Below are 144,179 nucleotides of genomic sequence, written 5' to 3' on the forward strand. Positions count from 1 at the left end.
TTTTTTTATTTTATATTATAAAAATCAATATTTGGATGAGTATTTTATGAGATAACTTATAAGTATTTAAAGTTTAGGTAAGCTGTAAGCAGAGTATAGACTAAAATTTTTCCGGGATTCCACTCAGTTCACCTCAACTTTAAATACATAAAAAAGTATAACTCATAGACTGCTCATCCGAATTTTGATTTTTGTTTTAAATTAGTAAATTAATAATGTAAATTGTAATTTAAAAAAAGTAAAAAAACTTAAAAAGATCATAACGATAAAAAATATTAAATTTATAATATATTTTAAGAACAGTGGTTTATTTCGATAGAAAATAATGTAAAAAAAAATATTTTCTAAAATGTTAATAGATACCTAATGAAATAATAAGTATTATTCGACAAAAGAAACATTCATTAGTATAATTTATAAAAAAATAATAGCTGGTTAAAGGGATTATTATTGGTGGTGGCCGAAAACAGGCGTCAATAAATATAGTTTTTAACTTTGGGATGTATAAAACATTTTTGATGAGAATATAAACATGGTAAAAATTTAGTATATTAAAGTTTCATATTTCATCAAATTTATACAATTAGATATTATTTGAAACATTTAAATATCGCATGTATAATATATTAGTTCGAACTATATAATATATATTTTAGAAAATAAGTCGCCAGAACTTTTTATTTTAATATTCTAAAAAATGTCATCGAATCAACTCATCCGCATATAATATATGAATTCGTATTCATAGTTTTAATATATTTAGTACATAATATATTAAAATAATTGTCTTGGGTCGAATACCTGTAATATACGAGTATAAAATAAAATTGCTATTGAATATTACGTTATAATAAAAAAAATTCTATGTAAGTATATGTTTCTATGAAATAACGAAAAGTTTCAAACATTTTTAGTATACACTCAGACTTAGGTAAATATCGCCGGGGTCAAGCGATATGAATAATGTTATACAATACAAATTAATTTTTAACGAGATGAAAGAGTTCAGTACCTATTTATTTTGAATGTTTTATTGTTTGATTGCAGACGAAATAGTCACCGATACTCATACAGTCACATACAGAGTTATGTTGTCGGAAAATAATATAGGTATATTATAAAATAAATTGATTTTTAATAATTTACTTAATCGAATGCATTTTGTGTGCGAGCACGAGAAAATTGTTTTCAAATTGTACAAATAATATATATAATATTGCGACTAAAACATACAATGTTAGTTCGTTAGTTATTGCGTCTATATTTATAATTAAGATATAAAAACTTCACGGCGATATTATTAATTACCGTCGGCCGCGGGCCGGGGGTCACGTTTTTAGCAGCGCTCGCGGCAATATTGTTTCCTGAATACACCATTAAGGAGGTGGGTTCGTGTCCGAAAATAATGTTCACTGACGTGATTATGTAAAATAAATGACATACGAAAAATGAAATTAAGGCCAATAAAAATCATAATCGCCTGCTAATAATTCCGGTCTTTCCGGACAGTAATAATTGAGTGGACGCTTTAATGAGTCACGCTATATCCGCAAAGAAAAGCGTCTCCTATAGTCTTATCATATGCGAAACATCGGCGCGTATGATTCATGGACAAATTATGCTAATAGGTACGCTGGGGGGATAATATATATAATATATATATATATATATTTTTTTTTTTAACTTTCCACTTGTTTTTTTGGTTTTTTCTTGTTGTTTTTATTCCCAGCAACGTCGTCCACCCCCGATTGTATCGTATAATACATAAATACGAGGCACTATACAACGACGGCCACTGGCTAATGACAAACTCTCACACACATCACGTGCAGCCATTATTATTATTTTTATTATTATTATTATTATTATTCGTGTATAGGTAAAGGCGCAGGGCACGTTTAACGACAAACCTATATCATATCGACAAACATTTCTGGGGTTGAACCCTTTGCTGCCGGTTTTCGCGATTAATAAGACGATAAAGTCTTTTCACGTCACAGGCTATATAATTTATTATAATAAATAATATAATAATTCGTATATGCACGTCGTAAACGTCCACACTTTTAACTGTCGTATAGTCTCTAAAAAAGCTGTTGCATCAACTTCAAAACTCACCGTGTTGATCGCTGCTCATTGGAAAGTTATTATATTTTTACCTTTTTTTTGTTATTCATTTATACTCTAATAAATTATTCCGTAAGCTATATACATTTTTCAATCATCACGAAATAAACTTTGTATTAATACTTATACATAATCGGGTGACGAAAGTTTTTTTCAGCAAATATATTTAACCTATTTTGCTGTATTCACATATTATATTATATTACGAAAAATTAAACGTACAAGTTAATATAGGTTGTTTAAAAATCGTTTATATATTATTTTCAATATCGCAAGACCCAAATCACACCGCAGCTTAGTACAGCTAGTGTTCTAACTTGTTTACTTTTACTATTGTTTTTACGAACGAAACGACAAACGACATATTTTTCTGACCGTTTACAGTTCAATGGAAAAGAGCTCTTCGGACACCGCGTGTAAGCAATTGTCCGAAGTTAGAAGAAATAAAATTGCTAGTAAAACACATTTGCGCGGGCGAAGTCTAAAGACAATTAACCGAAACAAAAGTAGTATTTCTTAGCCACCAACCTCTTTTTCTTTCCCCTCCGAGTTTTGCTTTCAAAAGTCCATGTGCCAAACATAAATACAGTTTTTGGCGCGTGATCGGAAAGTTTGATGGCAGTGAAACAGAATGGTCTCGTCCCTCGAATTTCAACGGCTTCATTATAAAATGTTCTCAAAGAAACTAATTAACTTTTACGACTGTTGAACATTTCATGACAGCTGTGGCCATTTTGGGATTTCTTTGCGAAATTATTTTTTCTTTCGTATTGCCGTAATTGCTTTCCACTCTGTCCTCGATTCAATCAATAATTCAATTCAATGCCGTAAAATGTATTTGAAAGATGTATGACGCCTATTTAATATTTTTCAGTGCACCTACTTGTTTATATAAATAGGTTATACATATTATTATAAATATTTATTTAAAATCAAATTATTTATAATAATATTTTTAGCATAATAATATATTGAAATTATTAAATTATGTATTAACATTTTTTAATGAAATAAAAAATAAATCTTAGTTAGAACTACGAATAAGACATCACTGAGTAAATAACTGTAACCTTGAGATTCAATAACTTATATTAATTTATAAACATATTTAAATACGTAATTGAATTTCAATTTTATTATAAATAATTGAAACGTTTCATTCTTGTTAAAATTTAACAATAATGTTTAAATATCATATACATTTGTCCATTTCCTTTCATTTATTGAGTTTCTTCTGAAATTTACTACGCATTTCCAAAATTGCTTTGATATAAAATATTAATATTAATGGGTATTCTGAATTACAAATTTTGTGCGACGCAATTAAATACAATTCAGAACTATCGGTTGATAATCTTGTTACAGTTTAAATGTGTAACTAAATTATATTGCTAGTATCTAAAGTAGACGAACAAATTCTTTTACAAGAACACTTAGAATAATATAAAAGTATAATGTTACAAATACAATTAATTCTTGTGCATGATGGGAGATGTTTGTCGTTTGGTTTTCATTTACTAGTTATTGTATTGTAATTTGTATTAGACAGTAACTAAAAAGTGTTTGCGGTTACCGTATGTCTAAAAATGTATTTATGTAATTATTATTTATTATATCAATAAATTATGGAAATTCATAATCTATATTTCCCTTAGAAAATAATGTTTTATGATCGTATTTCTTCGTATTGATAACATAAAGACATAAAGTAAATATAAATATACTGTTTATAAATTAAGTGTTAGGTTAATAACAGTTTAAATTTGTCATTTTTATAAAATTACACACATAATTAAATATTTATTCTCCAACCTCTATTTAATTATAACTGTATTAGACACCGGATAGGCAATATAATAATTAATAATAAATTATACATAAGAATATATAATAGTAAATTGTTATATGTGGTAGGTACCTGTGCAATTTTCGTATTTTCTTTAAAACATCAATATGTACAAAAAATTTTACATGCTATACTGACCAAGAAAAAAATTGATCGTGTGGTTTGAAATTTATTATAATAATAAACGTTTGATTTACATAATCAAACGAAAACTATCGTAGTTGAAATCGGTTATGGTTTATTATTATTTTTTTTTGATAATGTCAATTCTTGACCGTTTGATTGGCCGTGTGTCTGTACGTACGTACCGTTTACGGATGAGGGGCACACGTTCTAAGTACATAATGCGCGTCGTTTATTGCAAAAAAAAAAAAGTTCATGTATGATATACTACGTGTATCCCCTCGAAAAGAACCACCGCCGTATTCGAGTGGACGTCGTAGCTGCAGAGAGGTCTCCATTGTGGTCGTTGTTGCGGGGCTAAGTTTACCAGCAATTATATAATAATATATTATATATATATATATATATAACATTATTATATACATACGGGGACGCTGAAGTCTCTCTGTTAAACGGATCGTTTTAACGCGATAATAATTATTGCTATGAATAGGACGTTATGAATGATCAATCGAGGTCGTAGGCTGTAGACAAAAACCGATTTTGGAGTGGGGTGTGCGCGTTCTAATGACACCCGTTTTAACTACATAATGTGTACGGAGTGCTTTTGTAGTGTTTTTTTATTTGTGATTTCTAAAGCACGCGACTCTTTTTTTTCATTCTCAGCTTTCTGAACACCATATAGATGAAATTATCGAAGCGGCATTATTATATACATTTAGGTACTCCGTACTCGATTTAGGTATAATATGTCCGTTAAAAAGATTATTACTTTTCGTAGGCTTAACGAAATTTTACTATTTCCAGAATAAAAAACGTATTTTAACAAAATTATAAACTATCATAATCTATAAATATTTTTAAGTTTTTAAAAACTATTTACTCAGAATATTTAATTACTTTATGATATGGTAATTTATTGCTTGAAAAATATAAATACAAATACAAAATGTCCGGAATTTTATATTACTTAGTATCCATTTATAGAAAATAAAAAAAGGCACGAGTTGTACTGCTTATTCAATGTTTGTTATACTTCATATTTTCATGTATTAATTAAATTATTCCCATTTTTACAAATAGTCAATTATCGATTTTAGGTCTTTAGCCCGGATAAAAACTAAACACATACTTAAAAAAATCGTCATTATTACTTTAATAACGTATTAAACGTTATAGTGAATAAAGTCCACCGAGTTAAAACATAAAAAACAGCTGCATGCTCATCAAAATGTCATAAAATGATTTAAAATGTTTTCCAATACTCATAAAACATGCTGTTTTACTTGAAATTTTAAACGAAAATATTAGTTTTATAAGTTTCTAAAAATATAATGTCATGTTATTAATAAATTGTTATTGAAAATCATATTTATGAATTCCATAGTCTCATATCATTAAATTAAAAATTTTTTTTTTATCATTCTATTAAATACTTTCTATATATCTATAAATATGCATATGTTTACTACAGGTCATAGAACTTTTTAGAGTTGATTTTTAAATTGTAATGTTTTTAATTAATATACGTTGGTAATTATTAGACAATATTAAATCATTTGGTTTTCGTTATTTTAAATACAAGGCGGAGTGATACTTGTATCTTTAGTTATGTCATTAACAGATAGAATGATGTGGACTTTAAATTGCTGACCTATATTATAAAATGGAACAAACTAGAAAAAAAGTATAACATTTTTAAGCAATTTGAAAATTTTAACTATGATCAATCATGACTTTTGAAACCAAATACACGGAAAGCTTTTGTTACACATTGTAGTATCTCGCAAGATAATAAGACATCGATTTTTGACGTAAGTTATTAATATTTTTTTCCCCAGTTAAGAAGTTTCAAAATTCAATACACATTTTTACATCAATTCAGTTTTAAAAAATACATAAAGTACCTATATAATATAGTCACAATCTTCACAAGTCCCATAGATTAATTTTACAAATTCCAAATGTAATAATAAACGCGTGTATTAATAAAAAAACGGACGTTCAATACATTTATAGACTCACGTGAATTTTAATATCACGTGTAGGTACCCGAGAATTCAATTACACGTGATATAGAAACCTTTTGATTATGTGTGTGTACATAAATAAATACATCGGTATCTATTTTTAGATAAATGATTATTTATAGGATTTTAGCTAAATACACTATAAACAACATCTATCCACTATCATACTACAACACAATTTTATGCAAGGTTGGTTTTGATTATGTGTGCTAATTTACGGCGTTTATTATCAAATTATAATTTTAACTGTATTGTTTTTAGCCTAATTTATTTATTTAAAGGAGTTTTTTTTAAATGTAATTGTTAAATTTTAGTAGAAAAAAATGTTTAGGTGCTCACATTCGAGACGAATGCAGTTTCTTACGTCAAAAGTTACCAAAACAGTGTAGTTAAAAAACAAATCTAGTGGTATTTCGTAGAATTTACTTTTTATTATTTTTCTATTCAATTATAAAAATGTACATAATAATATTATAATCAAAAATATAATTATCATTTCCAAGATTTGTGGGTATAAAAGATACAAATTATAGTTTTAACGTCCAATTGAAATATTTTGTATAAATTCAAATAAAGAAATAATTAATACATATTATTCGTTGCAATTTGCATTACACTTTAAAATTGTCTAAATCTGAGTGTTGTTAATATTATTGGTATACATCAAGTAAAAAAAAAAATTAATAATAATAGGCACATGGGTGACCGAGTAGAGCCTCCTACGAGCTTTTAAACCGTAGTAAAATATATGCGAGTAACATTAAAAGCTACGTAGAGTATAGGTCCCATGATAGGCAGATGTATATAATATTACCTATACCGGCCATATCTTTAGGTAAACCGAATAATTTTGGTAAAAATCGAAAAATCTACAAGATTTTAACTCGCTATATAATATCATAGCAAAATGTCGTCATAAATAATGTATATTATATACTTGGTGGCTCTGCCCTCTGTATGCTCATTTCGCTCATCAACCCCACGGGGAATTTGTCTTCATGACCCGAGGGTCGCCTTTCTTTGTGTCCCTTAACATTCAATATTTGTAATTTAAAATATAATTTAACACTGATTTGGTATACAACACACTAGTATAATCTAATATTAAGTGAATAAAACCTAAAACAATAATAATCGTTACAGTTATTAATTTTAAGTCTTATCATAATACATATTACAATGTTGTTATCAGTAAATAACGAAATTACTAGTAATCGTAAATAATTGGTTTACACATAAAATAACAACTATATATATTATAATATCGGATCTTTGTCTTTGAGGGTGTATAACCCGACATTCTCGTCATTAAATTAGGATCGACGTCAATTTATTTTTGAACTCGTGCATAATGCATATAGCTAGCGAAGTATATAACGTACACCGCCCGTAAGTCGATCTTCACCTGTTGTATTGTGTACCTATATAATATATATATATATATATATATATACATACAAAGTTTATGTGCATATTATAATATATAGGGTAGGCGCGTTATGGCCGGCGGCGGTCGTGGCGATATCGATTCCTGCAAGATTGTCTGCAGATGCCGTGCGGGCGCGGCAGTGTCGGTGGCGGACGCGCGCGCGGCCGTCCGCGGGGCGAAAAGAGCGTCTGGGAGACGATATAATAATAATATTACTGCTGCAGACGGTTGCGCGCTTGTGCTGACTACGTCGCGGCGCCCGGTGGCGGCGGAGGCCGAGAGAGCCACCAACAAATCAATGTTCCCGCAACCGCTGTAATACGACTGTTCATGTGTGTGTGTGTGATGTTTACGGAGTTGCACAAAGCTTAACATACACACGCGTGCCATTACGTCTTCAGGAAGCTTTCGTAGCGCCCCAGACGAGAGTTCCGGCGATGATAGTAATACGTGTACAGCATATATTATATATATTATATAGGTACGTCGAGCAGTGGCATGCCCGACTTTTATGAAAAATTGGAGAAGTGCATATGAATTGTAGACAATTCTCGAACAACGCTATGAAAAAAATAAGAAAATTGTAAAATGTTGTGTGTGAAAATTCTTCGGCAAAAGTGCTATAATTGATTATTTCGATAATATATCGTGTGCAGTAATGGAAATTTGAACATAAAATATACATATGTTATTATTATACCGTAATGTGAATGTTGACATCTCGACGTAAACAACCTTTTGACGGCGGTAAATATTCTGTCATTATTGCGTAGTATCACGTACTATAATATTATCGATCAACTCGTTAACTATTATATTATATGAAATACGTATAAAAAATCCCACAGAAAAAGATATTGAAAACATGAATTTTTATTTTCACAATAAATTATACAGTCGTTTTTTGTGTTGATGAGAAATCAATAGAAAAAAATTCAAATGGGGGATATGACACTCACCCCCTCCACGTCGTCAATATTTTCCTGATACGGAGGCGCCCGTGGGGTGACTCTGCACACCCGCTTGATTGAAATCCTCGCCACCCAGTTACACCTGCTGTGTATGCTCGGATGTTTGGTGAGTTGCATGGGAAATCGGAGTGAACAATTTTTTCCTTTTAAACAGTCCGCTTTTCAAATTATTATGAAACACGATTAAAAAAGTTATTTTCAAGTGTTGTAGCTACGATCGGCTGGTATACTTTTCTATCGAAAAATCGTACGCAGTAAGTTCCCGTCTCTGACAACTAAACTCTAAGAATACGTCGCTGAACATTTGTAAACTTAAAACATTATTAGAAGAGTTAATTTGGCAAACACGGGTTACGTCCTTAACATGTCGCTTAATCCCCTGTGATCTTTTTTAGTTTTAAAAACTAATCACCTACATATTATTACGATTCCGAAGGTGGTCAAATTGATAAAATACCTTTATAAAATTATTTTATATCATTATTTATTATGTACATATTATTTGCTATACACGATTTTAATAAATTGACTACAATTGGGGGGGGGGGGGGCGAAGAGACGGCTGAGAGGCGGTTCATGGATAGGAATAGGGGTTTCCGCGAGCGAATATATAATACGTCGTTATTTTGTTATATTACGCAGTTGTCTCTCATATTTTGCAGTCCGGCGCGAGGCGGGACGGCGCAAGCGCCCGGGGCCGAGGACGCGCCGGCAGAGGATTCGCAGACAGATAAACTCCGACGATACCGCGGCGACCGCCCACGCCCTAACTATCCCACCCCTTGAGCGTACTTTCGCGCACCGCACTGGTAAATATATTATTATGTAATATTTTATTACGGTCGTTCGTACATCGAGCGGTGCCGTGACGAATATATCCTCGTTGTGTATTATATTCGTTTTGTATTCCTATATGATTGAGCGGATAAAATAAAGTCGTATGATTGACTTTGGAGGTAAAAACGTTATCACGCGCATCAGGCAATATCTCGCAGGATTTGTATGATATTTTAGTCTTAAAGCGAGTTACACGAACATTTTTATGATTTAATATTCTGCACGCTCGTGACAACTACGCGCCGTATGTATATAGCTTAAAAGCTGCGTAAACTATCGTAAAAAATCGACGAGAGAGATAATTTTTTTAGCCAAAAGTCTCGCATTAGAGCTAACTACACAGTGTTGCATATTCTAAGGACGAACGCCGCAAGTGTGTCGTGTTCCGTGTCGACATACGCGTGCGCAGGGTGTGGCGTCCGCTGAAAAGTCGCCCGCAAGAAGTTCGTCGACGAACTACTACTAAATTCTACAACGGTCGTAAAACGGCGTAACCTTTGAACCTTTGTTTTTCGTCGCGTAAAATATCACCCCCCCCACACGCGCGCGCGACATTATACGTATATAAGAATCACGCGTTTCTCCGACGTCGGTACACCATCGCACCGGCTAATGTGTGCCATCCACCTATATATATTATTATGTGTGTAGGTGATGTCTACGCCGTCGTCCCACGACGCACTACATAATATTATATTATATTATATTATTCTCACGCGCGCGGTTTCTTCACGGTCTCTTCGCGGGGCACAAACGATTTTACACGCGGTCTGAGACCTGTCGACAGGCCCGCGCCCGGCGCGCATTGTTCGGTTTCCCCGAAAGGCCACGCAGGGTTACGGCACCGCGCGCGCCGTGTGCCCAGGAATAATAATAATGCGATTACAACAGACGACGACGACGACGACGACGACGTTTCGTCTCGTACAATAATATTCTCTGCCGCAGTCGCCGCTCGTTTTGTCTTCCACGATTTACGATTTTTCGTTTAATTATCGTGGCGGATGTATCGGACGTGCGGTGCGTGCGTGCGTGCGTGCGATGCGAGCGCAGTGCTACAGCAGCTCGTACAAGTTCATATTATATATTATAAATATGTACATATTATTATTGTATATATATATACATACACTCCTATAAACGTAGTATTATGGCACCTATTATATGTACATAAACAAGCCGACGTGATAGTACGTCGTTATACAGGGTGTAGTCGACACCGTAATTTGTTTATAATATTATAATTAATTTGCGATTTTTTTACTCGACAAAAATAATATATTACAATATTATGTTTTTCAGAGATGGCCGATTGTTATTCAGATGAGGTGATGGATTCCGTGCTCAAAATATGACGTATAGTATTTTGGCTAGTCGACGTTCAATTTTCGTCGACCCTATTTTTAACCAGCCTACACAAAACAAAAAATGTCTCTCCACATTATATTATAGTTACTTCATAATATTACTTTAAGCGTTTGGTCGGTACATTTTTACCGTCACCACCGTTCATCGCTTACTATAAATGGGTGTCTGTACTCATGTCAATCTTCTAGTGAGTGACCCGCATCGAGTCTGAGTCATAAGTAAGGCCTAAACTTAAATGTTTAAATTATCGAATAAGTTCTAAAAAATAATCAAAAATGCCATTTCAACGATCAAAAATGACCAAAACAATTTTTTTATTATCACGCAATTACGCAAGCGATACGAAAACTACCGTTTAACTTTTTAGGAATTCCTAACACTTGAAACCTTGACATAAATTAAAAACTATTAAATCAAATTTAATTGGAACATTATTTCTTGATGTGCTATTTTGAATTTTATAATTTACCTACACTTTTTAGTGTTGCACTTTAGTTCGTATACGATGTATTAATGTATGCGCTGAAAATTAATAGAATACTTGACAAATGCGAAATAAAATTTTCACCTTTGAACAAGTGTTACAAATTATATATACCTACTTGAAATGCACTGTAACCGAAAAATAATGCACTTTGATGCATTGAGATCAGGGCTCCATAGTCATATATTATACAATAGTATATTTAGATGGGTGAGTATGTGTACGAGAACTGCACAACGTGGCTACACAGACGCACCCTGTACATCATAAGGTATATGCGCACAACAACTACCACCAGCTATACTCACGTACGCCTTATACTTACATACATTCATATATAATATATATATATGTATATTAGTGTCGTGTATAACGTTATAGGTAGTATATAAATATACTGTACGGCGGCGTTGGTCGCGGTGGGTCCTGCATGATGTCGGGCGGATATGTGTGCGACAACGCGTTTCACGCGTATTTAAAACGCCACCACAATTATACGTTCGAGCCATCCGATAACCGTGAAGCGCATATTACGCATCAACGTGTGCAGGCCGCCGCCGCCGCGTCTGCCGCGTCACTCGTTTATTCACATTATACACGTAATACCTATATATATTATATACTATATATATATGATATATTGCACTCACGAGTATTATAGTCACACTATACTATAAGCGTATACGATTTTAATATTTATAGGATTTATGCGACTCACCGACACGAGATCTCACGCGGTGGTAAGAGTTTTTTTTTTCGTTTTGCTTTAAACGTTTTTGGCATGACAACGTTTGCGCAGGTACATAGTATATGACCTTAAGGACCGGTTGACAAACCATCATCGGCTGTTTCTTGTCGAACGAAGTGTATATGTAGAGGAATAGAACTATTTCTTTATGTCAGTAATGCCTGCATTGATTATACCTACATGAGTACATGACTACATAATATTTGATAATATGCAATTATATTATGTAGCGTTTCTATTATCATCATTGTCACTGACTCACTGTACTTTTTCAATATTATTAACAGGTCAGTCGTGGTATCGTGACAGATCGTGATAGATATCGTGGTAGAGTCATAGCGTCGCGAAGAATAAAAGCGGTAAAATTTGATAACTAGATTTAGGCCGTGCTCAACTTTTGGACACGACACGATAGATTACGTACCTGCAGTGCTATTGCTTTAAGTTATATAATGCCCCATTTTTCTGATACCTTGTGGCTTGTAATCAAATACTTTATATTAACATTTATCGGTCGCCAGTTTAAAAATACAAACGACAGTTGGATCGATAAAATGGACCTCTGCATATTTCATTGCGGTGAACAGATCCAGTCAATTATACGTTATTTCCACCTCTTCTTGACTATCAATGGTTCCTGTCTAATGTATGCCCGATGATCTGCGCAGTTCATTTGTGGTGGTTCTCCTAACATCAGAGACATCCGGCATTCCTTGGGCAATCTATCGATACGGTTTAATAAATTGTCCATAAGTAAAATATTCTCGGAGTCTGGCATGATTTTTATCAAGTCTGCTTTTCGCTCATCTTCGGTACTTATTTCAGGCACTTGAACTTGGTCCGTGGCAAATAATTTCCACATCTAGAATTATTTATTTTATTAATTAAAACGTTCCAGGATGTGTGATTTTTTTCAATATCATGTACAGTATTAATATAATATTGTAGAAAATAAATATTAATAATGACGACATTTTTATGATTACAACATATTTTATAATCGTGTTGAACATTTCATAAATTGGGTTGTACAAATTAGCAATAACTTAATAGTTTTTCATGCTTTATTCGTTATTTATGTATTATACCTAAATGCTAATATATTATTTATGCAGGCAGTATAGTTAAGTATTAATTATTTATAATCATTTTTTTTTTTAAATTTTTGCTTAGGGTTATTACCTATAATATTAAAAATTTAAAAAACAAAACTGTGTAGTACAACGTTACTCAAAAATAAATAGTATCAGTAAATGAAACTATTTATAAATTATTTACATACATATTAAATGCGCATGTATAGGTTAAAAGTTATAGGTACATTATATAAAAAAAATGATAATATATTAAATATTTGATAATAATAGTCGAATCACAATATGAATAATACATATATTAAATTATTATCAATATTGATTATTAGTGAAATTTGGACACCTTTTAATTATTTACCTGTTATCTTATTATGGAATACCAAGGTAATATTAATGTTACTTATAATACCTAATTGAAAAGTATCCGCTTTTAAGTTAGTGGTAAAATAAGTACATAAATAATTTTTTTTGATATTGATGTAAATATTTACAAAATTATATTGTTTTTTGCACGAGTCATTCTTGTTTTTTAATTAAAATATAAATGTAATTTAAATTAAGTTATATAATATTACCATAGAGTTACGTATTATTGAGGGGCAGGGTTTAAGGTTCTAGTACCTAATTATATTTTGACATGTGCGTATTAAGAATTTATATCATACTTTTCTCATAAACGCGGTAACGTTTTCATCCCCCAGAGTTCTACTAAGCGATATTATAAATTCGATGGTTTTTATACATTGGAGCCCGTTGCCTAATTTAGACTCGGAGATCATCGTCAGCATTAGTGCATTCACTTGCCACGCGATACTACCCAAAGCACAAGCGTCGTTGAACATTTTTTTCGTTAACGGTCTCGTGGCTTTGAAATCATTTAGATGCATGTAGCATTTAATCCGCTCGTACTGAAGGTACAGTCTGTAAGTGGTTAACTCGATGCCATTTAACTGTCTGGAAAGTTTCTTCAAATAACTCCTATGTATAATATTCGTTCACGTTAGTATATGCATTGCACGTGATATGTCGAAATTATAGGATACACATAATATTTGTGCGCAAAGCGTGCATTTTATTTTTACTTTGTGTTTTGATTTTTGGGACCGAAATATGACTCGTGATAGACGTGATTGTAAGCGTCCTTTTTGTCGAAGCTCGAACCCAATATGAATAATATCCTCTTGTCGTTCATCTCATTCGACCACTCGGGTATATCACGATTCAGCAAGTACAGAGCCAAACCGAATACTTCGTACAAAGTGTTCACTACCTTTAGCGGTCTATAGCGATGTTCGTCCATATATTCCATAGCTAGTTCGGCTTGTCGTCGAGCTGATTCGATTTTTCCAGACAAACAGTGTTCAACTATTGAATTAATGTACTTGGAAAATTGTAATATGACCATATCTTTGATTTTTCGCTGGTCATTAAGCTGGCGATTTGGTCTTTGACATGCGTACATATAAAATGGTTTTTTTTGGTATAAATGTTTCTGCAAAAAATTATTTTTTAAATAATGTTAACGATTAAAAATTATAAAGACATTATATTATATAGGTATTCAACAATAAAATTTAATACAATTAATACTGTTATTTTTTTTGTTTTAGTATATTTTTTAAAAATCTTACTTCCTTAAATATATATTTACTTTAGCTGTTTCAAATGTGTGAACAACTTTTTGGATTTGTTCATAAACTAATTTATCATGTTTATTATATTTAGGTAAAACATCCAACTGTTTTCTATAAAACCTCACGTTTTGTACCATGTTCCGTAAATAGTATGCTTCTTGGGTTTGTTCATTGTGAGTTTTGTGAATTGTATTAAACTTTTTAGGATCATTTAACTTTTCACATGTATCTAAGTCGAAGAATTGTTCATTTTCTATCATTTGTAACATTGTGTCTTTTAAACAACTCATTATACCATTAGCAGGTAAATAGTTATCCATAACTTCATTGATCTAAGAAAAAAGAACATTTTTTTTATAGTTCTTATTTTCTAAGTCATATTCCATACACCTATGAACCAATTATTATAATACATATGACATTTGTACAAAATTAAGCGTTAAATTTTAACTTTCAATATGTAAATAATTAGTTTTCCTATAACAGTATATTTATACATAGGCAATTGTGTGTTTGATTTAAATTTAAAGTTAATACAATTTATTTTTGTGAAAAATAGATTGAAAGTTAATTTATTATTATAATTTATAATAGATAAATTTTAAATGTATTAATAATAATTCAGTTAAATTATTTTAAAACAAAGACGAAAACACGTTTTTATTGCTTATCAAAATAATATTCAAATAATAAACGTCTACTATAAAGGTTATATTGTATGTTGTTAAGTGGTAATTTTAATAGTATAATAATACAGTACCTACTTAACAGACCCCTTCAAATAGCGGATTTTTTTGGGGGATTAACTATAAACTTATCAGTGAAAAGTTCCAAAATGTTGATAATAATATTTCAGCGATCAAAAATGTCTGATACTTAGAGGTTTTGCTATATTATATTTTATTTATTACGATTTTGAAATGTATATTGATTTGTTTACTTTTAGTAATCCTTGATTACAATCAAACGACGTTTTCCTTTGCATAAAATATCGACCGTAAGTCATTAAACTGCTTTCAAAGTTTCCCAATTTAAAGTTTACACAAGCTTCGTTCTCGATGGTTTGGAGTAAATCGGGATCGTTCTGCATTGCATGGGTCTGGTGTTGTGCCGCTTGTTCGGGTTGTAACAATTTCTGATAACATTTACTGAGTTTGACGCGCGTTCTAGTGTCTACGGGGTCGTAGTATAAGACGGTTTCATAACATTTTGCGGCTTTTTCGTAGTCACCTTTCTGCTCAAACTTTTTGCCTACTGCAATAGTCACTCTTAACTGATTCAACCATTCCGGTTGTGGTTTTGTATTCAAAAATGCATCTAATTTGATGTGCAAAGCCATGTTATACGAAAATCCGTGAGAAACAAATACGAATTTAATCTATAACTATATAATAAAAATCATAAAATATTGTATTATAATGTGTTTCTAAACATAAATTAAGTTTTTCGAATTTTGACGTCATGGCTACACAGCTTATAAATCTATACAACTGTTGGGTAGAGCTATATTGTAGACATATATTATATATTTTATTTACAAGAACATAGTATAATATTATATAAAAATAAAATAGTATATATTTATAAATATACACATATAATCGGGACAAAAATAAAAATAAGAATTTAATGTTCCATCTAAGTAGGTATAAAAGAGATCGAATTAATGTATATGTACATTTTTTTCATATAATATATTATATATTAATATTGTTTTGATTACGTTATTTATATTTATATTTATATTTAAAAAATGTGAATTGGATTTATCGCAATATCTTTTCTCGTATAATTATGAATTACACATTTTTCCTTCACATTATTTCAATTTTTTCGCACTTTTTAAGGTGTACATACCTTAAAAGTTATAAAAGTTAATAAAAGTTACTTGTTTTATCTGTAGCCAGCTAGTGGATATATTTCATATGAGCTATCATTTTTTGTTTATCTTCTCATAATATATTGTTTACGAAAAGCTTAAAAATGAACGATTTCATTTGGCCGGACGATCCGTTAAGGACACACCCAATGACCAACAACACGTCAACCACGGATTATTATTCATATGAGCTATCATACAGCAGTGAGATATTCAAGATCGACGCGTTTCGACGGAATACTATACACATTTCACACACGTACACACACTCGCGTACGTATATTACATATATATATAATAGGTTTAAGGTATATAATATTATTTTATGGCATCGCAAGAACACCGTTGGATTTTTTTTTATATTTTACGACCACTATGTTATTGTTTTTTAACGTTCCCGAAACAATACAGGAGTGTTTACGCGGGCGAGGTCGGTTTTTAATGCTTCGGAAAAATTGTCCCAAACAGCTTCTCGCACTGCAGCGGCACATTCACCACCTCCGCCACCTCCACCGACATCCGGATAACGTAATAGACCTATAAATGATGGTTTATCGCTTGCCCGTTAGCTCGGAAAGTTATCCCAGAACGGCTGATAATAATTCATCTCTGCAGTAATTCGAGGGACACAAACAGTTTCTAAATCGCTTTACGGTCCAATCTCCGGAATCTGTGCGGGATTCGTTTTTTCCATTTTATTTTTCTAAAAATTTTTCCTATTGATATATATATATATATATTCGATTTTGATCGTTAACTTAACGTATCCGAAATATAGCTAAGTACACATTACACACACATATTGATATACTATGTAGCTTTCCAACAGGAAGTATAAATAATACATTTTATTTTTATAGTATTCTTTTTTTAGTATAGTTTAGATTACTTACAATATTAATTATAACCAAAAGTACTAATCCGTCGAGCTTTACTTGTAATTCATTATGATACCTCTAAATTTCATCATTTATTTGTGTTTTCAGTAATTAAAATAAAGGTATATAGGTAAATATATATAATAAATATGTATTATCTAATATCTATAATTAGTCAGTACCTATTTATAACTAAATACCTGAAAGTGAAAGAAATATTTAACCTTAATAACATAAATAAATTAAAACCTATGTATTATATCTATTGAATATAAGTTATTTTTTTTTTTTGATTTCCAATAAATCCATTATGTTTGATAATTTCATTAATTTTATTTCAGCATTGTAGAACTATTCATAAGAATGTATGCAATGCAATATATTAACTACATTTAATAAAAATACTTTTGTTTATTTAGATACATTATTTGACTCTAATATAAATAATATCATAATATTTTTGTTTTGCATGGACGTAAGTTATCTATTTGTTAATAAATTAAACTATATTACTGCTTAATCTGCTGCGTCTTAGTTAATGAGACATTTTTTTATATTACTCTTAGCTATGGAAACATACATTTTTAATTTCATATTCTAAAGCAGAATTTTTTTGACAGTTTTTACGTTTGAAAATCGAAATTTGAATGAATAGTTAATCACTTATATAAGAGTTAAAAGTAGGTATTTAAAGTTTGGCTCAGTAGAATGAAATAGCTCAGGGATATCCCGCAAAATGATTTCTTACTCTACTCCGATTATCTAAATTTTAAAGTTTAAATAGGTACTTATAAATTATGAGCTAGTTTAAATTTGTTATTAATTATGTAGATACATTCTATACATAGAAAATAATTTAAAAATCTATTCTAAAATAAATATCGTCACTATTATAGGTGTTTCTGAATATATTTTAGAATAACGTGTTTGTTATCATTCAAATTTGAATGTTTTTCTGGAACGTTATTTTTATGTATCTGGAACAATATTTTGCACAGTGGAAAACACACGAGTAAACTCGCCCGTACCTATAACTCAACACTGTTTTTTAGTTATAAGAACAGCAAGAGTATAATTTATAATGGACTCCCCTAAATTCGAAATTCATGTCGTATGTATACTGTTCATACGCGGTATTCAGAGGCGGACTGATACATCAAATTCAGGTCCAAGTATAATAATTTGTTATATTTTATCTATTTTATGTTTTAGTTGAACCATTTTTAAGGACCATAATATTGAGATAGGTACATCAAAACGTTCAAAAAACATCCGCTAAATATTATAACGATCGGAAAAAAAAAGGGGAGGCTATATAGTTTGAAAACAAAAGTTTTCGTATCATCCCACAGGACACTTGTTAAGTATAATAGCATACTAAAGAGTTGGAGAATAAAATTTAAAAGACCTTCGGATGAGAGGGGGGGGGGTATTTAGAAATTCCTAAAATCAGGATTTGAACTAATTCGTTGTTTATTAAGGTAAAAATGCGGACGGTAAGCGTGCTCGGCGAATGTGCCCGTACGCGGAAGGTCCCGCTGGTAGGTGATCGCGTCATCGCCACCCGAGTCAGTCCCGGTGCCTACGTCATCACACGCCACAACGTATACTCGCACTACCCGCTGTCGGGTCTATAGTAGGCATATATACAATATACAGCGTAGTCGTGCTTTATGCGCACTATGCTTACTATGCGCTGTGCACAATCACACACCAATCACGTGTCCCGTCGCGATCGGATACATCGTATTGTTATTGTCATTACGCGTATATACCCACGATTATATATATATGTATACCTACAACACGGGCGCCGATTGTGATTTAAAATATTATATAACACTGTACAGTACGGTGGCTGTTATACGCGGCTACACGGTAACGGCGTTGTTCGTAATTAATACGACGTACACCTAATAACGACGTCCCGTGCGGAACGCGCATTACAAAATAGGTAGGTATATTGTACCATTATAAAATATAATATTATGTACGGCGGCGGCGGCGGCGGCGGCGGCCGATGACTGATAACTGCGTCGTGCAGGGGCCGCGCGCGTCCGTGGGTGCGCTGGCGGGGACCGTTTTTCAGGGAAATTCAAGCCCTGTGTGTGAAAACGTGCGCGGCGGGCACGCCAGTTGAAGCCACGCGACCACGGCGGCACACTCAGACGATATCACCCCCGAATGAGGTCAAAATCAGTGGCCAGGCGACTCGCCAAAGGTAAGGCAACACGTTTTCTCGGTGTACCTATACGATATTTACAGTTAATAATGCACAACAAAACCGCGAAACACACACACACTATTGATAAAACGTTATAAACACAAACAATATAATAAACGAAAATATATTATATATATATATATATATAATATAATATAAACATATAGTACCATATAATAATAGTGTATGTGTACTGTATAAATCTGTAAATCCAATTGCATAATATTATTATATGCAGTAGTACATACTACGTGTAGTACGCGAGCAGTTTATAGTATTTTTTTTTTTTTTTTTTTTTGTGAAAAGTATGAGTTTTGAAAAATTTGTTTTTTCCCGTGTTTTCTGTAAGTATAGCATCGGCGGCTAGCGTGTACAGATATTGTACCAGAACATATCTTCGTGTGTAGATATTGATATTATATCAAATATTCGATTATTCTATAATCGATTTTTGTATTTTGTGACGAATTTAAAAGATTGGAGGTAATTTTAAAAATAGTCGCCTCGCTTAAATATGTCTCATTGTCTCATGCATGCTGATATACAGACAGAGTACTTAATATAGGTTAGTATAAATAATATAGGCATGATGTATCTATTTTTTCATATTATTATTATTATCGAGTTAAAAATTAAATATTGTTATAATGTTACCATTAAATTAAGTTGATTGCTGTCTTTCGATTTTCAATCGATTGTATTTTTATATACCTACTAAGTTTTTTCCAGTGAATGAATGTTTTCATTTGAACGATATCGTTGTTAAAAGTTAGAAAATAATAACGCCGTTATCAATTATTGCACAGTTATTTATTATTATATCCAGGGTGTCTTATTGCCACATAAATTCGTGGTTTGAGTTATTTTTTCGCATGAATCAACTATCAAGTAATGATTTTCATAGGTAGGTATCACTTGTGGCCTTTAAATATATAATAGCTTCCATAAACTCAACATAAAAATTTATATTTATAGCAAAAAAACTATTTTATTATGTTTCATATTGGATTAACGACGAGTGTGTCAACTCTACTCATTTTCCATACATAACTTTATTGTTCTTATTTTAGTCGTTATTGCTATTGTTATGTGTTGGTATATTGATATTATATTATGTTGTTATTACTTATAATACATAACTTTATATTTATTTGGTAAAGAATTTCTGATTATTTGGGAACTAAATTTATGTAATTATTTTTATAATTAATAAAATAAGTTATAAAACTATGGTTGGCTGTATTACTCACGTGGCTCAAATACCTAGAAAATAAAAATAATTTTGTATTATGTGATAGAAGTTAATAAAATGTATGTAAATAGAACAAACAAAAGGCATATAATGCTATTAAGTATTTCTTTAGGTTAATTTTTCTTTCAACATTTAGGAACTATGCTAAAAATATACACAATAAAATAATGTTACATTTTTAGCACTGGTAAACACAACGAATTTTAGTTCATTACTTTATTACTTTAAATTATTGTTAAGTTTGTTAAGAATAATAACTACAATTAAAACACAACAATATATGATTGACCACCCTTCACCTATATATTTTATAACCTTATGGCTTGTATATAGGTGCTATAGATAAAATAATGGCTTTAGTTTTTTCTAAGTGATAAATTATCACTGATAATATAACCTTGAAAAATAAATGATGTAAGTATCATACAAATCATAAAATATAATATATACGTATTAAATATTATTCCTCGACAGAGCAATAAGTTCACACCAAGTGAATATTATGATTGTTACCGATCTCTTTTTTTATTTTTCGACCACTAAGACTTTCGAGTTATGTGTTTATATTTTATAACACATAAAAGTATCACGCAAGATTATCGAATAAACATCGACTCGATATCGTATACAAAAGAGATTAAGTGCTAAATGACAAAAACAAATATGATACGCAAATGTCGTGTCAATAATTATAAATTGTAGTATAGCAATAACAAAATAAAAAGAGTAGAAGTCGAGACCAACGCTTGAAAATCATAAATCGGGTGTTTCTAGCGAACGGTCTAATTATATTTACTTGAATCATGCTGTAATTATAGGACAAAGGGTTTGACTATAATAACGTCTCATCATTTCAATAATTATTTGACCGGATTTGATAAAAGTCACGAATTTGCTAAAGTTAGTCCTGCTCTTGGCCGTTAATCGTTATAATATGGTATAGACTATAGATAATAGGTACATACCCCTAGCTATACATACGTGTTGTACGTGTCTATATAATTCAATGGTATAATATGTCTTAATTTAAAGAAATGTTCATTAAAGTCATCAAAGCGCATTCAGCTATTATCCATATGAACACGAGGTTAATGATGTTGCAAGACCTATAATTTATTCTTAAGTAAGAACAAATTTATAATAACTTATTTTTATAATGTTCAATGTTTATATTATGAAATTTTTTTTTTAAATATAAAAATTTAAAATAATTGTAATTATATAGAATAAAATATGTGTATATATTAATATTTTATAACACGACGACTAACGACGTACGATCAATCTTTCTTATCAAGCGTTTTATTCGTGTTATAGTAATTATAAGTTCTTAACTTAAACGGCATTAACCTATATTTTAGTTTGCACTATTTGACAGTTGTTTCACTATTATGCTGAAGAAAATTAAAAATTTTGTTGGCGATGTGTTTCAGAAAAGATAAATAGTTAAATTTTATAAATGAAAATTCAATTGATTTAATTATACCTATTTACAAATCCAATCCATTATTTGATATACTTTTTAATATTTTTTATTTTAAACATCAAATTATGAAAGTTAAATGTTTCAAATTCTTCCAAAGTTAACCTCAGTCACGCTTATCTACATTATTATTGACAAGAAAAAATAATGTAGGATTTGTTTGTTGGGAGCAAAAAATAATAATAAAAAAATAATGTTTATGGCAGTAGCAGTCGTTAGACCAATAAACACACTCAAATCTAAGACTAGTTTTCGATGGACTATAAAATACTAATAAATTATTAGTAATAATATATCGTAATAATTAATAAGTATGAAGTATATTTTTAACTACACACATAATAATATTTAATTTGTACAAAGCACACATATTTTGATTGCTGATTAAATACGAAGGTTATTAATTATTATATTAGACTTTACACATGAAGCCAATTGTAGGCACCGTGTTATAACGATATATTAAATTTTCAATTGATTATAAAATTTAATTATTTGATTACTTACGATTATTAACGTGTTTTAGTGTAGCACTGAATAGCTCAAACATAATTATATTTGCACTTTTGCAATGTTATGTTTGTTGTTACCGCAACGAAACTAAAGATGTTAATTAGTTATTTAGTTCTATGATGTTGAGTAACAATCTCGGTTTCGTTACGTAGGTATATAAGTAAAGCCCCGCTCAAAACCAAAGTATTATCGATGTAATAAATTGTTGCTACAAAAAAAGTAGCAAGTTTCTTCTTTTTTTTTTTAATGGATAAAATACGCTTTTTATAATTAATCAAGTAAACTAATTTATGTATTATTTAGCATTATGCTATTAAATTCTATAATATTAGTATACAGCATAAATTTATATAGTACCTACAGTATACAAGCACTATGGTTACCCTTTACAATACGTGTGTATTAAATTAGAATAAGAATTAAAACAAGAATCTAGCCGATATACCAACCAAAACCGAAATATTTCTAGGTTAATCTAGGACCTCTTTTAGTCTACTTATAACAATATAATATAATGCATGATCAATTCGGCGTGAAATAGATTTCAAACATGCGTGCGCACTATTACTTAGTTATACTCAAAATTAATAACATATATAGCTGCAGTGTAAACCGTACGGATCAATAGTTCTTTAAATCGGTGTATTATATAAATTATTATCGGTAACGTATTGGTGCAGCCGGCGGCAGTCGTCTATCCTCTTCCTTAATATTATACGCATTACGTCATTTCGCCCCGATTACCATTTAGATTCCGAGAAAATGTCATCGTTACGCATTATCGGACAGTGCTGCAGTGGTACGATGTCAATCGGCAGACCGAACCCCTCTCACACCGACACGATATCATTATGCACTTCTCCAAAACACACAAATATAATATTTTGTATCTTTAATTTTCTTTTTCTCCCTTGGCATGATATATATATATATACATATATATGTGTTCCTATTGAATACACACATGTGTTTTCGGACAGTAGCGCGTTAGGACGGTATAAGATTTTTCTAAGGGGTGGACACTGTGGTGTCCGGCGGATGTGTCCGATTTCACGACCTTCGACGTGTGTGCGTATGTATGTTGTGTGTGGGTGCGTGTGTGGGTGTACGGTGGTATTAATCATCTGTATACATATCATGTTTTGTATACTCCCGTGCGCGCGCGATCCCTTGCACGCTTGCGTTTCCCACCGGTCTCGCCAAAAATTCTGAGAAGATCGCGCAATCGTAAAAACTGACGACCGACACGTGTGTGTCTTGTTCCCGAATCCAATCAATTATAGCCCTGCGAAATCCGAAGAAAAAATTTAAAAAGGACACTGCACCATATAATACGTATACCTACTTTCCTACAGCCAACGTAGTGTATCATGCGGCTCGTTAAATTCACACCGTCGTCGTCGTGTAGACATCAACGGTCTATACGAAACGCACATTTATTTCGCCGTTTTAGCGACAGTCTTTGCGTTATGATAGGTACGTATAACGATGCGGTCGATGTGATGGTAATATATATTAATATATTATACACCAGTAAACGGTGCCGCGCACGTATTTACGTATGACAGTAAAGTATATTGAAGCTTATCCGATGTTAACTCCAAATTGCGCGATGTCGTGAGTTTACCTGAGAAATTATTACCGAAAGTGTTAGGTTAGGTAAAAAAATAAAAAATAAAATGATGTTTTCTTATAAGTGGGACTAAAATATACACTATTATTAGGCGACTTGGTATTAAACAAGGTGAACTTTTAAAGGTACCCCGACATTTATATTCTCAAAAAGTATTAACGTTTTTGAAAAACTTTTTTTTACATTAGGTGCTTGAAGGAATTACACAACAACTTTATCGCAAAGTAAAAATAAAAAATTTCACCGTTAATACTTTTTAAGTTTTTAATTTTTCCATAAGTATATACATTTTTAAATCCATCTTCATATTCATGTCGTTTTGTAATGACTTTAAATTATATAATTTCTAAAAATGTTAATAAATTCCGTGTTTAACCTAAAAAAAAAAATCGTTTTGTATAGAGGACACATAAGACGTAACAGTAAACGCGCAATATGAGGGCGGGTATCTAGCGTATAGATAGAAAAATTTCAAGGCTTATAATTTTAATTATTTTTGGGAGGTATGGACGATGACTGCGTTATAAAACGCCTTGGATGGATCATCATAATAATATTGTACTATAGTATTATAATATTTACAGAATCAATCACAACTTTCGAAATTTCTTTCGCCAGACCGTCGTCGCGAGGGTTGCGTTTTTGCAGCGTATATAATAATATACATAATATCACCTACTTCACGGTAAATGAGTTCACACGCTTTGGTATGGAATAATAAATAATAATAAAATTTGTGTAAAAAAAATGCGTTTATACTTACAAGATCCTTTGAAATTTATATGGCCAACGATTTAATTGAATAACCATCGGTATGTAGGTTTATGATAGTTTACTGGAGTATGTCAAAACGAAAACAAAAAAGTACAATTTTAATTCAACTGTTTGTACATATATAATTATTATTACGTTGTAGCGTTATGTATACCTATACGAGTACTTCGTCTGTTTTATTTCGTATTATGTATTTGTATGTTAAAAGAATATTATAAAACAACATTTTATTTCAAAACCACTAAGTCATAAACACTTTGTATACGTTACTAAAGCTGAAATTGTAAGTAAACTGTTAAGTACCTATAGCTATGTAGGTATGTACTCTAACTCTACAAATTCACGTGTTAAATTTGGTTTTTTTTAAAAAGTAATTAAATCTGGTGCCTTTTTTTCATTTTATCATTTAATATTATAATATACTTAGGTACTATATTCAAAAAACCAAAACAACCATTTTGTGAAATAATGATAAATTTCAAAATAAAATATTAAATGGTTAAATGAGTTTAGTTATATTATAAATACATAAACTATATACTCGTATAGTTGTAGTAATTAGTAAATAATAACCATCTTTAATTATTTATTTACGTATTATATACACCCGCAGGTTAAAGTATAGAGTTTACAGTTTCAAGTTATACGAATTAACTAAATTACATAATTGTAAGATACAATACAAATGTACAATAGCTAAAAAATGACAATATTATTTTGTATTAATAGTACTTAATATGTAATAAATAACGATCATAAAGGATCATGACAAAAATCAAAGTTTTAATACTCTTAACTTTGTTGTAGGAATTTAATATACTCCTCCAAAAAAAGGGTCTTATGTTACAAGTTTTGACAAAGTTCAGATCAAAACGATAGTTTTTTGTTGGCTTTACATGTATATAAATTTATATATTTTATGTGCAAACAGCCACGAAAAAAAATCCCAAATATTGTTAATCATAAACATTTAATACTTCGACTAATGGTGTCTTTTTTTATAGTCTTGAAAAGTTTTTACCGATGATTACTTATAATATGATATTTACCATTCATACCTATGTACTAGATCCTACTGTATAAATATTCGAAATCTTCACATATATATATATATATACAATATTCATTATTTCATGTGAAATTTTGTATATTATCTATTACCTACTTCAGTCCTATATAAGTAATAGGCATATTGAAGTAAATTAAGCTCTGTTCAGAAAATGTATATATACATATTTTTATTTATTTTTAAATATATTGTTGAAATGTATAAAACTCGCCAAGAATACTTTGAGAAAAAAAAATACACGTCCATTAGTTCTATTTCAACGTGAATTTGTTCATATTCAAATACCATTTCTTAAACTTTTAATTTAATATTATTCTAAACATTTTATTATAATAGCATCATTTTAGACATAATATTTTAGGAATATTCATAATATAATATGCATATGCGAGCAATAAGGGACATTGATTGGTTAACGTTATAAAAATGTATATTTTTTATAACGTTTGGTGATGTCGAGTTAAAAAATTTGAGTGACAAATTTGACATGAATTATTTTCTCGATAAATTTTCAAAATGTAATGTTTACTTCTCTCCGAAACCGTCAAGGCGACAAATATATACCCTTCAAAGCCACATCCCCATCAGACACTACACATTATATGCCACATTATTATAATATTTAGGTGTATACCGGCCACCGGGCAGTACAGTATACATCATCATCATATATATTATATGCACGCACCCTGCACAGTGTCGCGTCCGACACTCGTAATATTATAACCGTCGGCTGTCGGTGTTGCCGAGTGAGAACTATAATACAGGAAGTCTCGTCGCTCGGACCATCGGCGGCCGCGGCAAATCCGTCTTCGGCTTTCGCCGATCCGTGTGCGATATGCGCCTTAAAAATAGACACGGACGCACGTGTGCGCTCGGACCCAGCTGCTGCCCCGCCGGTGCGCCGGTCGCAGATCGTATTATTATTACTATACACGGTATTACGAATACGAATACGAATAATAATAATAATATATTCTAACGGCCGTTCGTACGTACTGCAGCACGTTACCCGCGTCGCGTGATAGGTGACGACCCGCAGTGGAGACCGAGAGACGTCTGCTGACCAAATGACCGCAGCACGTTCCGATCGTAATTAGCGAGACGGGTGCACCGAAATCTGCAGCAGCACCTCGTCGTGCGTTTGTATTATATACATATACACACAATGCGTATAGTATCCGTATGTGTATATAATGTGTCTGTATGTATATAATGGTACGATAATTACCGTCTGCTGTGACAGACGCGCGCGTTCACGATTTTCGTCCGAAAATATATAATAATCTCCGTAGCAGTCACCATCGTCGCACGAGCGTGTATTATTTATTGTTATTTATTATGCAGCCGCACGTGTGACGTCGGAACGCGCATTTTATGTAGATATACCTATACGATGCAGTCGACGGACCGGGAAAAAAACGCCATTTATATTGCGTACACGCCAACAACATAAAGGGTATCGTATCAAATCCGTTTCCAAAATATATTAATGACAGTAATAATGTGACGTTAAAAAATATTATAACATAGTGCAATATTGTGTTTTTAATTTTTGTATGCTAGAAATCGCGGTATTGATATATAAATCCGTTTTTTCAAAATGAGTCTCGAAATTGGAATCTCAATTTTCCATTCCGTTTTGTTTGTGTATAACGTATTTGACAATTATTACTTAATTTAATAAAACAATCGAACTTTAAGCTACTATTAGCTGAGTATAGTCAGTGCTAATTGGGATCTAATAAACGTACGTTTACTACACCTAACCTATAATAAATAACCAGTTTAATATTGTTATAAAAGTTTTTTCCGTCTGTTGCTTATAGCCGTGAAAAACGACAACGTCGCTCGGTCTAAAACAATATGCTCGTTTACTAAGTGTATTATACTATATAGGTACTATATATGTTTCGCCGGTTTATGATATTATATTATAATATATCAAAATTGAATTATTTCACTAAACCCTAACCTAACCGTACAAGTCGATATACATTATTATGCACACAACCTTACGACATTTTCTTTCGACCACTTGACTTTTATCACACACACACACACACACACTTATATACAAAACATATAATAATAATAATAATAATAAGAATAATAATAATGCATTAATAACTGCGGTGGACACGAAACGTGGTGCGTGACAGTGTGTCTCGACAATAATTCCCCGACGTCGTGCTACAATCAGTGGCGAGAGGGTGGTATATAGTGGTGAGGCGGGGGTCCTGTGTCGTCGGCCAATCATTAGTGTGTATGGCCGTCCGGAAGGAACAGGGTTTCCTGAAGAGATAACACGGTCGCGACACGACAGTTCACGTGCGTGATTATGACGTGAGAGGTATATGAAAAAAATAATAGCCAAAATAAAACAAAAATAAAAATAAAATCGAAATGAGAAAAAAAATGGGATATTTATCAAACGACTAGATCTGGTGTTGTCACAAAGTTAAACAGAGAGAGAGAGAGAGAGAAAGAGAGAAAAAATGTACAAGCAAAGTAACCCTGATAAAAAAAAAATACTTAGATATACATATAAAATGTATATAATATATCCAGTAAACGCGCAGCAAAGACCATTAAAACCTCGCACGTATATTATATATGAGAACGCGTATATTAGACATTTTATTACCTAAAGCAACGGCTGAAAGACGGGATATTGAAGCGTTTTTCGTGCGTTTTATCGAGGCTGTTGTAATTATACTTGTGCCACTTGAGTCGTCGGTGCGATTGGCAAACAACGGAACTAGATAGTATTTCCTAGTGCTGTAGCCAGTAGGTTTCACTTTTGGAGAAAAATATGGGAAATTCTGATTCAAGAGAAGTTAAATTTACACCGATGAAACGTGTTCGGCTTCCATAGGCGCGCGGTACACGATAAAGAAGAACTTTGGTTTTTCGATTGAAAAATGTAGACCTCCCTGCGCCCGATTGAAGACAAAAAAAAAAATTCGATTGGGCTGCATCTATACAGGACGCGTGACGAATCGGAATAATGATATTAGGTATAGTCGTTGAAGAAGCTGAATTAATTTGACAACGAAATCGCGAAAAAACCATCATATACTGTAAGATGAAGTAGTTGTCATTTTTAGTTATTTGGGTAGATATTTACAGTAGGTATTCTAAATGGACGGGGCCGCAGGGGAACCGTATTTAGTCGTTTAATCGTTTAGATTGTTAATTTTCTATCGAAATGTTCGTTTCCGTGATTCGTGCGGGTAGGAGATGACGCTCTGGCCGTGAATTCGACACACCGAAGTCTTCAAATCCTCAATAAACACCGTCCGACGGTCAAAGTGTGCTGTGATGTGTATCTATATATGGTTCGGAGACTATCGTGTGTAAGTGCAGTGTGTGTGCACTTATAGTATATACGTATGCGTGCGCGTGTGTAAAAAATAATACGATGTGATATTTGTAACGGGTGATTAATGTCGGACGTTTTGCACAACGGCTCGAGCGACATGTGGCCAGATGAGTGGAAGAGTGAAGAGGCACTCGTAGGTACGCATGCAGCACCATATATATATATATATATATAAACATATTGGTACAAGTTATTGTGCGTAAACGCGGGCACGTGGTATCGCGCGGGCGAATATTATAATATATTATTATACTGATATAATAGCGCAGTTTACAAAATGTTATTATATGTTTTCGGCTTTTTGTTTCGACCGACGTTTGTACCACTGCTGTACAGTATGCAGTCTGCACGTACCGATTAATAAATACGGTTACCGTACAGTATTAAATATTATTATTATTGTTTAATAATTATGATATTGTATTGTTATACTATTGTATTCATTTATATATTATTATATTGTGTTCTACATATAATATACGCGCGCGGAGAGAGGACAAAAAATATTACCGATTTTTCGAAACGCGTTTTTGTTTCATGCGACGGATTTGAATAAAATAACGTTATAATATCACGCGAGTGGGGCACTCACTCTTGTCGCCGACGCACACTTCTACGCGTATAGTTATTAGCGGGCCACTGTTCGCGAACGCTCTTAATGAAAACGAGCAGTGCCGATTTTATTATTATTCGTACGCATATCAAAGTATTCGCGTCGAGTTTACACGTCGACAGGACGGCTCTAGCTGTGTATAATAAATCAGCGTACGTTCGCGACACAATGCCGTTAACACGTCACAATATCGAAAACGCCGAGGGCCGTACTAAAAGTCGATCCTTAAGAATAAATATTGCTTATACTTATGGTCTTAATTGAGATTCATAAATGAGACTTGTACTTAAGAAAAGAAAAAGTACAACTTAAGTAGATATAACATTCCAAAAAGGTTATGTTCAACCGTGCTTAAACGATTATTTTAATGATTATCATATGATTTAATAATTATATTTCATTATGTTGCGGTACGTTAAAAAAATCACGTGTAACGTTAAATTTTATATGATACTTGTATATATATATATATATATATACTAATAATACAATAGAATTATATTTAATATGATATTATAGTTAACCATTTTATCATCGGTAGCATTGCGTTCATTTTTCACCAAAGTAGATAGGATGTGCACGCGCACACACAAATCATTATAGTGTATAATATTATGTAGTTGGACAATATGTAATCACACCTAAACCGTTTAAGTGTTAAACCATCAGCCAAACCGATGAACGCTGCAAGTGTATAATAATGAGTGCTGATATTGTGTTCTCCGACATTTAACAGGATAACGACAATTTTATTAAATTGTTGTTTGTGATAAAATAACCGGCGACCAAACGTAATCTATACAATATAATTATTATCGCCGTAATGAAGAAATATTCATAATTTGAATAATAACTAAACTATACAGTTACACCAATAAGGCAATAACTAATATTATTGCGGAGTAGCATTTGTAAATACTTTAGATATCTGCTGCAGGTACATTTCCATCATAGTTCGCACTAGCACTATCAATAATTATCATGAAGTTATATAATATAATTTGTTCGTATCGACTAACTGTACACGATTATAACCAACTTAATAAACAGGCAACAGAAAATTATGATAACTATCTCTAGTAGAGACACACGAATTGATGTCCAACTTAATTGTTTGAATTTCGTGCTACATAAATGTGATTGCCAAGGTACAATTTGTCGTTGTATTATTTACGAATAAAATTAAAAATAATTTATTTCAAAATATATAATAATCCATTAACCTATTATATACTAATATTACTTAATCAACACCATACTTGCGGAAACAGGGGAATAAATATGGCAAAGATTCGTTATTGTTAATTCTCCATTTTTTTGCATACATTATTTTGTGATCATTATTATTTCAATAATATACATTTATTTTTTTATCACCTATACCATTTGAAATACTTTGTGGTTGTAGGTATCTGCTGGTATATTATATTTTGTAATATAATGGATCTTTATAAGCAATAATGTATATGTAAACAATTATCAATTATTTTATTTTAACCCGGCATGCCTATAATATATTATTATTATGTATATGCATATATTATGTTGTACGTAGTATTTACTTATATTAAATGTATATTTTATTGTTTAACTATAATCGAATATCGCAATAATAGAACGTAATATCTTCGTTATTAAAAAAAAAAAAAAACAAAAAAAAAAAAACAATAAACTACAACAACGAATTCGCTCGAGTACAATAATTAAAATTAAGAATTAAAGTGATAATACTGCGTCATGCATAATGACCATAGTGTTTAATTATATTTCCGCGATGCACTTGATTAGATATCTATAAAATAATGAAGCACGCGCCCGCGTTGTGTAATGCGTGTCCTGCTCTTACGCACTCTATAATATATACGTATTATATTTTAGTCGCCATGTAATTGAACTACGGGACACTGAAAAACAGTTGTCTCGACGACAATGAAAGGGAACTTTTTGACCCTCTCGATGCGGTTAACGAGCGTGTATTTTTCGTAGTTTTTTTTCTTTTTTGCCTTTCCATGTTTTTCCTACCCCTGCGCACACTCATTTATCATCATTCGGACGGCACACTGTCCCCGACAACACTATCCCATCAATATCATAATAGCCGATCATTGTGCGCACGGCTACAACATTACATAATACGTATCACACACACGCACTGAGTGAGTTCTACACGGACGTTGCGGATGCGTATCCCGCAGAAAATCGAAAAATCATCTGGCCAACATAATCATTTCTAGGGTCCTTTGGTAAAGTGGTCGACACGCCGCCGCCGTACGCATTCTATTCGCGGCAGTTATCATATTATATACTTAAATTATTATTATACGAGTGTTGCAGTATACAAATATATATATATATATATATTGTATACATGTGAGACCATTAACCAAGTTAATGCTTAACGTTTCGGTCTACAGTCTTCAATCGTCGGATTCTTTGATAACGACGTACCAAATAATATATTTTGGACATTAACCGCATGCCCCCCGCAGGAACGAAATATGTTCATTGTGTGCATTCGTAGTATATACGTCACATTATGCATTTTTATATGTATATAAAAAAAATATATATATGTTGAAAATTATCGTTTTTTGTTCGTGTAAACGGACACTATATAGACGACTCGATATTGAATCGTACCGAATCTATACAGTCTCAAACACCGGTATTATTGTACGATTATAGTTTCTTCTTTTTTCCGACTCTAAAATAAAATGTATAAAATAATAATGCGATTTGCAGCGGTTTTTTTATTTTTGGTCAGATCGTATTATGCATTGATACATTATAGACAATTTCAAGATACGTAACGCTGTGTTTACTTAACACTTAAATATTTTCATATCTTATACCTATTGAAGTCATTGGAATTGGTAGAATTTATATTTATGTACATTTTACCTGTATTTACCTGTACTACGTAGAGTATGGTAGGGAACTATACGTAGTTTTGTTTTTAGGAATGGTTTATTTCCAATAGATGTACCTTATTATGTACATTTATTCAACTAAAACCTATAGTTATGGACAGATTAAAATTGGATATTATATAATATATGCATATAAAAAAAAATAGTAAATAAAATATTTGTACATTATTTATATAATTTAGTTACTTTATAGTTTTCATAATATTTACAATGATATCGACTTATTCAATCATTATTCTATGTATGATATCGATTTTGTATATTAGGACAAGATTGAAGGATTAGCAACCGTGATAATAATATTATATAGGTAGGTATTAGGTAATGACACCGAAATATGAAGCAACTTAATATTATTTTATATTAAAGATAGATGGGTATTTTCCATATTGTTCGCGAATTCAATAACAAAGGAAACATACTAGCTGAAAAGAACAATATTATTGTTTTTTTCGCTTAAAATTAAAATAGAGTTTCGGGTGACTGGTACAGAAAACAATAAACAAATCAACGAGTTCCAAGTATTTGATAATGTTGTATAATTAACGATGAAAAATCAATGTGTCTAGTTACTATTATTATTTTTGTCTTTGAATCTCGTACCCAGTACCCATTATAATAATGGCGCTGTTCGTGCGGTATACATCACAACTTCACGTTACGTATCTATCAAGTCAGGATTATAATGTCTAACGAAAAATAAATCACGTTATACCGGTCGGCCCGGTATGTTATGGTATAATAATGTCGTTATGCCTATTGCATATGTGCCATACGCGATCGCGAAACAAACGGTTTGATACAATTGTAATATAATATATAATTGTGTCTATATTATATATGCGTAATCTCAAGTCGATACATAATGCATGAAACTTCGATTATTTTTTAATTATCACACCGGCGTGACGTGTATCGTTAATAATCCGTTACGGTTCCTATTTAAATATCGTATAGATGTGTTTTGAACGGTGCCTACCTATACCTGTCCAAACAACGGTGCGGCGGCGGGCTGCGGGACGTGTATAATATATAGGAATGAGGCGCCTTATGTCTTTGCCCCTTGACGCGGAAACGAATCGCACGATCATAAAACGCCTATATAGTATATACATATTATATATAATACGGTTTATATATATATATATATATATATATACTCGCATCGCTCGATATACGTACCTGTATTATATAATACAGTCGCATAACATTAAACACACATTTCCCATGTGCAGTTTTAATTATGAACGTCACACTTGTATACTCTCTCCGCGTACAATGTAATTTTTAATATATGACATTATAATAAAGTGTACCTCTATATATTATTATTATTATAATATTATGTACAAATATCGTAATTATTATGCGCGAGACTCCTCGTCGTCTCCTCCTCCTGTCTATATAATATAAATACGTATACACAATGCGTACGACGGTTGCTGTATATATAGGATCTCGCCCGGCCGATTTGTATTACTATACATATTATATACTATCATCGTACCTATATATGTATATATAATATATTATTATGAATGTGAATCTAATTGACGGAGAAACGCGCGCGTCGAGAGCGCCGCAAACAATCGTCATTTCACGACAATACAATAATAATATTATAAGACAATGAAGAATATATAGTTTTTTAAACGTCGGACCTGGCCCCTTCCGTGTCTTTTCCACCCGTGTGGGATATGCATAGGTCGTATACGCGCGGTGTGCCTACGAACATATTATTCATCTCGCGGGACAAAGGGACATGTCACCCCTCTTGTTATATCATTATTATCACGACGGTTACCGCTGCGGTACGGCCGTGCGTGTACCTACAAATAATATATATATCGGTACATATCACGTACGAGTACGGGTCCTAGAGGCTGTGACTTCTCCAATCAATCGGAAACCGTACGCGAACGCCACTGCACACGCACATGCACACACTCGTGTGTGCTCTCAAACGGTTTTTTAATCGATTCGAATATCTAACGTATGTATATGTCATATATATGTTTATGCGGGAAACAATGACGGGGGAACTCCGGCATACATATCGGAAAAACAATAGCAAAATCTGCCGTTATTTCCGATCTGCAGTATTATGTATAACCTATTATAGTGTTATAATATGCACACTTATTATATATAATTTATTATATTATTGTTACTGCTGCAGCTCGGTTTAAATTAATATTATTGTGCGTATATTGGTTTGTCGTGAGTGTCGAGTCCGTCGATGGCGACCGCATCACCGCGATATCTATAATATTATGCGTATACGTATTGTAAAGTATAAAATACATGGGAATGAACATTATATCATCATGATATACCTACACTAATTTAAATAACCGATCGTTTGTTCTCCGGGAGTTATTGGTTGTAAAATGCACAATTCTCAGGAATAATTTCACACAAAATACTACATAATATATATTAAATTATCCGACAATAATTTAGTTGATATTTATTTTTAGTTATCCCTTCAATCACCGATGGATTCTATTGTTTTTTTATTTTATATTACATTCAACAACTTTGTCCGTTTTAATTTTTCATTTGAATTCAAATACGTACGTATTATATTGTGATGTATAAGAAGCTATATATTTTATACAATATTGTTTATTTTAATTTAATAATTGTATTACTAGTCCAATGGTTTATTTCTCAATTAATGTAATGTGTAATATTAGGTTTATACAATTTTATATCATAGGTTGGAGACGTTTTCATCAAAATAATTTCTATTCCTTAAATGTTATCACGTTTAGGTACACTACAGACAATTTTGCATTCGGAAATATAAATGTGCATAATCTGTGTTTTGAAAACAATGAATAAAATATAAATTACAAAATTATTTAACCACTTCTCTCAGATCACGCTGCATCCCTCCCCCTTCCTCACAGAATACTAATCAACTACAATATAAATACAACAAAAAAAACTTCACTCTTCAATTTTCACTATTTAAAATATGAACACATTTATTCAATGAAATATTAACGAATCTCAACGGAGGAAATTGAAACATAATCTGAATACTTTTTCTTAATATAAACTAAAGCCAAAATTGTAAATAAAGTGATTTGTGTTAATATTTAGTGATAACTTGTATCTATTTTTTAGGTAGGCTAATAAGTAATAACCATTGTTATCAAAGACCTAACAAATAATAATAACAAAAAAAAAAAAAAAAATTAAAAAAAAGGTTGAAAAGAATTTTATTTTAAACAATGAATTTTTAATTTACATTATAAGCGTTGGATAGGTATTTTGCAAGCTAAAAACGCGGACAGAAAGCGACCGACTATATGAGAAGACAGAATAGTGACTATATAAGTAATAGGTAGGTACTGATAATTATAATAAGTCAACCTCACTCTGCAGTACATGTACAACTAATCAAATGTATACTAATTATACTAAATTGTATACTAATAAATTTATATTGGTATGAGTGTATGACTGGGGCTTTTGTGAAGTACCTACGACGTATTAACGTCGTGTTAAATTAGTTTACATAATATACGTATTATAATGAAAAAAAAAAATAGATTTTACAACATAAATACATTATATTTTAAAAATGCACTTATTATCTCGTGAGCATAGCTATATGTGGGTAAGATATTATAATGTGGTGAATAAAAAATTCTTTAAAAAAACAAAATAAAATAATATTGAAAAATAGTAAAAAAAAAAGAAATCGGGTCTCGCAAATGATTGCAATAAGTGCCGCGCAGTGCAAATTCTTTCGATGGTGCTGTGTTTTGCCTTTTGATTGAATACTATTTCTATACGCTCGGAAAGTAAATACTGAATAGAAAATTACACTGTAAGACGACTGGTACACAAAACACACGATTATATATTCGAGCGTGTTTACTGATGTTTGAGTTATGATGTATGTGAAAAAAATATTTTTACCACTACAGATTCAAAAAAAAAAAAATTTACGTAAATTAGAAACCACTATACCTATATACCTATTTTTGAAAAAAAAATATTTTATATAGCTCGGGAAAAAAATATCAAAAATTCTAATAGCTATAATATATTGTGGCCTAATAAGCCAATTATAAAAAAAAAATGGAAAATAATAATAATAATAAAAAAAAAACAATTTGAAGTAAAGTGACAATGGATTCCGCTTTTGTTTATGCTAACATGCCTATTATTGTATATTATTAATCAATTTACTTGTACTTGTATTATGGCAGATTATAAGACTTCTATATTTTTCAATTCAAGAAAAAAATAAATATATATTCTACATTAATTATGTCATCTGTTTATCATCTGTACATTATCCACGTCATGCTTCTTGTAAAGGCGTGGTTAAGCGTATTATAATGAGAATATGTTTCAAAATAATTTCTGTCGTTTTTTTTATCCTTTAAGTTTGATAATTTAAATAAATTTACTCTTAAAGTATTAAATTAAAATTAACAAATTGATTCTGATGAACGCAAATTTATTATGTTGTATATTTGTAGGTTGGTAAGGAGACAATAACACATCTGGGCGGGCGAGACTTTTTCTTAGTTATAATATAATTTAGTACTTAGGTAGTACTAATTAGAAAAATGTGTTGACCTTTAATATTTTCGTTCAAAAAACTGATAAAATAACTAGAAATTATAATAAATGGTGATAATATTTATTCAGTTTTTAGAATATTTTGTATTTTTAATTATACCTGCATTTATGGTTAAATTATTATATAACATTATTGACTATTCTAAACTTTTCGAGTGTTTAAATTTTGTTGTAAACCAATTTCATCGTTCGAGAAACAAATCAGTATTAACTTTTATAATTTATCTATTAATTCAAAATATAATAAGTAATAATAATATTACCCGGAAAATGCTCTTACGTTAACGGGAAATTAATTTCAAAATGTTGATTTATTAACACTATTTTATTCATTTTATCAAATAATTTTTCTATTTAGGTACTACTTTTACTTTATTTCATTATGCTTTTAATTTAATATTAATCGTTTATTTTGTTTGATATTATTGATGTAGGTATTTATATTTATTTCTAACATAACTCACATATTAATATATACTGTCAATTAATTTCTATACGATCGAAATTTATTTCCATAAATAAAGATTATTGATCATTCGTGCCTTTAGGCTATAATATCAACTGTATGGGTATTCAAAATATTTTTGATGCTATAAGATCTCCTAATTGTAATCGTGTTACAAGTGCGGCCATTGAGTGTTGCTGTTTTCCTTTGACTGGAAAACATCGTAATAACTAACAAGTATATCGTCGAAACGTATACAGACTGTTTACTATATATAATATTACATTATACCCGATAAACAGCTTTAGAGTGAACGGATCAGGTTTTTAACCACCGGGCACCGACACGGCTGCGGAATACTGCGAGAACAAAACGGCAATATGTAGTATGACTGCGGTAGATATAGCCGATAGGTACTTGTATAATATATATAGTTTGTCGAAAATCTTTAAACAGTAAATCCGCAGCTGATCTCGTACACATAGCGCATTATAGGTATATGGCGGTGAACGCTGTGCGGGGAAGACGAGGAGACGAATCGGAAGAAAAGCAATCGAAATACAGAAACATACACACTGTACGCGTGTTTATACTTCCGTGAAGGAAATTAAGGGCTCCCGATAGTAATTTCCCTCGCCGTCGTCCAACGACTACGGACCGAATCAAACGCATCGATATCAATATATATATATATATATACTTATGACCTATATGTGTATAACATATAATATAAAATCTCGTGAAGAATATAATATATATATATATATGTGTGTATAGGCGTGAAGCCCGTGATGTGTCATACATATATATACGTGGCGGGGACGGTTTAGAATCCTTTTTTTCCTTTCTTACGGTTCGTCATGCGAGATAGCGTGTTGCAGATGTGGCAATTAAACGGCGCGTTTGATATATAAATTACACGATATATACGCCGACTGTGTGGCGGCGGCGCGTGTGGCGGATTTACTGCGCGGAGCGTGTGTGTTATAATATTATATAGAAACGAGCCCGAAAACGAATTGCGACTCAAAGTAAATAATAATAATAATACGGACGGCGGTGATGGGGACGGTTTTTCGAGGTCTTCGGCGAGTCGCGGGAATTAAAAGCGTAAACGGCGGCGGTGAGGTATATGTATAATAATTACAATAATAATAAAAGGCAGGTATAATAAATACGTGCAGAGTGCCTACAACGACGAGTGCAGTATAGGTATATAGATAATAACACGGGTAACGGGTGCACACGCGTTGGTATATGTACTCTGGTATACATGAGGGCGGTAACCGCGACGACGACGACGACGGTGAAGCCGCGTGTGCAGTTATATACGCGGTTAAGCCTCGGGGCGCGGGTCTGACGCCGTTTGCGCGGGGCAAACAAAAGTGACACGAAACATTGCGACCAAATGGATTTATTGAAGGCTCCGTCCCGTTGTTCCTCTTTTCAATTAATTTCAATGGCTTCCGCCACTTAATTTATCGTCGTCGTCGTCGTCGTCTCCGCCGTCACTGCCGCTACTGTGCGTAAACGACCTGCACGTTCAGGTATATAATGATATATACGTACGTATTGTATATATGCGTGTGTGTGTGTGTGTGTGTGTGCGTACGATATTATGCAAACAACTACTGCGGTTGCTTTCGGTGCCGCGCGAGCTGCGATAGAGGAGGTATATAATTTGAAAGGGAAAAAGAATCGAACTGTCCGCCCGACCTGCTGCGAGCAATACGGATTAAACATTTATATTAATTATATACAATATATCGTGTGCGTACACTTCGCGTATACTTATAATATTATATATGGCAAGACTGCCAGGACTTGAAACCGTGGTTAAAAATTCCGGTATTTGAATCGAAACTTCCCGAAAATCTTCGAACCATAATTTAACCAGAGCCCTTACTGAAGTTTCTAACACTAGTATAATAAATATGAAGCTCATCACATCATATTTTGCGGTATCAATAGTTCTTTGAAAATAAAAACTTAAAATAATAGTTGACAATTATCACAGATCTCCCATACTTTTCCACAATACATCACAAATAATATTAATTTCGTAAAAAACTTATACCTATCTAGAGTTACTTCCCTGTTCAATAATTGTGCTGAATTTGATTTTTTTTCATGCCCATTAAATATGATAACGGTGGCAGTGTTTAAAGTTCCGTTATTCTATATTTTATTTAAGTCTATGATATTCTATACTGTTAGATTGTCTATTATTTGTTATCATTATACCAACTATTATACTTGTTATATTTTTGTCGTTACTCTATTTTTCACCTACTTATTTATAATTATATTTTGCTTCTATACAACCTATTATATTTAATTAAAGTATAGTGATTATCTGTTCAATTTGTCTTCCATCACCCGTTTTACTAAAATCAATAAATATTATTATTATTAAAAAAGTTCCAATATCTGACATACATATTGTAATACATCGATTTAAAATTGAATATATGGTTATTTTTCGCGGTACCTATCATCTTATTAACCGTTATCTAAAACCATATGATTTTATTGTATTTTATAAATATTTAATTATTAATTATTATAATTGATACGCATTCATTTATATTTTATATACGCATATCGCATATTTTTTCACTGCTGTATCGTCGCATATCGGTGCAATTCGGCGCTCAAATATAGGTATTATTTTATCGATCCGAATTATCGCCGTCGTCGGGCGGTTCGTGGCTTTTTGACGTCAAGAAGTTTCCTTTTCCCAACAACCCGCTCTCCCCACGCCCATCATTATTTCTCCACTATTCCTCGCCGATCTCCTCTCCCGTGTTTTTTCCTTCCAAATCTCTACATTTTTTTTTCACGTCTCCTTGACTGCGTGATATTATATTCGCTTCGGTCGTCGCCGTGAACGTGTAATTACGGCAGAACGACGATGAATTCGCAAACGCATATTATAATATTATATACTATACAGAGGTAGGTACATTTTGCAGTTTAGGCGGTATAAGGTAATACGCGGCGGTGCTTGGCGTATACCTACGTGTTTTTGCGCACCCATCCAAAACGACAACGACCGCTATAATACTGCTCAGTCGGTTTTTACGCGGGCGTACACGCGTAGCTATTATAATTATTATTTATATAATAATATTATTACATACAATATTATTATATAGGTACGTAATGGGAATATGTATGCAACCCCGTCCGTTTCCACTCGAATGGTCTCGCAGAATAAAACTGCACTGTATAGTAATATCATACAAAAAACGTTTCGACTGCTAATGACCACAATGGCGTGTGACGGTGACTAAAACTACATATTTTGTCGTATAGGCATATCATTTTTTTAATATTAATATTAACTTACCCTTTATAGTTTACAGTGTTTACAATGTACACCGTCAATTATTGACAAGCTAAATTGACTTGAAATCACGTAATTCTACCAAAATACTGTAATATAAAATATGTCGAGCTGAGGAATAATTTTTTTCGAAATCAGGTAGATATTTGGTTTTCTAGTATGAGTGTTCAAAAAGTTCATATTGGATCATTGAGTCCTATAGCGATCAGAAATACCTATTCAATGCCTATTTATACTTGGTTTTCGACTTTCTCTGCATCAATTTCAATAAACTTTTTAATACAATTATGTATTATAGTAATCCGGCTCCCCTTAAATTATTATTCAAATAAAACTCTCTCCCTCTATATAATATACTTTATTAGTTGAATATTATTGATTCAAAACAAATAAAGTATTAATATAAATTTAACAATAATCGAATTAAAAAAAAAAAAAACTACCTATTTATAGTTACATTATTAATTGTTTTAAGACTATTCAGCGGTTTGTTTGTTTTATATAAAATAATAATAATAATGTGTGTAATATATATATATATATATATATTGTATTTTATTATATTATGCTAAACCGATAAAATATGTTACGAATAATAATATATTATTATATTATTATTATGATATTGCGATACGAATATAATGTTATTATATAACGCGAATGGACGAAAAAACATAATAATGTGTTTTCTTTTACATTGCCCCGTCTAATATTTTATCTCTTTTTTACACAGTGTCCCTGTAGTGGATTTTAACAGTTCTGGTTTTTTACTACAGTAGGTGCTACTGTGTCTATACTATACACTGGTGTTATCTGAGTCTTGTTATTACAAGTAGTATGCGGCGATTACATTCGTGTATGGTGTTTATAGGTATAGTATAATATTGTGACTCTATAATATACGCTGCCCGTATGTGCTGTATTTACAGTCGAGTGGTATAATAATAATAATAATAATAATATATAAAGTACAGCGCGTTGCAGTGAGGATAAATCAAAACCCTGCAGGCTGCAGTTGTACACGGCTTGTCAGCAGCATTATATAGACCGTTTTTTCTTTCCTTTAATACGATTTTTCCAACGCGAGATAAGTTTCCAGACGACTTTACTGCCGCGCGATTTACGACTCGACCGCCATCGATGGTCATACGTCCATGTGCGTATATGTGTGCGAGTGTGTGTGTTTTTAAATATTGTTATCGCCCGTACGTGTCTTTGGATCGGTTTAGGTCTCGGAGACCTTATAGAACGGATAGTAGACCGACGCGGAGAGTCTTTGCGCAGAGACATAACAAACAGTGGCAATAAAATTTATTTTCTAAAAAACCAGACCGTGGCATGTCGCGCATTGAAGGGAAAGAATATTATAATATTTGACCTGTCGTGAACCAGATGTTCGTGTAATACCAGTCTTTTTATCGTATTGCTTGTACAATAATTATGTATATATTATAAACACTTGGAAACCAATAATAACAATGATTCATGTACTATTGTTACGCACATGATAGGAATTTGTTTATACACATAGGTATACATATTATTATGTATTTATGTAACACCTCATTAGCGCATACATTATACATGATAATAACAATTTAGGTATTGATATTGAAAAAAAAAAAAATTAAATTATAATCGAACACAAATTGCAGCTGATATTATTAATTATTAACACTACTGTCGTGAATGACTCAACGTTCCGAGATTAAAGTTATGCTACCATCACAGATCGTATTAGGTCTTATTTTAAAGTTAAATAATCGACTAGACGGTAGAATTTGATACATGATATTATTTCGACAACTTTTTTTAATTCGTAAAAAATTCAATTGATTCATTACGTATACACGCTGAGCACTCACTTCGCATACATTGTGTCTAATCGACCGTGTGACCGCATTGAAAATGGTATAAAGCATACAAAAAAAATCAATACTCAAATAAGTACGCGTGATTATCTTAGCACACACGTTATCTCGCTGAGTTTGGATAGAATAATAGTATTTTATAAATAAATTATACACGTGTATTCGGATTGTTTTTCTAATGTCACCAGAGACATTATACTATGCAGTTGCATATTGCTGTCGAAGGGGGCGCACGTACGTCATTCTGCAAAGTAGATTAGAAAATGCAATGCTGCAATCTATATCAGCATTTATTCTATTGCGAACTAATTGGGTATCGATTGTAAAATGATATGAAAATTATTGTTTTCCTGGCACGAATTGTATAAGGACGGAAAACAATAACGCACTCGTATATGTTGTATACTCGCCTGTCCGTATCTCGGTATTGTAGCCGTTCGCACCGCTGCACCGAAGACGCGACGACCGTACGTCTGTCTTAGATTATTATTGTATTTGTCCGCGTTCGGGACCGTCGACGTTTTGGACAAATATCCCATGGATATCACGACGAAAAAAACCACGGAGACAACAACAAAATTAAAAAACACAAAAAAAAACGCATTTAGAATTGTTTTTATTTTTTTATTTATCCCCCCACTCGCCTCCACTAACCCGCCGAAAACAGTTGGAGACCTTTGATTCATATTACTCTACGAATATACTATACATTATATGTGCGCGCAGCCGCGAAAAGATGTGTAAGCCGATACGAACCGGATGCTTCCACAAAACCCCGAAAAGACAAGAGAAACGAGATAATTATCGTCGTGAGTCCTGCAGTGACCAGCGCTGGTGGAGATAATGGGCACAATGCGGTCTGCGCCGCTGCCTCCCCCGTATACGCTGCACATACCTATTTACTATATGCATGCACATATATGTATACATACATACATACTCGGAGGCATTTAACGCGACTGGTCTCGTGGAAATGCATACACACACACACAGATATCATATAAATATTATAATATCATCCGTCACACACACGCACACGAAATACAAACACGACACTATATACGTATACACACACGTATATAGATATATATTTAATCCAGAATAATGTATTAAACGTATATGGAGGCATACCAGCAGCTACCTACGTGGAATCCCGTGCGTACGCCTGAGCCTTGAATATTATATAATATATATAATACTATACATATTATAACGTGTAAGGTGTTTTTCGATTCACCTGTTGACAATTAGTTCAAAGGATCCCCCATCGCATTATACATATATTATACTATTGTATTGTGAACCGAGCGTGTATGTATGTATATATATATATATATATATATATATATATATATTTATGTATGATCATATTATATACCCTCGCGCTCGTTGATTGATGGCCGTCGTATGAATGGACATTGAAATGCGTGAAAATTCGCGTTCTTCGAGAGATTATAATACAAATACACACTTATATTGTATTATATTATATGAATATGCTTCACATAATAATGACATCCAACGGATCCGCGGAGTCTGCGATTCGCACAATGGGATGCGTGCGTGTGTATACATATATATTCATTATGCTACATTGGCCGTACAGGAACGACGAGGTGCCAAATGAAGATGAATCGGGAATGGGTCTACGTATGTACCTATATATATACGCGCGTATATCATGTCACAAAGGGCGAGGTGTCGTGATGCGGCCAACGTGTTTTTTCGCGTTTTACGTTTCCATTAGAGGAATTCCACCGGGACCCACCGAAATTTACGAATAATATGTTCGACACGTCCTAGCTGTGTTGTTATTATATTGAGATTCGAATCACCCCTTTCGCATCTCTCGTCGCGCTGCGCGCTAAAATCCTCATGGAGGGCGTTATATGCACCGCACTACGGAGCCATCGGTGTATAAGAAAAATACGAGTGCCTGTATGATATTACATTTAGTCATGCACAGGGTGATTCAGCAACCATGTCCACTTCTTTTTTGATTCTTCAATAATGCAACTCTTAAAAATTCGAATTTTGAATTTATAAGATATAGGTACATGTTTACTTACAGATCATAATATTTTCAAATTTTTGAGATTTTTTGTACTACTTAAGAGGTGATCTGTGAACATAAAAGCTTCTGTTTTCAAACGAGATTTCCCCTTTATTTGTTGTAAGTTATTTAGCAGATCACTTTATTGAGCATCTTTTGTACACAGAATAATAATTCCATATAATATGATAATTAAATGGAAGATATGAGTAGGAGGACTATAGTAACTTTAAAATTGTAATGATTAATATAAATCCATCAAAACTTATAATTTGTAAAAATGAACCAAGTATAGTAAACACTAGATCTAATATTACATCTATTTTATTTTTTGTAAAACTATATTTATTAACTACATAACTATATTATAACATAAAATTATATTACTTTTATCATCAGTGTAAACATTTTAATGACTAAAAAACTACTCGTTCAAGTTTTGAATTGCTAACAATCAAAATTTAAAAAAAATTCACTAAATAATTTACAGTAAAAAAGTGCGGTTCTCATTTGAAAAAAATAAGATTATATTACTATAGAATACTCTTTAAGTAGCAAAAAAAATCTAAAAAATGTGAAATTATGGTTTTTAAGTATATAACGAGAATAATTCTAATTCGTTATTTTAGAAAAAAAATTGAGGCGAGCATGTCTGGTGGATTACTGTGTATATTTGTTATATTTAGTCCAGTTTAGTTTTTAAGTTAAGATATAAACTGACTTTTTTATAAGTATATCTACTATGTATATTTGTGTTTATTGGTTGATTTATTAAATTCTTAATATAATTATGTTTAATTAACAACACAATAATGCAATATACACTACCTGTACGAATTAACCATATTTATATAAATTATATAATACGTATTGTTGTTTACTAAATACGTTTAAACTCATTTCCAAACTAGTTGCTTTATGTATCGATGTTATTAGCTTATTTTGTTATAATTATATTGTCAGCGCTGAATATTGAATTAATATATACTACTATTTTCAATTGTTTGTTATCATTACGCTATTTGTTTTTCATCGCAATTTTATATTTATTCATTAAGTAGACCATTCTTAGCTTCATTTTAAACTTTTACGTACGAGATCAATACTAATTGTTATCGTTGTTTACATTTTTTTTTTAATTAAGCGATTTTGACCATAAACTATAATGTAGGTTTGTAGTATTGTATTATTATGTAAACACTTTTAACAGCTTAACGTCAAATTCTTAGAGTAATATTAAAATTCACCGGATATGTTAATGTTATATATAATACGTAATATATGTAATAATAATATTTATAGAACCATAATATACAATTGAATAATAAAAAAAACACAACAAAAAAGTGTAGGTAAACTGCAAAATTCAAGATACTTAACATACTTCAATAGCCCTAACTAATAAGATACCTAAAATACATAATTTTAATAATATTAAATTAATATTATAATTAACACAAATTATTTCTTATTAGCAAATGTTATACATTTATATTCATCATAACAATTAAAACCATTAAAATCACTATAAATTTATAATAGACGCGGTAAATTAATTTATGAACGTTATAAGAAACAACACGTTACACGTAACATGTTACGTATTATAATAATATGTATACCTAATAATGTATTATGAACGTAATTAAATATTTTGGTCAATAGTGTTATTTTTTAGCTGTTGTATTACATATTAAGTCTTTCGTCGTTGCAAAGTTTAAAACTATCACAACGTACCTATTCACGATTAATATGTTCAAAAACTAATATCGTACATGATAATACAATATTGTGAATCGTTTTTAACGGTGTGTTAAATATAAATGCTTGTACAAGCAGATTAATTAACTGCGACTAATTGTCATTTCGTCTTCATGTTATATATTTGTCTTATTGTTAAATGTCCAATAATAATTAAATTTTAAATGAACAATAATCGGCCAATTGTTTAATTGTTTAATTTTCTAATATTTGCATTGTTTTATTCTTTCATTATTATTTGCAAACAATCGTCGTGTGTCATGATTATTATTGCTGCAGTATTCGTCTGTACTAATGTGCATATTATAACTATAAAGAACACTCGCTTTCGAAGAATTCCAATGCATTTTCATGTGCGTTTCTGTTACAACGGAGTAAGCAGATTCCGATGTCGTTAGTAGAATATCAACGACTATATCATTATTTAAGTATATTGATGAGTATGACAATGGCACATATAGATAATACAATTTAAATTATTATGTAGGTTATTGAAAGTGATGAAAAAAAATTGAAATAAATACAGTCGTGGCACTCGTCACGTATATATAGTGTTTTGACGATGTCTTCGGCTAAAATTTCATGTTGTTATTGTTATTATTGAAACGAATCAAAAAAAAAAAATGTCATAATTATTATAGTAGCATAATATACTATTATGATACTGCAATATGGATGCCAGGCGCGTGGGCATATTATAGACGCTCCACAAAGCATTGTAGTTATTATATATGTTATATTATTATTATATCGTTTTGTGTTTAGTAGTTTTTATGATTCGCCCGTTATCTATATGGTGCCGCGTGACGACGTAAAACAATAAATAGTAGTTCGTAAATGGTGATATACGAGAGAGAAAAAAAAATTAATAAATAATAATAACAAAAAATCGCACGTTATCATCGGCGCCGTGAGAACTGACAGATAAACATTTCCATTTAATACAGGCACTATTATTATTACTTTACATAGCGCACGCACTGCAAATAACAATGGGGTCGCATTGTACCAACTCGGAGGCCAATTTAACCGAAATCCGTTTGTTACCGCAAAATAATTACGAGCCGTATTTGGAGTAGTCGGTCGCACAACAGTCATAATTATACATTTTTCGCATACATATATATATGATATATGAACTGGAGAATTATTAAGAACTCGCGTTCTTGTTCAACTATAATAGTGTACAATAATGATATGATGTTTAAGTTATTTTGCGAGATTTAAAGACTTCATATGTAATCATATACAATATATATATGCGTGTGTGCGTGTGTGTATGATATTAAATATTGAATGTGATGCTGCGTTGACTTCCCGAAAAACAAAAGGGGAATGATATTATATTAACAAAATATTTGCTTTTTATTCGTTTAAACACTTAAAAGTTTATCAAACTATACGTATTATTATCTATAATAATTTGCTTATAACGACAATTTATAATAATTATTACCGATTCGAATGTTGTTTTACATTTTTCTGTTCCAGAATACACCTTATGAATCAAGTTTTTGAAGTGCTCGTATATATTTTTATTATAATATAATATTGCCTATGGAAAATGTCTGTAAGGGTCAATGATTTTTAGGGCAAACTTATAAGAGTTCCTATAATAAAGTCTATGGAAAAAATGTATTCTTTTGTCAAGACGTCACTTCGACGATCGGGAACGATTCCGCTAAACTCGTCTACCAAGGCACATAATGGCGTTATAATTTGTCTGGGTTAAAAATCGACGAATCTTTGATATTTACCTAAGATAACTGTTGTATATAACTTATATTATAATTTGAGCAAATTTTGATTTAAATAATTACTTATTCGAATACAGAATGAATTATTCATTTTCAAATAAGTTATTCAAATATAAAATTATTGTTTTTATTTGAATAATTTTGTTTTTAAACTAAAACACTCAAAATAAACGGAAAAATATACTCAAAACTAGTTTTTAATTAAACAGATTTCGTAATATTTTCTTAATAGAGTTAAAGATGTTTTTTTTTTTTTAAGTTAACGTTTACAGTTTTCTATTGAAAAAATGTAATTACCCCCCCCCCCCCAAGGAAAATTCGCCACTGTGCTGTAAGTTATAATATTATGTATTATAGTATATTATACTATATAATTTGGTGTTTCGCAAATCGAATAAAAAAACGACGATGAAGTACCGGGGTATAGAGTGTTGCGTGTATCGTGTTATGTTGCACACAGTTTATTCCGATATTACGGTATTCGCGACCGCGGGTATAGACGCAAAACGCTGCAGTGACTCGGGCACTCACATATTATATTTTACAGTTGGAACACCAGCTCAATCAAAACGCTTTCGGAAAAACAAAATCCGATGTTCTGCATGTAACGTGTTATATTATTTCGCAAGTCGAATAACTTACGTCTGTCAAAACTATACATTATATATTATTATTATAACATTAAAGGCAAGACTCGCCCTTGTATGCGCATATACCACGAAACCCTCGAAAAGCCACAAAGGCCCACGTTACGCGCGTATTATTATTATTGTGTGCAGTGCACGAACATGTCTCCATCATCATAACATTACGATACCCATGTGTGTATGTGTGTGAGTGAGTGTGAGCATTGTATTATTACGCGAGAGGTACATAATATAATATGTGTGTGTGCGTATAATTTATATACGTATACAAGTATATGTGTTTTAATTGTTGTCAAGTGAGCGGTGACATGTTTGTGTGGACTCGGCGGTCGGGCGCTCGCTGCGCAACACATGTATATAAAACGTTGTGCGTATAATATGTAATGGAACCGAAGAGGGCTTATATAATATTATATAAAATAATATGTATTACACACTCACACACTTTTCCTTCATTACTATACCTACTTATAGAGTATATATACTATTTATTATTATTGTTATTACTATTATTACTATTATTATTATTATTGTGTATACAGTATATTATACACGGCGTCCGGAAGCCGTCAACAGTGCTCGCCTCCTCGAGGAGCCGTCGCCGCGCATTTGTTGACTCCCGCCGACGTCGGGATTCGAACGCGATAATAAAATATGTTGCCATCAAGTGGCTATCGACTGACGACGCGTTATCCCACGTTATTACACATGCGCACCTATATGTATTAATGTGCACCGCACAAATTATATTATATAGTGCTACCGCTCGTTTCTATATAATATTATTATATGTACTGCACGTTCGAATAAAGTATTATACTCTTAAGGTTATTATAATATTTTCATTATACACGCATTACATATATTAATAATGATATGTTATGTTATGAGACTACTTGTTGAATGAATTTAGTGTCAAGGTGTATATACACAGCCAAACAGCAGCCCCAAATGTACTATATAATATACACGGAGACTTCCGTGAGAAAAACTATACAGCGACAATCAATCCAAAAGCGCCTTATTATATTATTAAAATTATTATGACATGGTCGTCGTCACCGATATATTACTCCACTAAAAAAAAAAAATAATAATAATAATCATACAGTAAAACGTGCACTATGTGGTGTGATTGTTGTCGTGTTGTCGTATAAACACAATATCGTATTGTAAACATAACTGGTACCTAATTATTACCTAGTACTTACTTGTATTTCGAATACTTACAAATGCCACGTTTAAAAAAAAATAGTAGGTATGTACACTAAGCGTAATAGTTGGCCAATTGGAAAATTATTAGTTTTTTGCAATGTCATGCAATCAGCTGATTTTTAAGCTCATTAATTAGAATAACTGACAACAGAAATTATAGACCTTATCATAACTCTCGGCTGTAAGCCAAAAAGATAGTTTAAACCGTATCTGTGCAGTATATAATACACTCTCGGATACGCATGGGTTCTGTAATATTTGTTTGTGTACTCGAATTCAAAATGTCTTCTCTGCCACTAAGTGTCACAGAAACTTTTATAGTATAATTAATAAACAGCTATTGTTTTACAGGCAAACCACTGTTGTTTAACGTGTGCTAAATCTTTCACATCGTGTATACAATATGCGTATATAAGTACATTTATCAAATAATAAAAACGATTATTTCGTGTGCTGCAAAGTTTATATAACATAAGAGTTTATAATATGACATATTATTTTACACGATGTCGCCAGCCAACCTTCCTCATAAAAAAATAAAGAATAAAAAAAATCTCTATACGTTCTTGGCGACTACCGTTCCGAAACGTCGTCGTGTCAGCAATTCGACAATAAAATATATCTTTTTTCGAACGCGCGCGCGGTCGTATTTATAATAATAATAATAATATACTGTTGGCGACTATTATTGCAGGCGCGCGGCAGTCGCATGATACCTATACAGCAGTATATATAGTGGTGCATAAATATAATAACATACAACGTGTATATGTATAGTGCGTGTGGTCATGCGTATGGCGATGTTTTACGGTCTAGACTTGTTAAAGGCTATCGCCGTAATTGAAATACGTGATGTTGTGCGCGGGTCGCGTTATTCACATCACACCGGAGTCCAGATAGATTAAATTATAGCGGCCGTTAGAGTGGTGGGGGTGGGGGGGGGTGACGGGACTAAAAACGGGGTACGTCACACACTTCTGGAGGACGGAGAACTGCAGCGTGTTGCAGCTGTATGACAAGAGAACGACGACGACGACGACGACGACGATGGATCGTAAAATCATATTATACCATCAGCCGCCGGGCTTGACCTTTCTCCCGCGCGTACGTGTACATAATAGTAATAATATTATAACGCGGAATCACGGTCCCCCGACCAGCAGCACCGCCGCCGCCGCCGCCGTCATCGCCATCGCCATCGATCGAGGCGGACGGGACCGTATCGGTGCAGACGCGTTTTGCCGCCGCCGCCGCTGCAGACCGGAGCGGGGGCTATAAACGACTATATAATATCGCATGTATATACGTGTACATGGTATACGAGTATTATTATAATATACTGACGATAATATAATGTATAATATACATATTTGTAATAGTCGTGTGTGCGACTGTTTGCTGGTGATTCTTTTTTTTTTTTTAAACGGACCGAAAATAAACCGCGACGGATTCGGATGAGCGAAGAGCCAACCCGAACGTCGGCCGTTTTGGCACGTTTGCCCGCGCGAGGTTCTCCGGTTTCAAAAATACGTGTCTTCCACCCGGTCCACTCCGGTGCGCCCGGTGATGCGGGCGGCGTTTTATTATTCGTTTCGTAATTATTCATAATTTCGGTTTCGGCGTAAAAACGTCATCCCGATTTTTACGACAATCGCACGACGAGTCGTGTGGCTGTACGCGTAAGCATAATAATATATCACACCGACTATTACATTATGTGTATACATACTTTTGTAATATTTTATATCGGACGGACGGGCTATATAATATCATGATACATATTATTATATTAGTAGTACACGGCTATATTATTATGTATACTGTACCGGCGCGGGTGGCAATACGGAGGAAATATTATAACATCATGGATGTTATATAGACACACACACATGTATATATATATACCTAGTGCATAGTATAATAATAATATCTACGCGCAACATCACAGCAGTCGTATAATTGTAGATAGTAATAGTAAATGGCGTTCAAAATAAAAACACCCTATAATCGCGTTTTCCGGTTGTAAAAACAAAAATCGACGCATGTAATATATGTTGCTTATTTTATTATATATATAGGTACGCTGCATAGCTGACACTGTTTATGACTCCGGGGGTGCGAAACTGGAATTTCTTTTAACGGTGGTGAAAAAAATAATAATTAAAAATCCACGAGCTTCCTCCCGTCGGAATTCCGTCGGTGAATAAATAATTCCCAGAAGTTTTAATTTTAACCGTTGAAAAAATACTTCATTTGTCGATTACACCGTCGTCGCGCGTCGCCATCGTCGCCACCGCCACCACCACCGTGTTCTACACTTGTTGTTTTTCGCGTCGGCATCGAAAAGTTTTCACGCGCGTGGTTCCGAGAACATTTCCGCACGAAACTCTGCCACACAAAGGTCTTCTGAATAATGATTTATTTAACCCGAAATGTTTTGGCGTAACGACGCGGCGTCGATTGGGATAAAAGCAATACAACAGTACTGCGCGAATACCCGTACGAGATACGTAATAGATACGTCTATGGTACTATACATACCAATTGCATGGTACATTGGTATCAGACGGTCGGAGTGAATAACATTCTGATAAAGTAATAACTAATAAGTATACATGCGTATACCTATACAAAACTGGTTTATCGATTAATGATTTTGGCCCATCTTATAATATAAGGGGTATCTATTATATAGACAAATAAAACAATGGTTAAGAAATATATATAATATTTATTAATGTTAAATAAAAATTCGCCCTTGTCCTTCGGGTTTCATGCACTTATACTTAAAATTGAAAAAATATCCTGTAAACGGGGGCGCTAAAATAACTAAAAAAATTAATCAGAGTATACTCGGTTTTCCTGTTCTTCCATCCCGCGAAAGCACTGTTTGTACACGTCAGCTTAGTCACTATTACTATATACTCGAGCGTAAACGTCATATTATTTGATCACTATACAGTATGTATGTATATTGTTTTTTGCCGGAGATCGGCGGCGGCGGCGGCGCGCTCGCGCACAGGGGTAAGAAAATGATTAACTGCGCGCTCAAGAAGTCACAGTCAGATGAGCCGCAAAAAGACGGTGGCGTGCGGCAGTGCGGTTGTAAACATGACAAGAACAGAGGCGAATGCGCCGGCCGAGACAACGTAATAAGTCCGCGATAGCAACAGATAAATCATATAACCCAAGTCGCCCGGTCGCCGCGGCATCTGGCGCTGACACGACGGCGGCAGCGGCGGGCGTCCCGACGCCTTTAACCTCTCTCCGGTGGCGGCGGTGTCCTCTCCGCTGCTGCACGCGGGTCTTCCTCCCCACCATCGTATCCGTATTGCACCCGCGGATTTAAGCGGCAATTCTCTTACAGCAATAACGATAGTAATTCTGTTTTTGCAATGCACACGCGATTATTTCTATTCGCTTCTTGCGACCCGCTCGCTCGTTGCGCGGTAATTATATATATTTATTTAAGTACGTTTGTCGGACCGATTTTTTTCTCTCTACTCCACCACCCTTTCTCATCTCTCCAACACTCGTGGTTGTTTTTTTTTAAATCGTCATAACGACCCAAAAAACCTGTGCGCTGAAGTGGCAAAATATATAAAGTTTAGTGCCGACCTCAAAAATAGAATCGCACGTGCACAATTACGACAATCGACTAATTTACAGCTCTACAAAAATATACTATCGGAGATACAGGTGTCTAAGACAACCCTTACCGTTTACGTCAAAGCATATATATATATATTAATAATATAAGCTACAACTTTCGCCACACGCTGCGTAAGAGTACAACAGTTTTCAGATGCTTTTAACAAGTTCGTTTCGCGTAACACTATAAGTCATAACGCAACGCCTAAAGTTATAATTGAAACTACCACCGCGTTTCGCCAGCACGCGCCTCTAGTTGCAGAAGGGTACGAAGTTTCGTATTATTTTTTTTTTTTTATTATTTTATTAATCGGCACCGCTCGAAGTCGTTAGCGCAGCGGGCCCGTCTTCGGCTCGTCCGTTATCGTCGTTCGACGTAAATTCGATTATGTTATGTACAGTACTTGTATACATACAATGTGCAGCGCACTCGCGGTAGGGGCGTAAATCGATTTCGTGTTCTAAACGCATTAAGCGCGTGGTTATAATCTTAACTATATATTATGTAGGTACATGCATAATATAATAATATAGACACGTTTAATTCGTTTCGTTCTCGCAAATGACGATGACGACGACGACGACGACGATGCTAATGAACACACTAGAGTAGGAAACGCTTCGAGGTTTTCCAATGCGCGCGTGCGGTATGTGCACGAAACACGGAGAATGCGCGTTTTCGACACGTTTATATATACTTAATATTATATTAAATAATGCCTATCGTTGTTTTGTAATTACGTCGATTTATTATATTATTCCCCATTATAGGGGTTACGTGATTTCACGATTTTTTTTAAGTACGAAACGCACAACTGCAGCTTATAATATATTATACAAGGTGTTCCAAGATTTTCTGTACAGACTTTGAGAATGGTCTCATTTAAGAGAGTAATTGAATAAAAAAAACCTATTTTGCGTTTTGAGATTTTTAATGGTGTAGGTATCCATGTGGTATCTTTCCATCTCAACCGATTTTAAATTTATAATATCAATGGTGTACACTTTGACTTCTGTCGTCAGAAGTTCTTAAACATCACGTGACATACCAAAATAGGAGTATTTAAACACAACGTTTTGCAGAGGATTTCATTTTTGATCGGAATAACAGTTTGGCATCATTGTTTGTTTTTTAATTAGGCACTTTAATTGCCAAACGTGATACCCGCACACCCGAAACTGTCGAAAATCAAACGAGATAATTATTCTCGCGGTGTTCCTAAGATTACTATAGGTTTACGTTTTAAATTAAACGAGAAGTTCCACGGTTCGTCTTGTAAACACCAGACTTGTAAAACGTAAAATCGATTGACCACTATAACATATGAGAATATGAGAGCATTCTCAAAGTTTGTACGGAAATCCCTGAAACTCTCTGCACTTAATAATATATAGATGTTGCGTAACATAGGTATTATACACGCTGTTTGAACTGTTTATTATGTAATCATCCTACAATTCTTGAAATGTTTTCTGCGCGATCGATCTGCACTTGGGTATATTAAAAAAGTCCACGGAGGAAGCGAAAACCAAAACAATTCGCTTCAGCGTAATAAAAAAAAATTAATAATCAACGTGTTGATCGTTAAACAATGGAGCTGCGTGCAAGACGGCCGTGTAACAATGTCATAATAAATTTTGTATATAGATATTGCTGTTGTATAGTACCTACCTATAACCCTGTATATATATATATATTATTGTTATATTATATGCTCTGATATGACATTTGAAAAGACGGGTTTGGTTTTTTTTTCTTTTAATAAGTAGTATTCGCAGCAGAAATTATACACGTTTATTTTGTCTTGATATAATTAATCAACTAGTTATTGCCCATTGTATTAATCATTTATTGTTTAAGCGTTTCGATTATTCAGCGCAAGTGAATACGCGTACATTAAAACCGTCATAATATATAAATCCTACGAAATTCAAACATAAACATCAATGTTATTCATTACAATCATGACACGCGCGCAAAAGATATACGACAAATTTGGCACTCCGATATGAACTACGAAGAATATTTTGGTTATGATAATATCTGAATCATTAGAATAAACATAATAAATTATTAACACTGATAAATGATAATTCATAATATAACCTCTGATAATTTTTGTTAAAAAGCTATGTTTTTAATGGGAATTATTAATTTAATATTAATATATTTTATTTTAATTTTCGAATAGTCTTATTATTTTTTAATAAAAATATGTATGTTTATTTTAACAAGGCATTTCAAAAACAAAAACAAAGTCAACTATTTTTTAATAACAATTTTCATTTGATCTTATATCATATCATAATTACCACCGATACGAAATGTCTTTTTTGAGAGAGAATTAACTATTATTCTTTATTTTACCTACGCATTTCACAGTAAATTAAATTGTAATTGCATACATACGTATGAAAGGCATGGCAATATTGCGTTGTTTGCGCATAATTTTTTACTTGAATTTTAAGTAGTGTCGTGCACGCCCTCGAGGGGTGAATGATGCCTATAAAATCAGCCCGATCTGTTATACAACTTCCCGATAGCACCCTACAATTTAAGGGCGTAAACAGGAAGATGCTTGTCGAATCTAAATCTGTGGGGGACTGACACGTATGTGTCGTTTCTCACTAAATCTAATTTTACGGTTTAAGTAAAACAGTCAGATTTAGTTTGAGCCATTTAACTGTATAGTATGTAGACCTAAAACATAAAACATATAACACTATGTAAATTATACTGTAATGCCGTATGGTATAATGGTAAATATATATTATAATGTTTAATTAGTGTGTTAGTGTTTATGAAAGTGAAATCCAATTTAATGGTTTATATTATATAATAATTCATTATTATGAATTAAACCAGATTTTTTTATCATCATTATCATTTGTTGAAGTAAAACTGCAAGTTTAGATTTTTGTTTACGGGTTTTACAATAGGAAATATTATACGCCTTAAATACGGTTTTCAACTTTTAAAGTCATTATTTTTAATATTATACATATAAGTTAATGTAGACACTATCTAATAGGTATTTGCGGTGCATAAATATATAATAATATAGTAATATTATATTATATTCTAAAAATTTGTTATTTTTCATTAACATTTTGTTTCACTAATATATAGTGTGTACCTCCTAATGGATTTTGATATATCATATATCATTTGGATTGTTATTTAAATTGTCACGTATAATTTTATGTATTATGTGAACTAGTCTCATACAACTCAACAGTATAATGATCTTATTTGACTGAAAAAAGATCAATGTGTCAATATGTCAATCCCTGCAGATTTTCGAAATCAAACGGATTATATAAAACACCCTTGAGCCAGTATTGGGTATTCGGCAAATGCAATGTTCGAATATTACTTTCGACATTATCGAGCGTAAGTGATGATAGGCACGAAAATTAATTTTATTAATTGATAAGTTAATACACATTTCAAGTGGATATAGGTTTTAGGCAAAACGTGTTAGAGCATAACATATAAATATAAATATATATGTATATTATATTTAATATTATTACATATAATACACAAAACAACACTCAATACTTATAACTTGAGCAAACAGTAATGTAATTAATAATAAAAACATTAAAACACACATAAACTTTAACATAAAAATTATTGCTGAAAACTGGATAAGTGTAGAAAAATATCACATAATATTGGTGAACATAAATCACAGTAAGGCAATTAAAATACAACGTGACGTGTTCTATAGTCCTTATAGTGTTCCGTGAAGCTGAATTTGAGATTTGCCGGATATTCTGCAAAAAAGTATTATAGTTTTTCGTTAAAACATTTGATATCATTATGTAAAATATAAATTGTATTGTGGGTTAAATATTTGTACGGCAGAATTTAATTATTTAACTATTGTAATAATAAAGGTTTTCGTATGCTTCGGATCGGTGCATTAAGGGACAAACCCGTTCGGACCGTTTAAAAATAACTTTTCACCCTCGTTGTTGCATATCTCCGTGTCCTACTTACCACGTGCCGTCTTATTTTTGATTTACCCATGTACCTATATAAACCACGTGCACTATAAAACACGTTAATGTTATTACATATTAATATCGTGATCGACAACGCCACAACCGTATAATTTAGTATGGTATGAATTTAATAGGACGAAAGACAAAAGCGCCTCAAATTTAAAATGTTATTTAGTCTTTAGATAACGGTGCATATAATATATATATAAACCACTTAATTGAAAAAACGTTGATAAAGCATAATGAGAGTGGCGTCGATCGATGTATTATGTAAACGATTTTTCTTTAATATTTATCGTAACACGATTGATTAAATGTTAAATACTGCAAATACTTGAACTCCGAGAAACAATATTACATATTTTATAATAAAGATCGACCGTAAAAAAAATGTCAGGTTAAGACGATGATTTCATTGCACATAAATATTTGGTCTATAAAAATACGTGTTAAAATATTTCAATATGATTTTGTAGAATTGGTCCAAGCGTAATTTGCCCCGGGGAGGCGCTCGGAACCGTGTCAGCTCTATATACTCTTTTTTTTAATCGACTCATAATTAGAAAACATAGCATATTTTTACAATTTTCTACCACAGCAATGTACATTAAGCATATTAATATACACATTAATAAGAATAACGTACACCTACGCAGATAATCGGCCGAGCTAACGTGACCGTTATATTATTGTCGCGCGTGCGAGTGTTTAAGTCATTTCCCGCGGCTGCGCGTGCGTCATCGCAGACGTGAGATGGACGTATTATATGGACACATCACAATATTATTATTACGTACAATACGTACAAAACAATTACGCGAATTTCGAGCGCGTTGTCCGCGTGTTTGAAAACAATCGATTCGGCGCGCATATGGACGACAATAGTTTTGAAACGGTGCCGTTTGACCGGGCCGATGGGACGACGTACGACGTATGTATAATATAATAATATTATATATTTTATTCGATGGGTGGCCACGTGCCGGCGGGCGACAACTGCAGCGACGACTGTAAGACTATAACGCTCATATATTATATTGTACGCGTCTACGATAAATACATGTAACTGCAGCAATAATAATATTATATACGGCGGCGGCGGCACTTAACAATAAAAGCCATGTCGTGTCTTCGGTGGACCCGCGCGCGTATACATGTACGTAACGATGTATATGCGACTACATCATATCCGTATACTGTATAATGTATATATGTGTGTGTGATATATATATATATTATACATACATATACGCGTATATAGAGTTCCTTTTTCGCGGACCGAAAAAATGTTATAAACGACGGGAACCGGAAATTTATGTGCGCCACTCCAGAACACAATAAGAACGGTTTTGCGCGGCGGCGACGTAACAGTTGTTGTCCTTTTCCTCCTCTAATCCTATATCGTCGGCCCAACGACCGCGGCACCGCGCCGTCGAACGCACATAACAGTCGGTAATTACCCGGGGTCGGAGTGTGAAAGCAAGTATTTATATATATATATATATATATATATATATATATATACATGTAATAAGTGAGAGAATACGGGAAAGAGAGAGTGAGAGAGAGAGAGTGAAAGAGAGGAGACGGTGACAGAGACAGAGAACGTGTGCAAGAAGAGGGGAGGGGGTCAACAGGACAAACCCATCAAAAGCCAAAAGGCTTCGGCGGCTGGGCGACAAAAGGCCGAACCGTGTGACACGAGACTGTAACACGTGCAAACGCTATTAAAAGTGCCAGTCATATTCTCTTTCCCCGCGCTCGCCCGCCCGACAATCGCGCCGTCCTACATATACACGCGCGTGTGTGTGTGTTTCGTGCACCCGAGGGGGAGGGGGTGAAAGGTTATAGCTGTTTTGCCATTGTCGTAGTCGTCGTCATCGTCGTCACACCCCCGCCGCCTGGATCTGCCACCAACCGACCCATCGCTTATAGACCACCCGCACGACCAAAAGTCCTTGCAGCGTACAGCTCAAAGGTCGTTTGAACTACCGCTTACGCGTATACACTATACACATTATACACAGTACGTCCGAGCAGATAACGACGGCGCGCATTTTATACTTACGAATTTTTTTCTATTGATAAGCCAATCGTCTTAATATAACGAACAGTTCTATTGCGTATAAATGTTTCGAAATATACGAGTTTCCGCCTCTTTTATTTTTAGCACCTGCCCACTCAAAACTGTTTGTACCTACTCTATCCCTCCTTACTACGTGCCTGGTACAATATTATATTTTGAAATTGAAATACCGGTATTCACTAAATCATAGATAATGACACCGATTTTATCACACGGTATTATACTTGAAGACACTATCAAAGACGATGTGAATTTTAAAGTAATTTTTTTATGAATAACTGACTTGAAAATAAAATATAATAGATAGATGTTGATTCATGACACGTTCACTCGTTACAGCGAACTATAGACGAAGAATTAAATGATTAAAATATATAGTGCAGCAACAAATTCCGATACATACAGATACATACTTAATTGATATAGGTACTCATAGTATATCAATTAAGACTTTGTGAATATTGCAAAATCATTAGAAACTTGTGTAGAGTAGTTATTGTAATTTGTAAACAAGTCATTGACCTAGCCCCCGAATTAAACATGTTTTACAATTTTTTTTTTTGGTAAATTAATGGGTACAAAACCAATCATAATTAAAATAAAATAAAATAATTTTATTTTATGTATAATCAAATTCAAAATATGCCATGCTCGGAAAGTTTATGGTATTTTTTAAAGTTAAATTTGATTTTATGCCGCTCTTGAATAATATAGTCATACATAAGTAGAAGGACTAATATTATATATTATTATATAGTATATTATAAAAATCGTGATTCAAAATGTATTATTATTATTCGATCCATATATAATCACTGTGCAGTATTCATATTCAAAACACCGATCTTTTATCAAAGCATCAGAAAACGAGCTTAAAATTATTTGAAATTCGAAATCAAATGATTTAAGACAGTTGCAACACCTTGTTTTATTTCGAGTTGCAGAGTTGCAGTGTATTGATTCAAAATTTAAAATATAGCGCTGAGTTTATAATTTATGATATGAATTAGAGGTGATCTTTTGGTAAAGCCGATATATTTGATCCAATGCACATCGTGAGTAATTAAATTCTGTAGATATGTCTATATAATATATATACATAGTCGTCGTACATGGTACATATTATCACCGTAAACAAATTCATATTTTATATTATATATGCGTATTGCGTATGTATGTATGTACTATATATGTATTTATGTATGTATATGTATAATGTATTATGTATGTATTAAATTATGTATATAGGTGTATACCACATTTATAAATAATATATATATATATATACACCTATTTCAACGTATAGACGTTTTTTTGAAGAACAATAAGTGCACATCTAATGGTCGGAGGGTTTTTTTTTGTTTAACGAGACCCGTTATGTAAATGCAAATATAATGCGTTTTTACTACTTCCGCTTTTTTGTGTGCGCGCGTACTTGATGGGGTCTTTACGACAAGCAATGTTCGTGATACTATTCTGTGGCTTCTTGTCGTTATTGAAAAATATATAAAAAAGTAGGCTGCTGGCATTAATGTCTTTACAAAATGCGAATATATAACTGACGGTACGACGGCGGTGACCGACTGTTTTATTCACCACGTAGATTTCCAATCTCGAGAATAACACTATAAACGCGACGTCGACGGCACTCGAATAATAATTATATGTATTATTATAAACATATAAACAGTTCGGCAATACGCTCCTTGTCGTATAATAATTAATCTTGCACCCATGTCGCAGTGTAATCGTTTGCAATGTCAAATTATTATTATTATTATTGTCCTAAACGAGAGTATATAGTGCACACGTTACGGTACACGTCCTATTACCTAAACACCCCTAACGACGTGACCTGCGCGGACCATTGTATTTACGGCTGATAAATACTTATTTTTACGGTTAATAATAATTATTGTGGTTTTGCAAACAGCTGTACGATCGGCGAGATAAGTGTTAGTATATAAAATATATATGTTTATTGCTTATATACTTTATATACATAATATTGCATACTATATAACAGTAAAAGTACATTATATAGGTAGGTACACAGAACTTGTCTTGTATTCTTATTATTATAGGTACCTAGATTAAACTAAGGGCAGATAAATAGTTATTCTAAGCGACCACACTATAAACACACATTTCAATAGATTTTAATGGAATTAAAATATCGTCTATTCTAGATCTTAGATAATTTAAATATTAGTGTATGGCACATATTATAATGGTCGATAAGTATTTTTCAACAAAATATACAAGCATTTTGACTATAGATTTATATTATTTGCAGGACCTTCACATTTTATTTTATATTATGTTATATTTAAACTCGGTGATAAGGATATTCATTTTAATATAGATATTGTTAAAACATAATTATTTTAGTTTATGATATTTATATTATTATGATTTTAAATTAGCTCGTGACAAATTTTTCATATAAATAATTATGTCTGAACGAGGACAATAATTAATAACTATTATTAATTAAGAGAATAGAACCTTTATAGATTTTCTAACAAAAAATGTCCTTAACAAAATTATTATTTTATAGTGACCCAATTTCCAAAACACCGATTCAATTATACCTCAATGACCATGTTGATTTTACTAGAGATATCATTTTTATGGACTTTTTTTACAAGTACTATATAATTTTTAACACATAATTCTATACATTTTAACTTCAATAAATATTATATTTTGTATTTATGTCAATTATGCAAATATTAGCTTTAAAAAAAGTGAGTTAGGATATTTTTCTTGCGCCATGTTCATTTATAGGTATACATATTACACGTATTAATTTAATCTTACTTCAAAAATGTATTTAACCAGATTTATTATAGTTTAACTTATCTACATTTTTAACTCAATTCGTATTTTAAAATTACCTATAACATTTACTAATGAAAAAGTCATATAATAATTACATTTTTACTCATGTTTATATAATTATATACTAATAATAGTTATTTTGCATTTTAAGTATATAAAATAATAGGTTAATTTTATTTTTTGAAAATTATTCTAGAGCATTTTTGGCTGTTTTTTTAATCATAAATATATTCTATATTCCTAGCGTGTTAATATAATATAATATACCTATTCAAATGAAAGAATGAGAACACATGTTTGTCTTCATGCAACATTTACATATGGATTTCGTTCGTTGTATAATATGAAACGATATTTTCTCACGCGTAGATTTCAAAAATACTTAAAATATTTTCTTCCGAAGAGACAATCATAATATAATAAAAAACGTACGAAATAAGCTGTTTTGCGCGGGATAAACATTGGTGAGGGACGTAAGCAAAAAGGGACTAGGTGATTTTTGGGGAGAAGCCCTTGTCGTGACATTTGGTCGATAGCCGATGAATACGCATATTCGTTTGTGACAATTTTTGTTCACCCTTTCGCTAAAAAAAAAAAAACAGAATCTTTCTTTCTGCGCGAGACCCTTTCTTCTTATTCTTTTTGTTGTTACTGTTATTATCCCGTTTATTATTATTATTATTACTATATAGCTATCGACAATTATTTCGATATTCTCGGAATTGAAATATCAACTCAAAAGAATAGAGAAAAAACCATATCGAATAAAACGGGGGAAATATATGGTTTTTTAAATGAAATGCCTACGCGTGATTTAACCCCTTGAAACGTGCCGTAATCCTTTTAACCGTTTCCACATGTGCGTAAAACCTTTGCCACAATTGTCCGGTAATTATATTGAGTACGAACCCTTTGATGGGTTCTTACATAAAAGCAATAATAAAAATGTGCAAGAATAAAATAAAAATGTTACCTAAAAATGTATTTTAGACATCTGGTTGCAACCCAACCATTCCCACGGATTGCAGTAGTATTGATAACGAATTTAGATAATTTAATAAATATGGGATAAATGTTAGAAAACGATTTTTTTTTATTTAACAAGCTAAAATCATTACACTAGTGAATATATTGTGCCACTAAATATATATTGTTAAATAAATTAACGATAACTCGATCAAAGTAAAAATTGTATACATATTATCGCTGTTTTATTTTATTAGGTTAAAAATTATGATTGCATATTAAAATGTGCAGCGAATGATATTTATATTTATTTATTTTTATTCTCAAGTGTATAAACTATTTTTCTTAGTTCTTAACTTCTTAAGTACCTACTTGGTCATTTAAATTAAACAAATCATATGTATACACTATACATATTATAGCCAATTTAAATTATTATGCTTAGCATCATAAAATGTTATTACTTATTCGTTTATCAGAAACAGCTGTTCACGTCATCGTTTTTATTGATTTATCTATCTATCATAACATTACGATTTTTAATAGTTTTTTATTTGTATTCATTTTATAAATTAATTTGTTGATTAAATCAACTTTTCATAAAGTAATCTCATTAATTTATTATTTCTCATAAAATAGGCATACCTATTCAGATTTATTGTCAATTCGTAAAAAAAAGTCAACGATTCATATGTATACCACTTTATTATAATTTATAAAGGTTCAAGGCTTATGGTAGTAAACATTGGTTTAAAATTTTCATTGACGTGAATATATATTATGAATTAATTATAAGTTATACGTATATTAGATAGGTATTTAAAAAATCAATATTAACAAAACTTGATTTAAATCAATATATAACTATAGTTATAATATACCTATAGGTAATAAAATACACTTTATCCAAATTTGAAATTATATAAACGTGCGTGCATTTATTTACTAATTGAATCACAAAACTTAAAATTATTCATAGTAATTATTATGGACTGTCGTTCACAAATTAAAAATGATTAATAATTAGTTTTATATGGTATATAAAGTCCCGTTATTAAAGTTTACACGAGGTTTATTCCATTTAGAATTTAGATAATTGATTGACATGAATAAAATAATTTCTCTCTCTTTTTTAAAATTATCTTGAAATATGTATAATAACTGTAACTAGTAAATTAAAATATTCAAATTTTCAAGCATATACAATAATTATAAATGTAATACGTAATAATATATGGTTGTCTATCCGTCTGCAGCGTATTCAGTGTTTGCGTTAAAATTGTATCATTATTTCTTGATTATTACGTGGGATTTATTCACTTGCGATCATGTATTATGTGTATTATATACATTATATTTTACAGCTATATGTTTCTTTCTAGTTTATATATATATACATTTATATATTCTATGCATATCGATTTTTCCTTTAACACACGCTTTGTATTCTAGAGGGCATATGCGCCAACCACGAGAGTCGGACGGGCGGCACGAGCGAGGTGCAGGTCGGGGAGATATTTTATCCGAGCTTTGCGACATTATCATTCTGAGATTTCCGGGCGTAAAGAGCAACGCGCAGACACAACATTTTGCGGGCGGAGTTAAGTCTCTCTCTGTCGGCTCCAGTTTTTTTTCTTTTTAATATATCTCCTTAAAAGCTTTTTAAAGGCTTTGAACCGTTACGATGTATTTTTTATATATATATATATATATATACAATATACAATATACATGTATACATATACAGCGGTTACCGCTCCCGCAGTTTTTCAAATTACGGCCACGCACGCGTATACATGAATATATATAGGTACGTTTTTTCCCCTCGCGCAATGACATTCGCGCAGAGAAACGACATTATTACTATTAATAATATTTCGCAAACACCTTAAGCCTTGCCGCGTGTGTGTAAAAGAAAACCACAACATATTCGCATGTTATATAATATAAACTGTATAACGCGCATATAATATAAGCATTATTACATATATACCTATACACACACATCTACGAAGCCATTTGTATCAATATATATATATATATATATAGTATAATATAGTATATTGTTTTCTCGCAATCTCCGTACGAATCTTACACATAATTCGGTGTTTTATTATTATTATTTACAATTTATATATATATAATATTATTATTATCCGTTTTACGATTCCGGTTCGTTTTCGCGTTAAAGGGAAAACACGCGACGACAAAATTTATTATAGTCGGTTCCCATTATAATACACCGTGACATTATATGCGATGACATACGAGCTTCGGATCCGCATATTATATATGTTGCTACGTATACATAATATATATATATGGGCAAGGTTTTTTTTTTTTCATTTTTTTGTTTCTCGTATTTATTTTGTCGACCGTATTTCGAACGCGATAAATTTTATTTTCGAAATGCCGCAAAATGTTTATGTGTCCGCTTATATGCGTGATGTATATAGTTTATACTCCATAATAATAATAATAATAGTAATAATAATGTACTCTAAGAATAAACAGATTGGACGGAAAACTGATTATTGGCCAATAAAAAAAAGAACGGAGCGAAATCGATGAAAGTGGCCAACGTTTTGCTCGGTTATTTTTACCGCCGGGAACAGCGAGAGGGGTGCAGCAGGCGAGTATAATAATAATAATAATAATGTGTATTATTGCGAATGCGAATAAAACAAAACAGCAGTTGCGATCACACGACCATTCGATCATAATGAGACGTCCGTCGCCGACTCGGTATCCCTGCACGCAGGGTCATATTGCAGAAGTCATCCGGTTTTATTGTGCTCAGTGTACGACCGTACACGCAGCCTCTATATTTTATACACACGCAGAAATACTCGGCATGATGTGTCTCGAATACTTGACTCAATAATCAAGTATTCAAGTCACAATGTCTGCGGGGATTTTCAAAACCTCGTTCGAATAATACTATTATTATGTACCTATTGAATATACTGGGAATAGTAAACTTCTAAAAAATTAGGTAATCTCCAACACAATCTAGTGTTAACTCCTATATACATTTTTATTAAAATAACATTTTGAAAAAAGAATAATTTTTTTAAAAATATCAGTTTTCAATTTTAGGATACATTATTACAGCTTAAATTCAAAAACCAAATTAAACAAACAAAAAAATCCAATTCATTCAGAAATTGCCAAATCATTTTGATATGAACGCGATAATCCCTTTATTTTTAAAGCCAGGAGAGAGAAAGAAATTGTCGTTTTTGAGAATGTTTGATACCAATTGTCTTTTGTTTAATATTATTACTCTATTAGTTGTTTAAAATTTATAAAATAAATGTTTTTAAAATCTTTTCATAAGTAAACACTAAACATTTAATAAGAGTTATGTATTTTTTCCATTAAAGGCAGGTAAAAAATAAAAATAAGTCAGTACAGGAGATTACACCATCTTTTATTTACACGGTAAAAAGGTTATTCATGTAGGAATTTATTTACATTTAACCAGAACTATATTATACAGTGAAACCTTTATATAATGGAAATAAGTCACAGGAAATTGAAAAATGTTCATTTATTTTAGTGAGTTATCCACTATTGAGAAAACCTAAACATAGTGGACATTTCATATTGGCGAGGACTTACAAAATGTCAAAATTTTACATAGAAAAACTATTAAGTATAAAAAAAATATGGTAAAATCAGTATAGTTCAAGTAATTATTAATTATTATATATTATTGTAATATTGTACACTGTACAGAGTTTATAGTAATATATTTATTATTTATTATAAGTATACACACATTTATATATTAAATAGTAATTTTTTATATGTATTACATATTTAATATGAACAATTGAAAAACGTAGGTTTTTTTTTTCAATAATATTTTTCTGTTGTTCGCAATCGATTTACAAATTGGTTATCACTGATAATTCATTTGCATCTTCTTTGATTATAAAATATATTTTTAGTTATTTATTTTTCATTTCCTATATAAAAGATAGATATAGAATAGTATTTTTCGATAGTATATACATATATAATGTCCATTTATGAGAGGTCATTTTTAATTTTGGTACCGGTTTTTAGTGTCCACGCCCACCATCAGGAATGTCGGCTACTGAGATTAAAACCCCTATTGCGTACATGTACATTGTACACATAATTTTGCTGGGGACTTGAAAGAGTGCATCTATTGAAAATGTTTCCACTTTTGAGAGGTATCTATTAATAGAGGATTTACTGTAGATAAATTACCTACAAATATTTACGGTAAGATGGTGATTATAAATAAATTATTAATTTTTTTTTAATTTTATGTTTAGTAACTTGGTGTATAATTTATTAATTTAATATTTTTTTTATTAAAAACAGTTTTAAAAAAAATTACGTAATAATATTGTAATAATAATTTCGGTGTTAAGCATAAAAAAAAATTAATATAATATATTTTAATTACAATTTTATAGTTACATAAGTAATTGTTCAAATGTATAGTTTTTGTTAATCTCTTGTTCACTCAAATGACCCGTTAATGAATTATCCATCGTGCCACACATATATTTGATTACTCAACTATATACCTATACTTATAGCCAACGCAAACAACGGCACTCGCGTTTTCCTCTTCACGGCCACCGTTTTGTATAATATTGTACGGTTATTATAACGTTATATTGTACGTAGTTAATAAATAATAATTCAAATCCTTCGGGGCGTATACCGACCCGAAAACGTGTTATTGTTGTTGTATAGTTCGTGCGGTTTTCCCTTAAAACTCCGTGTCCACAACAAACCGGCCCCGGGGGTTCAGACCACTCATCCGACGAGCGCGTTATTATACGCTCTTTTCTTCCTTTTTTTCATTTTATGATGATGTGTATATATAACTGTACTACCCCGATGCGCGTTTCACCCCTAGCAAATATTATCGATGAGTTTTGTAATCTCTTAATTTCCTCTATTTATTCTCGATGTAATATCCCCGTGGTATATTAAATGAACACCACACATTGATTCAGACAAATAGTTCCTTAATTCAAAGGTCACCGAAGTCAAGTGCCCCGAAGATTTATGCTCTATAGGCAATTGGTATAAGTACCGTAGAAAGGGGTTTATTCGTCACGTAACTCTTTCTCGCAGGTAGCTTTTAAAATCATTATTCAATTAAAGTATACTCTCGAAATGTAGGTATAGTTACTGATTTCTTGGGAACCGTATGTGTTTTGGGGTAAAAAACCGCTTTTATTAGTGGAAAAAAGGGTTCAATGCGTTCGTTTCGTGGGGTACCGAGGGAACAGATGTATCAGTATTAAACCTCATCTGCACCGGTCTATCGATAATATCATCGAAAACTAATAATTGTAGTACCTATGTGGGTATATACAAAATACATACAGAGATTTCAATTCGAGATCGAAAGGAGATCGCAACCGTGATATATATATATATATTTTTTTTTGGCAAACAAGAAAAAAACAATTTTAGAATAATAGAATCACACATTCACACAACTCACACAACTCGGTTTCCAAGTTTTTGTATTGATTTTTTACACATAACCATATCTATAGCTGATAAACTGTCCGTAATTCTCATATTATCTAGAACAATGATGCTTAGAGTAGTGACATTAAAGTATTAAAAAATTTTCAAAATTGTTTAAAATAAAATAATGACTTTAAAAATTATTTGACAATTTTAAAAAGGCCATAAAACGGGTTATTTGAATTATTTTTATTTTTAATTATTATTTTAGTAGTTATTAATTGTATTCGTTAACTTATAATTACAAACATAAGATAATACCTATAAGATTCATGATTCTATATAATAGCTAATAGTATGCTTTTTTTAAAAACAAAAAAATTAATTTACTAACATAGTAACATTGATTAAATTGTTAAACAAAAAAAGCATTAAAAATAAAAATAAAAAATAAATCAATTATAAGTCAAAAAAAATATATATAATAAGATATTGTATTTTCATTATACGATATACAAATTACATTTATAGCTGATAAAACTTCGTTTTCAATAAAGCATCAAAATCATTACTTTGAAGTATGTTTGGTCGGACACCATCATGGTTATTGAATTTGTGTTTCATTGAAATGCATGATTATATTTTTTATTTAAATGTAGTACTATGTTAAATTAGACCATTATACATTTATTCATTTTTTGTAGGTATTTGTCACCAAACGTGCTCTATAAATACATAGAATGTGTTATTAATAAACCCGAATACAATTCTTTGGCTTCCATAATTCCTACGATATTGATCTAAAATGTACTAATATTAGACACTTAAACACGATTGATGTATTTATAGCCTATAGGTAAACGCATCTGAGAACACCACGCAATTAAAATGTTGTAGGTATACATTATTATTATTTTTTTTTTTTTAAATTCATTTTCGTTTAATTGTCGAGGTATTTAATTTTTTTATTAGATAAATATCATATATCATCATGCGTAAGCAGTAGGTATTATAATGAAAAAAAAACGAATTCATATTTACGCTTAATTACACGTTCGGCTTCCTTCTACAAACCCCTTGAATAAGGTCTCAAGTGAGTTATCGTTTTCCTCTTTTAAGCATGACACAAGGGGTAAACATGTCCTTTATTCGTGAACGAGTTATTAACACTCGTAAAAACAGCCATTAAATTCGATTTTTCAATAATCAGTAAAATTATTTTTGGGCCATATTTTATATTCATCTCAATACTTTTAATTTAAATATTTTTTAAATATTAGGTATAGTTACTTCATCATAAAAAATACATTTTAAATTTTTAGTGATATATTATTTGGATAACCTAAACTCAAAATTAAAAATTAGTTAAAAAGTTATGTTACCATTGGCGTTATTACATTTTTTTAATACTTAGTAAATATGTTTATTTGTGATCTCAAATCATGTCTGAAATTAATCCATTTTTAGGTTAAACAATTTAAAAAATGGCCTAAAAAAATTAATATTAGGTACATTTCAAAAACGCAAAATGTAAACATCAATTGGATATTATAGGCCTCAGGTCTTTAGTTGCACTTCCACATCACGATAGTTTATTCCGATAATTACAACAGATCGCGAACATTATAATATATTCATCACATATTATTTTATTATTATGATAATTTATAAGCCTTAACAATGACGGGATTTTATGCACACATTTTCAGAAATTTCAAAAAATTGCGAACTTTGAAAACGAAACTTTTATCAAAATCTCGACTTTGATAAATACGTCTTTATTTCGTACCGTTAATATAGTAGAAGTGATGTAAATATATTTTGTAAACGCAAATTACATACTGAATTCTAAGAGTTTTATGCGGTTTAGGACAGACACGCCGTCTCGCCCGCGGAGGTGATGTGCAAACGGTATAACGCAGATTGCTATATAAAGCTGCTGAATGGGCGAATCACGTATATTATTACGATTTATTATCGATTACCGATCGCGAATCACTCTGGTCGAGTTAATAACTGCAGCACAGCGGACTCTGCTGCAGCTGCAGAGCATAGACGTGTGCGCGTTACACGCACATAACTCACAAATCGACGGACGAAAACCGTTTAGGATTTTCGCGTAGAAAACCGAAAAGGATTTGTTTTATATTATATAATATTATGATAACTCCCACCACCGGCTACGCGGTATTGCAGGGATATTATATATATATATATATATATATATATGTACGCTCGAAGTTTATATAACGTATATGCGTATACGCTTGTGTGTATAAGATTATGTCGGAATATAACATAATAGACGCGCGTCGAGTACACGCGAAGAACGTGTAAAACATTATAATAATAATAATGTATAATCATTGCGGACGGGACGCTGTTCGGGATGTTTTCGTGGAAGGCGCGCAGAGAGTTCGGTCGTCGCAGGGGTTGCAGGGTGATATATAGACGGCGAAACACACTTCGACAGCGGCGACTGCGAATGGGTGTGTGTGGGCGAATTGCGGCAGGGGGGGGGGTTGATGTTCGGCGAGCGTGAGAGTGGCGGTAAAACGTATATTATAATATTATATATATATGTGATTATTAATTTGTCGGTTTAGACGACGATGACGGCGCGCGTGTGTGTGTGTGTGTACTCACTGTGCAGCACCACTATATACTGTCGTCACGACGGCGTGTTATACGCGTACATTCTGAGGGTACGTGTGTGTGTGAATGAGTTTAAAAAGACGAATATCGCGGGACGGTGCAGGCGCGGGGAGTGGCCGACAACACCGCGGAGGTGTTGCCGAACGAGCGCCGTGTGCGGCGTCGGCGAGGAGCGGCGGTGCGCTGCAGCGGTGCAGCAAAAGGCTGACGAGACGCTTTGGCGCGCGCAGCTTGACGTCTGACTTTTTAATTTCCGTGGCCAAAGTTTTGCCACCCGCGAGAGCTTGCAAATGACAGATTTGCCGCCGCTGGCACGCGCGCTGCTCCGACCGAGGACGCCGTCCTGAACAACCGCCCGCTCGCCGTACACGTTTTAATATATACATAAAATATTATTTACGTGTACGTGTAGCGCACGGGCTGCTGCAGCTGTATATACATGTATATATATATGCATATAGGAGGAGTGCGGCGGCGGCGGCGTTACGAATCTCTACGCTCACGCGGCGGCGGCGGCGGCGGCGGTGACCTTTATTGTCGCACACACTTTAGCGTGTATTATTATACACAGGTAACCTACGGCTAGTCAGCGCGGCTTGGTTTATTATATATACGTGTGTATACAAACGGGAAAGCGCACGCGGGCGAGTGTGTGTATAGGGCCGCGTACGTTTAAAAACACCTGTCAAGCAGCCGCCGCCGCCGGGGAAATTTTAAAGGCGCATGTTCTGTAAAATACACTTTATAATATAATATGTGTGTGATGTGTACAACATAATATATATATATGCGTATAATATAGTGTCCGTACCTATATGGACCGCAGAGACCTTTTAAATTGTTTTATACTGCAGCACGACGAGTGATTAGTTGCGGACGCGAGTCGAGACACTTAATCGTTTCAGAAACAACGCCGACTTATCATGTATCAGTAATTTTTAGTCATAACGAAAGAACATTTTTTTTCTTACTCCGTTGAATGTCAATATATATATTTTTGATTTCATATACCAAAGCGGAGTATAATATTATTCGGGGTATTTCGATCTATAAAAATCGAATTCGGTCAAGTATATACCGTATTAGTTGTGTATTTAAAGTTTATGTGAGCGGGAGTAGTGTGTATCGACATTTTGCTGGTAAATTTTGGAACCATTTACATGTCTACAATTAATCTGTATTCGATGAACATTAATTGTACGCTCGGCCACTTAGATGTGTTACATTTGTACACAGCAAAATAATCAGTAGTAATAATTTCATTGTAAGCAAATCGTGACGTATTATTATATTTATATAAAAATAAAGTTACTAAAAAAAATATAATCGACTAATATTTGTTATTTATCATCAATAACAAAGCATGACATGACGCTTTCACTATGATAATTTTTTGATCTACTTCGGGTTGCTATAAATTATAACTAATAATACATGGTAATTATAGTAAGTATCATAATATTACGTAATTCTCCACGATAAACCGCTTTCCCGGGGAAAAAAAATACTACAGTTTCATTCGAAATATTAGAAAAAACGTCAACGTATTTCTGTAGTCTTCAAACTATATATTTTTTTTATCAATATCACCAAATAACAATTGTTTACCAAATGTATCTTCCCGAAAACCTCACCTAATATTATATTATTTATACCGTGTGACTCTGCCACGGTTTATTTACGCATTTACAGTTATTTGATCTCTTCGTTTTCAAAAAAGTCCACTATTGTAAAAACTGTAACCCGTCAGTCATCATGTTCGTGTATCAACCCTTTAAACACGCTACTATAGACTATAATACTACAGTAACAGCTAAAATGTATTCCATTAAATTTTACACATTTACTGCAAGTATACTCGGTATAATATTAATTAATGCTGTTGTTCTTTTAATCATTTGCATGTGGTTTATTTCAGTGAATGCCCATTATTTTAATTATGACATTATTTAAGCTGTGGTGGCGGTGCAATGCAATTGCATCGGAATGATGTATCAGAAACACAAAGCATTTATAATGAAAATTCCAATAAAATAGTTTATAAGAGTTTAAATAAGTTTATAAGTATATATAGAAATAGTTTATATATAACTGCTTTCCATTTAAAATCTTATTATAGTTTTACGAGGAGCTATTTTTAATCACAAGTATATATAAATAACTTCTCTAATTGTCAACGTTACATGATTGTACCTCATACACTTCTACCACTGTTTTATCCTTTACATAATATTATTATATATTGTAGTAAGCTCGCAACAATCAATTGTCACAACAATATGTCTGGTACTAATCTATATTATGTTCTAATACAATTTAGTCATTTATAATACGTATCTACCTAGCTAACTAATAGTTAAGACAAATAATAGCATAATATTTATAACTAATGAAAATTTAACCTTAAAATCACATTTTACGATATTTTTATTCAATTGTTATTTGAAATGCATTCAAGTATTCAAGCGATCTATCGTTTCAAAATATCTTCAGTGTTCAAATGCTATTCACTTATATTATAGTAATATGTCTATATGAACAGATGAGAGCAGTTTGACGTTTTCCCTTTCAAATCACCTGGTGTAATAACACAATAATAAGTGAAATTCGATTATCCCCAAAAATATATAACGACGCTGAATACTTACTAGGGGAGAAAAAAATTGCACAGTTATATATCTAATTGTTGAAGTTAGATGTGTTAAATGTTTAGATGTTAAATAAAATAAAAGTATCAATGAGAAAACATTTACACGTATTATTCATATAAATATGTATTTATAAGATAACTATACTATTTGTTTATCTATCTTATATTTTGTAAACTTAATTTTTGTAATTCGTATTATAAATTCTAACATACATTTAATATATTTTATTATGTTATCAATGACAATAAAAAATGTATAGCTATATATAGATATGGTTAAAAGAGTAGAGTTATAAAATAATTACAGATTATTAATATACTGTAGTTACTATTACTATAGGGTTATTAGGTATGGCGGGTAATTAAAACATGGGAAGATTTACAAAATATTTTTACTTTTTATAGTAGAAAATTAAAATATAAAATTCTTTCAAGAACTTTTTATTGATTACGTGCGTACAAGTGGTTAATTAGTGTAAAATTATTCAGATATTTATAATGATAATTAATAAATTGTAATTATATGATAATAATTATAGATCACTCATAACATTGAATTACCTACATAAAACCATATTATAACGAATTACGAATGTATGTAACTGTTGATGTAACATAATAACAGTAATAACACAAGAATTGATAGCCTTTGAGTTCTCTTTCCAAGACTTAAAAATGGGTCTGTTATTCTTTCCACCCTGACTTTGTCCTCGGAGACATGGGCATTTGGCACTTTCGTTTAATTACATATAGTAATTTATATACTAACATTACATCTAATTTATTATACATCTATGACAATGCTAAATAGGTATTTATGGTTAATGATAATATGCAAGAATAAATTATGGGCGTTTATGGAATATGTTAGTGTACTGTATAATAATACAATAAAATATATCAATTTAAAATTTACTTTTACAATTTTTAATTAAACATTTTAATATAAAAGTGTAAATCATTACATTTATACATAGATTTTTTTGCATAGTTTACTTTCAGAAATATTTAATATAAAAAAATCATGAAATCAAAAGTATAATCGGTTTGTGACGTTTTGGGCAGTCTAGACTTGTTTAATCAACTGCAGCTGTAAAATGTATATAAACGCGTAAAGGTACTTTAAGATGGGTGGTACCTACTTATGTTTTATGCGCGAAGAACACAGCGGTCGAGTATTGCACAAAACAAATGTATTTTTGACAGTCCCACAAGTAATAACAATGCAATATTATACACGAATGTTATAGAAAAAAGTATGTAAAACGATGACAATGCGACTGCCAACGCGCAGCTCAAATTCCGGAAGTCGACGATTCGCGGAGCGTCCTCGCGCCAAACCGACGCAGCCGGCGGATACATTTGCATATTAATATAATATTTTATTATAATATAATAACATACCTATATTATATAGTAATAAACGCGTGCAAGTTTATATATAATATTATGTACAATGTACTGCTCCGTAAATGTATATAGATCGTACGACGTGGTGAGCGGCGGGTGACGACGTTTTGCAGGGGAGAACCGCGGGTCGACCGTTTTGGTCTATAGATTACTACAATACAATAGTATGTACAAGCGGTTAAGGTGTATATAGCATATATATATATATATAATAGCAACGCATATACACACACACACACACACATAATAATATATTATATTATTTAGGAATACTACGTCGTTGGGCGCGTGCCCGCGCCGCTCGTCACGACAGCTCATCGACGTCGACGACGATGGGCGTTTTCTTATTTTCTCGTAGGTACGATATAAGTATATATTATGTGCGCGAGTTTTTTACGGACGATTTTTTTTCCTTTCGTCCCGTTGTTGTCGTCCGCGGCGGCGACGGCGGCAGCTGCCGTAGTCGTTTCGCCGGAAATGGGATGTGAAAACTAGTCTTAAGACGTATGTGTGTACGTTATAATAATATATATATAATATTACGTTCTCGTTTTCTTCGGCAGCAGTTCGCTCCTCAGCGACGCTTTTGTATTGTTTACCAGCGCGTATTGTTTACGGGCGCGCGCTCGCGCCACCGTCCTCCAGCCCGCCCACCGTCGGGATCCCGTTCTCGTATTTATATACACAGGTATAAACGAACGAGCATTATTATAACGGTCATCGGAAGTCGGCGTATACCGTTGCACAACCCGCGCATTGTTCGGCTCTTCCGCCTATCTCTATTATTGAGGTCTGCAGAGACTGATGCGAGAGAAGCGTGCCGAGCGCGCGCATGGGCGGACCGCTCGAATAAGATCGTATTTCTTCGCGATCCGCGCGTGTCGTACAATATACTCGCGGTATATGTGTGTGTACACGCATTGTACTATATGTGCATAGGTTAGGCTGCCCTGTGTACATAACGCATACAGGAGAATTGGGTATAATAGGTATACACCAGGTATACCTACGTGGTATGTGTGTGTATAAGAACTATATATGACGTATTACATATTTAATGTATAGACGCCGATCCGATGAGTAGTTGACCCAGTTTAATGCGGAGGCGCGGGTGAAAGGAATAAAATATATAACTCTTCTGGGCCGAGTGTGTGTGTCGCGCGTAAGTATACTCTTCTCGCCCCGCGGTTCAGAATTGTTGGATCCCTGAGCACATTATTTGTGTTGTATTAATGTATAATATAGGTAGGTAGTTATAAACATTTATTATATGCATATAGCTATATTGTTGTCATATACCGAACGAAAGCGAAACCCATTTTCATTATATTTTATACGATTGCGAGTATAATAATATAATATAATAATATACGCCTCTACGCTGTGGCTCAGTCATGTATATTTACCTGGCTAGACCCTCGAGATCTTTTCGGTTGTCCCGTGTCGTTGTCGTGATATACGCGTATATAAACACATTATAAATCCGTTATGCGTACCAACATTTTGCAATTTTTTTTTTTCGCAAACATATAATACAATAAAGTCGCTGTGACTCGTGTTTTATGTAATATTCAACGTCTTGTGTTCATTTTTTTTCACAAGCTCGAAATGTATTATACTAAAATTATTATTAATATTTTTGATCGTCATTCATTATTTCTTTATATAGTTAATTCGTGTACGGATAAACACTTTTTAACGAAAAAAAAAAATTAAAAATAAATAAAAGAATATTATTATATAATTTATATTACCTTTACACAGTATGCGCATAAATATATTATAATAGTAGACTCCAGACACTACATTACCTGTCCTGTAGGCTGCAGTATCCTATGGTTTTTATAAGAGAAATGAACCGCGGGATATCAACCATTTAATTATTAAACACTTCTCGAAATTTATAGGAATCTATACTAGAAAATACCAGAAATATAATAATTTATTTAATAAAGACTATTATCATAACTGCAGGGGATGAACTCTAACTCTCTAAAATTGTACAAATGTTTTATTAGGTTAAAACAAGATTAAGTTTTCGATTTTCAAAATATATTGTTGGTTACAAATTGACAACAAAGTGAAGATTAAAACCAATGCTTTAAAGTTTTTCAATTCTTTAACTTATATTTTTGAATGGTTGTTTTAATAATCACATCTGCACTAAAAATGTTTTAAAAAAATTGATATTTCATTGGTTAGGTACTTAGTCTAGTTGTCTAGAAATGAATGTATTGTTTATCTAGCAATGTATATAAAATAAAAATAAATAGAGCCCTATTTATATATTATAAAAACATAATAAATGTATCAATAATTATAGGATATTATATATTTATGTAAGTGGTTGCGTCACATTTTATGATAAACTGTAATAATGTAAATATACGTAATTGAAATAAATAGGTACATATAAAAATTATTATATTTCATTATTCGAAAAGAAATAAACAAGAATTAATAATATATTAATACGTAAAATAGCCCATCAGTTTTTAAATTTTGAAACCTATATCGAGGACACAATTAAGAACAACTTTAATTAGTGTAAAATTGTTAGAAGAAAGTGCAGTAATATAGGGAAATTTGACAGACAAACTTGTATTGGCTAATGGAAAAAAAAAGGTAGTACCTCCAGTTATTTTGTAAATCATGAAAATCAACAAGAAGCACTATATATCAGTTTGGGATGTGGCTTATGCACAGTTGTAATAAAATAAATATTTGGTGTTCTTAAAACATAATACTTCATTAAAATTCATGTTTACTTAAAGCGTATGTTTATTCTCGAGTATATAAATAGCCTGTTTTCAAATGGATTTCTCAACTATATTCGTCGAGGGACACGTAATTCAAAATACTTTTGTGAAATTGATTGTCTGCGTGACCCAATTGAAAATGAAAAAGGGGGTGTGAACTGCTCTGTGAAAAAAATCCTACAAACAGTGAATCACACTGGTTCACGCCGGACTTTAAAATCATCGTCCCTTTTCCGAGATAAGATCCTTTAAATCCACATGTATCTAAAACATACATATGCTAGTTGCAGCTTCTGTGCGAGACGAGGGGGTCATTTATTGCCCGTGATTCTTTACAAAAGCCGCCGCGCTGACCTTATCGGTCGGTGGTGTATGTATATACACATACACACACACGCACATATGTATAGGCACTGTGTATAAATAAAAGTACCGGGAGATTTTTCAATCGCGAAAGTCAATTCCGAGCGGATTGAAAAATAAAAATAAAAATAAAAAGAAGAAAAAGTCGAGTGAAAAAAAATACCGCGTCCCTTGTGGCGTTCACGGAACCGCCGTTGCCAGTCGTTATATATATATATATTAGGTATATACACCAGGAGGAGAAAAATAGAAACTTTTCCCGCACAATGGCACGTGTCCACCGCACCCCCGAAAGTATAGCGACTGCGACATTATATCTACCTACTTCCCGCTTCTTCGCGTCACCCATCCCATGTATGTGTATATACATGTGTGTACTTCGGTATGTACTATATATACGATATCACTTTGGTTTATTCTTTTAAATAATATTCGTAAATTTATCATATAATGTTTAAACATTAATCGGCATTATAATATAACTTTGTACCTATATATAAGTATTTCTGCCCGACGTTTGCGCGGCGCGCGTTTGCAATATTATATACGCTTAACAATATTATCCGCAGAAGTCAGTTATCACGCGTCTCAAAACGATTCATTAAAAATCCGTTATGTCGGCCGACGTCGATCATCTCGGCGGGTGGGGATTTCGGCGTTGCGGGGAAGGGTTGTAGGGGTGGAGGGAGGACTCGCGAGGTAGTAACGCTCGGCTATTATTCGGCGGTTTTTATTTTTATTATTATTATTTTTTTTTTGCAGCTTGTGCAATTCAATAGTAATTATTATTGTTATTGGAGAGATCTCCGCTGCGTTCCGCACAATGACGTAAAACATACGAGCGCTTCCGATCTGTTTCACAAGTACAATAAACCGCGGGCCGGCGGTACTTATCTGTGTTGACGTTATATGTGCGACGGGTGCAGTGTCGTACACGCCGCACTAAATATATATATATACATAGACCAGTAACCCCCGTTGTGGACCCGCGAAGTCGTCGTGACTTCATGAGAAAAACACACGTTTCTTTTATATATATACACGGGTCGAGTGTAAGAGCCTATATATGGACCTAATATACATATATAGCTGCAGGTATATAAGTGGTATAACCCTCTCGTCGTGTGATCATCGCAACGAACATATTATTATAGTGCAGACGCGACTTTTGTGTATATTATTATTATTTTGTATAGGTATACCTATTTATATATATATATATATATATATATGTATACACTGCTATACGTAACGCGGTGTATAGGTATACCTATATAATATATATATATATATATATTATATGTCTACGACGACAACGGCGAGACGATGTCGCGGTGTTTATATGACGTTCAGTGTCGTGTCAGGTATCATGTTACCTTGCGCATATTATATTATGTTATGTACACCCGATGCGGCCTATACGTACGTACGTGTGTGTGTGTAGGTATGTCACACGCGGATAGTGATGTTCGTTGTCCGTCCGTCGCCCGTCTCCGTGAATGCCTTTTTGATTAGCGCAATTGTTGTCACCGCTGCGGTGCAACAGATATATAATATAAACGTTGTGTCCGTTATACGACGTATATTATATATACAACACGTGAGATATGTGTTGTGTGAGTTTTTGTATATGTGTGTGTACATATTGCGCTCGTCTTACGACTTTGCGACTTCGCGACGGGTACACGCGGGGACGAGCAGAAAAAAATACATCACAATGCAATAACAATAATAGTATAATAAGTAATAACAAAAACACGGAGGTACCCATATATATATATACGTAACGTCGTCGCGGGGGACAAACGTCGAGGGATGAAAAATAAAACTTAAATGTGAATTACAAAACTTCCTATACGAATAAAACTTAAAAGCCCGCGATGCAACGTGAAACGTATGCATATATATATATATATTGCTGCTGCAGGTTACCTATCCAGGGCGTGGCAAAAAGGTCGCGAATATCGATCGGCTAGCGATTTACCACACGACGCTCGCCGCCGACGTTACACTTACCTACCGTCGTCACCACGAATCTTCAGTTTACTGGACCTGCACCACTCGACTAAAATCTATTTTACGCGGAGTATACGCAACGTGCAGTCGAACGATGCAGCTTTATATACATTTATTTATATATATGTATTATATATATTATACTAGTCCCGGTTTAAAACTAGTTCTGTAAAAAGATTTTTTTTTAAATCTAATTGACAATTTGTTTTTCCCTTTTATAGATAGATATATAGGTACAAATTTTTCGTATATATATTATGTATATTTCTACGCTACACCGATTAAAATCGTCAAACAGCTTTTCGCCACCGTAAACAACAGCTGCTGTAGCGGAACGATGACACGAAAGTAGCGGTTTAGTCGTATACGTATACTTACTTTGGTTATATAGATATTTATTATATTATGTAAACGTATATATAGGTACTCATCGCCGTACTAGCGATAAATCTCATTATATGTATAAGTGATACTTCGTGTATATGCGTGTTAAATGCATAACACACGGATTTTCGTGACTCGGGTTTAAAACGACGCTTATTATAATGAAAAGGGGCTTAAGCGCCTTAAGCGTTATACATATTATATACTTGTTGATATTCACCCTATATAATGGTTATAATATATGATATATGTAGTAAATGTATTAGATACTCACCATCACGTTTACCTAATAAACACCTAATATAGTATGTACACTTTATATATATATATATACTGAAAGTTTGCAACAGTGTGTTCTGTATTAAACATATATATATGTATTATTTTTGCAGATGAAGTAAAACAACAAAGTTATTGTTATGTACCTGGTATAGAAGTATTATATATAGATAATTATTCGTATATATTAAATATGATTAATTTACAATTATATGTTGATAATCGTGGTGGCATTATGCTTTAAATTCAGGGGCATGAATTTAATGAACTATAAATAATTAACATTTCAAAATAAAGATATTATTAATAGTATAACTACGTATACCTCGATGTAGAACGTATAGAATAATCTATATAAGACGATAAAAATTCATGAAATGATAATATGTGCAATGAAAAGTTTTAATTGACTGAAATTATTGAACATATCAATAAACATGATATTATATATATATAATATATTATATAGTGTCTATATATATATATATGTGTGTGTGTGTGTGTGTGGATATGTACAATTATTCGACGCTTATATATATTATATATGAAACGTATTTTTTAGCGTTTCGTAAAAATACACATACGAGTATACAGTATGACTATAGGTACTTATATAAGGGGGTTAAGGGGTAGAGGCATTCATGGAGTGTCAACGAACTGAAAGCGATGTATTGGCACACACTGAACACACACGCGCATACACTCGGATAATGAAACTGGTATTATATAGTATAGGTGAGACGAAATGAAATAAAAAAGTCGTCGTCGATTGTCTCTATGGAAGAAATATGTGTAAATGCGCTATTAGTATATTGCCGAATACACACGCACATGCGGAGACGACGACGACGGAATCGGATTGACGTATGAAAGCGCCGGGCGGTCCCCAGATAACAATTGCCTTCATGTCATCGCCGCCCAGGAGTCGCGCGGGGGACCGTCCGCGCGATTTGTGTGCATATATGTTATTACTGCGCCAATGACTTCCGGTAGCCCCGACATCCGGCCTCAACGGATTTTCGTTGTTCTACATTAATACACATGCACACACATACATCATATATTATATATAAGTACATATTATACACAACGCATCGGTGGCGGCGTTGGTCCACGAGAATAAACGACCGATTGTAATTTATATTATTACGTTTAGTTCTTGTACGTATGTGTATACTATAGTTGATCATATATATATATAATACATTATATAAGTAAGTGACGGTGGCCCTCAATTATCGACCGGACACGTTGTCGTCGTGGGAAAGGAAAATGCGTGATTTGTTCCCTTTTAAAATATCTCTATAGCTATATATTATAAGCATATAAAAAAAAGATATATAATGTATACTAATATATGTACTATATTGTAGGTACCTATATTATTATTATTTTTGTGGTGGTATATACTTACATACATATAATTTGAGCTTATTTTGGACAGCCCACTTAAATTATAGTTGGCGAATATAATAAATATAATATATATATATATATATAGACGGTCTGCTACAGTAGTCATTTGCAACTATAGATTTTAGATTTTTGTATGACATAATATATAGACATATATACTATATATAGTTATATTACAAACATAACAATAACTATGTGATGTAACTATGTAAGTGTCAAAGCTTATTATAGAAATTTTTAATGTATGAGGGGATAATAAGGTAGGTATATACGCCATAATAAGGGCAATGTCAAAAAATATACCTATATATATTATACTCTAGCATTAAATACTGATCATTTTCCTATATACACATAAACGCATATGTATAATGTATATGTGTATTTATGTATAAGCGTGTGACCCATTATAGCTTTCTAAATATACTGAAATAATTTAGTTTATATATTATGTATAATATATATATTTAATTATAGAAGGTAAATTTATACAGAGCTTGTAGAAATAGTAAAAAATAGAAATACCTATATTATAATATAATATTATATTATTTACCTATACAGTCTTACACCTATACTTATTTGGTATTAAATAAAAAGACAAATTTTGAATGATTAATCTGGATTAAACTATATTTGTATATAAATTGATATTTAAAGTATACGTTTTAATAAAAGTGGGTAGGTATATAATAAAATATAAAAATAAAATACAATACAATAGAAAAATCATTTACTGCAGTATAAATATTGATTTTACTATTTGCTTTCATATAATTACTAATATAATTATTATATAATTTATAGATACTTTAATAGTTTAATTATTAATATTTTATTATTTTATAATTATAATATATATAATATAAACAATAATATATTGTAGGTACAGGTACACAACGACATTTGATTGTTTACAGATAAATTTTAGGTAGGTAACTAATTAGACAGTACATATATATACTGATGAAAACGTTTAAACGTATATCATTATACATAATTTAAGTTCGTATGCAATTTGACTGTTTATTTAATAAATATAGCTATATCATGAAAAATAAAATACCTAAGTTATATTTTATGGTTTATGTATTGGTATAATCCTTAAAAATGCATTTGAAAAAAGTGAGCGCTAGCTATGCATTGTAGATATATATTATATATATATATATTTATAGCAGCATGTACAGTGTCCCAAAATAAAGCTTTTTTTTGAAATTGGTAGTCATTTTTTGTTTTTATGTTTACAATACATTGTTCTCATTATTTTTTTAATCTACCATCATTCCGATTTTTTGTTGTGTAATCAGTTTTTGTCAAGTGTCACCATATGGACCAAATATAAATTGAAACACGTGTGTTGGTTGTTAAGACCTACCTAGCTATTACTAATCTATAACGAAAATGATGCGAAGACTATATGCGACGACTCACTATAAGTATATATAGGTACTACGGATTACTATACGACATATCTTACTCGGATGGGACGCTGCTCCCGAAAAAAATTGAGCCCCAGTTAGGTTAAGAAGTCCTCCTGAAACTCACCATAAACTAGAGAGAACTGATGAGAGGTAGTTATTATATTAATTTTCTCGATCGTACTTCGGTCTGATAAGTTAGGGGAAGACAATCGAATGATATTATTTTTCATAAGTAAACTGGAAGTTATTAAAACTGTAAGATATATCCTTTTATTGTATTTGTTTGGAATGTAAAAATTTTTTCTTAGCTAATTTAAAAAGCGTTCTTTTTGGGACACCCCTGTATATACATATATAATAAGACAGTGTTGATATATGTATATTTGAAATGGTATTATAATATATTTATAATTTATATATGTATAAATGTATATTATAACAAGAGCTAAATTTTATGGTATGATAAACGATTTAAAAATCGACTTATTGTTTTTTGTGGTTAAAAAGTATAATAATCCAAGTATAATATTGTTATACATGCACAGTTAAAAAAGTTTTTACAACCATGAACAATATCCCCAATATACACTATATATATATATATATATATACACTATTTAGCACTATACAGTTTGTCAACAATATGTGTTTGTTGATAGCTATATATATAGGTATAGTATAAATAAAAAGGTAGGTATATAGAAAAACTTTAAACGTGTATATGTAATAATGTTCAATTTATAATATCGCATTTTTACGGAATTATAGACGTAATTTTGTTCGAATTCGTTTTGAAGCCTCGCGTATTTATACATATTTAGTTAACACAATTTTTTCTGTTTTGTACATATGACTTACATGATATTATATGATATGTATATAAATATGTAGTAAAACCACTTGTTTGATATTTCATTATGTTTCCTATATGTATAAGGTGCATATGTGTATAGATGTATATTATTATTTATAAAATTATACAGTTAGTAGTTACGCTTTTGACCAACCTGTAGATAATAAGGCACTTGTGTAGTCATGTATAATATTAATCAAATTTGTTATATTAAATTGAAATATAGTTATGTAATATAATATTTTTTAACATTGGAAAAATAAAAAGGAAACTACAGAAAACTACTGACGAACTATCGTCCTAATAAACTCTCATATAGTCATGTATATAACCTATATTAAACCATTAAGCATTTGAGTTGTTGATAATATATATATATAATAAATTGAGACTAATTTATAGAAAAATCGACGTCCGCAATAATAAACAAAGAGCAAAGTAATTAAAAACTCGGACTAAAAAAAGCATTCACAGCAGTGTATATATGAATAGTTTAATACTCGTTTGTAATATTATAATATATAGCTAACAGTGCAGAATCTTGTATTTTTATGTCTACATTGGGATATTATAGTAAAGGTACCCTACGTATAATATAATATTAATTTATCAGATTGCGAAATTCAAAGCATAAATAATAAAATATAATATTAATTAAGCGCGTATAAAAAGGAAATCCGGGCCGGTCGGCGCGGTGAAGACACCCCCGTCGACGCGGCGGAACGGTTGAGCGGTCGGAGTCGGCGTGCGAAGGGATGAGGGCGGCCTCCACCGCCGCCGCCGCGGATGACCGCGCGCGTCGGCGATGAGCGACGATGAGCGCCGTTGATGAGCGGCGGCGGCGGCGGCTTCGACGACGTCGACGAAGACCGCCGCCTCGGTGGTGGGGAATCGCCGATTGCAGCTGGCAGGGTGCCGGCCCCGCCCACGATCTCCGGAACCGACTCCGCCCATCAGTCACTCACGCACACGCACACGTACACACACATACACACAAACACACATACACATATTATACACCGTAACGATGTGTGTGCACGACGGCGGCGGCGCGAACGTCCCGGCCCGCGCCCGAAGGAAGCGCGTGCGTGCGCATCGCAGTACACCGCCGACCCATCCCACCCCACCGTGGCCGACCCATCCCACCCCGCCGCACCGTCGTCGGCGCAAACCCCGGGGACAGCTTCGGCGTCGTCGATCTCGTGGCCCGGCCGCCGCGGCAGTCAACAGTCCGATCGCGACGATCCGGTTCGCGGTCTGGTGAACGCAACGCTCATCATCCGTCGCTATCATCATTCGCCGTCGTCGTCGTATAGTCGTCACGGACGGTTGATCTGTTACACATTATATCGTTTTTTTTTTTTTTTATTTATTTATTAATTTTTATTATCGTCGAGAACATATACACGACGGTGTGTTTTTTAACGACCCATCATAATTTTATTTACTTACATAGCACTATTGTTATTATTATTTTATCACACTTTGCGCGTCGATCTATATATTCTATTCGTCGACATATATTTATGTATAAACGATATTATAAGTTGAACAACGCGCACAATTCGATTTAGTTCGATAATCATTTATTTCGTGTACGATTTATCCGATCGCGCAGTCCGTCTTTCTCTGCAGCAGTATATTCGCGACGGTACACTCCTCGGATCGGACGCGAGTTGTTTGTTTTTTCGTTTTTGGAGTGACATCGAAAGTTAATCGTCTGCAGACTCTTGGAGCCAGCATTCGTGTATGACTCGACGTCCCCCCCACCCCGTCCACGTCGACATGAGTAGAGGTGAGTCTATGTTATAATAATGTGTAATCTAAAATATCGGTATAATTCTTTAACACGTTATATTATTCAGTATATTCTTATATTATTTTGTGCCTGTAAAGTATAATTATAGGTACACCATAATAATGATGTACCTATTATTAGATAGCTATATGGATTTTTAACGTTTAACTATTTGTATTGTACACGGCTTATATATATATGTACCTAATAGTATAGTATATAAATAACATATTATTTTGTCTTTATTTTCGATAAAACACAATATACATAGGTATCGATTTGTTATAATTTCTAATTACTCATTGACGTCTTGTAATGATTCCGTATTCAGTTCTTTTATATTATACGCATATTAGGAACTTGTTGATTTAGTTATTGGTTATTTTAATAGTGTTATAAATAGACCTAATTATTGTTATTATTTAATTAGTCTAGTTAATACAATATATAATATTATTTTATACAGACATAATAGCGAACATCATTAATGTTAAATTTAAAATGTAAATGTTAAAATTAAACATATTATATGTTTATATATAAATGAAACGTATCTATACGGTTATTACTTATTAATATTGTTCATACCTAATTAAGTGAGTATTCGAAGCTCGTATATTATTATCTATAGGTCCGTTAGTGATTCTCCATGTATACTGTATAGAGATAATCTAATATTATATTTTAGGTTTTTTCATATGAATTATCAATCTAAACGGAACATATTTTGTACGGTCATTTCTTACGAAGAATTGTGTGATAAATGTCTAAATAGACAATTAGAGTTTCTAAAATAATAACATTTATATTCGTACAGCCCGTATAGATTAGACCTGCTACAGACGACCCGTGTCGGGACAATTATATTATTATTATATCAAAACAGAATAACTAAATTCCTGTACTTCCGAGTTCCGATACATTAAAATTATATAATAGTATTACGATCACTGTAATTTTCTTACACAATGTAACATTATATTTAGATTCATTTAAATTTTAAACATGCAATTTAAATGAATATTAATTAGTCCTCTAGCTATGTACAGTTGTCTGTAGATATCATTTAATATATACTATATATTTATAGTTTAAAACTATTAAGTAAATTAGTATAATATTTATAAATATCTATAGGTAAGATGTTATTGTTTTGATAATATTTATAATATTACTAATTAGAAATTAAAAGAAATAAGGATTAATTAGGTTTTAAAAAAATATTCATAAATAGTTGTAACTAGTAGTTGTAATAAAAATGAGTGACATACACATTCACCCGCATGACTTTATTTAAAGATACCTAAAAGGCTATATGTTCTACGTATGTTTTTTTTTAATATTTTTATTCAAGTCAATTTAATGATTTTGTGAATTATATTTAGAAAAATTTCTGCAAGTATATAACACTAGCCTATGTTATATTATAAGGCATTAAATAAACCCAAATACCCAATATGTGTATATTATATATTTTATTGACATATTTTGTCGTGTGAAAAACCTTTTCTGAGTATGTATAGTTGGATCAAATTTTACTTTAAACCGTATAAATAACGCGTGTAAGTATATATGATACATATTGTTGTAAAAAAAAGAATATATAATGCTTGACAATTTTTTTTACCGCTTACTTATATTTTTGGGGAGTATAATATCTATACACCGTGAAACCTCGATACGTAAGTCTCAATAATATAATAGTCCCCTAGCACATGCGATTTATATATTATACGATTGCGACGGTTCTTATAGACTGAACAGGTTTACATGAGACAATTTCACGTACGTATACAGAGTATACACTCTACCACAAACATGGTCCCCTCGTGCGTAACGGACGCGGGCCGTAAAGATCCGTCAAAATATTGAAAACACCAATTCATGGGAGACGATAGGAAAATATAAAAATCAACACTTTAAAAATAATTACCCCACGTAATAGCCACAGGGGAGCAAAGTTCAAACGTGCGCTTTAAAAACGTCAAAACTTCATTATAATATCGTGACGTATCGTGATAATTTAAAATAAGTATTAACGCATTTTCGATTCGACAACCAATTTACTCGTCTATAATGTCTATATGGTATCATTGATTTTATAATAATTTGCTATAAAATTATAATATTATGTAGCCCACGTGAGTATCTACTGTGATACAATATATTAATATGGTATATATAGGCATGTATTACATTCACTTTTCCTACACACGGTCCAATGATTGATTCTTCTTCAATGATTATACTCGCTAAGTATTTCAAATTGAATGTCATCTCATAACATTAGCTTTTGTTTACACTCATAAATTATTATACATGCAATGATGATTGTAATGTACTAATGTATATTACATTGTTTAAATGAGATATAAATATTATCAATTATCATATTCTTGTTGTTTTCGCCTATATATATATATCTTAATATACATTACGTATTTATGTACAATATTATAGATAGATATGTCATATTATGTTTATTATAATATTATATTATTTTACATACATATTAAAATGAGAAAATAAACACATTATATATGTAAGTCGTGTGTTTCCGAAAAATTTAGATCGTTGATAATGAGTACAGATTTAATATGTTACAAAATCGCACGTGTTTATATTGTTATTTGACAACAATTAGATTGGAAGTTTTACGTTTAAGTCTCAATAAAATAGGTGCAGTGGGTTGATGGATTGGCACATTGAGTAAATCTTTTTATAGTATTATTATTATTATTATACTATTTAGTATTTATTATTTTTACTATCATTAATTATTACCTGAATAGTTTACCGGTGATCAAAGGAATAATAATAATAGGTAAATTTCCTCATATCGATTCGATTACTTAGAAATAACCACGATAACGTTTGTACGATCGATTACTATAAACCTTATTATACGTTATTTTCCAAAGTATTTCCATTCATCGTGTTACTTGGTTCCCATTGAACACACTCGTTTCGCGTACTGCTATTATACACGAATATATATATATATATATACAATACAATATAATAACAATATAATATTACCGTATATTAAACGAGCTAAAACGCCATTAACGAGCCTGACTTTTTATTATTCTACGGTAACCTAGTTGTCGTTACGATAATAATCACTGTAATTATATAGTTATCGGGACAATGCAATATTTATGTGTTCATTTTTTATGTGTATATATATTATGTACGTTTGGATACGATATACACAGCGTGTTCAGCATCTTTAAGTTCGCGGTAATGTTGTGATTCTGTTGATTCCGATAAATATAAACAATTTTGATAACTCTTATCGTAATTATTTAGTCATCGAATGCGTCACAAAATCGTAATCAAGTAAAAAAAATAACAAATGTTGTTTTACGCACCGCGATTTATAAGGGTCGTGTAACTATTGTTTCCAAATCTATAAAGCTTTTATTCAATATCACTATGTAAATATAGTATGATATATTAAAAAATATCATTGTTTATATTATATAATTAAAATTGTTCTATTTTACTTAATACAATCTAAATAGATTTTTAAGTATTTACCTACCCGATCAAATGTAGAAGACAAAGTACCTACTGTACAAATAATATTATATTTTATTTGTTTATTTTAATTATAAGTGATTTTTATTACATGTATAAATGTATATATTATCTAAATAATTAGATAATAGACGGACAATTATTACTATAATTTTGTAGAGCATTTTATTTAATTTTTGGGTAAAATATCGTAGTATATGAAAATCATGTATTATATTATATCTTACGTCTGTTGAAAACACTTACAATATTATTTTTAGTATTGCAGTATTTATTATTTTTTTTTTTTGTCTTGACTGGACCTTAAAGCTGTCGAGTGCTCGGGTAGTGATAAGAAAGAAATCCTACACGATTAGACAGGGGACAGACGGTGTTTGCCTCTTTTAATCTCGACCGGTGTCCAAACATCATGTCTCCTAGGGGATTTGGCTGTAAAAAAAAAATAAAAATAAAAACACAACAATATCCCTTACTTCGACCTTGTGGTACAATCTTTGAAACCGCAATAGAGTGTTATTAAACAATGTCGTCAACGAGTTGTTGATCCCAGGGCAATAAATCGGCGCGGGGATGATTTGTACAAATATTTGTACTGTCGACCTTGAATGTGCTATACAAAAACCCCAAGATAGAGATTGCCTGTCATTTATGATGTCTTGTATGACTCAAGACTTAACTACGAGCTGCTTGTGCCCAACGACTGTATTGCGTCCCAAGTCAAAACGGTTGTATAACTTATAAACATAATAATATGATATTAAATTTATATGCGTATAATGTGATACAGATGTCTGAACTAAAGCAGCAGTAATAGTATATTTGCCCAAAATTATATAGGTACACATTTCGTTATTAAAAAGTTTTCTTTTCATGACCTTTAGCAATTATCGTTATATTTCGCTTGTTACAATATAAAATAATATTGCATTACAATTTACAATATATCGTATACATTATATTATATTTCACCTTCACGTTTTTATATACACTACCAGCTTTAATGCGTCCCTCGATGTTTGTCACGTGCACGCTGCACACTATGAAATTCAACGGCTTTCATATGTATACATCACTAACATTGTTGTACCCGTTTATAGATGGATAGTGAGTGTATAGAAACGTGTTTGGAAGTAATTATTGTGAATTTTTTTCGTAAAAACTCCCTCAAATGCTCTTTATATTAACTGTGTATATGAATTAAGTTGTAATTATACTATACACTATACAGTATACATATATTTTATAAATAATATAACATAATGTGGTTTGATGTCAGGTTTATGGATGTAATATTTTTTTTAATCATTCGAAAATTACACGTTTCATAGCTTCTTAGTAAAAACACGCATATTTCTCGAGAATATACATACCTATATATTTTAATTGAATCCCATTAAAATATCGGTTAACGCAGAGTTCGCCAACAGTTAATGTAAATTTCGTAAATTCGCAGAATTTTCCAGAAATACAATACGCGCAAGTGCATATAGAATAATAATATATTAATAGGTATACTATTTGATCGATAAATCTATTTATAAGACCACGCGCGATGTTTACTGTTTTGACATTTGATCTGCCGCAATGCCGCAATATCGGCGTTATATATTATGTAAAACAATAATACAAAGGTATAAAATTATATATACAACATAAAATGTTCATATACTATATGTGTAATGTTTGAATTAATTAAATTCTTAAATGTATAATTATTTTATTGAAAAATACTCTAAAAAATAAAAAATATACATTGCAAAAAACGGGTTTTACATTGTTTAATAAATATTTTATATTTCATTTAAATATAGGTAATTGTCCTTTTTACTGTACATAAAATAATTATTTTAGGACTTAATTTAGAGAAAAAAAATTGATTACATTTTGAGGTAAACTTAAAATGATAAAAAGGTCATTTATTACGACAAAAGTCAAAGGTACTTATAGTTACAATGAAATTATACGAGCAATTATATACAGTTTGAGCCCTGATAAATGTATGATTTATATTACTTCTTTTATTAGAGGGACTTCATGCGTATAATGTATATGTATGCGTATCGGAAGAGATATTAACGAAACTTTTTTACTATTTTCGCAGGCAGTAGCGACGATGGAGGTGGCGGCGGTGGCGACACGGACGCCGGTCGGAGCGACGACGAGCGTTCGTTGTCCAGCGAAAGTAGCGGTGGTGGCGACGTCGTCGTCGGCGACGGTTGCCGGAGCCGTAGCAGCAGCGCTAATAGCAACAACAACAACGGGAAAAAAGACACGATCGCGGCTGTCGACGAAGGCGTTGGCATTATTGGCGCGGGTTTGAACAGCAGTTTCAGCTTTTTCGAGCTTCCGGCCAACGCAGCTGCCATGCCGTACAACTTGGAGTTGCGGAATGCGGGCGCGGGCGGCGTATGGACCAAAACTCAGCTCTCCAAGGGCGTCAAGTACGGACCGTTCCTAGGCAAATGGGGCCCGAAGCCGGTGGACTTGCGGTTCGCCTGGGAGGTGAGTGACGTTCAAATTACACAAATAACAATAATATATAATATATTGGAGAAAAAAAAATAAAAACTGTTGTAAAAAAATCGCGCGTTTCTTTCGCATCAGATCGTTGTCGGTAACCGTATATAATATTATCCTCGTAATTTCGGTCCCCCTTTTATATATTTCGTCTTCTTCTTATTCTCCTTTCGAGCCCAGACCTATAGTCATATATACATATGTAGGTAAATAACAGTAAACACCACCGAGCGGGACAAGAGGGAATGTTATGTACTATATATATATATATAACTGTAGCAGTGCGATAAATATTGTGAAAAAAAATATGCTAGATCTCGGAAAACGCGCGCCGCCAACGGAAACTATCGCCGCGGGCACACGCACAAAAGGTGCGAAGCGACAAAAAAGAAACGTCACACTCTGACAGTTGTCGAAGGGACGAATCGACGGATATAATATAATGTCGTCGAGGTGTCGGATGACCCCGCAGGGGATCTCCGCGAGATTAGCTTCACATCACACTCGCACACACACACACACGCATACGTATAACCGATATAATATATATACGCGAATATAATATGTGTGTACGCGTATAATAAGATACGTGCGAACGCTTCGCCGAGATGACTATATATATATATATATATACACCTATATATAAACCGTATATATAGGCCGCCCCCGTTTGCCATTCACCCCGACTTGGTGATCGCCCGAGTAAAAGAGAGAGTTTAAGTATAAAACCTCCGATTGTTGTCGGTTCGATCCCTTTTCAATAACACACATAGCTACCAGTCGCGTTTTACCGATGTCTTTGCAGCGGTCTGTTTTCCGCGCAGGTATAACCAATATAATATATAATATTATATACACGCAAAACAATAGATAAAATACCATCAACGAATGTTTTCACGGGTCCCTTATATTGTAGCCGACGTTCGTATTTTTTTTGTATTAAGTGATGTGTAGCGTCGTTTGTAGGTACACGATATTATTATGTTATTTATTATTTATTATATATATATTATATATTAACCTCCTCTCGTTCAACCGTCAAATTTATAAACTTATATACCTAAGTATCCGTCTACAATTATTATTGTTTTTTTTTCGAGTTTATGTAAATCCAAAGCACTAGTACAGTCCAAAATCATATTTCACAATCATATTATTACGGTTCAAAAATCGAAATATGTTGACGGCGGGGTGCAATACGCGCATACGACGAGACACCCCGTATAGATTATTATAATATGTATAAACGACGTATATACACGTTGTGTATATTGTCATTGTGCAAATTTCGACGAGCACTCGCCTCGTTTTTGGTTCATTAAAATTTGTCCACCCGGTCAACCGGAAAATTCGTCGCCACCTATATGTATATTCGTCTGTGGCTTGTCTGTGTGCCTATAACACATTATTATCACCGCCACGGCGCATTGAGCCCCGCGGATAATGCGCGTACGCTGTATACATTATATAATATGCCGCTGGTAGTAGGTATCTATCCATGTATGTACGTATACACACAATATATTCGCATTATACAGCCACGCACACACACAATCCGACCGCCTAATGTCCGCGAACGCATTGTCCCCACGGCCGAGGTGTGAACTGATCGAATTTTATGGTCGGTATCATCTGCCCCCGACGGGCGGTCCGGGTTTACACTGAAGTCCACGACGAGGACGACTACTGCGACTATATTATATCATATATATATATATATATATATATATATATATATATATTATATTATTATATATACGCTGGCACACATACGCTTATTATATTCTGCCCGGGCGCGCATCGATAATAATAATATAATATTTTTCATTATGGTGAAATCCCCGCGATAATCTATGTTATTATGCGGCGGCGTTCGTTCGGATGCAGGAATGTCGAGAGATAATTTCTTGACGCGATTTTCGGCGTACCACCACGGCCATATGGGTTGTTCCGAGGTATGCTCACACCACCGCTGCAGCAGTATACATAACACGGCGTTATAATATATATATGTATACACCCATATTATACGCTATACGTATAGGTATTCTCACACAATCGCACCTGTTTATACACGCGCATGCATATATGTGTATAATATGTATATACGACAACGGCGTGTATAATATAAAGACGACGAGACGAGACGCTAAACCGCCGCCCCGGAGAGTAAACCTACCCGAGTATTCCTTTCCATCGCACCGCCGCCCAATTCACCCCCTTCCCCACAACCCATCGACATACGACGACGGCGCTCGTGGATAACGACACGACTCTACAATAGTAATAATAATAATAGCGTGTGTGTCGTATACCTGGTTACGGGTACGTACGTTATTATCATCACACATTTCACCGTCCCCTCGAATGCCCGACGTGGTGTAGTGTACGGTCGACGACGCTAAATAGAACGCCGAAAACGCGTTGTTATCGCGTCACGCGCACGAACGCGGATCTTACGCACGCTCGCTTGGTTGCTTACTCGACTTAACAGGTATAAATGGTTAGTTTACCGTAGACAGGTCGTTAGGTGTATATTATTATTATGTGTTACATTATACAATATACAAGTTAGGCACAGACAACCGCGCTCGTTTATCGCTAAATCGAGTGTTGCGCGGACAACCGAACACGATTCGACAACATTTGACAATGCGCTCTTCGTTTATTATTATATATCACTGAATACTGAAATATAGTCTTTCATATTTTTTTCGTTCTTTACGCGTATTTATTACATCTTAAAATCGTATTTCGATTGCCCCCGTCTAGCTGCAAGTACGTGTACTTAATGCGAGTGCGTTGTGTAATATAACACTACAACAGCACATTTTAAAATGTGTTTAAAACTAAAACCACAGATAGGTCGTTTTACTGTGTAAACGTTATTAACACCCTTCGTCGTTCAAACGCTTTGTATATTTTTAATCATTATTCATTACGGGTCGTTCAATATTCTTATATACCTATTTGTCATCCGTTATTAATGTTATTATCTTTACTGCGGCTCATAGTCGCGATGAGCATGATCGGTGTTTTTTTCTCTCCTTTGTTGTAAATATAATATTTCACATAGTTCGTTTTCAAATGGAATATTCTTTTGCGCGTACTAACTGCCGATCACATAATATTATTGTACACTATTTTTAGATCAATTAATGTTCACAAATACCACAGCTTGAATGTATTTATAATATTTATCTACCAATTAATATTATTTCGCGAAGTGTAATTTTATTGAGAAACGAAAAACGTGTATTGTCGAAACTCGCGTATATATTTCTGAGACATAGGATACTAATTTATAATTGTAAGTCTTCAGATCACATGTTAACGGGTACAGAAAATTCGTTTTCGATTAATTTTCTAGACAAAGACTTAAGTGTATACGACAAAGGCCTAAATATAAAAATAAAACCCATACTCAATATACCTGCGTACAATTTAAAATTGGTTTGTTTTTCTATGCTTAGGTATAACATAATATTATAGAATGTACAATGATGATGACGAAGTCGTATATAGTAACAGCAGCAGTGCGACGCATATAGTCGGCGGGTAGGTGGGTTGGCGGGTATGTGTGCGGCCTGCGCGCGTGCGCGTTACGCACGCAGCAATAATGGTTTTTCATCAATCAAAGTATATAGTATAATATTATACTCGGCGGCGGATATTGCCTCAGCGTCATCTGTTATCAGCATTCACACATCTGTAAAAACCATTCCGAGCGTGATGTTATCCGCGGGCCCGGAATGATTTCATGAAAAATCGGCGTGTATATATATGTGTGTGTGTGTGCGCTATATGTATGTGTGTACAGGCGTTATTTATTAAAATCGCGAGGGTTTTTACCATTTGTGGAGGCGACGTGGCACCATTCATCTCAATCATTTCCGCGGAGGAATTCGCGCGCGTGGAGGCTGTTGCGTCGTTGCTGATTTGTCAGTTAAACGTAACGGAAAACTCTCGCGGTGGCGGCGGTAGCGTCGATTTGGCTAAGGTTTTTTCTCCTCTTCCGCCGAATGCATCCGTCCAACCCTCCCTCACCTTCTGCCACGATCCCTCTCCGCACCGAGAAACTGGAAGAAAATATTGTTTTAATAATATCCAATCTATACGTGCGAAAATCCTGACGATATAGTCCCCGCAGTATGTAGCTCTGCTAGTCATGTGTACTGTTGAGATCGATACCTACCCGCTGTAAAGCAAATCAAAATATATTGATGTATGCGCCTTTTCTGAAATATCCCAGAAACTCTAAAGATTTTTGGATATAATTTTCATTTATATAATAAAATACACAGAATTCGGCGAACAATCGATTTCAGTCCGAACAAGAAATATTTGGTGTTTGATGTTTTTGACTATGGTTTTTCGTTTTGGCAGTTTGGCATTTTTTGTGTGTATACTTTTCCTGCTTTTATTTCTCTGTAGTTATTATTTTTATTATATACTTCACCGTTAAACGATTTATATATAAATAAGGGTTATGTGGAAAATTCGAGCGAAATGTTGACTGCAGGCTGTTTGAAACTGACCGCAAGTATATAAAATAATATCGTGTTTTCCCTGTGGAAGTTGAGGTCTGTAAAGTATATAACCACGCCTTCGTAACCGCACGCGAAACGAAAGATCCGGGACCAGCGTTTGGCTAATTGGATAAGACCTGCCAACCAAGCTCCGCCTTTTCAAACTTCACCGGAGCGGAAAAACGATTCGTTTTCCGTCTCGAGTGGTCTTGGAGAAGAGAGCAGAAGTCGGTTGTTTTTTTTTTCTGTTTGTTTGCTCGTGACCTGACGACCGGAAAAACAGTTCAAGCTGACGAGCTGAGAGAGAGAGAGCAATAAATTCGGGGTTGGTTGATAATTCGAGTGTCTCATACCTTGTGCAAGAGACCCCCAATCAGAGTCCTTATTATATATTTTTTTTTGCATAATAAATCGCGAACTGTAAAAAAGTATACCTATACATATTATGTACCTTCTAAGAAAACAGGTAAAAACCGTCGACGTTGTCGTATTCAAATTATTATATTTATAATTTTTAACCGTATTTGCGAACTGCAGATGTATTGAAATTGTATGCAAAACGTCAAGTGTTCACTAAACCGTGACTTTGTGCCAAATCAAAAAAAAAGACGTTGAACTGTCAAGATTTTTATGAGGGGTGGTTTTTTTATATTTTGCTCACAAATAGCCGTTTCGCGCACGGACCGTTATCTGTACATTGCATTACGATATAACTCATAAGATTACGTTCCCCTCGTGGACGTATGAAACTGAAAAAATAACACTGTACGTGTTTATCATGTTGCCAATTATACAAGCGAAGGGCTGAAAGACAAAAGCGAGGGAATTACATGTTATACATATAGTGTGTCCCTATCCTAAACAACTATATAATATGTATGCAGCACGTGACACCCTCGGGCCGATGTACAAATTAAACTCCACTTTTCCATTTATTATTTATGATCGAACGTCGTCTTCGAAATATTGCGAGTGTTTTTTTCTTTTCTTTTTGTTCTTCGAAAAACTTTTGTTTATTTTTTTTTTATTAATTCCCTCGACAGTACGATATTTGCGCACCGCACGCGCTGTACTGAATCTACCGTGATGTATGTGTTATACAATATTATATAGGATATGCATAAAAAGTTTATAGTAAGGAAAGCTATAATAAGTATAATAATAATAATAATAATAATGCGAGTGATTGTTGTCGTAACCGCCGACCACGTCAACTTCATCGCATGTGCTCACTGCATATTTGACATATTATACTGTTTGGCGGGGAAACGATTCGGAAGATTGTGTATATATACGGTATACAGTAATAATAGCGACACTGTTAATGTTTATATATTATGTTATAATTGCAGGTAGGCAGGTGGGGTAATTGGTGTACAACAATAGTCGATAATAAAAATTATTTATACACAATACAGAGGCACCTTCCTACGTTTTGCCGTCGTCTCGACACACAAAACGTAGGTACGCGAGGAACTTTGATCGCGCGCATATTATAATATATTGTAAATTAATAATCACAAACACACGATGTGTATTTATAAATAAAAAATAACGTAGGACGGGGCCGGGCATTGTTTCGCGGCCTGTTCGTCTTTTGTCGGCGTCTAGTTTTTGTTAAGAAAACCCGCAACAGTTTACCGGAGTTTGATTTATTACGGGGTCCCCGTCGATTTTCCGCCCTTCGCACGCACGTTCTCGGAATTATTTAATTTCCCGCATCATTGACACATGTTGTCTGATGCCGTTTTGTGCAGTGTGCAGCGCGCGAGTGTGTGTCGTATATGGAAAGAAGGGTCGTCGGCAGCAGAGATAGGAAGAGGGTCGGGGCTTGTTCACTGTCTTTTTCCGTCTCTCTCACGCGCACACACACTGTTCGTGCACGCTCACTACTATACATATATTATTATATGCGCGTGAATAGCGCAGTGTCGTCCGTATATACCTACATAATGTGTTATATTGTAATATCACACACAAGGGTTGTGCTCGCGCGCGCGTCAATCCCTCGCACACGCGTTATCTCTTTCCCCGCGTGTTATTGTTTGTCGGGATACGGTTCCGTGAACGTCGAGGGCCATTAACGTCCACATCCTATTTATACGATACGATATGATATAATATAATATACAATTATCGTTTATAACATTATTACCGTCGTCGTCGTCGTCGTGTGTACAACGATATATTGATGGCACGATAATACTGAGTGTATACAACATAATATCATTTTTATGACACACACACACACACATTTATATATATATATAGAATAATTTTTCGCGTTATTGTGTGCTATTATTATTGGGAGGATATAATTGCATGTAAAGCAATAATAGATGCGGTGCATCGTAGTATTGTATAATATTATTTAACTGCATCACGCAGAGGTCAAGACTGCATCAGCAGCCGCCGAGTTATATATAAATCGCGGTCGGGATCGGTGCAGCGCGGCATCACGATATTCTAAAGGGGTTGCTGTGGAGAGAAGTGTGAGGGATTAATATTATTATCGCCGTGTTATTGTATATATAATACGTCTGCACGCGTGTAAGTGTATGTGTGTGTGTACGTATACGTCGTGTGTGTGTGTGCGTATATTATATTATGTCGTCCGCGGATGCGAGTGGCGTTAATGAGTTATTACGGTCATCTCCTCGTCGCACATGAATTTAAACGAGCAAAGCGTCCGCAGTATCAGCTGCTGGACGGTCCGCGATATTGTTCATATAAATCATTCGACGCGTATACTATAAATGTGATGCATATGTATATTATTGCAAATCCAATAACTCAAAACTCGACCGTTGCGTTCCTGATTAAAGAGTATTTTAGACCGAAACGCACATTTCGGCACACATCAGTTGACACTACTCCTACGATATACGATATACGATGTATTATACGACGTGAATTGCTCGTACAAGATTTCGAAGACAAACGGCCTCGAACGCTCGTATATTATATAATATTTAAAATGTATATACATTGTACAGACACATTTCTTTCAGCTCGCTATGAGATAAAATAGAATTTACCGTTACAGTATTACGACATAATATTATAGACGTATATCCATATAGGATTACTTTATGCGCATAGAGACGATTTAAACGCCGTGATCGTTCATTATTATGACCGGTGCGAACGAAAATCCCGATCCCCGAGACACGTGAACTTACCAATATCAAATTATAACGTCGTTTTGTAGGTACAATTACCTGTATAATGTTATCAGTGTGTCCGTCGACGGTTTGTGCGCCGGTCCTATCCATAATATTGTTATAACGACGTCGTGATAGTCATGTTTGGTAGATACTATATAGATACACGCGCTTATTCGCTGTAATAGTACAACGCGTTTTTATTGTAAATATGTGCGGATAACTTTTTTATTATCGCGTTGAAATTTCAAACATAATTATATACTGCAAACGCGATGTTTTATTGACCGTGACCTACGCGCGTGTATACGTTACGCGAGCGAGTACAGTAGTACACAATGCGGTGACAAGAGTTTAGTAATAATTATTATAATACGGCAGCAGCGGTGAATGAAATAAAACGTGTTCGTAGATATTGTATTGTTCTTAAGACGAAAAAAAATCAATAACGTTCTCGGTTTTTGCTTGTATTTTAAATAAATTGCGACTTTCTCGTCTTATCGTCAAGTCACTATAACTGTATAATATACTGTGTGTATATATACATATTATATCGCGTGTATTTGTTAATATGAGATCGAAAACACACGGATTGGTTTTTAACGCTCGTCATCATTTTTTTTCTTTAATAACAATAATAAAATTATCAACTATTGCACAATATTATATTCAGATAAGAATGTACGATATCTGTGTCGAATACCGTTGTTAACAAAACCCGTTTGCTTTCAATAATAATAACAATAATAATAATAATGCATACACCTAAACTATTTATACATCTGGCATCCCTTATATTATACTTATAACACTCCTGCAGTTTTGCTATATACAGTCTCGTTTTCATCGTGAATGTATTACATACACATCGGTTAGGTTAGGGCGGTTAGGCGTATGTATACCAGGGGGTAAAATCCTCGAGATTCTCAACCTTATGCCAAGTTTCTTGAGCATGAGTTAATTATTGTATAAACATGTTATATAAAATGTAAATATCTTTCCTTAAAAATGTTTTAATACGTTTACGAATACGAAATTTTAATCAAATCCATCGCCCCTTACTATTTTTAATTTTTCAACTGCAGTCAAACAATTACTTATTAATGAATGTTTACCAGAACAATATTATTATTTATTACTATATTCTTCTATGATGTAGACAAGCATGATGCAAGATGATCCTTGACAAATTTGAAAGTGGCTATTTGTTTGAAAATATTTCTTGATGTATTGGTTCTTGAATTTCGAATAAGGTATTTTTTTTAACTGTGGCGATTAGTGTTTCATCTAATATATAATTAAATATATATTTATAAAATTGTAAAATACCATAAATTAATTATTAATGTCATTCTATCTTTTACAAAACGTATTTATTAAATCGTTTTGATCACTAATGTATTTATACAGGAGGGTTATATTGTGAACCCGACCCTATAATAATACACAATAAAAAAATAAAATAAAATGTCATTTAAAATTTTGAGTACTGTTCACAATTAAAAATATAATATATTATCCATAAATATTTAAAAAGAAAACAGTATATTAAATAATGGAATATATAATAGAGCCGACAAACTATATAAAATATAAATATTACTATTTAATGCTAAAGAACCACGCCCGAGTTTTCTTTGCAGTGGATGATTTTGGATAGAAAAAATGATTCCGGACAACGGCGGAGGTGCAGGATAACGAGTAGGTACTGTACACATACATAATATATCGTCGATGAGTGAAAAACGAGCAGCACGTGCGCCCTCGAGGACGAAATAAAGGTTGGCGAGCTGCAAGAGTATAATATTCGCAGTGCGTAACGCAAACACAAAAAGGCTACCGTTGCGTGCGTTACATTACTAACCTACAGTATATAACGCTATATAATATATGTAAACAACGCAATTATTCACAAGTTGGTTTTTGATAAAACGGCAATAACGCTGCAGCAGTGCCGTCGGCTCCGGCGGAACCGAATCCCGTGGCACGGGGGATAGTACTGGCGGGGCGTAGAAGAAGGGCCGGCCGACGGGGCGCAAGCGCGCATAGCGCAGGAGAGGAGATTTAATATTAAATTATATAAAACCTCGTGGACAGAGGTCGTTTAAAAATTCATCGACAACCACCCGAACAGCCGCAGGAGGATCGTCCGCCGCCGCAGCATTATTATTATTATTGTAAACGTAAGCCCAACCCCGTCGTCTCCTCATCTTTTGCCGAACTTCTCGTGCGCATATTAAAATGTATATATGTGAGTGATACCGTTGTACCTACGCGGCTACGCAAGTAGAACGGTAGTGGGTCCCGCAAAGGTCAGACTCGTTAGGCGACGCTTTTAATATTTTTGTTTTATTTGACGTTTTACCATAATATAGTTTTATAAAATCGAGTGTTTGTAGTAATCCCTATATCACAATACCCACCCTATGGCTATACATTATTATTGATACGATAAGATACTACACGAGTAAAGCATCAAGCCTTTACACTACCGTGTTCGTTCGTTATTTGTTATTGTCTTGTTATTGAATTGATCACATTATCTTAGTATCCATGTTTAGAACCTGGTTAGGGATTGGCCGTTTGTATAACCAATTAATATTCTAAATATCTTATCAGTATATATATTAATAATTGAAAGCCGAACCAGGGTCGACATGCAAGTTAAATATTTTTCAAATGTATGCGGTAACACCTGTTAACACGGTATATCAGAAAGATGGGTACCTATTAACACGATCTGTTAAATGATGGTTACGATGGAGTATAATGGCACCTTAAGTTCTATCATACATCAAACGGACAGCGCTTGTTCGACTCGCGGGGGCGCTAACGACGGTTTTATTATGTTACGTAATAATTGATTTTTCCAAGAATAAGATACAATTTAATAATTATTATTATTATTATTCGTGCGACAAAGATTCCCGATCCCGCGTACATAATAATATATTATTATAAATATTAAAATACGAGATTCACGTGTGCGTGCGTGTATACGAGGACTGATCGCGTTGGACATCTGCCACCGAGCGGCCACTGAATAATATAATAATAGTACAATAATATATAGATGTTTGCTATTGTGTTTGACATTCGGGCGAGAAACGACGACGATGACGAAGGCGGCGGCGAGGTGTCAATGGGACGCGCATTATGTTTTCGCCCCGACATACAATTATAATAATACATATAGTAGTGATAATAATAACAATAATAATATCGTATATAATGGTGTACTTGCACGACGTGTATATTATATTATAATATTTGGCCGTACGTTTTTTTATTTTATTAAAAAAAAAAAATTATTATTTTTTACACCCCGGTACTACACCCGCTGTAAGTCCGCGCTCGCATCGATCAAGTCCGCGCGTGAATGAAGTATTAATTGCGTGCGAAAATATAGAACGTAAAAAAACGCGACCAATATGCAAATATTATCGCGAATTTTTAACGCGCGCCGCCGTTTTGACTGATCACTTGAAACGCTACAGCACTCACCCCGCCCCGTGCGTGCGTGCGTGCGATACACATACAATATTATATTACTATACATATTATAATATGCATTATATGTACGTGTAGTGTATAATATTATGTATTATGCAAGGCCGTGTACGAATATTAAACGATTAGAAAGCGTTATCAGTGGGTACGATTATTAATAAAATTATTTCATGTAATATCGCGGGCGCCCAAGTGGCCACTCGTAAACTGTACGTAAAATATATAATGCGCGCACATAATTGACGTCTGAACACCCGGACGTGGATTATAATAATATAATATATTAAAATCGGAGCTGTATATTCATTATATCCAGGATGTGATTTGATTTTCAAAACGACGCCCATTAAAAACGGAAAACACCTATTTAAATCATTATTAATCATCTATCGAATGTTAAATAAACACGAGCCGTCGTCGGAGAACGGGTGCTTATTTTTTTTTTTTTACACCGTAACGCGACAACAAAATAAAAATTAAATTATAAGCAAAAATCATAATAACCCTCATAACGCGTTTTGCAAACGATCGAATTACAGTTTTGAACCCGTGAAAACGATAATAATGGTTAATAGTACAAACAGTTAAGGATTTCGGCCGACTCTTGTTGCACAATACACCATTCGAATTTTTACTACCACGTATTATGTCTAGTCACAGTTTCCAAGACGCTTTTTAACCGTGCTAGAAATCGAGATCATAATTTTACGTTTTGCAATCGCGTCCTATGTTACGAAGTTCGTTTTCGAAATGAGTGTTCGTCGAATAACGACATACGGAATCGTGGAAATATAATATAAATTTAGTAATACGCGAACGAATAATATTAATAATAATATGACTAAAAGAAATAATAAACATTCACAGCGCCCGATTGTAATCGGTTGCGACCTCTAGTCGTTAATCCGTGTTTAGTGGTTGCCGCCTCGAACGCCTTAGTTTTCAAACTAATACAAATTGAACCTTCCCCGTCGCTCGCGAACAATAATAATAATAATAATTCGAGTTTTGACTTTTATCGTCTCGGCTTGTGATGCTAATTGCAAAGTGTACGCCGAAAAAAGGTCCTCCAAATGTGTCACGTTTAATTAATAAGGACCCCCTCGTCTGGGTCCCACAAATACACACACACACGCATTTATATATATATATCTGGGGATCTTTTTCGCCGCAATCATCAATTAACACCCGCAAAGGGTTCATCTTTTTCTTGGGCGAAGGGTGCATTTCGAAACGTCGCTGGAGGTTTCTCCTTTATATACGATTCTTTTCAGACTCCGACCCCGCTGATGGTGATTTATGTCTGGACGTGAATAAGAGTAGAGGATAGACAGGGAGCGCGCGAAGACCTAACGACCGCCGATTTCGTATACACATTTAATGGCCAAGTTGTCCTAAAGCTCGAGTAATTAATTACGATCTCTACGGTTGCGGTTGGAGGATGAAAGCAAGCGAGACGCCTTATAAAACTACCCACTACGCCTGACATTTCCCGCTCATCCGACGCGCCGCGCAATAAGTTTTACTGCAAATAATTATACGTGATTTACGATTTTTTTTTCCTGTCTACAGGTTCGTATCGCTGGATACTCTGGATATTTGGACGGGACGATCGAAATCTGTAATTGGCTGAAATTCGTTCGGTCCACGAACGATTGTACTAGACAAAACGTCCGAGCGTTCTTGTTGGCCGGACAGGTAAGCAATATCGTTAACAATAATAATATTTTATTCGGCTCTGCGGAGATATTGAAATTGTTTGTTTTATATTTGTTTTGTTTTTTTTAGATATTTTACGAATTGACACAAACAGTCAGAGCTTCAGAAGAATTATTGTTGGGCAAAAGAGAGCCGCTGAATTTGGACGCGGCATTTGGAGAACTAATGACCGCGTCTGCGGAGGACCGGAGTGAACGGGACTCGGGTAAGTGCGAATCACCTATGTACCGTATAATATAATAGATAATCATTATTAATTAGGTATTTATTTTCATCAATCGGTATATTATCATAAAATACTATTGCGAGTTATCCGCGACATAATTCTAAACTTTTTTTCGTGCTGAATCTTAACGCATTAGTGAACGCTAAAGTCCACGTCTCTTCAACTTTAAATCGAACACAACGCGCGGTTAAAATATATTCGTTTCAATTTCATACACATATAACGTACACAATATTATGATGTACGCGATAGTATTCTCCCAGTATTTTTTTTCCGCGTCACACCCCATTACTATTGACGTCCCCGCGAACGCTTCAATTAAAACGTCACTAATAATAATAATAACATTTTATGACAATCAGCGACGCGTATATCTGCTGCACGGCTGCAATATATACAATCGGGATCGAGATCGTGTATAATATTACGGTCGCAGATATGTTTAAAATCGGCCGGCACCACCATCGTACGATTCACACCCTTTCGCACGCACGTCTTTTAATCTCGACGTTAAGCTCGTTACTCTATGTATTGTCTATCTATTATTATATACAATGTGTATATTATATTATGCGCGGCGGCCAGCAAATCCCGACAAAGGCCGACGCCGGAGAATTAATTCACAATTAATCGTATATACAATATTATAATATATACACATATATACCACCGTAAGCGCGACGTCTCGTCACGGTCACATTTTTCGCGCCCGATACAATGATTTCGTTTTACGATCATTTTTTTTTTTTTTTTATCGCCGTCGTTTACGGTCGGCCGGCGGGGAGATCACCGCAATAATATTATATACATAATGTATAAAAACAACTTTATTATAACGGGGGCAGAGCGGGAAAAAAATCGGAATTTGCGCACACACCTCCTCGCCGATAACAACGGGCAGGGGTGTTAATCTGTGTGTCTCTCTCTCTCTCTCGACGCGTCTAAAGTCCCCGCCGACGACTGCAGATAATAATATAGAGCTGTTTAAAACACACACACACACACACACAAACACGTGACACAATTGTCGTGATGTATTCGTTGTCGATACACATACACATGTACACAGTAAAGGGGTACGCGGTAGTGCAGCGTGTGTGCGCGGACTTACAACACCCCCTCGCCCTCGCGATGCGGCCAGGCACCGTTAATGATCTGTACGCATGTCCGTTGCATTGTACGATATTTGTCATTTCGCGTCCGCCACCGCTTTATTGCACGCACACGTATATAATATGTGTATGGATCGCGGGACCCCTCCGCCGCGTATTAGGGTCGTTTCTATTCATCATTATATGAATCATATTTCTGGGCGGTTTATATCATAACTCACCTTCGTTCGTTCTCTCTTTATTTCTGTACGTATGTATGTGTGTGTGTGTGTGTGTGTGTATACACATATAATATATATATATTATTATTATTTTTTTTGCACCCCGTCCGCACACACGACGGAGAACAATAAAATAATATGCGCGGAACCCACCGTGAAACCGACGCTCTCTCGCGCGGCGCGCGACAAACGTCGCTAGATTATCTGTGTGTTTATAATATGCACACATATATACTATATGTATATATATATATATAGCTTTAATCGCGTCCGACATAATAATAATAGAGATGTCGACGTCGGCGGTGGCGGTGGCGGCGGCGGCGGCGGCGACGAGGGGCACGGAAAACAACCGGGGAACGAGCATAAAAGAAAATTAGGGTAGATAATTTGTCTTCCGCCTGTACGAGTAATAAAGACCTAATAGCTTTGAATTGATTAAATGGGATTTTTTTTTCGCCCCGTACCACAAAACCCAATCCGTGTAACGTGGTACACACACACACACACACACTTCAATCATACACGAACGTATAGTATAATACGGTCTATTATACATTTTACACGTTGTATAATATAATAATATGTGTATGCCGAGCAAACACGACGACTGATGTCGGGCGTGCTGCGCGTACGTCGATAGCGATACGAGACTCGTGTTTTTCGAAAAATGGCGAAAGTTAATACGATACAATATTATTAGGTATATGTATGACGCACTCGTTGGGTCGATTTGCCGAAGTAACCGAATCAGCGCTATGAGTAATCGTTTCAATGATATCCGAAACGATAGCGGACGTGCATTGAATTAAAACGTTCAAAACCCGTATATTATGTATACGAGTCCGATCAACACCGTGTTTATTTTTCTCGGATTCGAAGTTTAAAGGTAACAACTTCCGATCGTTGCACTATCTATAGACTAGTACCGAAAAATCAACGATGTCTATAACGTCAGATTATGACAATACTGTAAATCGATAAATTGTTGTATTGGTGATCGAGGGATTTATAATGTCGAAACATTTTCAAGCTTATATCGAAATATGATTTGGTATTACAACTACACTATATATTATAATATTATAAAGACTAAAGAGTAAGGAACGCGGAACTATTGATTTCATGCTTATCATCTTATTTAAACACGAAAAGATAGCGAAATTACCGAACTATATAATAGTCAGTTTGAATATTACTTGCGGTTTTAGATTCTAGTGATGAAACCTGCAGTTCGTAATTCGACTGTCCAACTGCATCACATGACTTCGACTATCAGTCGGTATTCGTGTAATACTATAACGAGTTTTCACAAATATTATTATTACTGCTTGTTCGGCAACGATATCGTTACGACGAACAGCTGTTCGGACACGATCGAACTTGACGGCGCGCAACCGCAATAAAATCCGAACTCGAGATGTATAAAATAATATAATATTATGATTCGACGTATTGTGTACCGATCGAGATCGTTCTCGGTACGCTATTAACGCGACAACAACGGTTCGAATTACACTACTGTACAGTGCGCGTTTTTCGTTCTTTGTATTTTTATATGATTTATTTTCGACATCTTACGAAAACGTATAAAGTGGACGATAAGAAGGATTTTTTTTTTTTGTTCAGAACATAATAACAAAATACACTATTGCGTTTCACAATAATACAATAATTATTGCGGTCCGATACTCTGATGGCGATGTATTATTTATATCTCATCGGTGCGTAGGCGCACGACGCGCGAACAACCGTTTTACTGCATTGGCAATAATATTATAATATTATTATTATGATGGTTACCACCGTCGGCGCCATGAGTCACGTTTTCTTAAAAAAACAATATATTGTAACGACATCTCGTTGTTCTATACGCGTTGCGATCTCGAACGAAAAAACACTAAAAATTTGCCCAAAAAAACGATCGTAAACACATCACGGCCAAACGCCACGGCCGCCTACGTCGTCGCGGGCTCCTCGGGATAAATATCGCATTAACCGAGAGGGTGTTTTTAATTAGCGATTACTATTCGCGAGCGCGATAGTCCCGGCGAAGACCGTTAGTCACATCTGATGCAAATATTAATTAAAACAATTTCTCGGCTTCGTTGTGTCAGTCACGGTAATATCGTTATCACGAATTCACGGCCGGAGGGGGATGGGGTGAGGAGCGTAGGTCATAAAAATTAACACTTGATGCAGCTCGCGATGACGCGGGTCATACTCGCTTGTTTGCGCCAAACGATGAAACGCCGAGTGAGCGGAGTGTATTAAATAATATAATATTATATGATAAAATATATGTATATATATATATACACAGAGGCCTCGAGACTATAAACGCCCACGCCGAATTCAAAACGGCTGTCGAGCTTCATCGAATTATACGTATATTATTATAATAGTCAGGCAGGGGTGTATTGGAGCGTATACTTTTTATAATTTAATTTATTGCGTATTATTTTTATACTCGAAAAAACATTTATTTCAAAAGTATACGGTGAATGATGGACATTTGAGAGTATATTATATTATTTTATTGTTAGCCATATTCTGTTTTAACTCGCATTTTTCTTTTTAAATTCCGTGGTTACCCACTAACACCCCTCGAGGACCATATAATTGACAACGTAATCTGCATAGTCGTAGCTGATTTGTAAATAGATCGCCTGTTTAAAATATTTACAGCTAATAAAAATGGATATATGTATTATTCACGTACCTATATTATACATCGATCATTTTATTGGTTTATTCTTTTTCTTCATATTATTATTCGTTTGAGAACTACGTGTTGTTCGAGAACTAATAAGGTGAGTAAATAACAAATGTATGTGTTTTTCACTAATTTTCTAGTACAGAGTTGACGACTTTTTTTTTTTTGAGATACATTTTTGGAAAACATGGCGTGCAGGGTTCAAACAATATTTACCAAATACATCCCTGATTCTATTGTATAATAATTATGTAATTACGTCGCAACGCGCGGCAGCGGGTCTACGTTTGTCGTTTGTTGTTTTTTTCGTCGCCAGTTGGTGGATTTTTTTCAAACTTAACCTAATACGAGTATATGGCGATTAACATTTGATAAAAATCAATGTTTTTTTATTTTTTTTTACGGTCGACACGAGCCGATTTCACGATGTCACGCGATTACCCTAACCGGTTCGTACGAATATACGTGTCCGCGTGCGCGCAGATGTTATGTGTGCTGGATTTGACTTGCCATAGGTCACGCGAGATTTTTCGGATCAAATCGAATCGCAGGGGTCGGCGGCTCACGTGTCCCGTAAAAAAAGAAAAACGCGATCGTCGGTCACGGCCAAACGACGACCGGCCGCCGCCGCTTTTAATCATTGCGAATGTGTTTAATGTAGGTATAGTACCTATATATATAATAATAATAATATAATATACCTCTTTACCCCTAAAAATTCTCAGGGCTTGGAATAAAACAAACAAAAAAACCCTCGACACTCGTACACACTTTGATTTTAAGTCATAATAAGGAGTTATTCACTAGTCAACCGCCGCCGCCGACATATACGTGTGCGTCCTCGACCGAAACAATTCAATAATAATAATAATACTTGCAAGCATCGCCGGACTGGATGAATAATGTAGTGCCGTGTACTTGGCTGTGCACCGAAATCTCCCGAATTCATTATCCCGCGGATCGATCGGGCGCCCCCTTTTTGTTTTTTAACGGTTTTCACATGACCGGAAGAGATTCAAACTCCCACTTCCTGGTGTGTAAGTCGCAGACACCTGGCCGACGTCGCCCCCCCTTCCCCCCTCGGACAATCAGTGTGACTTAACCCCTATTACGCGCGTTATTATTTTTATATTTTTCATATTTCATTTCCCCGTTCCGAGTACCTAACGTTGCTCGTCGTCATGGACACGTTTTATATCACACACATACATATATATTATATATGTATATATTTATTATATTATTGTTTTTTCACGTGTTCTCGTATTGTTATTGCACTGAAATATATATTTGGCGGCCGGTACCGTCGCCGGAACTGTGTAACTTACGCTCGAACTTTCACGACGATATCGTGTGAGTCGGTGCATATGCCGGTATAGAAAACAATAATTCTGCGTCCGGTCGCATCGTCGTCGTTGATGAATTAACGTTTTTTTAGACCGTTTCGCAACGCTGACCGTTATTCACAATACACACACACACATTTATGTATATAATATATAATATGGTCGTATATGAGTGTAATGATATGAGATCTGTCTCCCGCAGTCGTCCTTCGTGTGTTTATACATATGCACAGTTATTATTCCGGATCATGTTATATTATGTCCGCGTCTGGCGTTTGTCTTGCATCAGCGAATCCATAGTGGCAGCGGCGGCAGGGGGGAGAGGAATGAGGGACAAGACGAATAACTCGTATGCTTGGTCCACCGCAGTGTGTCGTCCGCGTTTCTCACGCAAATCACCGGAGTCTGTCCGTGTACGCACAATAAAGAACTTCACCGTACAGCGGTTACGTGTATGTTTTATACCTGTACGCTGCAATTAGCCCATCTGTGCGATCCGTTACAGACTTGGAAACACAGGATGCAGGTGTGACTTACTCGCGCTTGAGCGGAGTATATGATACGATATGACTCTCGTTGATTGTTATGTATAATATTGTGTGTATAATTTGTCCGAAAAATATGAATTCTTCAAATGACTAAAAACGCGTGTACATATATGTGTACAATAATTGCAGTTGTGTGTATATTTAATATCCGTCTGTCGGAGCTTTTGACTTTGCAGAATACGATTAGCGGGTGTATGTGTGTGTGTGTGTGTGTGTTTTTTTAACGCGACATAAAAGTGTGCGCGCGAGGGTCCCCAAAAAGAAGGGGTGTTGCGTGCCGTGTGAACTCGAACGAAAACCGAGTATTAGTGGGCGGATATTCGATTACACGCGTCAAACGTCCCCTTATATCGTGTGCTTATATATATATATAATATCGCAGTTCTGCCGCTCACAGTAGTCTTAATAGTTTCTGCGAACAATATGCCTTTTGATTTTTTATATATATTTTTTTTTATTCCGCACCCGACGGATCGCGCCGTTTTATGTTTATTGCCTTATTTATGTTTTTTATTTGTCGCGTTTGAGCTTTTATAAACTGTCATTTGTTGTAGTACTGTGACGATGCCGATAATATTAATTTTGTATTCGACCACCGTTAACTGCGGTTTATCATATCGTATATACTGCAGGGTACGTTTGCCAGTATAATATACTTTACATTTATCACCGGGATGCGGAACCTGGGTCTATTGGTTACGTTTTCGGTTATACGCAGTTTCACGTGTATAATAATATACACGATAATAACAGGTGTGGCAAAACGTCAGTTGAAAATCCCAATCGCACCTGACGCATCGGTTCCAATGATATAGCGCAATTCGAGAACCCCCTCGCCCGACCACCCCGTTAACGTCCCCGTAAACTTACGGCTGTGAATTAATTATGCCATCAGGTACACACACACACACACACACGCACCTACAAACAACGGTGTAGCGCTAATACACGTCACGGAGCCCTCTGTGTTTGGTTTCCGTTCCGGAAGGTAGCTTTCATCCCTCGAATTAAAAGCGGGCGCGCGGAGTGTCCCGCAGATAGCCAATAGCACACCAGAGGGTATAATAATATGTAAACACCCACACACACATGCAATAGTACCTACCTATACCGTCTACCAAGCCACTGCCACTGTCGGTCGTATAATTCTTTTTTCGTTTCAATCACGCGGCGACACCCCGAGCGTAGGTACGCTCCTCACACGCGTAGTAATAACTGTATTTTATATATGATGACGTATCGTCCGTTACACGAGGTCATATCTGTAGTCTAATTGTCGTAGTAATATGTGAAAAAAATTAAATGATTATTATGTGAACCGACTGTCAGTCAATATCTTACTGATCGTGCGTTTTTGGTCGTTGTTTTTATTTAGTCGTCGCATCACAGAACTCGCTGGGTTCGATAGACGGCGACGGAGACGTGGACGTGGACGCCGAAGAGCCGGACGAAGACGATCAAAATCGGTGCATTTTGTGCGAGAAGTGTTTTCCAGACATCGAACAGTAAGTCATCATCACTCGCCTTTTGTATAAATATTATGTGTATATACTTGATAAGTCCGTCAAGTTGACACGCTGACTTTGACCGATCAACTAGTACTAGGTTTTTGCGACAAACCGAAAAAAAAACAACGGAAATACGGAATATGTTTAATAATAACAATACATTACGGCCTTTTTATATTTCGTATATATTAAATACTTTCTATCGTCCCGTGATTCCCCGCAGTTCACGATTTCAGCTAGCTAGTGCTATGTATTATTATTATTACTACGTACGATATATCTAGTCCACGCAGACAACAAGCAAGTTTAGCTACGGGGAGGGTGTGAACGCCTAAGTGCTTAAACGTGTAACTGCGGTCACGGTCCGGAGACCGCCCGCCGGTCCGGCACTTCATTTTTCAAGACGCCCTCTTTTTTTCTCTCCTCTTTTTCACTCTCATCCGGGAATCATTGGTCGCGACGACGACGTCGTCTCCCCAATCCACGACCCTGCCGACCGTCCGAAGACGTGACCGATAATAGCGAGGCGATGAGACATTATATATAAATCGATTTTCGTATAATGTATAAACGCCACTCGTCCTCCAAACTTTTAGTATATAGAGATTTTTCCAGAGGGAGGTATATAAAAGAAATGCGTGTGCATATCATATAACGCGTTTAACGGCTTCTCGACACGATCGTATTCGAACGGTGTCGCCAAAGCAATAATATAATAATAATCATTAACAGTTATTACCTATATATCATATAATGGCATAGTATCAGAGCGGACACGCGCAAAGTCAAGTCTAAGGGTAAGGCCTCGGCGTTTGATGTCCCCACGCGATGCCGTTAGATACTGCCGATAATGTGCTATATATTTAACGTAAGCCACTCGTAGTTGTTTCAAAAAATAAACATTCTTGAAAATATTCATTTATTTTAAGTATTGATAAACGGAGTGGAGTAGTACCGCAGGGACACCCCGTAAAATGTCGGTCCACTATTATAGCCCTCCGCTCGTCGTGACTTTAAAAACACGATCAGTCGATCGAAAATACCCTGTACGACTCTCGTATATCGGAGGACACCGATTCGTCGTGTATTATATTATGTGTAGTCGGTGTTGTCGAATATTCATATTATAAATGACGAATGTCGCCTTATACCGCGTCGCGCGATGACCGCAGACCACCCACGTGACTACAACCAATCATTGTGTCCGCAGGCTCGACGATCACCTGGTGTCCGGTCACCACTACAAGGCCAGTCAGTACGGGTGCGAGCTGTGCCCTCAGTCGTACAGCTGGAAGCCGTGCCTGATCCGGCACCTCGCTCTGGCCCACAGCCGAAAGTTCACGTGCGAGACCTGTTCCAAGGTGTTCAGCGACCCGAGTAACCTGCAGAGGCACATCCGCACCAATCACGCGGGCGCCCGGTCACACGCCTGTTCCGAGTGCGGCAAGACGTTCGCCACGTCCAGCGGCCTCAAGCAGCACACGCACATACACTCGAGCGTGAAACCGTTCCAGTGCGAAGTCTGTTTCAAGGTATATATATATATATATCATATCGATTCGATATTTCAATCATATTATATTATATCGTAACGCGGCCGATTTGTCGTATGTATTATTATGTGTAATAATATGATATTATATATTGTTATTATGTTATATACGATTACTGCGCGCGCGCGCTCGCCGCTCGTCTTATCGCGTTGTTGTTTTCGCGCACTGCATTAGGTAAAGCGCGCCGCGGTGCACACACGACGCACAGTTATTTAATCAATCGGTTCCCGTTGTGGTGTCGCCGATGACGACGTCGACGACGTGCCCGCCGAACGTTATCCCGTCCCGTCCGTTTCCTCAATGATAGGCCCGCGCGCAGATGCCGTCGCAATCGGCGCGAGCGGTTGTTGTACCGGTCACGTATGTACGCGTAACCGCCGCTGCGAGAGAGGTGCGCGCGTGTGTTATCGGAGGCAATACGTGCGCGATGCGTACGACAAGGATGCCTTATTGTCTCAGTCGTCGACGGCCACCGATTTTATGCTCAGCTGCAGCGGCGGCGGCGGCGGTCGCCCGATAACGAAATAATATAATAATGATTAATAAACGACGACGGGGTCGAGGAGAAAATAAAAATAATAATAATACACAACAACGCGGCACCGCAGTCTGGTCGCGATCTCCGCGCGCGCGCGCGCTCTCTTTTTTTTTCACACGCATAGGTGCACATACACACACACACACACACACAGCGCGTACACGTCTACCGCGACGGACGACAATCGCCGCCTTTTGTGCTGCGCCTTTAGAATAATAAGAAATTATTGTACCTCGTGACGACTTCACACAATAATATAATATTATAATATTATAATACAATATCGTAATCTAACGCACCGTCCGTCGCTGTTTGTTCTGTTTGCAGGCGTACACTCAGTTCTCGAACCTCTGCCGGCACAAGAGGATGCACGCCGACTGCCGCATGCAAGTCAAGTGCGACCGGTGCGACCAGTCGTTCAGCACGGGCACGTCGCTGTCCAAACACAAGCGGTTCTGCGAGTCGAACCCGTCGCCGGAGCAGTCGTCGTTCAGGAAGTCCGGTTCGGCGGCCGGCGGCGGCGGCGGCATATCGTCGCTACAGCAGCAGCAACAGGAACCCGGCGCCGCGGCCACGGCCGGATCTTCGCCGTTCGCCGTCTACTCCCGGTTCCCGCTGTACCCGCCGCACCCGCTCGTCCACCCGTTCTACTTCCCGTCGGCCAACGGTTCCCTGCCGCCGCCGCCGCCGCTGTTCCAGACGCCGTTCGGCCCGTTCGGACCGTTCGCGCCCAAGCTGAACATGGACATGCTGTCCAGCGCCGTCGAGCAGTGCAACAACCGGTTCAAGCGGTCCGCGGCCGACGCGGAACACAACGAGACGCCCGCCAAGCGGTTGTCCGCGTCGTCGTTGTTCAACGCCGGCCAGAAGACGCCGCCGCCGCAGCCGCCCACGTCGTCCGGCGTGGCCATGCTGATGGGCTCGAGCAAGACGTCGCCGCTGGTGGGCGAAGAGGCGTCCTCCAACCAGCGACCGTCCCCGGCCCGGCCCAGCGCCACTTACCCCGACCCCAAGGTACACGTCAAGCGGCAGCCGTCCGCGGACGAGGACTGCGGCCCGTGCGACCTGTCCGTCAACACGGACATACTGTGCAACGGCGGCGGTTCCGCGGACGAGCTGATGACCGACGAGAGCGCCGGCGAACGTCGGTCGTCCGACGACGACGGATCGCCGTGCCGATCGGCGTCCGACCAGCCGCTCGACCTGTCCGTGACGAAAGCGCAGCGCCGCCGGAAAAAGTCGCCGTCGGCCGTTCGCCCGTCGTTTACGCCGTCGCGAGACGACAGCCCGCGCGCCGACAACGCCGCCGAGCAGCGCGGCCGCAAGTGGTCGCCGCCGTCTCTGACGCCGCCATCGCCGCCACCGCCGCCACCGCCGCCGCCGCCGCCGCCGTCGGCATCACAGGCCGCTCAAAGGCCGTCGTCGTCGTCGCCGTACTCCGTCAGCAACCTGATGGCCTACCCCAAACCGCTGTACTTGGATTCCATTTACCCGGCGGCGCTGTCCGGGTTCGCGGAGAGTCAGCTGCAGCACATGCAGGCGCACCAGCCGTTCGGGCCGTCCGCCGCCCGGCCGCCGTTCGCGTTCATGTCCAGCACGTCGCCGGCCATCGAACACTTTCTCCGGCAGCCCATGCCCAACTACTCGAAATCGTACCAGGACATCATCCAGCAGCACCAGAACCATCACGGCCAGTACCAGGGCCAGCACCAGAACCACCAGCAGCAGGGACAGCAGCAACAGCAACAGCAGCAGCAGCAGCAGCACCATGTCAAGTCCAAGGACAGGTACGCGTGCAAGTACTGCGGCAAGGTGTTCCCGCGCAGCGCCAACCTGACCAGGCACGTGCGCACGCACACCGGCGAACAGCCGTACCGGTGCGCGCACTGCGAACGGTCGTTCAGCATATCGTCCAACCTGCAGCGGCACGTGCGCAACATACACCGGCAGGAGCGCAACTTCAAGTGCAACCTGTGCAACCGGCGGTTCTCGCAGCAGACCAACCTGGACCGGCACGTGAAGAAGCACGAGGCGGACGACGGCACGGCCGTGGGCACGGTGACCAGCAGCTCGGCGAGCAGCGTCGACGAGAAGGAGGACCCCAGGCTGTTCGAGATCCGGAGCTTCATGAAGAAGGTCAGCGACCACGGGTCGGCGGCCGCCGCCGCTGCCGCCGCGGCCGAGATGCAGAACAACAACGTGGTGGTGGACCCGTGCGGCCTGCAGCAGCCCGACGACGGCCTGCAGTACGCGGCCCACTTATGACCCGTACCTCCGCCGCTCTACCTGAACTGGGCCCGTTGACGGCACAGCATCATCAGCATAAACACACAAACGACAATGCGTTATGTATCGTTATAATATTATATGATCGTCACACAAATCTCCGAGTACCTCCACACACACGCACGCGCATATTATACATATTATTATTATTATTATTGTAATTATATTATATATATATATATATATCATATAAGTCCAACCCCCCCCTCCCCATGTCCTCCTCGTTAGTCTCTTCTGTATACAATCGTTTATATTAATATATTTTATTTATTTATTTCGTCGTCCGCGCAAAGTCTGCAGCCGACTGAGCAGTGTTACGACTGCTGTAAAGTATTTTAACGCTTTTTCGACGACGACACACGACGTCACGTCGCCGCCGCCGCCGTCGTTGGATTTTTTTTTTTTATAATAATATACACACACATATTATGTAAAAAATACGGCCATCGCGTCCACCCGAAAATCGATCGAATAAAACACAGTGCTGACATCGCGGTGTCGGTTTTTCTCTTAACGTCCCCCCCCCCCACCAGAGATAGTGGTATTGTGTATAGGTACAGCGTGTGTTGATTATTATTCATTATTATTACTGTCATTACCACAATAGCATATAGCGAACCCGCGACACTGTCGTCGCCGCCGCCGGCTATATATATATATATTATATTATTATACGTGTATTTATCAATTATATATATCATCATCATCATTATTATTATTATTATTATTACTATGCTCGCACCAAAGTAGACATTATTATTATTATATTATTATTATTATTATTATTAAACTATACAAATTTTTAGAAGTTTTACATATAGCGAGGATTTTTATTTTTACTTCTCTATTCGGCTATACATATTTATATATATATACATATTAATTTATAATTATGATACGTTGTAATTTTATTTTAGTTTGTAACGTTGTAAAATTTAACTCAATTATTATAATCTTGTGATAAAAATTCCTAGGTTTTTCATAATTTTAGTGTATACGTACCAGTGTAAATTTGTTTTGTTATATTATTATTATTTTTATTATTTTTAACAATTAAGACCAAATATCACGTTATTTAGTCATCACAACAACTGTGTATAGCAATATATACTATTTGTCATACGATATTTTTTTTTAAAGCAAAACTAGTGTTTATGTATATGTATTAATATAATGATCATATTATTTAAGTATTATTTATATTTATATATGTGTAATGTATACAATTTAATTAAACTTTACCAAACGTACATTATTATTGTATAAGTTTAACGATCCTAAAAAATTAAATCCATTTTCGATAGTATACATAATAATATTATATTATAATATATTATACCCACAATTCTGTTATAACTTAATATAATTATTATTATTAATCTAATTTAATTTATTAATAATACTTTTTATTTATTTTGCTAAAAATTAATGTTAAATTGAATTTATATAATATAAGAATGTTTTTTTCGAAATAAATCAATATCATAATATTATCCTCGATAAAAATTCCGAACTACTTATTTTTTTATACACACCTAAAACGAATTTGTGTTGATAAAAAAATACTTAGGATTACCGATTATGTCATATCTTGTTGTTCGCGAAAAAAAACATATTTTATGATGTTAAGCTTATCGTCGTACGTTCTTAAATTTCTGTTGCCAAACCGTCTACAATAATGAGTAATGACATATATCTGCGCACTTCTAATTAAAAACAAATGATATATAAAAAAAAAATTAACGAAGATACGACTCGTTGAAATATTTTACAGGCACATCTAGAATAAAGAAAACGTGTAGTAATAACCGTTAAAATATTATTGTCTTGCTTGCTTGCTTTTTTTTTTTTTATTTAATAATGGTGTACTCCGATTAAATGATCATTTCGGACATCTAATTGGAACTTTTCAATAAGTCAAACAAAATAACGAGTTTCAACGCAGAAAGGCTAAAATCATATACCTAACTTAATTAATACCTATTAGTACTTGCCTATATTAATAAATTCGTAATATTATTTTTACACAATAATATCGAGTTGAACAAACTGTTTTAATGGTACGGCGTTATATTGCATAAGTAACCGTCTCACTATACCTAACGTAATTAAACACAAAATAGTTTAAATATATACATGATATTTTATTTCGAAGATAAAGCACGTATATACGATATTGTAAGATACTGCTTATTGTTAATTACATCTAATATAAAAAAAAAAAAAAAATTATTAGTTTTCAGTACCGACTGGTTTTTAAGGAAATATCATAGAAGATAAAAATAATTGTAATAATTTATGAAACGATTAACGAGAGATCTACTGCTGTAATAAAAGGATTCACAATTTTGTATCGGTATACATGCAGCTGTGTAATCATTTGAATTGGCAGCGAATTATTTCGTGTCAATGTTGTATAAATGTATACTTATTAAACATGTGTTTTTGTAGAATCATTTATGATTTATTGCATATTATTTCAGATCGTATAAATATTAAATATACTATTTGGTGTTTCGACGTTTTTAAATTACACATGCTCACTTGATGAGGTACGTTGTCTCTGGGACCGTGACAACGAGAATACCATTTGATCTAGAAATTATTTTAACATATTTTAATCAGTTTAAATGCAAATTAGATTCAGAAAGGACAGATGATTACATATTGGTTGGTTAAAATTATTAATAATACCAATTATCAGGTGTACGGTCATTTAATCACAGAGTAATAATATAAATAATAATAATAATTATTATTATTTGAAAAATTAATTAATTTTATCGCATCACTGCAGTTCATAGTAGGTAACCTAACGTGGTATGTAATGCTAATGAGTTTTGTTAATTTTTATCACTATTGCTATAACGTATTATACTATAATTTTCACTATTATAATGTAAACATTAAAAATTAATATTATTATTTCAATATAATATAAAATCTGTATATTACATGCATCCTAAATAAAACTGTATAGACACATTAAATTGTCTAATGCATATGCATTATGCATATTATATAGTTTTTAAATTTTATCAAATTTACAGTTATACATTATCATAATATAATTCTGATTTATAATCATCTCATAGGTGTATTTTAATTTTTGGTATCTAAATAATAAGTTATCTTATTACTATAAAAGTATAAACATAATATAATAACACATTTCTTTAGACGTTAACAAGCACATTACAAGTTCTTTTATATGTAATTATAATATTATGTACGTACTCAATGAATATATATTTTTTTTTAAATTATAATTTAAATATTAGTATTGTCTTATCGAATAATATATATTGTTTAAATTGTATTATAAGTTATATTCACCAATATATTGATGATTGATTCGTTTTTAAATTTTTACAAATATATACTATTGTACAATACTATACAATTAATTTACTGTAATATTTTACAGCTTAGTTAATAACTGCGTTAAAGTGTATAACATAATACCTATAAATGTTATCTAGATAAGAACTACATATCTGTTTTAGATAAATTTCACCTCAACTATATTTATTTCTGAGCGAAGCGTATTGTTTTACAATAAATTATGTGTTGTTTCTGTGCCCGCAGTCACCTTTTAGAGCAAACTATTTAAATTACAAGAAAACGCAATTATTATTTTATTATTAGATTAGATTGATTGATTTACTTAGTTATTTTGTTGTAAGTCAAAAACAAATAGCCATAAACATGACACATGTACTAAATTTCTATATTAGCATTGTGTATACACATGATATATTATTCAAAATATTATGCAATTTTTGGATTTTTTTAGAGTTTTTTCCTATAAATATCGATATAATTGTTTTTGTTCGATCTACACACGAGGATTTGTTGTATAAATTGCTATTATATCTATTAAAATACATAGGTGCAATTTTTATTAGTTTAAATATTTTGAAGTTCACTGTTGATTAAATTTGACATTTGTCTGAACAATGACAACAATTTAGTTAAAGCTTAAAAATGTAATACAGGGTTTCTCATAACTAATGTAATTTTTACGCTAAACCTGTTTTTGATTTATTTATATTGTTATTATTCACAAACGATAAACCGTAGAAACTTGAAATTTTCATTAGGTAAGTGTTAATATTATTATTTTCTACACGTGGAATAATTTTCAAAATACTTTGTCTATAATAATTAACTATTTCTTCTCAAATGATTTATTTTATTTCATTGTAATTTAAAAAGGATATTTAGAATTATTACCAAATCAATGTTTATGTAAGTATTTTCAATACGTAGTGTAATTTTGACGAGGAATTTTTAAATTGTATTAGTTTCGTTTTTCTATAAAATATTATAATGATATAAAATTATTCACTCGATCAACATTTTTAAAAATTTAATACAATATTTCAAATAAGTGGTTCTTATATATGTAAAGTATATAAAAGTATTATAAATACATAAATATCTTTTTTTAAATACTTATACATTTAAAGTTTAATTTTATTACACAATTTTTAAAAATCACGAACATTTAAAAACTACAAGAATTTATCATCTAGTAAAAATATTATAAAATCTTCAATTTTATTGGCAAGGTTTGAAAACGTAATATAATATTAAATAATAAATTATTAATACTGGAAATAAAAATTAAAAAATCTAAAATTATTTTTCAGTTATTTTAATTTTTATTTGAAATTTGGACAATATGGTATTTTTTGATATTTTATTTAGACTATGGAGTCTAGTCATTGCATGATTTTAAATGAATATAAATTCATAATATTTTTGAAAATATCTGTCCAAACTGCTATATTTTTTTTTTGTAATATTATTTACGATAATGATAACCTGAAAGGTACACTCATGACAGTGATGTACCTAAATTGCCTATTCAGATCGCCTAGCCATCATCATTTTTATCGAAAAAAGATCATAAACACTGTATATTAACATTATAGAACTATAGATTATAAATTAAAGTCTGAAAAACGTTTGATACAATTGTAAGATACGCATCATTTCCGGTTGGAATTCGTTCTTGCGTCAATCTGGTTTTCCTTTAAATAAAAAAAATCGATCAGAACGTAGAAACCATGTTAATTTTTTATTTCTCATCACTCGTTTTTAACCATAATATATTCTTATATCGGTGGTCATGAAGTATTACACAAGTCTTTTATATCTGATATTACCGGACGCATATTATTTTAAATCAAAACTTGTAAGGGGGCAAAAAGCATTTTTACAATGATAGAAAAATAATGAAATACGTCGACGTTCATTATCTAACGCATGTGAAAGAATCATGATCATCGATAAAGTACCTAATGAATTGTAAGTACAATAAAATAATCATTAATTAATATAATATACGCGTATTGACGTACTATATCAAAGCATACATAAACTGCATTACATAGCATGACATTCGGACGATTTTGAATATGCTTATAAATTCTTATGGCTATACGTTTACTTTTTATTTCAATCAAAGCTTATAATTAAGTAAACAATTTGTTGTACTTACTACATGCTCGGAAAGTTAACATAATTATTAAAAATAATTTTTAATATTTTTGATTGCTATTATAGTAATTTTCTTTACTATATATTATGTAATATGATAGGTTGAATTCATTTTTCCGAAAACATTGCTTTCATTTGTTATACTGATATTTAATTAAAAATTTTAATAGTAAATATTTAGGTCATAACATATTATTGTTATTACGTATAACTTTTGAGACAATACTGACTTACCATACATTCGTAGTATAAATAAGTAATATCTTAAAAATTAAAATTAATCTTAATGTTTTGAACATGTTATTGTTATAAAATATAATGATAAATCATAAGTGGTATAATTATTAGATATAAAAAATTATAATACATTTTTAATTGCAAAATATATACTTAACAGTAACAAAAAAAAAAAAACAAAAAGCAGTATTTTACTGTGTAGACAAATATTTATTTTATTATTGTAACAAAATATGTTGCTCGAAATGGCAAAGCCATTTTTGATTTTTAAATGTATATAGCTCAAAGTGGCTCGTCAAACAGAAAATGTTTGATTTTACAATTTAAACAAAGATAACATTATATAAACGTTATACATAATTAGGAAAAAATAAGAAAGCAATGACCCAAAGTGGACGTAAGAAAATCGATCCAGAGGATGTTGTACGCGATTCCAACGTGGATGAAGATAGCGAGGTGATAGAAGATGACAACTGATCAGCGATAATGATTTAAAGAGAGTAGTGATGGACATCGTACGCTCAATTGTCGACTGCAGTTTGGGTGTCCCCTTCACACCCGAAACACCTTTACAGCTCTCAGTACACGTACCCGATAAATATACGCCGTAGAGTCTGGCGAAGATAACGCGGCGCTTGCGGACTTGGCGATTCCGACCAAATGCACAACGGCGGAGGTGAAAAATCCGTCTGGCAATTTGGTGCCCAGTGAGTATCCGGTCAGCGGTAGGCGTTATTGGTGGCATCTCGACTGAATGCCCATAGACTAAGGGTGAACAACATAGGAATCTGCGTCCGTAGGTCCGCAGCAACCACACAGTATCAGGCAACCGGCCGCCCGTTTAACTCCTCTCCACACGGAAGATGCGAATCGCTTCATTCGGCCTCGTGGCTTTGCTGCTGGTGCAGTCTGCACTTCCGGTTCGAAACAGCCCGCCAAATTACCAGACGAATTTCTCACCTCCGTCGTCATGCATTTGGTCGAAATCGACAAGGCCTCAATCGTTGCGTCATCTTCGCCAGACTGTACAGCCGTATCTTCATCAAGTATGTGTACTGAGGGCTGTAAAGGTGTTCCGGATGTGAAGGGCACACCCAAACTGCAGTCGACAATCGAGAGTACGATGTCCATCATTACTCTCTTTAAATCATTATCGCTGATCAGTTGTTCTTCATCGTGTTCCTCCAATACCGTAGTGATTATGTCTTCCATTACATCCTCCACGGTTGTTTCGAGGATTGCCGAGTCTTCACGCAGGTTCAAAGAATTCAAGTCAGCCATTTCGCGTAAGAATATTGACTAGTAGTGTTTTTATTTATGTAACTACTAAACTGAATATTATTTCAAAAATGAACTGTCTTACACCGTCACCACAAAAAATTAAAACATCTCCTTAACGACGTAGTATTTTAAATAGCCAGCCAGAATATAGGTATAGTCGCCATGTTTATAGCCAGCAACATATACGTAAATATATTTATATTATTAATATATTATTATGATACCTGCGTAGATAAAATTTTAAACTATATTTAGCACTGGTTAAAATAAAATCATATAACATAATAATATTAGGATTGTATTACTATAGGTACATTCTCGAGATTTTTGATGAGTGAGGAAGGGGTTAAACAAAGGCTAAAATTTAAGATAGGACCACAAATATATATAAGCGGACCAAATTTTTCAAATAAAAACCGAATACACACCGAAAAACACAAATAATTAGAGTTTTATACAGAAATTAAAGAAAAGTGACCCTTTAATTATGAAAACTGCCGTAGAATAAATTTCCTTATTACATTTAAATAAATGTATTGTTTTATTCTATTTATATAATAATATGAACAAATTAAGCTGCAATAAATTCAATTTCGAATTATGAAAAATTAATAGCAAAATTGATCTATCAAATTTGATGTGTACCTATACTAATTTCTGTTTCCCTATATTTTTGTTGTTGTTTTATTTTCGAGTTATATTGTTACAATAATAATAAATTTATTGAATAATATAATACCAATAAATTGCATCTACAGAAATCGTATAAACTTATTGTACCTATATAGTTTTGACTTGCCTCGGTAACATTATTGTGTCATATATCATCTGTGTTTTAAGAATGGCTAATAATATACATTGTCTTATTTCCACATTGTTAATGTAATTATATTATAGATATGGGAGTTTGTATTGTTTGAACCTTACTCAACAGTCAGTTAACGAGATATTTAAACATCGTTGCGAAATGTTATCTCTGTAATACAAGCACATTATATGACAACAGAAGTATATACCTATAGTTATAGTTACTATAAAATAATAAACAAAATTAGAAGACTTGATAAAAAAGAGCACAATACAAAATTATTAATCTACTCGTGTACGGCGTTATTATGATTACTGTTCATATTTAATAAAGGACGTTGTTGAATTTGTGTTTATTTTTGTTTTTTTTTTTTTTAATAATAATTTTAATGCTAACCGAACTGCATACATATCATACGTATATTTTCTGTCGTATGCGCTGTAATTAATATTTGTTGTGATAGTTTTCAAACCTATAGTATTATAATATCGTAATTATATGTTTTTTAGTATTAAAAAAAAAAAAAAATGTCGACTTGCAGAAAAGTGAATCGTGATGAATTAGTACATACTGCGAAAATATGTGGATTAAGCCCTAGAAATTAGAATGGCCGTGAACAATAAAATGTTTAAAATTCTGCAATTTAGGATAATATTATAATGTGTCGACATGAATAACAACAATCACTTGTAGTTTGCACAATATATACATATACGACGGTTTTGACCGTCCTTGTTCATCTTACACTCACGTGACACGTCCGCGGTCAAATTTATAGGTGCATTATTCTCCACTTGGTAAATACCCATACCTCCTGACTATGTATAAACTGTTTAAAACTATTTGATAATACTACGTCATCGAAATATTACGTTTTTATAAATAAAAAATATGAACGCAACCGTACAAATCGCAGGTCACATTTCTTATTATTTTAAGAAACGCGAAAACTGCAACACCTTAATAATTCGTATACACCAAGAATAATTTAGATTTTAAATAATTATATGGAAGCAGGCAATGGTTCCGCATGTAATCTACCTAACTTGCCGGCGATGTCCTTCCAATATTTTATTTTGATTTGATAATTTGATATGATATATATATATATATATATAGAGAGAGAGAGAATACAATACTTACAAACAACTCAAACAATGCAATTTGAGTTAAATATAAATAAGTTCAGATTTCATTATTCTTCCTGTAATAGGTATTTTAGCATAAGAAAATAATCTTGAAAATGAAAAAGAGCATTAAATATATATATTTACAGTAATCTGCTATATAATACTCAACGACGAATTTACGATACACTACACGACATTTTTTAATTTAAATGTTTCCCGGTTTCGTTATCTTTAATATTATAGATACGAATATATTGATCTAAAAAGCGTTGTGCCATAATTATGGGAGATAATTTATGTTTGCATCGTTTCACTTATTGTGTGCAATTATACACCTGCAATTATACGTTTAATGTGCGGCCGCTAATATATTATTGTGATGATTCAAGCGGCCACATAACATTCACTCGAACTATTATTTTTTTAATAGCTTATTGTTACTCTGCCTTTCATCAATAACATCTCTCTATGCATAACGTAATTGATTATGAATACAAATTGTATTTATAGTACCAGCCGTTTGGCGCGGTAAAATTTTGTAAAAATTATAGTTATTATCGCTCCTAAAATACACACATCCGGAAAACGTGTCATCAGTGTTTTAACGCGTTCAAATGATGAGTGGGAGACAAATAAGTACAACGTTTCTCATTCATTGTTGTTATTAATTGTTTTTTATTAATATAATATATAATATTATACGTCTTACATTTTACACGTTGAAGTAAACATTGCAGTCATTAAAATATTGAATAGTTATTAATTTATTACATCTACACGTCCTGTTGATTATGTCGTGTTCGTGCATTTTATTACTTAGTCAAAAGATGAAATTTAGTTGGCTTTTTTTTTTTGAAGGAGGCTGAAATTATTTAAAGTTTGCTATAAACGTAGGGGCCAGGGCCTCTCTTCTCACCGACTATATTTACGCGTGTTTTGAAAGACTATTGTTAATTCGGTGGGCTATTGTCATAACAGTAATAGTTTCTTTTCCGATTTCTGCCTACACGTAAACTTTCTGAACAACTCTTTTTTAACATTACGAGTGGCTATGCTTCTAGAAGCACCTGTAGAGAGACAAAAAACAAAATGTCATAATAATATTCGCATATAATTATTATCATAAATTCCAATCATAATTGTTGTGAGATATTATCTTATCGGAGATCGGACTATAGTCCCGTGCTCGGTTCCATATCAATGAGACACACGAATCGATGATATAATTTAATTAAATTTTTTCTTTTATATAGGTATATCAGATAATATACATTGAAAAAGTATTAGGTGCGTGCAAGTTTTTACGATGTAACTTTTAAATAATAATACTCTTAATGAAAATAATAAAATAATAAAAATATTTTATTATATTTAGTTAAAAATGTAATAAAAATAAAATTATTTACTTGGTGGAAATCAAACTAAAATATGCAGTTTCTTATAAAATCTAACCAAGATAGAATTTTTATTTTGAAATCTGTTCACTTGGTTTTTTAAAATGTATCTTTTTTGTTTTTAAGCCTTAAGGCGTGTTTTATACGAAAACCCCCAGTAGTTATTAATTAGTTTGTCCGCAAAAAATATCGGAAGTTAAATTTTGATGTCAACTTTTTAGATGTGAGATTCAACTCAGATGTGGTGGTAAACGGTAATAATGTGGTGTCCTATTAGAATGTCTACGGTTTGAATAAAGAAAATGTTTGAATAATGTTTGTTCCAATCACTTAAGAATGCGATAAATTATTTTACTTGATTTTCTGCGTAACACACTGATATAGGTACATTACAATAATAGAGACACGATTGACATGTCAATGACCTCAAATTATACGATTTATTTATTGAAATCTTTCCTACGAAACTCGTTTGAAACATAAATCGTTTGACATTTTGATAATGGTAAATATACCATACACTAAGGATTATTATAATTACATAAATTTTGAAATACGAATGTTTGTATAACTTAAAAATGTATAAGTTAACTGTATTTATTACTTATAGACAATAATATAATATGTTTAATTATAGTGCAGCTCATTGAACAAGTTACACTTATTTATTTTGTTAGTTTTTATATTGTTTTTGAAAAAAATGTTGGATGGATCACTCGCTGTAATAGTTCTCCATTCTGCTATAAACTAAAGGCTTATTTATTATAAATTATAATATATCATTTGTTTCAATTTCTGATACTAAATATTAATATTCCAATTTTTTATTGCGTTTTAAATCATTAAATTAAACAATTCATGCTTAGGTTATCATTTTTTTAAACCCTAAAAACCATGTACGATAAACGGCATTAAAAAAATGAATTTTTTTTATTAACTATATTATTTTGGTACACCTAAAAAACTTAGAACTATGATTATTTAGTCGTATTATTTCAAACAATATTTTTAATCAATTTTTTTTTTAAACTTTATTAAATACTTATTATATTAGCCAGTTAAATGAATAACCCCGTAAGATAATATAATATTATGACAAATGACGTTGTGGTTATCTTCCTCGTTTCTGAAACGACGGCTCATTGACATATACGAGGCCGAACAATCGCTGTTTTCTATATGTTCACCTTTCATTTTTAATATTATGATGTTATTTAAAATTTTCAACTATTCACATCAATACAAAAAAATATCGACTCGTTATTTTATACCGAACATTTTAACATTATAAAAATGGCTTAAGAACATTATTTTATTTAACTTGTATACCTATATCTACGGACTACTTATTTACCGGAATGCAAAAATCTAATCAAAGTCATACTTAATGAAGTATCTTATCAGTTCTAATAGTTATTACTTATTAATTATTATATTATATACTTGTTATAATTATTTCTAAACTGTTTTTAAAAATAACTAATAAAATAGAGAAAAAAATACCAATATTTTATTAATATAAAATACTTACAGGTGTCTTAAAGTGAAATAAATTATGATTTTAGTTTAACATTTTAAAATAAACTTATTAAAACAATAAAAAAAGTCTACAATAATTATAATATTTATAGATTTAGGTAAAAACATAATAAAATTATTTATTACATGATTTTTGTGTCAATAAAATATGAACGACCTCTTGAAACAATTTTTCAAAATTCAAACTATGTATACATGTGGTCAAAAACTACATCGATTGCTCGTATTGTATCACTTTCAGAATTTTATCAACGCTCACATCAGCGTTTTCGATCCGGTTTATGGCACCGAAATCGTGCAAAATTTTATTAATTTAATACCCTTATATAAGTTCCGTGATGTTATCGAAATCATGAAAAACACTAATTATCGTTGTAATATAGTGCTTGATTAATATACTTTTGTGATATTCAAAAATAAGAACCAGTGCTCTCTCCAAACCTCGGGATTTATAATATATTATTATTCGAGCATTTTGAATCGTCCGAGATAAATCAAGTAACTATAAGGTACATAATATTATTATATTATATAGTATTTTTTCAATAACTTATAGAGCTGTCGCTGCCCTCAAATAGTTATATGCATATAATATAATATACTCGAACACTTATATGCGTATATACTATTAATAATATGTACGTCGCGAGTTTCACTGATATAATAGTAAAAAACGTATACAACTGTAAAGTACACATTATGTTATGATTATTATAATTGTATTTATATGTGTGCAGGTATACGAGTACAACAGGTGTAGTGATAATATGCGAAGCACTTGTCAAGAATTCCTCGCGGTGTCGACCGACGACCCCGTGGACAAAAATTTCATGTGATACGAATTATAACGAGAAGAATTTTTTTTCCCATATTATAATTTATAACCGTCGTTAAAACATTCGCCGTACTTACATGTAATGTATATATAGCCGCGGATAGTCGTCGTACACTACTCTCAGGTCGCGTGTACGTGCATGCGCACGGACGAAGTTTTTGTTTTTTCACGATATAGTCGATCCCGGTTCGTGTTTATCTCAAAAAAAATAATCTGGTTTACTTTTTGAAAATAACAATAATATAAGATAACGAGTATAATATTGTTATTTCTTTTTTTTTGTATAGGGTCAGCGCGGATTGACGAGAATACCGTTTGGATAATATTGACATTTTTTTGATAATATATATAGTTATAATAGTTGTACGTATGGGTAAAATTGCATAGTCTTTTCGGGTATACTACAACTGCAATTAATAATATGTTTGGGTAAAATATACAATACATACGCACCGTTAAAGATCAAATTGTCCGTGTGTGATGTAAAATTTAACACTGAAAAATATACATTTTCGAGTTGGGAGCGTATAACTTGTATTAATGTATATTTCATTAAAAACGTTTCCAGCTCCGTTTCCTATTTAGCTAAAAATATTATGAATTTCTTTTAAAAATGTTACCTATCCAAAGTTATTCAAATTATTCAAATAATAGGTAACAATCGTAACATATACACACACATATATATATATACTTAAAATATACTTAGTTTTTATTCTAACTAAAATGCGTGATACCGTGGTTATAATAATATCATACACGTATACATTTTAGCATTTTAAGACTAGCTAGGTCATCGACCACGTAGCCACGAAGCCACGTAGGTACAAAAGGTAATAATTATTTACTATGCACAAGTTATGAATGGACAATTTGAAATATTTTTTCACCAATATTGCTCACAATGATTATTGGAGACAATAATATTCGTGTAGTGGTCATACAATTGAAAGATCGATGCTCATTATTTGAATTGGGTAAGCACATTATAACACGTTTATGTGTTATTACTTATTTTAATGTGATAATATATTTTAAAAATTGTTACATCACTACTTATATTTTATAAACATAATAATACCTACAATAGGTACATATTAAATGTCTTATAAACATTACGTGTGCAATATATGCTGACTAGACATTAAGTCCCTCCTACTTTGTCTCACATTTATTATTATAAGACTACGGTCAAATATATACCAATACCATGTAAAAGAACGACAGTTCTTCGCGATTACCATCACGCCCACCTGAACTCCGAGACAGCTCCACATTTTGGTAAACTTTGTTCGTAAGTAATAATAAACTTGTATGTACTTATTGAAAATTATTAGACCTGCAATCTACATTTATTTGTAATATTAAAATCCTAAATATATACCCTTTGCGTTGCCGAGCTACGGTTATAATAATATATTCAAAAGAAACTAATTTCTTCCCTGAATATCCTATATTTAACTGCAGATCATCCCCGACCACGTTACAATATATTTGCATTGTTAAATATATAATTTGTAATGACAAATAGTGTTCGCCAAACTCGTGTAAATGTCATATTAACATGGCCGTTGAACATAACGATTAGGTTACTAAATATAATATCGTAATGTCATGACAATCAAAAACCTTCTATACACGACGATCGGCTGTCGACAGTGTAATCACTACTCGAGTTATGTTGATTCACTCACCGTCAGACTAGATAACAATATATTATACGAATATTTGAGCTCCCACCCCGAAATTTTTTTATTTGAAATTTTTTTTTCCGGATACGTTACCGATGTTACGACACATTTCGCAACCGAAATACGATCAAGGACGCTTTGATTTTCCGTAAAATTCTGAAAAAAATTCCATACTATCATTGTTGTCCCGGTGATATAACTTCGTCGCGTGATAACGTATATAACGATCATCAGACATCAACACATACCAGTTTTAAATGGTATTTTATAAGACGTGTCTTTTAACAACATTATAATTCCAAAATAAAAGTGACGTATCAACATTCATATCGTCAAAATTACAGACATAATTTATTATATAATATTATATGTATATAGTATATACATTGATTTATTATTTTATTAAACATAAATTATTATTATTATGCATCGTTTAATTAATTAAATATTTTTAAAACTTTACTGTTATACTCATACAATTAACTATATAAGGTAACGATGTGTTGCTGTTAACACCTATTTAATATTGGATTTGGTAGTTTTGAATTATTTCTATAGTCTACCTACAGTTCACTCGTTCAACAATAGGATTTACGTATATTTTTGCAGCATGATATTGTTTCTCCAAAAATGTTATGTATTTTCTAACGCATTTATTATTATAAGCAAATTAAGAGGTGTTTTCAACGCTTCAGCCGACATCGGACATAAAACTAATGTTGCAGGAAGTCCCGTGCGATAACTGAAGAATCATTTTCACTAATTGGCAAAATTCAGCCCTCATCTGAAGCTCGTGCGCACAAGTCATTCGTAACTGAAATAGCTCACCTTAGACCAGTCCTTTTCACGCAATTTATTATTAATTCAAAATACTTAAATCGTTTATTTTTTTGTTAAAATTTTCTAAGAATATATAATCAACAGCAATATTATTATTTCAGAATGAAAGTCAAATCATCTTAAATCGATCTATTATTTTGTTATTTTAAAATATATTATACGTGTTAAGATTTATAATATGTTTTGAGTTTACATAGTAAGTAAATTATACATAAGATTAAAAAAAAAAAACAACTAAGAAACATTTGTAAAATCAAACATCAATACATACATAGGCAACTTAATATACATGTCAGCAGCATGTTACATATTTCTGTTATTAACATTGGATTTATATTATTGTCTTTGCGAAGTATCCCATAGATAGCGTTACTTAATTTTAAATGAAAATCAAAAGTCGAACACTTCACTGTTTTATAATAATTGGTTTTATTCAAAGCACTTTTAAACTAGTTATGATTTATAAAATATTAATATTTTACGAGGGAAATGTCATTAAAAAAAAAATTGAAAATACAATTATTGTTATTGTTACATTGATCAGAATAAGATGTTTTTTTTACATTTGGTGGGGCAATTACTATATTCAATATTAATTTTGCTACACAGCATATTCACATGATATTATGTTGTACATTTTTTTCTGTTTATCAAAATATTATGTATTCAAATATTTATGTACTTAAATCGAATTATTTGTAACCGTTCTTTGTAATAAGACAACATACATTTGTAAAATATTCTGAACATGAGTACAACATAATATAATATTATAATATATATAACACTAAGTGTAATGTTGACGTTATTACTATAGATACTGTGTCCATAGAAAGTTGGAATTACAGGGGAAATCATTAAATAATATGATTTTTTTTATAATAATATTATGATTGCCGAAATCAATATATTATGATCACGTAAAAAATAACAATAATTTATTTTACTTTTAATTAATCGTTATTAGTGTTTAATTAATTTTTAATCGTCGACTGTTATCATACACTATGCTTTTTGATTTATACTACCTCCCCCAAACCCATTCACTTTCTACTCACACTATATTATTATTATTATTATTATTATATATCCTATGGCGGCACACGACATAATACAAAATAATTAGAGTATAAATATAAAAGTAAATATTAATATTATTTTAACCGATGGTCGAGTATATTATACATAAGAGAAAATCGTATAGAATTAAGTAAAATTAATTTGGATAATATAAATGATTTGAATTTTCGTGCAAGGACATAACATTTATAGGTATATTCAAATAATTGCAAATTTTGAATATTTTTGTGAATTTTCTAAAATCAATACATTGTTATAAAAATTAAATTTGATAATTTATATTTACGGTGAAATAATCTACGATATTTCGTTACACGTCAAGATTAATTCAGCACCAACATAAATTATATCCACTTTTTTCTGTTTTAATGTTTTTTTTATGGTTTTTCTCTCGTTTATACAGTTTTTATTTATGTCTTACGTAGTTTTGTTTAAGTTTGTAACCACACGCAATTAGTTGTAACAAATAGTATATAAAAAAAACTCACATTTTATCTATGAAATTACATTTTTGTTACTTCATTTTATCATCTTATCTGTAGCGGTTGTGGTTACGAAGGTGGGACACTTTTGAATTTTATTTCTTAATCAATATTCAATTTCTTAATTTAATTTGAATACATTTTTTCTTAGTATCTTAATTAATGAACAGTAAAATGGTTTAGTTTAATGTCGTAGCCCGTAACTATTTATTATAAATTTAATGATTTTAATGTAACCTGTTACAATATAAATAAAATTATATTTACATGCAGGGCTTCAAAAAGTTTTTTTATATCATTATAACGGAAATATATTTAAAAATTTAATGATATCAACAAACGATAAACGAAAAAAAAAATACCATAAAAAAAACAAATCAATAAACATGATTTAAAACTAACAACAGTACCTATGTAAATTAAAAAAAAAATAGTTATAATTAACATTAATAAAAATGATGTTTCTCCATTTTTTACGCTATATATTATCTACTTGTTATGACATATTACATTGTAATTCTAATGAACATTTCTATTTCATTCATTTTTGTTTAACCTTTTGGGTATGATAAATTCAAAGTTTGCTCATTGTATTGTTAACAATATGAAATATTTTATTTTATTTTTTTTATATATTAAATATACTTATTACTTTATTAGTATATTTTGGTAATTCAACTAATAACTAATATACTTATGTTTAATTTCATATATGTTTATAATTTAGTAACCTACTTTCGAGGAACTTTGTATTAAACTTTTAAGCCTCGATTATAAAAATTGCACGTTTAAAACATTTTCAATTGCAAAATTAGATGTCAATTTTCAAATCCATGTACATAATAATATATATAAATTATTTTTTAAGAAAATATTATAAGTATATATCAATAAGAATAACTTATTTTAACCTTTTTAAAATACTAGATTCAATTTTTTTTTGTCTGATATCACCCTTGATTTATAATTAATTTATCAACTAATTATTGTGAATACAGATATAATATAATAACATAAAAAGGTAGGCAAGTGGGTTTCGCTCTGCTGTATAGTAGAGATGGAGAGTATAGGTCACTATAATTGATGTGTTAAATTTGAATGCAATGACAGGTATCATTGTACACGAAAAACGATTCTCGACGGAGATGATTTGTCAGTCTAGGATAATTAATAGGATATATAATATTATTACTTATATTTAAATTGTAATATATCGTTACAATAATTAGTAAATTTGGTGACGAAGAACTTACAATGAAAGAACAAATAATGGGTAAGCACCCAAATAGTGCACTCAACGAGTGAAACAGATACTTGAGTATATCTTTAGTTCAACATAATATGGACCTATACAGAACGAATAGTTAAATACGCGTAGAATTGCACCACGTTGACCGCACAATAATATTAAAATGTTACCTATTTGGCTATTTACCTACAAGGTCAATGCGGTGGAAATAGAAGGAGACACTTGATAAAAATCACGAGTTTATCGATTGAACAATTTAACGCGTGGTATAGATGAACTGTAAAATAAACTGTTCGTCATGATATCCGGGTATCAACGTAATTGTGGATGTCCATTTTTCAAAAAAAAAAAAGTAAAAACATAGCGGTTTAAACAATATTACCACAGAATAGATGAAATTTCATAAATTCTGCGGTAATTATACATTTTTCTTAAATCGTAGTGTCCCGTTCCGATTAATACACCATACACTACGGGTTCTATGCGGAATTCGAATTCACCTTATTTTTTATGCTCACAGTAAGTTATACCTGTACATCGTTGTTAATACCTAGACCGCCGCTTCCGGTATTCGTTTCCATTCCATTGTCTTCCCCGCCCGTACAATGACGTGAAATCGTAGGCAGAACGTTTTCCGAAGTTATTGCACATTTCACGTGTTGCGTATACAAGGCGGTGGCGGTGGCGGTGGCGGTGATGACAACGATGATAATTTGAATCTGTGGTCACGCCATTATATTATCATTATTATTATTTCTACTGTCCGAAAATTTCATCCGATGATATTTTTGGTAAACTATTTCATACTTTTATGGGTAATTTATAAATATATAAATATATATGTTATTACGTTATGTACATTGTTATATAATATTATTTGATAAATATAGACTTACATAATATTAAAAATTAAATTAAACGAGGTGATAATATTTGATGAAATCCGTGGCTATTAAATGTATCGAAATGTGTTCAACATTGGCTGCTAATCTGCAGTGACGTAGTTAGACTTACAATGTGGAAAGAGTTTAAATCTAGTAACTGATTCAAATATAAAAAGGAATTTTAGAAAAAATTATTACGACAAAAAAATTTAGTTTCCGTTATAACGCCACAGGCTGTATTAACTTTCCAGGTTAAAAATTTGTCTTGGATTTCTTCTTGATACACATAATATGTATATGGATAGAATACTTTTTAAAATTATTTAAGATTAAGAGTAGAACATTTAAATTTGTATGAACAATTCTACTCGAAATACTTTTAAAATATCTACTTAGGTAATTTGTCTGATAATTCTTCTATACATTTGAACTAACTCAAATCGATAAAATATATTATATTTTATAGTTAATCGAACATAATGCATTTATTTGTATCGATCAATAATTTATTTAATTTTTTAAAATACCATTATTGTACAGATACTAATAGTATATACCTGTTGAATAACATAACTATACCTATTGGCTATTACCTATATACACGATTTATGTTAGGAAGTCGATATAGTGTTATTATTATCTACTGACAAAATAGTTATTAAAACAACATTGAACGTCTGGCTTTTATCTCGCGGTAAGTATCAAGAATGTATCAGACGAAAATAATTATAGGAAAATAATTTTTTTTCGAGAGAGAAAGATAAATAGTTTCGAAAATGCGATATCGGCGTGTACTGAAAAAGTATTTAGAACATTTCAATAGAGTATAACCGATTGCGGTTATCTATTAAACGCGTATACCTACCGTCGTCGCGGGGTGAACATGACGGATAAAAAAAAACGTGAATGACGTCGTTAAACGACGTTTCGATATAGGTACCTGGCGATTTCCAAACACGCTCGTCGCACGAACGAGGCGTCTCGCGTAACAACTAACCGTGGCCGAACGGTGTGAATTTGTCTTTTTCACGTGCGGCTAATTAATCGCTTAACGCGCGGCACAGACTATATTTTACAACGCCGCTGCAGTGTCGGATCCGCGAAGAGATTATATCGACAGCCGGCACGTCGCTTATTTTTCGCCCCCGCGAACAACTGGGTCAGTGTAGTTAATTAAAACTCCGCGCAACGCGTTCGACGGGCGAAACGAGTTACCCGCGCACTCGCCCGGGAGCCGCCATAGGTATACGAAGATCTGTATGCCCAGCTTACACAACACAAAATTAATCGTAATAATATATCAGCTACAGATTAATCCGATCGACTTGCGACGGTGTAAATAATTATATTAAAATAATATTATTATTATTCGGTTTGGAGAGCGACCACTCTCGACCCGCAGTACGCGATTTTAATAATATTGTTTTTCACGCGTTTATATTAATATTATCACGACGTGACGATGAATAAATTCGGTCGATAGACCAAATGTTACCCGTATGATGTATAACAATACGAATAACGTAATACATTGCATAACTATATATAAAAAAAAAAAACAACGTAAAGAGTAAAGACAGCAGCGTGTAATGTATCTACTTCAACACGTTACACGAATTAAATGTACTTTTTCAAACGTGAACGATTTAAACGGCTTATTACCGGGTAAGCGGTAAACGACGAATAACGTACATTTCCTGAAAAATTATTATGCGGATACATGCAACGACAATGACTGATGCCGGTTTTAATATACGCATCAGCGAGCTGTGGTACACTTATTAGTTATTATTAGTTTCGTCCGTCTTTTCACTGTTGTCTTTAACTGGGTCAATCGAATTTTACTTCGAGTAATTAACACCGTATCGACCTTAAAATCGTTGCACGCGAAATAATGACATTGCAACACCAACCCGGTCCGGCCTTGACGTATGACATAAAATTTGCAATTTTTTTCTAAATTGAGAGTGTAAACCCACCTGTATATATAATAATATATAGATACATATTACTATATTAGTGTATGTACATGTTCCACAGAGTGTAGTTTGAAATTTCATAAATTTTGGTTTCATTACCAACTTACAAATACGACGGTTTTACATCGACCGCGTGATTATTCGTTCTGATGTTCCCTAACGATGGATCGAACGTATATATTTACAAAATTATAAAAAAGTTACATTGCATTTATTGCATTTCAATTATTTTATATTATCGCACGCAATTTATCCTTTTCGAATCATACGCAAATATAAAAATATTAGATATCAAATGTATGTACTAATAACAATGAAAAATAACACAAGCAAACAAACAAAGCACTACAAAATTTAACAACGTTTAAAAAAATGTATATTGTAGTAAACAAGTAAACGAGATATACGACTATAATAGCTATATACAAAAAACATTGATAATATATATATATATATGTATGCAAAGAAGTAATAGTGTATGACAATGCCATAGCGAGAACACAAGTAATAATAGTGCATTAAATTATACGTAATAATAATATGTATAATAATAATTTATGATTAATTACTGCAATGAAAATGTTGAATTGGTGTTGAATTTTTCAGCGTATCGTCGTCTTATTTTGTAGACATTTACATCTCGGATTAGAAATAACAGCCGTTTTACTGGCGTAAATATTTTTAGACCGTAAAAAATAATAGTCTGAAGCTATTTGGAAATATTTTTAAAATAAACTATAGACACTTATAATAATAAAATTGTTTTTGTTATTATTACAATTTATTATCTATTTGGCTTTGTGTTAACGTTGCATTTTTTTGGTTCGATCGTCGAATATTTATGTATTTATGATCGTTGGCTATAGACAATATAATTATATTATAATACAATATTATTTTATCATTTAATAGTTGTGCCGTCCGTGTTCTAACCAATACGTTATCCGTATTTACGGTGCGTGGCGCACCGGTTCGTGGTTGTCGTATAATATATGATATATAGACTGGCGGCGGTGTTCGCTTTCGAAATCGAATTCCGACACGTTCGCGGTGGGATTTTCGTTTTCGTTTTTTTTTTCCACCAGTTTTTCGGCCAACCGCTATGTTAGGACTATGTATATGTGTGTACGTGTGTAAAATATATCGTACCTATTACAATATGATGCGTACAATAAAATACGTACCAAACGGCGATAAAAGGAGATCGCGATGACGCGTCACAACTACGAGAATTACATTGAACATTATCATACATACTTCAATTTTTTTTTCATTTAATAACGAATTTATTATAATTTTGATTTTTGAAATATATTATAATTAATATACTCTTAAAGATTATATTTTAAAATCGTTGATATTTTTGTAGAACTTGAAATGTCTTGTGATGATACAAACTTTTATTTTTAAAACGAGAACCCCCTCCTCCTTTTTTATTGTAAATTATATAGTAGCTAATTTTTTAAAAATATTTTGATAAACCTAATTCGAAATTTCAATGTGTAGTTTTTCATTTATTAAAATGTACTACGGAAAAAAGTCCTTAGTTAGTCTTACAAAAATATTAACATAACATGTAATATTGAATTTAGTGTTTATATTATATTTGAATTATTATAAATACCAAGAGCAATAGATCAACCACAAATAAACAAATAGCAATGTATTTAATAATCATAACTTTATAGGATTTTATACTTAATATACTGTGTAGCTATTGGACGATAGTGTATACAATGACGACCAAGAAAACACGCGGGGAGCACCAAAGACTTACAATATACATTATATAATATTATGTATGTATTATGGGGCTATAGATAAATTGGGTCCGCGATAATTTGTGTTAATTTTGAAAGCGGTAAGTTGAGTCCCGGGTATGAACTATTGGCGCAAATAAGTCTAAAATACTAAAAACTTAAATATTTTATGTTCATAGAATTTACTTATGAATAATTATGTTACAATAATTCTCTACGTGTATTGCATAGGAAGTATCTGTTCTGGCCAGAAGCATTTAAAAAGTGGTCCACCGCCCAGACATCAATTAATTCTACGCATCAATAGATAAACAAAAATTACATAATTTTTAATTATTTATACCATCTATTGTTTATTTATAACATGTTATTAAAAAAAAAATCCCATATATTTTAATTAATACCATTTATGCAATATTAATTTATAATCATAATGAATTATAAAATTTGACGTATACTAACATTTTTTTTCTGGAACCCAATTTACCAATCCCGCATATTATAATATACTAGCTGTATAACTCGACTTCGCGCGGGAAGAAATAAAAAATTTAATTTATGGTACTGCATATCGGTATATTTTGATCTCATTGTGCCTCATAGTTCCTCGCGGAATTAATGCAAAAGCAATTTTCGTGGCGTTGTTTGTACAAAATGGCAAATAAAAAGGTTATAACAGTAACACATTAATGAAAAGTTTTTGAAATCTATAAACTTGACGCGTTTCGTTCTGACAAATAGCAATACTAATTTTTTCCAACAAAACCCCATGGTTGGAAAAATCGATTTAATTTAAATTCATTGGTTTTTATTTTACACGTATATTTAAGTACATAAATATAACATGTAATTATTTGGATTTAATTTAATTTGTATTATTTATTTATTTGCTATAGTAGAATTTGCATGCGCCCCGCGCCATTGCGCGCCTTGGGGTGTTCCCGCCGCCGCGGTTTGGCGTCTCGTGGTAATATTACAGTCGTGGACCAAACACAAGCGAAGGCGGTAATCATTTTATTGTTATATTCATTGTTGTTATTGCGGTAACGCGTAACGTGATTAATACAATTAGCGTGAACGAAAAAGCGGTGGCGACGCGCGGCGGCTAGTTTCGGACAACGGCAACCGTGTCCGGCGGCGATACTGCAATATTATAATATATAAATAGAGAAATCTATATTATATATGTTCGTTCGCTGTTGTTTCGGTTCAATTAAACATGTTTCGCTAATGAATCTCACGATCGTCGTACACGTGACAATAATAATAATAATAAATATTCGAATCGTTTGTTTTCGTGGTACATAACTACTTATGTAGGTACACGCTGCACAAAAAACAAACATCGCAGTTTTTCTATATTAATCTTGTTACGTCGGACGGTTGTGACGAGACGACCATCTTGCGGGGTGGGGGGAAGTCGTCGTCGAAGTTAGAATGTTATTTTGTGATCGGCGAATCGATTTTTGAATTGATATAAAAACAAAAGAATTGATTCACCGAAAATCGATTTTCTGTCTTATCTAAAAATTATTTCATTTAGTTTATTGAATTACTTATAACAACGGTTTCAGTAATTAAAAAATAAATAAAACACGTATCAGAGTTATTCTCAATTTTGGTAAATTTAAAATTTAATATTTGCCATAATTTTTTAATTTTTTACTTATACTGCCTATGTCTATGTTTATTTTTGGACTGTTTCTTTTTCGTTTTCATAATAGTTAACACATTTTGTTAGAAACACTAGTTGTCGTCACCAATAATATTGTATTTTTTATATTACTCTCTATTTCTACCATTGTATGATACATGGCGATTGAATTCAACACATGAATGCCCCTAAATTGCCTACCCAAAGCACCGTCCAAAATGTACACGTTCTTGTACGTAATTACGTAATAATAAAATTATTAAATAATTTTTGTGAACCACTAGCTATAACAGGGCGTGGCGGAGAAGAGGAAGGTGGCTTGTTTAGTAAGAAGACGTCGACAAGTAAACATATTATTATGCGACACACATTTCTTAAACCTGTCGTGTTTATAAAACATTGTAATACATTTGAGTTACAAAAATTAGAACTTTCCAAACTTGAACTTTTATCATTAAAACTAAATTCATCCAAGAAAGATTATTTTTATTTCTTAATTCTAATTTCAATATGTTTTGTGAAAAATTTATCGTATTTAATTTAACTGAATACCTATTGTGTAAGGTAAGAAAATACAATTTTTTTTTAACTGTGATTTTATTAAAAATGTATACATAATACCAATATTATTATACAAATATTATTATAATACTCTCACAGAATAACTAAACATTTTAAAATATATTTTGGCCGCCATTAAATTATGTTTTACCATTTATTTA

The 144,179-nt window shown here is 33.2% G+C and overlaps 2 protein-coding genes across 3 annotated transcripts; one reads left to right on the forward strand and one right to left on the reverse strand.

Moving 5' to 3' along the window:
• Positions 1-12,567: 12,567 nt before the first annotated feature.
• LOC132930006 (outer dynein arm-docking complex subunit 4-like) lies at positions 12,568-16,030 on the reverse strand. The gene is made up of 5 exons (XM_060995665.1): positions 15,632-16,030; positions 14,709-15,023; positions 14,140-14,549; positions 13,723-14,035; positions 12,568-12,825 (listed from the first exon to the last, which is right to left on the reverse strand). The coding sequence occupies exons 1-5, from the start codon at positions 16,028-16,030 to the stop codon at positions 12,568-12,570; spliced, it is 1,695 nt and encodes a 564-aa protein (XP_060851648.1).
• Positions 16,031-19,518: 3,488 nt separating this feature from the next.
• LOC132929281 (histone-lysine N-methyltransferase MECOM-like) lies at positions 19,519-119,226 on the forward strand. Of its 2 annotated transcripts, none has more exons than XM_060994531.1 (7): positions 19,519-19,669; positions 93,715-94,115; positions 106,906-107,031; positions 107,122-107,257; positions 114,597-114,726; positions 115,940-116,261; positions 117,148-119,226. In XM_060994531.1, exons 1-7 carry the CDS (start codon positions 19,633-19,635, stop codon positions 119,083-119,085), a joined length of 3,090 nt encoding a protein of 1,029 aa, XP_060850514.1. In that variant the 5' UTR covers positions 19,519-19,632; the 3' UTR covers positions 119,086-119,226. The 2 variants fall into 2 exon arrangements, with proteins under 2 accessions (XP_060850514.1, XP_060850513.1); XM_060994530.1 differs by lacking the exon at positions 19,519-19,669 and adding an exon at positions 87,483-88,067.
• Positions 119,227-144,179: the final 24,953 nt, after the last annotated feature.

The sequence above is a fragment of the Rhopalosiphum padi genome, chromosome 4 (genome assembly GCF_020882245.1).
Source record: "Rhopalosiphum padi isolate XX-2018 chromosome 4, ASM2088224v1, whole genome shotgun sequence".
Classification (NCBI taxonomy): Eukaryota; Metazoa; Arthropoda; class Insecta; order Hemiptera; family Aphididae; genus Rhopalosiphum; species Rhopalosiphum padi.

Coding starts and splice junctions, on each gene's coding strand:
- LOC132930006 (XM_060995665.1), bottom strand. CDS start 16,030: ATGGCTTTGCACATCAAATTAGATGCATTTTTGAATACAAAACCACAA. Junction 15,024..15,631: donor GTAATCAAGGATTACTAAAA/GTAAACAAATCA, acceptor CTTTTTTCTTAG/ATCAATGAAGTTATGGATAA. Junction 12,826..13,722: donor TTACCGCGTTTATGAGAAAA/GTATGATATAAA, acceptor AAATAATTCTAG/ATGTGGAAATTATTTGCCAC.
- LOC132929281 (XM_060994530.1), top strand. CDS start 88,022: ATGACTCGACGTCCCCCCCACCCCGTCCACGTCGACATGAGTAGAG. Junction 88,068..93,714: donor CCACGTCGACATGAGTAGAG/GTGAGTCTATGT, acceptor CTATTTTCGCAG/GCAGTAGCGACGATGGAGGT. Junction 114,727..115,939: donor TGTTTTCCAGACATCGAACA/GTAAGTCATCAT, acceptor TTGTGTCCGCAG/GCTCGACGATCACCTGGTGT.